Source organism: Myxine glutinosa, chromosome 12, assembly GCF_964187855.1.
Source record: "Myxine glutinosa chromosome 12, kmMyxGlut1.1, whole genome shotgun sequence".
Classification (NCBI taxonomy): Eukaryota; Metazoa; Chordata; class Myxini; order Myxiniformes; family Myxinidae; genus Myxine; species Myxine glutinosa.
In genome coordinates this window covers 62398244-62542422 of record NC_136272.1, presented here as the reverse complement: position 1 = coordinate 62542422, position 144179 = coordinate 62398244, and the positions used below count along the sequence as shown (strand labels likewise).

General features: G+C 46.4%; 4 protein-coding genes and 1 long non-coding RNA gene across 10 annotated transcripts in view; 4 read left to right on the top strand and 1 right to left on the bottom strand.

Moving 5' to 3' along the window:
• KLHDC3 (kelch domain containing 3) overlaps window positions 1–46228 on the top strand; it is a 95941-nt gene extending 49713 nt beyond the window's left edge. For all 3 annotated transcript variants that reach the window (XM_068131807.2, XM_068131808.2, XM_078766883.1), the window contains 6 exons: window positions 1859–2072; window positions 3101–3187; window positions 25918–26026; window positions 42095–42168; window positions 42440–42518; window positions 45189–46228. In XM_068131807.2, the coding sequence (XP_067987908.2) occupies window positions 1859–2072; window positions 3101–3187; window positions 25918–26026; window positions 42095–42168; window positions 42440–42518; window positions 45189–45255 (630 nt within the window). In that variant the 3' untranslated portion in view covers window positions 45256–46228. The remainder of the gene's footprint in view (window positions 1–1858; window positions 2073–3100; window positions 3188–25917; window positions 26027–42094; window positions 42169–42439; window positions 42519–45188) is intronic.
• A 15627-nt stretch (window positions 46229–61855) lies between these two features.
• LOC144888541 (uncharacterized) lies at window positions 61856–91905 on the top strand. Its single transcript, XR_013621119.1, has 4 exons — window positions 61856–61893; window positions 77074–77155; window positions 89841–89896; window positions 91765–91905. It is a non-coding gene; the product is annotated as an uncharacterized LOC144888541 (long non-coding RNA).
• Window positions 91906–92410: 505 nt separating this feature from the next.
• Window positions 92411–117321, top strand: LOC144888396 (uncharacterized). Its single transcript, XM_078766270.1, has 7 exons — window positions 92411–92481; window positions 98755–98857; window positions 111074–111323; window positions 112419–112528; window positions 112881–113013; window positions 113154–114238; window positions 117134–117321. The coding sequence occupies exons 1-7, from the start codon at window positions 92479–92481 to the stop codon at window positions 117319–117321; spliced, it is 1872 nt and encodes a 623-aa protein (XP_078622396.1). The 5' UTR covers window positions 92411–92478.
• On the bottom strand, window positions 116189–118589 carry LOC144888540 (gem-associated protein 7-like). Its single transcript, XM_078766881.1, has 2 exons — window positions 118562–118589; window positions 116189–118384 (listed from the first exon to the last, which is right to left on the bottom strand). The coding sequence occupies exon 2, from the start codon at window positions 118345–118347 to the stop codon at window positions 117712–117714; it is 636 nt and encodes a 211-aa protein (XP_078623007.1). The 5' UTR covers window positions 118348–118384; window positions 118562–118589; the 3' UTR covers window positions 116189–117711.
• Window positions 118590–119078: 489 nt separating this feature from the next.
• On the top strand, window positions 119079–140336 carry LOC137437465 (methionine synthase-like). Of its 4 annotated transcripts, none has more exons than XM_078766341.1 (5): window positions 119079–119163; window positions 131286–131606; window positions 137597–137799; window positions 137917–138006; window positions 139216–140336. In XM_078766341.1, the coding sequence occupies exons 2-5, from the start codon at window positions 131588–131590 to the stop codon at window positions 139393–139395; spliced, it is 492 nt and encodes a 163-aa protein (XP_078622467.1). In that variant the 5' UTR covers window positions 119079–119163; window positions 131286–131587; the 3' UTR covers window positions 139396–140336. The 4 variants fall into 4 exon arrangements, with proteins under 4 accessions (XP_078622467.1, XP_078622468.1, XP_078622470.1 ...); XM_078766342.1 differs by having other exon boundaries at window positions 119111–119323; XM_078766343.1 differs by lacking the exon at window positions 119079–119163 and adding an exon at window positions 131096–131193.
• Window positions 140337–144179: the final 3843 nt, after the last annotated feature.

Here is a 144179-nt window from a genome sequence, read left to right as displayed (position 1 = left end):
CTTCTTGCAGAATATTTTCTTGGACTTTCTATCCAGCGTTAGCATAACTTGTGAGAAATTATATCTGAGTATCTGAATTTATAAGAAGTCAAAGCTCCTCACAGTGCACTTTTTAGCTATGTCCTATCAATCGTGGTAAGTAATGATTTATGGCGTCTAAAAAGAAAAACGTTTATTTGGTGTTTCCTTACGTCAATCAAATAAATAAAGCTCAATTTTTTATTTGTTTGTTTATTTATATATGCTTCAAAAACTAAAAAAAATACTCAACCAAATCTGTATTTTGCTTCAGAATGCCTGGCTTCAGAATGCCTACGTCTTTTCTACCCCCACTAATTTCACCCCAATTCCACTTTTTTGAAATACCAACTTCTGTCCTGGAAGTCCTTGGTGTCCTTGTGTTTTATACTTCTCCCTCCCCACCCCCCCCCCTTCCCACGCCTCCTCCCCCTTCCCACGCCTCCTCCCCCCAAGCCCTCTCCCTTCCACACATCTCCCTGCTCTCAAATGTTGTGTTTGTGTGCTTCCCCTTCTCTCCCCATCTTGTTTTCCGCTCCCTCTTTTTATATATTTTGTTTGGTCGATTTGTTTGTAAAGTAAATGTTAGCTCTTTCACGAGCCTCGATTCAGTATACAAAAAAAAACAAAAAAAAAAAAAAAAACGATTCCCCCAAGTATGGTTTCTGTCTGAGGGGCATATCTGGGGTCATGGCGAAGACCCCAATTCTCTCTATGTAAATGTGTATTGTATAGCACTCATGGTGGCATACGGTATGAAAAATCTTGTTTTTTGTGGTTAAACAACCTGATAATATGCATTACGGTGATGATGAACTAGCAACGGTACCCGCCTTATAGGCGGGGCTTCAATTGGGAGGCCCAAATGAAAAGGCAAAATATCAGAAATTGAAGGCTTTTTAAAAATTTTAAACGATTCATATAAACATCCGTTGAATCATATCACACATAAATCATCAAAATCTAAACAGTACATGGCGCCCATTTTGAAAAAAATTGAATTCTGCAAAACGGAAGCGGCCGCTACACGTCTTTCTCAGTCGCACATTTATGTGTGAAGAGTGCGCCGAATCTAACACGGAGGCGGCCGCTACACCTGTTTCTCAGTCGCTTTGCACATGCTGCCATGTTACTTCGGAGCCACACATTTATATAGGAAGAGTTCGTCAGGAGTCTATCTACTCTCTCCTGGAATAAACAGTATTTGTAGAATTTCAACAAAAGCCACATCACTGTTCATATCGGTAAATATTATTCCATCGTGTTTGGAAAAACTGGAAAATTTGGAATAACAATATAGCCTATTTTACTCCTAGAGGTCCCAGGAATACCCACCCAAAATATCGTTGCGATCGGTTGAGCCGTTTTTGCAGTACCTTCGAACGGACGGACGGACATTTGGTGAATTATTGTAAGATGTTTCATTTCGCTCATTTTAAGCGGCGGTTCAAACCAAAGCAAACAACACTGAGCTTCACAGTGAAGCGGAAGTGATTTTTGCTCACGCCATATGCAGGAAGGCTGGTCGATGAAGGTGATGTTAGCCGCCTTCCAAGCAGATGGAACATTATTACCTCGGGCAAATGACAGAATTAAAGAGCAGAATGTTTGTGAAGTACAACATGCTGCCTTTTGAAATGTTCTGAACAAACCTTTTAGACAGTCTCGGAAAGTACCACCCAGGAAACCAACTGATAGTAGATGGGTGACAGAAAACATGGTTGTAACCAAATACAAGGCCAAGAATCAGACATTTTGCAGGAAGATGTCTTTCTGTTGAAGGTTTTTCTTTGCAGAATCGTACTCTTTCATTTTGAATGGTGTTTTGTGCGCATTGCAGGGGGTTCCAGCCCGATGGAGGGATTTCCACTCGGCGACTTTCATCGGGCCGAAAATGTTTGTGTTTGGAGGCCGCGCGGATCTCCTAGGTCCTGCTCATTCCAACCACGAGATTTACTGCAACCGCATCAAGGTGTTTGACACGGAGTTTGACACCTGGCTGCATCCGACGATCAATGGGTTTTCACCCGAGGGTCGGCGTTCGCACTCTGCGTGTGAGTTGCCGTTGTGAGGAGATGGTAATCGCTAATGAAAAATCTTGTAATGATATTTGTGATTGTAGTACCATATTGAATGTACTACTTCAGGGCAGTAAAATAAAGCTTATCTGCATAGGGTCATTTGCAAAATTGTTAAAGCTTCTCCACCCTCCTCATGAAAATAAAATGTAATCTCATTTCCCTGCACACAAAATGGAGGATTCTTTATAACCTCTGCCACCGAAGGTAGACGGAGGTTATGTTTTCATCCCTGTCTGTGTGTGTGTCTGTGAGCAGGATATGTCAAAGTTGTGGCGGATTTGGCCAAAATTTGGTGTATAGGTTGGGTGTGTGACGAGGAGGAATTGATTCGATTTTGGTGAAGATCCGGATCTGAGAACTGGATCCGAAGATCCGGATGCGGATCTGGATATGAGAATTTTTTAATTTTACAAGTGACTTCACCATTGAGAGATGGACCCAAAAACGATATACAGGAAATATAACCACGGTATTTAAAAAAGTTGTGGACAGATTATGAAAAAAACAAGGTGGATGAGTGGGGTATGTGACAGGAACAAGCCGGTTTGATTTTAGTTCAGGTTCGGATGCAGATCCGGCCTATTGGTGGGAGACAAAACATAAACTGTTCAGCCTGGTGGAGGTATGCGCTCTACCGAGTGCCGTTCTAGTTCACGATGCAGCACATCCTTTTGGGATTCTTCTTTATCGTTGTCATGAAATCATTTCCGTTTGATGAACAACAGAGTTACCTTCATTCGGGTCTACTTGATGCATTGTCTAAAGGTACTTGTATTATTGAGGCCATTTAGAAGTGGCATCGGCAAGACAGTGCTTGTCATTGGATGATTACACTCGGATGTGGTTTACATTGTCCAATTGTAAGTGCTGCCAACACCATTTCTGCCACCTCTTTTCTTCTCTGAGTAAATATATTAATACCTATGCATGTGCAGACTTTACAGGATGACAATAGGTACCCTGGTAACCCTTGGGTAATGCGCTTTTTTTTCTATTTGTAGATGCTTACAATGGCGAGTTGTACATCTTTGGTGGCTACAATGCTCTGATGGACTATCACTTTGATGACCTTTGGAAATTCAATCCAGGTTGGTATATTGTATCTTTGCCGCCATTAATACTCCATTGGGTATAATATAAACATTGAAATCATCCTAGTCTCTTTTATAAATCAAATCCTCGTCTCCACCATAGAGAGGGTTCAGCATAGAGCTGCTAGATTGATTCTGGGGTTGGTCTAAACTATGAGGAACAGCTGAAGGAGACAGGACTTTATACATGAGATAGGAGGTGACTACGAGGGGATCTGATGGAGATATTTAAGGTGATAAAGGGTGTGGAGAAAATAAGTAAAGTTTTTCAGCAAGATGGACAGTAGTAGCACTAGGGGCTGCTGCTTGAAGGTAAAGAAGAGAGTTGTGATGGTAGTAAGGTAGTGAGTGGTCTTTCAGAGAGTAGTTAATACAGGGCCCTCAGAAAGTATTCACACTCCTCGACTTTTTTCACATTTTGTTGTGTTGTAGCTTGAATTTAAAATTGATTCATTTGAGATTTTTTTGTCACTGATCTACACATATTACCCCATAATGTCTGAGTGGAATTTATTTTTAGAAATTCTTACAAAATAATTAAAAATGAAATACCGAAATATCTAATTTACATAAGTATTCAACCGCCTGAGTCAATACTTCGTAGAAGCGCCTTTGGCAGCGATTACAGGTTCGAACCTTCTTGGGTTTCAATTGTCTGTATCAACTTTGCACATCTGGACTTGTGGAGTTTCTCCCATTCGTTCTTGCAGATTTGCTCAAACTCTGTCAAGTTGGATGTGGTGCGTCGGTGAACATCAATCTTCAAGTCTTTCCACAGATTCTCAATGGGATTTCAGTCTGAGCTTTGGCTGGTCCACTCAAGGACTTTCACATGCTTGTTCTGAAGCCATATCAGTGTTGGTTTGGCTGTTTGCTTGGGGTCATTGTCCCGTTGGAGCGTAAATCTTCACCATAGTCTAAGGTCTTTTGCACTCTGAAGCAGGTCCTCCGCAAGTATTTGCCTGTATTTGGCTCTATTCATTGTTCCCTTCGTCCTTACAAGTATCCCAGTCCCTGCTGCTGAAAAGCTTTCCCATAGTATGATGCTGCCACCACCATACTTCACGGTAGGGATGTTGTTAGATGGGTGATTAGCTGTGCTCGGTTTTCGCCAGATGTAGCACTTTCCATTCAGGCCAAAGAGTTCAATTTTCATCTCATCAGACCACAGAATATTTTGCCTCATGCTCTCTGAGTCTTCCATGTACCTTTTTGCAAACTCCAGGTGTGATGTCATGTGCCTTTTTCTCAAGAGTGGCTTCCATTTGATCACTCTCCCATAAAGACTAGATTTGTGAAGTGCTGCAGAGATTGTTGTCCTTCCGGCACGTTCTCCCATCCCAGCCAAGGAACGCTGTAGCTCTGTCAGTGGTCACACGTTCTTGATTACCTCCCTGACCAAGGTCCTTCTTGCCCGTTTGCTCAGCTTGGTCGGACGGCCAGCTCTAGGAAGGGTCTGGGTAGTTCCATATTCTTTCCATTTCCTAATGATGGAGTTCACTGTGCTCTTGGGAACTTTCAACGCTCTAGAAATTGTTTTGTACCCTTCCCCAGATCTATGCCTCTTCACAATTCTATCTCGGAGTTCTACGGACAGTTCCTCGGATTTCATGTTAGTTTCTGCTCTTACATGCATGGTCAACCTTTTATAGAAAGGTGTGTTTCTTTCTAAATAATGTCCAATCAATTAAATTGGCCACAGGTGGACTCCAATCAAGTTGTAGAGACATTTCAAGGATGGTCAAAGGAAATTGGATGCACCTGAGCTCAATTTGGAGTGTCATAGCAAAGGAAAGGGGTTAAATACTTATTGACTCGAGACATTTCAGCTTTTCTTTTTTAATTCTTTTGTGAAAATTTCTATATAGAAAAATTCCTCTTTGACACTGGGGTATTATGTGTAGATCAGTGATTAAAAAAAAAACTCAATTTAATTCATTTTAAATTCAGTGTGTAACACAACAAAATATAAAAAAAGTCAAGGGGTGTGAATACTTTCCGATGGCGCTGTACATTAAATCGTCTCACTTGAAAGGAAGTTGTAGCAGAAATGGGAGATAGATTAAACTGGAATTAGGCAGGTACCTAGATACATTGGAGATGGATGGGTACGTTGATATTTGTAGGACTGGTAGATAGTTTATGGTATGAATGAGTGAGTGTGATGTCCCCCGTGCCTGTCCCACTGTTCTCATCCCTCTCAGTGAAATTAAGTAGATAAACTGATAGATTGAATTGATGTGACCGTGTTGACAAAGCATGATGGGCCAAATGGCCTCCTCCTCTAACCAAGTTCTTTGTATTTACTTATACTGTACTGAAGTGACAGCTGAAGGTGGTTACAGAACAGGAAGAGACCTAAATGATGATAGGGAGCAGTTCTTTGTCTTGTTTATTTATTTGTTTGTTTTGCCAACTAATTGTCCTTCTGCACAAACTTTACCTACAGATTGCTAAAAACAGGTAATATATTGTTATGGAGATGACTTAGAAGGGCGAACCTTGCTAAGGTGAGTTATTTCCCGTTTTAACATAGGTGTGAGGTAATAATCAGGTATTTGTTTTTTTACATAAAAGCATACAAGACCAAAGTCCGAAGACTAAAACGGTCGTATTTACATTAAAATGAGAAAATCGATTTAGAATGAGTGAAAAAGCAAATAAATACCTTTATACAAGTACACATACATTCAAAGTACACCGCCCCATGCCAAATAATTAAATATGCTGCAGCGCGGCATTGCCGGGGCGCCTCCGGCGCCCGGCAATACCGCAGTGCAGCTCATTGAGGCTGCATTGGGAGGGAGAGGTGTACACTAATTGATTGATTAATTGTATAATTAAAATCAATAAAAGATTATCACAAAATATTTTCATAATCAATTGGCTAATCGCATAACTAAACCAGTAGTGCTTCATCCGAAGATGTATCTTTTAGAAATTTAATTAAATAAGTCATTTATAAAAAATTAAATAATTAATTGATTACTCAATAAATAATTAATCGATTAATCAATAAATACTTAATAGATGAAATGATTAATCAATAAATCAAAAATATCCTTGATAGCCACATCACTTGGTCACTCATGTCCAAATATTAGCTTCCCAGCTCAAAAGGTGCCTGAGATATTGGCCAAATGAGAAAGAAAATAAATAAATGATTAATAATGAAAATAAATAAATAATAATCATAAAAAATTAAATTATTAATCAATTTGGTCAGAGAACACATAAACTACCACTATTTCATCAGAATCTGTAACTTTAAAAAAAAAATTTTTTTTGTCATTAATCGAATAATTAAATAATTAATCGATTAATTGATTAATTAATAAATCAAAAATATCCTTTGCAGCCAAATCACCTGGTCATTGGCATGTCCAAATATCAGCTTCCTAACTCAAAAGGTGCCTGAGTTAATAATGGTCAGAAGAGAAATGAAATTTAATTAATTAAATAAGTACTTAATTAAACGCTAATAATTAAATAACTCCTCAATTAATTGATTATTCAAAAAACAAAAAATACCGTATTTGACAAAGGACTTGCTCACTACTGTGCCGAAATTTCAGCTTCCTAGCTCAAAGGATGGCTGAGATATCGCCCGGACAACCAAGAAAGAAAACAAACAAACAACCAGAGTGAAAACTGAGTACTCTCTTTCAGCGTGCGTCACTGCCGAGCCCCCTTTGGTGCCCGGCAATGACGATTTGCAATGCCTGGAGATGGCATAGGAAAGGAGCGGTGTACAATAACATTTCAAAATCAACCACAAGCATGCAACTAGCAAGAAATTATTCAATAAATAAGTCAGTAGATTACAAGTAAGTTTACTCGGTATACAAATATCGGAGAAACTGATTAAAAAAAAAAAAAACATGTAAGAGATTCCTATTCAACAGACATTAAAAAGTTGAAAATATTCAAAGCCAAATATAGAAGAGGTGAAATATGTGACAGAGCAGATTGAAGACGATGAGGACTTTTGGCAAATCAATAATATTGCACCTTATTCTGTTAGGAATTCAACAGTTGGACCAAAGTCGGAATACTCAAATGTTTGCATTTCTGAGTTCTCATTCGGGGGATGTGGATCTGGTGTGAGTTTCTCGATCTCATTTGGGATAGTTATTGGCATCTATGAGGGAGTAAATTACGATGACGATGGGTAATTTTATTGTGATATTAGATATGCATCGTTTTACGTATAGAAATATGTTGTCCACCCTCCCCAATAATTGTCTAAAACCGCCATCCCTTAATCACCCCTTATTAATGGTCTTTCCTTTGTAATCTGTCTTCTATGTCCCTTTGAAGTGACCTGGTAGCCCATCAAACGCGACTTTGGGCAGGAAATGCCGAGGCGCCGCCTTCTGGAGCATCTGTGTGACAAGTCGGGGGGAAAGGGTTCCACGGGCCATCAAACGGGGCCACGGGCCAATAGCGGCCGAGAGGAGAGGGGCTAAGTGCATCACGGTGGAGTGTGTGGGCAAACTCTACAAAAGTGGGCACAAGCAGCACAGGGGGAGGAGAGAAGCCTGAAACCTCGGTGGGTGAGGCTGCATGCGATACTGTGAGGTTTTTGCCCCTTTAATGACGTCCCTCCAGCGCTACGCTCCGTACGGCACCGAATCAGCACAGCTTATCTACTGGCTCGGTTGTCCCACTTTGCACGGCATTGTGGTGAATAGACACATGATCTGGCCCGGGGTGACATTCAGTCTACCATCATGGCTGCTTTGACTTGGCTTGCCGGGATTCATACCAGACAACTGGGATGACCCGATGGCTACAATAATGTGTTCTGTTTCCTGTTCGGCGGATTTGTTTGGTTGTGTGGAAAGAATAAAAGAATAAAAGAGAAATCTTGCATCACGTTAATATAGTTATATTCACTTTGCTTGTATAATTTACGGTTATCCACAGGTGTTTTCCTTGCGTATTCCTACCACTTGATTTGTCAAAATGATGAAGCCTATTTGTGGCCTGGAAGGATGGCCTATAGGTATGCACACTCGCTTCTGAGCCATCTAGCCTGGGTTTGAATCTTGGCCCAGCTACAAACTGTCATCCTGGTGTACATCAGGCAGGGAGAGGCATCAATGTATGTGTCGTCCTTTGGATGAACTGGATGTCCCGTCTACCGGCATTACTTTGTGGATGTTAGTTCCCATAGTGTCCTTCTCAAAGAGTAGACAAGCTATCGCTGGCATACTGGCCAAATTCCAAATTCCTGCCCTAACCTAGAGAGGGTGCTGAATCGGCAGCACAGCCGCGCCCTCAGCCTGTAATACTACTCACAGCCATGTTTGAAAGAAGAAACGGCCTATTTGTGCTTGTGAACTAAAATACTCCGACTTCAAAATGCAAAAGAGCTCAATATAACTTTTGTGGGAGAAATGGTTGTAATTCCTGGTATAGTGTGCTCTCGTTAAATACATCTTTGTATTTGGGAGGAAGAGCATGTGCAAGCTGATATCCCAGTCTTGACACTGTTGATGTTCGCATTAAAGTGTTGGATATAGACAACAACAACAACTACCACGGTCCCCGAAAAGGCCAACCCCCGCTTTGCGGGGAAAAATGGCCTCTAAACGGTGGTTATATAGACAGATAATGGTGTTGTATGAGGTTTTCTCATGGCATGGATCAAGATTTTCGATAGTGTTATGGTATTGAGGTTACCACTGGTATCCGCATGCCTGGCATGGAGAGGCTAAGGCCGAGTATCTGAGAGTTGAATTGTGGAATTCCACAGAATCATCCCTGAAGGGGTGGCATCAAACCGTGGGGCAAGCGGAGAGGGCGTGGGACGCTGGGCAAGCGGAGAGGACGCAGGATGCTGGGCAAGTTGAGAGGGAGTGGGACGTGAAGGAAGCAAGGAGGCTGTGGGGCATGGAGGAAACAGAGGGGGCATGGCATGAAGGAAGCAAAGAGGGGGAGAGGCATGGGGGTGGAAAACACAGAATTGGGGGATTTGAGGAATATTTTTCAAGACGTGGATAAGGAGGTAGGGCCTGTCGAAGACGTGCTCAACAGAAGGCGGGATAGACAAAACGTCAGTAGTGTTTTTTTGTTTTGTCACTTTTTCTGCCTTCACCGATGAAGTCGCCAGAGACATGTTTTCGGGTTGTCCATCCGTCCGCCATTGCGTTTGTCCGTGACAGGTTTTCGTTACCTCTATAACTTGAGAACGGCTGAAGGGATTTAAATCAAACTCAGATCAAGTATGTACTATGATGTAAAGACGCGGACTGCAGGTAGAAAGGGATTCTTCTTGGAGGTTCCTTGATACCAGGTTACCTTGTTTGTTGTCTGGCCAACAGCTTTTGCAGTATAAACAAAATGAACATGTGATTCACATGTTTCATGTGAATCGCCCTCTTCGACACCAAAGGGAAACCTACACACACTTGCTTTGTGTTTGGGTGCTGATACTAATGATACTTCAGGTTTAAAACATCTTACAATGCAGCATGGAGCATCAATATCTATTAATGCAGCATGGAGCTCCCCCCCCCCCCCCCACCTTCGTTTTTGTCTTCCCTATGTTTTTTGACCGTCCCAGAGGATGTATGTGCTGTATTCATTCATTGGGGGCAGACTCTGACTTTGCAACAGGATGAAGCAAATGTGTTTGAGACGTTATACAGTAAACGCAACCGAAGTCCGCCATCAGGTGGCAGTATCTGGTTCATATGTGTATCTGGTTCACCTGCACGCTTTATACAGGTTTGCAGCTAAGTTTTCCTTCGTCCCCTACACCGGACGGGGGAATGCTTTGGGGCCATCCAATTAACGTCTATTTTTAAATATCAACTTGAGAAAATTCCAGCCAGTCACCCGGGAAATGGTCGAACCATGCTTAGCTGCACAAGTGGACTCTTCGTTATGACCACTTGTAGAATATTGATGCCTTGATAGCCCACATGCAAGGCCAAAGTATTTTTAGAAGGTACAACGTTGTGGTCACTGTGAGGCTGCCACGGGTGTGATGGTGTCAGGAGGGTGTGTGTTCCTTACAAGTTACTTTCACTTGTAAAGAGTTTGAATTGGAAAAGACGTTCAATTCCAATACGATGTTAGATTTCAACAAATAACTCGAGAACTACATTGGTATGGAATCTGCTACGCGCGGTGTTTGGGATCTTCAACACAGTATGCCATCCAGTTCCAACAAAAGAGCTACTCCCTCCGACCTTATCAATAAGATCTCCCCTTTGCATAGGCCCGTGAATAAAAAGAGCAACCACGAAGTACACTCTCATTGGCAGCACACCTCGTCAACCATCCTTAAGAAATGGAAACCACGTTACTGTTGTGGTGACCTGCACGACTGTCGTATCTGTCCGCACATAAATTCTGAGTAATATTCATGCAGAAAGAAAGGCCATTTGTTACCTGTAAAGGTGGTAAGATTGATTGAGGCGAACCACAGCCAGTTCACATCATTGTCGAGTCACTGTCTTGCCTCTTCTTCTTTTTTCTTTTGTATGCAGTACAAGGCTGCAGGTTGCATGATTGGTGGTTGTGCTACTGATGTATTGGTTACTGTAGGTTAGGGCAGGAATTTGGAATTTATTCAGGGTGCCGACGATAGTTCGCCTACTATTCACGAAAGACTATATGGGATATTTAATGTCTATCCAAGAGACGGCACTGTCGCCGGACATGTTAGACGTCGCCAAGAGACGGCACTGTTACTCTGTCGCCGGACATGACAGTGTCCCCAGGAGCCGATCAAACTTAGCCTGCCAATGGCTCAAACTTAGTAGGCAGAAATTGGCTTGAGAAAATTAAACTCACCTGGCCATGTTGACAGGGATACCTCCACTCTGAATAAATAGGATTCCCTGTGGTAGGATAATCTGAGTTCGAAGACGCAAAAGGGAAAATTCTAATGAGGGATGAAGCAACTCAGATTTGTCAAGCCACGACCAGTGCAAGCGAAAGTTAATGCCGGCTCCAAAGTGAAGGTGTAATGGAGCCTGTTCAGTTCTCTAATTTGGCACATCACATTGTACCCAAACAGCAGGAGTTGCAGTTATCTCCATTATAGGTTCTATAATTGAAATTGGAGGAGGTTCTACCCACAGCGAAGGCAGTGAAGTTGTATATTGAGCAACCTACACCTCTCACATAGCATTTGTGTAGCGGTTTTGATGCCTCCTCACGAAACCATCATGAGTCGGTTCCAAATCAAATGAAACTGGCCTGGATGATGACAAGGTCATCCTGCAGCTACCCCTCTATGACCAACAATGAGGACACTTGTGGTGAATGGACTCATTGGTCTAACGTTGAGAGAACCACCTCTTGTGTGTCCACGTCCAACCAACAATCAAGTGATGCTACATTGCTCGGCTCAGGTGCGCAAACCCTGCATCGTCATAGAACTTTGAACTAGTTCTTATTATTTAAACGGGCTCACATCGTATTAGAGAATAATCCCTCCATGTCGCAATTTGGGACATCTGTCATCTGTAAATATACCCGAGGTGTTTTTGAGGGGTGGGATGGTGGCGAGAACTCAGGTTGTGATGTCACATTTAGAAGGCTTTGTGGGTAGGTGTGGAACGGACAAGGGGGAGGCATGGAGGATGTAATTTATTCAGTGGTTGGTTCCAGGACGATGAACGATTGAGTTGGATCTGCGAGTCGTATGTGTAGTGAAATTATACCAAGGTGAACCCAGGGGTGCTCGCTACGGAAGGGGGGCGTCTATAAGACCCGGAGCGACCGGGGCGCGCGGACACTTCAGCGGAACTCACTGTGACATTATCCAGTAGTCTGAATGGTATGTACGCCCCAAATGCTGCGCTGACAATGCGCTGCGCTAACCATTGTTATATTGAATTAACCTTTGCTGCTCGTGATATGCTCTGATTTGATGCCTGTTGCATGCATGTATTCTTGCAGGTTGTACTACAGATCTAAATGATATTAAAACCTACCCAGAGGTCAAGTCGTGTCTGAGCTTGATTTTCACGACATTTAATATCATTTAGATCGCCGGAATGGCTGACCACAAGATGATCGTGGTACCGATTCTCGGAGCCGACCCTCAAGCTGAGGGATCTGCATCGGAGTTTGCTCATTGGCTCAACACGCTGCAGAACTACTTTGCGGCTCACGAGACAGAGCCCACCGCTGCGATGAAACTGTCCGTGTTACAGTCCAAGGTCCATCACACTGTTTTCAAGAACATTTCTCGATTTGGGACGTACGCTACAGCCCTAGCCGAGCTGAAGCGCCTCTACGTAAAAACACGGAGCGCTGTGCACGGCCGGCATCAACTCTCTCAGCGGAGGCAGCAACCGTCTGAATCGATCGATCGCTTCGCGCAGGAGCTGCGCTACTTATTGGCAGACTGCGTGCAGGACGTCCGGACCCATGAGCAAGTGCAGGACGATTTGCTCCGAGATTCATTCATCTCCGGAATTAGTTCTGGAGTCTTGCGGCTCCGTCTCTTGGAGGTCGCGGATCTGACATTTACAGAAGCACTACGGCTGGCACGCGTATACACAGATGCCCGAGAACAATTGACTGCATATGATCACCCACGAGTCGTGGCAGGGACCTCGCAACTCGCGCGACCTGAGAGGGCTACTGCCGAGGATGCGGAGGAGGACCCGACCACCACGACGGCCGAGTCTCTGGGAGCTCCGGAAGCGGACTCCGCTTCCGGCCTCACTGCTGCCGCCGCTGCCCGGCCACGGCCTGCCCGGTATGCAAAATGTTATTTTTGTGGAAATCGGCAGCATCCTCGCTCTGAATGCCCGGCCCGAGAGGCGACATGTCACCTGTGCTCCACTAAGGGCCATTTTGCAAAGGTCTGCAGAAAGGCCGCTCGGGGCACGCATTCCCGAGCGACCTTGAATGGGCTCATCGCGGAGCCAATGGATCAAGCGCCGGACGGGGCGCCTCGCTCGTCTTTGAAGAGCCGCTCTCCTCCTCGCGGGCCTCTGGCTACCAGCCCGACCTTGGTGAGATACATCGGGCCACCGAAACAAATGGCGCGAACGCGACCGGTCACAGCGCGTCCAACCTTGACTGGCGTTCGAACGCCTACTTCAAACAAGCAACATGCTCCTGCTTTGGAAACTCCTCTCGAAGTGCGGCAAACGCAGCACGTGACACGAGCCCCATCTGACGGCAGCTTTTATGAATTACATGCACCCACTTTGGCATGTGAATCTGCAGATGGCAGAAATCTTTCTCACGTGACACGAGCCCCATCTGACGGCAGCTTTTATGAATTACATGCACCCACTTTGGCATATGACTCTGCAGACGGCAGAGACCTTTCTCACGTGGCTTGAGCGCCATCTGGCGGCAGCTCTTACGACCAACAACTGGCAAATGAAACTGCTGATGATCCAACTGACTTCAATGCACCTGCTGAGGCCCAACCTGCCGACGCTGCCCGAAGGATTGCAGCCGGCGTGGGATCCACCCGCGAGGCGCGATCTTCTCGCCCGGCCGGAACTATACCTGCCGGGTCTGCCGGCCTAGCGCAGGCCTTCGTTCCGCTCACGGTCGCGGGCGTTTTTGCGCAAGCTTTGACACGGGGTCCACGGATAGTTTTATTGATCAGCGACTCGTGCATCAACATGGGTGGCCGGTTCTCGGGACAACCCGCCGGATCTTCATGGCCTCTCAGGGACTTCGGTTGAGCACAAAAGGGGCGTGTCGATTGAAACTTGTGATAAACGGACGCACGTTCCCGGACGTGTATCTCATGGTATTCCCGGCCTTATGCGCTGACGTTCTGTTAGGACTTGATTTCCTTAAGCGGCATGGACGTTTGGAAATAGACTTTGGAGGGCCGGACACGCTCGCTGTGTGCGCCCTCGCTCAAATGGACATGGAGCCTCTCTCACTGTTCCCCAACCTGACCACTGATTGTACCCCTGTAGCCGTCAAATCGCGGCGCTACTCTCGCGCGGACGCGCAATTCATTGCGGAAGAAACGGCCCTGCTCTTGAAGGACGGTATCATAGAACACAGTAGGTCACCATGGCGGGCCCAAGTCTTAGTGGTGCGGAGTGAGGCCCACCGCCGGCGGATGGTAATCGACTATTCGCAGACGATAAATCGTTTTACACAGCTGGATGCCTACCCCTTACCGGGGATGGACGCCCTGGTACGCCAGGTGGCCCTGTATTCCGTTTATAGCACTCTCGATCTGCGTAGTGCGTATCATCAAGTCCCCATCTCTAAGGCTGATCGCGTCTTTACAGCCTTTGAATCGGGTCAGCGATTGTACCAGTTCACGAGACTTCCCTTTGGGGTAACGAACGGCGTCGCTTGTTTTCAGAGAGCTATGGATGACCTCGTTGCGAAGGAGAATTTGACCGATGTTTGTCTATCTGGGCAATCTTACGGTTTGTGGGTATGACCAGGAGCATCACGACGCTAATCTGAAACGCTTCCTCGAGGTCGCACGGAAATATCGCTTAACCATGAATGCGGCGAAGTGTCAATACTCTCTACGCACGGTAGACCTTTTGGGGTACACCGTGACCCATGGTTCCGTCTCTCCGGATAAGGAGCGTCCGCGCCCTTTTTTTTTTTTTTTTTTTTTTTTTTTTTGTATACAAGATCGAGGCTCGTGAAAGAGCTAACATTAATCACACAAAAAGACAAACCGACACACAAAACACAAAAAACAAGGGGAGCGGTAGACAAGATGGGGAGAGAGGGGGAAGGACACAAAAGAGAGGGGGAAGGACACAAACACAACATTTGAGAGCAGGGACATCGGGAGGACTTGGGGGGAGGTGGGAGAGGATTAAAACATATGAACACTGCAAGGACTCTGGGGTGAATTACCGGGGGTAGAAAAGATCAAGGTTTTCGATGGGGGAAGATAAGAGATGGTGGTGAACAGCTGTTTTAAAGACCTGGAGGGAGGAGTGGGATTGAAGGGAGTGGGGGAGTTTGTTCCAGAGGCGGGAGAAAAGGGGAATGAAAGAGTGAAGGTGAGCAGAGAGCCTAGACTTTGGCAGTTTAACCAGAAGAGGGTTGCAGGCAGATCTTGTGCGACCTGAAGGAATATTGGGGGGACAGAGCACAGAGAGAGCTGGGGGAGCAAGGCCGGAGAGGAGTCGGTAGAAGACAGAGGTGAGTGAGTGAAAGGCCCTCGGCGTTGACTACATCGCAGGAGATTCCAATGATTCTGAAAGCTTTGGCCTCAACAGCGTGAAGCCGAGCAAGGTGTGAGGCAGGAGCACCAGCCCAGAGGGGGGAACAGTATTCCATTGAGCTGCAGATGAAAGCCTTGTATGTGGTGAGGAGCTCAGGTGTGCCAAGGAAGGACTTCGCACGACGGAGGATGCCCAGTCGGCGACTGGCTTTGGAGGCCAGCTTGGAAATGTGGTTTTCCCAAGAAAGATCATGGCAGATAGTGAGACCCAAAAGCTTGAGCGACAGAACTTCTTTGAGAGGATTGTTGAGAAAGTAGATGGGAGGGTTGTCCAGTCGGTCCTTTCGGAGAGACATTGTAAGAGTGTGAGATTTGTCAGGATTGAAAGACATGTTCCACTTGTTTGACCAGTCTGTGATTTTGTCCAGGTCTGCAGAGAGTGAGGAGGCTGCAGACTGCCGATCTGAGGGATGAGGAATGGAGCGACAGAGAGTAGAGTCGTCAGCAAAGAGATAGAGAGGATTTTCAAGAGAGTCAGAGAGATCATTGATGAAGACCAGAAAAAGCACAGGGCCCAGAACACTACCTTGGGGAACTCCAGCCTGAACAGGAAGAGGAGATGAGAGAAACCCATTCAGGGCCACACGTTGACTACGACCAGAGAGGAAGTCCGCCAGCCATGCGTGGAGATTTCCATGGATACCAAAGGAGGAGAGTTTGGAGAGCAGAGCAGGGTGCAAGACCGTATCGAAGGCACGTGAAATGTCAAGGGAGACAGCTCTAATTTCCTGTTTGGCGTTGAGGACCTCCATCCATTGTTGAGAAAGCAGAAGCAGCATGTCCAGAGTAGAGTGACCAGGTCTGAAACCAAATTGATGATCAGAGATCAAGCCATTGGAGAAGAGGAAAGATTTAATATCTGAAGCAATGATGGATTCCATGACTTTGCTGATAATTGGGAGAAGGCTGATTGGTCTGTAGTTGCTGGGATCTGTTTTTGCACCTTTTTTGTGCAAAGCGGTGATGTTGGCTGATTTCCAAGCAGATGGCAGATGACCTTGAGCAAAAGAGAGGGTGAAGAGAACAGAAAGAGGGAGTGAAAGTGCAGAAGCACATGATTTTAGGACCCGTGGGCTGATGCCGTCAGGACCAGTTGCAGAATCAGAGTCGAGGGTTGCCAGAAACTTTTCCACCTTGTCAGGAGGAAAGGACACAGAGTCCAGGAGCAGCTGGGTACGACTGGGTACGGTGGGTACAGAGAGGGATGGGTTTGGGACACAAGATTTAGAGGCAAACACAGAGTTGAGGCATTCAGCTTTTTCACGTGCGGAGTCAGCCGTTAAGCCGTTTGAGGTGAGGGAGGGGATGGAGGGGGAACAAACACCAGAAACAGATTTGACCAGACGCCACCAGGATTTGGAAGAGGGAGACAGATAAGAGAGTTCGGTCTTGAGAATGGTGAGATATTGTTTCCTGGCTCTCCTGAGGGTGGACACACACTTTTTTCGGGCTTTGTGAAAGGAAATAAGATTTCCTTCCGTTGGATTTGCTTTCCAGGAGACGAAAGCAAGTTGTTTCAGGGCAACAGCCTCACCACAAGATTCCGTGTACCATGGACGGGAGGAAGGGTATGACAACTGAAGACGAGATGGTATAAATCTGTGCATGAGAGAGAGCAATTTACTTTGAAAGAATTCCCAGGATGAGTTGATGTCAGAGGCGGTAGAGATGGGAGACCAGTCCAGATGATTGATGGCTGCTTGAAGACCGTGCCAGTTGGCCTGAGTGAAATGCCAGACTCGTCGACGCTGAGGAGGCTCTCTGAGAATGGTCAGAGAGATGTCCACTTTGACAAGCACATGATCAGATGAGCCGATTGGAGCAGAAGAAGAGCAGCAGACATTTTCAGGGAAGTTTGTCATAACCAAATCCAGAAGAGAAGATGCTCCGTTGACTGAGATCCGGGTCGGGAAATTGACAGATTGTGTCAGTCCCAGTGAGTCGCAGAAGTCCTTTGCTGAAGAGCCATGGCTGGTGAGAGAGGTACCCACACCCAGCCAACTGGCATGGTGACAATTGAAATCACCACATATGAGGAAGAGAGAGTTGGGATGGGTAGATAGAAGTTGGTCCATATTATCAGACAGTGAGATGTAGATGGAGTCATCACTGTTTGGTGGACGGTACAACACACATATGAACAAAAGGTGGGAGCGAAGGGGAAGCCGTAGCCAAAGGTATTCCTGGGGGTGAGGTGGAGAGAGGGCAGTGCAGGGCGAGTGAGGAAGAGAGTTTTTTATAAAGATAGCAACCCCCCCTCCAGGACGAGGCTCAGGTCTATCATACCGGAGGAGGGAGTAACCTGGGAGAGATACCAAGGAATCAGAGACATCATGAAGGAGGAAAGTTTCTGTTAAGCAGATCACGTCTGGTTTGTCAGAAGCAACCTGTATGGAGAGATCAGTCAAGTTTGAGCGAAGGCCCCGGATGTTTGAGGTCCATACTGTTAAAGAAGAGGAAGGGGGAGCATCGGATACAGAACAGGGGGAGGGAGCGGTACGGTATGATGTGGAAGAGGAGGAAGAGGTAGGGAGAGCTGTTGAAGGTGCGTCAGAGATTTCAGAACAGCTTGGAGAAAGGGAAGTATGGGGCGGACAAAAGGTTTGATGGTGAATGGGTGAGGCGCAGTGAGGTGTTGTTTGAGGAGGGGGAAGAGTGAGGCAGAAGGTTGAGGGAGCTGAAGGTGAGAGTTGGAAGGGGGAAGAAGCGGGGAGGACGCTTTGAGGAGGAGGGGTTAGAGGGGAGTCTAGGAGGGGAGGAGTGAGGGAGGGTCTCAGAGGGGAGGGGTGTGGGGGGAGTTTAGGAGGGAAGGAAGGGGCAAGGGGGGAGATCTGAAAGGGATGGGTGATGGGGAAGATTTGGAGGGGAGGGGCAAGGGGGAAGATTTGAAAGGGATGGGTGATGGGGAAGATTTGGAGGGGAGGGGTGAGATTGGATTTTGAAAAATGTACGATTAATGGGAAACGAACATTTCTTGCAAAATGAGATTCTTGCGACCTTTGAGTCAAAAATACGTTTGAGGATGCTGAAGGATGGGTGGAGTTCTGGAGAGTTTAGGGAATGAATGAAAGATGCACTATAAGAGATGGAATTTTTTTTTGGAATGAATAGATTTGGTGAGCAAGTCGAAAGCATCCTTTTATAGAAGAAGAAGAAAAAGGTGTTATAGAATATGACAGAATACCATTCTTCAGGGGACAGATGGACCATTTTTTAACGACGTGAACAAAGAACGAACGAACAAATAAGAACGAAACGGATAAGAACAGAGAAGGGAATATATATATCAATTTTTTTTTTTTTTTTTTTTTTTTTGAGTTGGGATGAAAACAAAGACAGAGACCGAACGTGGAACGTGAAAAATAGAGACCGAAAGGAATTGCGAGCGCCGAAAGGAAACCGACGATTCTGTACACAGGTATGAAAAACCAACACCAAGAATACTATTAGAGACACACCAATAGTTACATACACACCGAAAGAAAGATAAAGTTTCGACCTGTGGTAAAGCCGGTATTACGACAAGAACACAATTGTGAACAGTTACTTATTAACTTCGAAAGCGTGCGCGCATGCACAGCTTTGAAGAGACGTGACGTCACGTGACTTCCCGAGACGAGAAGAGACGTGAAGAGACTTTGAAGAGATTTAAAACGTTAGACAAGTGGTCGATGTTCGGGGAAGTTAGGGGGAGAAGAGAAAATCTAAGAAATAAGCAATACAGCGAAGGAAAGAACTTAAATTCACAGAACACCTATGGGGGTAGGGAAGCCGAGATAAACTAGGCCGCGCACGCGGTGGGACAGAAAAGGATTAAATTATACAAAAGTTTGCAAGAATTGCAAATCAACACCAACTGGAAAACACCCTGCAACACATGCACAATAAAAAAACGAGTCGGAATTGACGAACACGAATGGAAAAAATACTATAACTTTTGCTGCCGTGCAGAGAGCTCCAAGACGTTTCCTTGCTCCAGGGACCGGAAACGGAAGTTCAATATGGCCCCGCCTAGCGATCGGGCTTCGCTGAAACGCGCTCTAGGGCTGTTCGCCCACTACTCAAAGTGGGTGCAAAATTTCTCCGCAAAGCTCCGCCCCCTCGTGGCCTGCGACACTTTCCCCATGGGCCCGGCCGCCCTGGCGGCCTTCGAGGGCCTTAAAGTCGACATTGCTGGCGCCGCTGTCGCGACGATTGACGAGAGTGCCTCTTTCGTTTTGGAGAGTGATGCCTCGGATCATGCGATAGCGGCGACTCTCTCCCAAGGAGGGCGCCCTGTGGCTTTCTTCTCGCGGACTCTCACCTCCGCCGAGCGGAGGCATTCGTCTGTCGAAAAGGAAGCGTACGCGATCGTCGAATCAATTCGGCGATGGCGTCCGTATCTGCTTGGGCGGAGTTTCCAAATCATCACGGACCAACAGAGTGTAGCGTTTATGTACGACACCTTACATGCTCAGCGCATTAAGAATGAGAAAATCACCCGTTGGCGTATCGAACTCGCCGACTTCTGCTACACCATCAAATACCGCCCGGGGAAGGATAACTTGGTCGCTGACGCCTTATCGAGGCCGGCCACTTGCGCGGGGGTTGTCACTTTGGATGGGCTGCGCACTTTGCACAGCACTATGTGTCATCCCGGGGTAACGCGCTTCGCGCATTTTGTGCGCGCCGGCAATCTGCCGTACTCGATGGAGGACATCCGCCGCATCTGCCGTGATTGCGCGATCTGTGCGGAACTCAAACCGCGTTTTTATAACCCCCCTCTGGGGACACTCGTTAGGGCTACTAGACCGTGGGAGCGCTTGGCGATGGACTTCAAAGGGCCGCTGCCGATGTCGAGCAACTCTCGCTATCTGCTCACTATCGTCGATGAGTATTCCCGATTCCCCTTTGCTTACACGTGCGGGGATATGTCGGCAGCCACGGTTATTCGGTGCCTGCAGAATTTGTTTTCTATGTTCGGGTATCCGGCCTACGTGCATACCGATCGGGGTGCGGTGTTCATGTCTCAGGAGGTGAGAGGATACTTGCTCCAGCATAATGTCGCTTCGAGCTACACCACCCCGTACCGGCCCCAAGCGAATGGACAGATCGAACGCTTTAATGGGATTATATGGTGGGCCGTCATGCTAAGCCTTCGGACCCTCGGCCGAGGCCTCGATAAATGGGCGTGGTCACTACCTGCCGCTCTAAACTCGATCCGGGCTCTCCTATGTACTGCCACCAACCAGACTCCTCACGAACGACTGTTCCACCACCCTAGAAGCTCCGGCAGCATCCAATCTTTACCCAGCTGGCTCGCTGAACCGGGGCCCGCCTATCTCAAACGGGCGGTTCGCGCTAGCAAGTACGACCCCCTTGTTGACAAGGTGCAGGTCCTCCAGGCTAATCCCGAGCATGCTCGCGTGTTAACGGCGGATGGCCGCGAGTCTACTGTCTCCGTACGCCATCTCGCCCCATGTGGGGACGACGACAGGGATATCGACGAACCCGTCTACGAGTCTATGGACTCTATCGAAGCTTCCCCTATGGAACTACCACTGTTACTCCCGTCGTCCCCCGCTCCCGTGCCCGAAGGCGCAGGGGCGCCCCCTCCGACTCCGACGGCTATTCCGACGCGGGGGACTCCGGGCTAGGGGACGCCGTGCCCGGTAGATTCCGAACCCGAACTGGCAGGGAGGTTCGCCGCCCCGACCGCTACGGGTGGACCGACTGACGTGGATTGACGTGACCCATTCGTTTATTGCTGATGCTTGCTTGCAACCTGCCGAGCGGCAGTATAGTTCTAACGGCGGGGTGAATGTAGTGAAATTATACCAAGGTGAACCCAGGGGTGCTCGCTACGGAAGGGGGGCGTCTATAAGACCCGGAGCGACCGGGGCGCGCGGACACTTCAGCGGAACTCACTGTGACATTATCCAGTAGTCTGAATGGTATGTACGCCCCAAATGCTGCGCTGACAATGCGCTGCGCTAACCATTGTTATATTGAATTAACCTTTGCTGCTCGTGATATGCTCTGATTTGATGCCTGTTGCATGCATGTATTCTTGCAGGTTGTACTACAGATCTAAATGATATTAAAACCTACCCAGAGGTCAAGTCGTGTCTGAGCTTGATTTTCACGACAGTATGGTTGTGTTTTTTATTTTTTTTGGAATTGCTCCATTTGCTGTTTGAGTATCAAACCGATACATTACTAGCAGATCAGACCTGTCGCTTCACTGACAGGATTAATCAAAAGACTGCATGTTTCACTTCACAAACATGTTGCATGTCTAGCTGTGAGTCTCAGAGATTGTAAAATGAAGTGAAACACCGAAAAAAGGATATTTTATAACAAGTTGTTGTTGCTGTGACCTCCACCACTGAAGGTGGATGGAGTTCATGTTTTCAGCCCTGTGTGTTTGTCTGTGAGCAGGATAATCTCAAACATTATCAACAGATTTGGATGAAACTGTGTGGACAGGTTGGGTATGTGACAAGGATGAATTGATTTGATTTTCGTGAAGATGCAGATACAGATCCGGATTCAAGAATTATTTAAATTTTTAAGTGATTCTTCATAATTGAGAAGTCGGGCAAAAAACAATACATAGCATGCTATTTCAAAAAGTGGTGGATGGATTATGACAAAACTTGGTGGTTGAGTTGGTTAGGTGACGAGAACAAGCCAATTCGATATTGGTTCAGGTCCAGATCCAGATCTGGTCCATCATTGGGATACAAAACGTATACCAGGCTTTCCTGCTTTCCCCTCCATCCCAACCTACCTCAATTCAACAGCAATGTCAATAGATTTCTCCTTTGTCTAATATTTATATTTTCCTTTGTGTAGCCCCCACCTCAAGTGGCCTAAAAGGCTTTGTGTGGGGTGATATCTCGTTAAAAAACAAGAGCAATGCGCCTGCGTCACCAATATGCCTCTGCATAGACCCTGCCCGTGACAACGGGTAGATTCCCTCATTGACCGTCCCAAAAATATACAAGTTTGATTTAAATCCCTTCAGCTGTTTTTAAATATCCCATTTTTACCAGCCATGACAGTTTTCACATCGATCGGTGAAGCGGTTTCGGAGGTGTTTTTTCTAATATGGCTGTCAAATCAAGTGGCATACGACATCAAAATGTACACTCTGCATATGTATGGGTAGGGGGTCACGTTTGTAAAGTTTCGTATTGATCGGATTCGTTTTTCTTTGAGCTTCGTTTTTCTATCCAAGATGGCTGCCAAACCACTTGACCTACGACATCATCATTTTCAGACTATATGCAGCAATGATGGATGACATTTGTAAAGTTTTGAATCGATAGGGTAAGAGGTTTCTGAGATATAATTATTTTTATTTTCTTTCAATCCAATATGGCTACAACACCACGTGAGCAATAATGTTTTAGTGATCAACTTTTAATCACCATGCCTAGTCAATGACACATGTAAAGTTTCGAGTTGATTGCTTCGGTGGTTTGGGAGATGTTTTTTTAAAGGTTTTGGGTTAAATACAATATGGCTGCCAAACCATGTGACCTATGATGTCATAAATTTAATAATCAATACAAATGGGTCTTAGATCATGTGCATGCAATTTCTGATTTTTACGATAAGGCATTCAAGTAAAATATTTATGGCTGGTATACTACTTCACTGATGATGTCATCATTATCTTGCTTTTGTTCCACATTGAGAGCACTTGACAATGTGGCAAGTTTCAAATTTTTCCATTCAGAGGTTTCCGAGAAGTATTTTTTAAAATATTTTTGTTTAATCCAAGATGGCTGCCATACCACGTGACTTATGATGACACAACTATCATAAAAAACATTCTACATGGGTGTCGCTCCTACCACAAAATTTTTATCTCAATCGGACATGTGGTCGATGAGAAACACTAGGTTTAACCCGTGCGGACGGTCAGACGTACGGACAGACAGATGGACAACCTGAAAACATAATGCCTCCAGCCACCTTCAGGGGCGGGGGCATAAAAACAAAAAAAAACACTCCATAACGTGGCGGATGTATGTGCTCTACCAAGTGCTATTCTAGTTGTTGTTGCTGTTGTCATGACTGTGGTGTTGGCGTTTGTGTGCTCCTTCTGCATACTTTTATATGCTTTTCTATTGCTTCAATAAATATTACTTTATATTAGCAGGGACCCACAGAGCCTTCCCTTTTTTGAGGTGACGTATTGGCAAAGAAGCGCTGTTCCGCATGCTCCTGGAGTTTTATGTTGTAACAATGTAAAGGTTGGGCATGGCGATTGTGAATATGACAGGTTCGTCAATGTGTTTGGCTTGAAGTGCATGAAAATCAAATTGCCGGTGGGTGGAGTCAGCCTTCCTACTAATGACGTCATTGTGGGTGGAGTCAGGCGAGCTGTCCAACCAATGAGTAGAAAGAGAGAAACTGATGCACAGAAAACTTTACAAGTTTTAAATTTTGTTTCAAGCAAATCGATTGTTAGCTTTCCAACTGTACCAATTTTATTACTCAACAACAGGATGAACCCTTCAAAATAAAGCGTGACACACAGACGGACGTCCGCATGCATGGTGCCTTGTAGTAATAGAGGTCTTTTTACAGTGTAGCCCATAGGGCAAAGCCGTCTCGAACAGTGTTTGCCCATATGTATGTATGTATGTCCCATCAAACGTATACCAATCAGAGCTGAGGATCTGGTCACATGACAGGGTGATGTGATTACGTCTGATGTCATTACAGCGTACAACGGCTGACTCTCCACACACCGCCATTTTGATTTATATGCCGTTCATGCCGAACATATCGTCGAACCTGTCATATATCACAATCCCCATGCTCTACCTTTACGTTTTTCATTCAGTGTGAAACAAACCGATTGTTGAAATGACCATCAAACACCGAAAGCATCGGCGTTACGGCTCTTACAACAATACTGTACGTGTAGGCCTTAGGCTTCATGCCTCACCTTCGGACCGCTTTGCACAAATTAAGCCCAGGTTTCTTAATACAGTAGTTTATCGTTTCAGTAGTATCGTTTTCGTAATAATAATGATATCGTAAATATAAACATAATACTTTAATCCCAATATCGTGAATACAAATTTAGTGGATTGAAGCGGTGTATGGTTCATGAATCATGATGAGCGGTGTTCGGCACTAATATTAATAATCGCAGAAGTAAGGAATTTGCCTCGTTTTATGAATGGTAATATCATTTTTGAAATATGATGTTAATATTATAGTAAATCTAATCTTAACACTAATCCCTTCGTCGTGACTGCAAACGTACTGGAATTTAAAATATATCATCTGCATAGTCAAGTAGCAGCAGTTTTGTGTCCATTACGTCTATGATGTCATTACGACAGCTAACTCCACCAACCGACATTTAAATTTACCAGTAGGCCGAAACCCGCTCACTATGGGAGCTGCAGGAAGGGTCATTCCTCTTTGGGGTATATACGAGTAGATTACAGTCGATCTATGGTCGGGTCTCAAGAACATTGGGTGTGTGTTCATTTACCAAGTATCTTGTGGAGAGATCGCCAAGTGGTTTAAGCATTCGAGCAAGCACTCCATTCAAAACCGTTAAGGAACGGCTGGCTTGGCAAGCGCTACCTAGCTGCTTGGTAAATGAGCACACCTCCAACTCTTGTGGGGTATATAGATTACAGTAGATCTTCGCACAGTTCTGTAAGTAAAACTTACCTCACAGATGTCTGGATTCCTCCAAATTTCTTTGTTTAATGTTATAAACAGCATTAGTGACTGTTAAAAAAGCTAATAATAAGTGTTTGTGGTTTATAATATTTTACAATCCTCGCTACGCCGCTGTTACACTTTCGGTCTTGTTTTAAAACATGTTGTCTGCTCTCCGATCTTTTATCCGCTAATACATCACAATTACTGATATCGACCTGCGAGGAAATGTTACAGTTGGAGTTAATTACCCATTTTTAAAATATCTTTGTCAATTATCATTGTTGATCGGTAATGTTTTGGGGCTTCTTCTTCTTCCTGCCATATGTCACGTTCGTTTTGTCAAATATAATCGTCAGGACAAGATAATGTTTTTTTTTTTTTTTTACAGGAATGGCTTTGGCTAGCACATATTAATCCAGGAAAAGTATTGGTCAGTAAGATTTGCTGCCCAGTTTAATCATGTAAAACTTCATTGACAGGTGAAGACAATATTGAGTCAGTATTGGTCAGTAATGAAAAGGACGTCCTTCAATCGGTGTGTACCAACCAATGAATTCTCTGCACACGTTTGGCACGACTCGCTCGGAAATACAAAGCATAAGGTGTGTTCGCAGGCAATTTGGTCATCTGATAATTGATAAACTGGTACCTCCAGGATGCACTCCTGAAAGAGCAGTTGAGAAAGGCACTGTTGAGTGCGGAAGCAAATTACCTGGACACTGTAGTTCGAAGCGTGCCAGTACCCAGCCCCGTTACCTATTCATGTATTTCCCTTTATGTTACACAGCCAATAAATGTACAATTTATTTTTGCACCATGTTATGCACTGCAGAAACTATGATGTGGACCCAGCTTCGACCGATAGGGAAGGGGCCTTGCTGCCGGCGGAGGCAGTGCTGCTGTGTGGCTGGAACCTCCGCAGTGCTCTTTGGAGGCACCAGGTAACTGCAAGGTCTCCTTAAGTGGGTTCTTCAACCCACCCATCCAAGCCCCTCCACATTTATTCATTTGTATCTCAAGCTACATCTCTCAAACTGATGCCACCAAGTAATATAATCGGTATAGATGTTTTGCTGCATATTTGCATCTTGCATTAATCATGAAGTTTCACTAGTTTCTTTACAAATTCAGTGTTGTGGCCCGGGTGGTCCTGTTTGCTTTCCTTGCATGTTTCCAATCTTGTTTCCAATTTATCCTCTGACCTGCTGTCGGCCGGCTGCAGCTTGCAGGCCATCCATCCTCGTGGTTCATCTGAGCAGCTGTTCCAGTGTAAGCTTGTCGTCTCACTTTTACGTCGGGATGAAAACCTTATCTGTAGCACAACCCGCCTGGGCTCTGATAGGGGCCGGGCGACACGAGCCTTGCCTTGTGCTGTTGTTTGGTAAAGTAAACTTTGGATACCAAATTCTGCAGATAAATTGAGAGGGAGAGACTTCCGAGAGAAGGGAAGGCTGGGGATGGTCGGGGGTCGGAGGATGGGGTGGAAAGGGGTCTTTTTATGTCTATGCGGCAGAAGGCCGGAGGCATTTATGCTTTGGGGTTGCCGTCGGTCTATCTGTTAATGGGTTTTTGTTAACCATGACAATTTGTGATCCACTGAAGGTATTTCAGCCAAACTTATCACAAACATGAACTGTAATAAAAAGATGAAGTGATTCAATTTTGCATTCAACAGACCTAAGGGCAAAGGTCACATGCCCTTTAACAATAATTTAGCAGACCATAAGTCGAGCTAGAAGCATCCGATATTGTCTATGCTCTATTTATCTCACTTTTCTCGCTCTCTCTTGCATTCTCTCGTGTGACCTTTAATTTTCCATTGATCGAGGTCAGATGTAACAGTGGGTTGACATGTAACATGGGTAGAGGCGTATTCATTGACACATTTCCGTCAAGTTCTATTTTTCCAGCTTTTAACACTTGGACCGAATTGCTGCCTCCTGGCCATGTTGCTACAACTGTTAGGTTGCCATTGCCGCTTAGGCCCATATGTTGCACAAATGCAAGAATGCTGATGCACAGTGATTATGATTTTACTTCCCCCTTTCTCTCACCGTATTGTAGTTCCTGCATAAACGTGTTGATAATCTATTGATGACTTTGGGTCAGCTGTGCCAGTTTTGATAGACGTTTTTCTGGTGATGGAATCTTATGAGCACTTCCATTGATTCTTTCTTGGTATTTTTATGCTCACCTCATTTTACAGCTCTTAAAATTTCACAATTGTTATTTTTATGCCTCCGTCCCCGAAGGTGGCCAGCGGCATTATGTTTTCGGGTTGTCCGTCCACACATCCGTCGGTACGGGCTAAACCTCGTCTTAGCAATTACGTGTCCGATTGAGACAAAACTTTCAGGGTAGGAGCGACACCCATGTATAATGTTTTTTATGATAATTGTGACACCATAGGTCACGTGGCATGGCAACCATCTTGGATTAAACACAAATAATTTAAAAAATATTTCTCAGAAACCGCTGAATGGAAAAATTTGAAACTTGCCACATTGTCAAGTACTCCCAGTGGGGAACAAAAGCGTGATAATGATGACATCATAGGTGAAGTGGTATACCAGCAATAAATCATTTAATCAAATACCTTATCCTGAAGATCTGACTTTGCATGCACATGTTCTATGACGCATTTGTATTGAAATATTACATTTATGACATCTGGTGTTGGGCTAGCGGCTAGGGTGCCGGCTTAGGATCCTAGAATCCTGGGTTCGAATCCCGGTCGATCGCTGAATTAACGCCAGGGGGGTTGACTCAGCCTGTCATCCTTCCGAGGTCGGCTAATTGAGTACCAGTTCACTGGTAATTCCCTGTTTGTCGTAAAAGGCGACAAAAAGGGTTGGCGGCAGGAAGGGCATCCGGCCGTAAAACATTGCTTCAAAAAAGGGGACCAAAAAAACAACAACCACGGTTCCCGAAAAAGGCCAACCCCCGCTTGCGGGGAAAAATGGCCTCTAAAGGTGGTTATTTTTATATATAGGTACATGGTTTGGCAGCCATATTGGATTGAAGGAAAATATTAAATAACTATATCTCAGAAACCGCTCACCCTATCGATGCAAAACTTTACAAATGCCATCTCACACCTTTGCTGCATATAGTTTGAAAATGATGACATCATAGGTTATGTGGTTTGGCAGCCATCTTGGATAGAAAAACGAACCTTATCCAATCAACATGAAACTTCACAAACATGATCCCCTACCAATGCATATGCAGAGTGTACATTTTAAAGGTCATATATCACGTGGTGTGGCAGCCATATTAGCTTGAAAGCCGATATTTATTTTTTAAAAATAATAAAAAAACCTTCTCTGGAACCGCTTTACCGATCGATGTGAAACCTGTCATGTGGTAACAAGACCGAAAGTCTAACAGTGGTGTAGACGGGCTGGTAAAATATGATAAAACCACAAACACATATGATTAGCTTTTTAAACAGTTGCTAACGCTGTTTATAACATAAAACAAATAAATTTGGAGGAATCCCGACATCCATAAGGTAAGTTTTACGAACAGAACTGAGGGAAGATCTACTGTAATCTAGATACCCCACAAGGGTTGTGTTAATAACATGCTATCAAAAAACCGAGGGGAATTCCTTACTTCCGCGGTTGTTATTACCGTACACCGCTTATCACTTATTCATGAAATGTACACCGCTTCAATCCATTAACTTTGTATTCACGACATTGGGATTAAAGTGTTATGGTCATATTTACTATTATTATTATTATTATTGTTACTATTACGAAAACGATATTACTGAAATGATACACTACTGTATTAAGAAACCTGGGCTTAATTTGTCCGAAGCGGCCGAAGGTGAGGCATGAAGCCAAAGGCCTATACGTACCGTTTTGTTAGAAGAGACGTAACGTCGATGCTTTCGATGTTTTATGGTCATTTTATCAATCGGTTTGGTTGTGTTTCACACTGAATGAAAAACGTCAAGGTAGAGCATGGCGATTGTGATATATGACAGGTTTGACGATATGTTCGGCCTGAATGAAAATGGAATCAAAATGCCGGAGTGTGGAGTCAGCCATTGTACGCAGTAATCACATCAGTCATAATCACATCACCCTGTCATGTGACCAGATACTCAGCTCTGATTGGTATACGTTTGAGGGGACGTACATCCATCCATCCATACATACATACATACGGACGGACAAACACTGTTCTAGACGGCTTTGTCCTATGGGCTACGCTGTAAAAATGTGATGCTTGAGAACAGCTTTTTTTTTTTTTTGGGGGATACAAGATCAAGGCTCATGAAAGAGCTAACATTAATCACACAAAAAGTCAAACCGACACATAAAACACAAAACAAGGGGAGCGTTAGACAAGATGGGGAGAGAGGGGGAAGGACACAAACACAACATTTGAGAGCAGGGACATCGAGAGATCTGTGGGAGGGAACGGGCTTGGGGGGGGAGGTGGGAGAGGTATAAAACATATGGACACTGCAAGGACTTCCAGGAAAGAAGTTGGAATGTCAAAAAAATTGGAGGAGAGGAGTCGGTAGAAGACAGAAAGATCACCAACCTGCCTGCGGTGAGAGAGTGAAAGGCCCTCGGAGTTAGCTTCATTGCAGGAGATTCCAAGGATTCTGAAAGCTTTGGTTTCAACAGCGTGAAGCCGAGCTAGGTGTGAGGCAGGAGCACCAGCCCAGAGGGGAGAACAGTATTCCATTGAGCTGCGGATGAAAGCCTTGTATGTGGTGAGGAGCTCAGGTGTGCCAAGGAAGGACTTCGCATGACGGAGGATGCCCAGTCGGCGACTGGCTTTGGAGGCCAGCTTGGAAATGTGGTTTTCCCAAGAAAGATCATGGCAGATGGTGAGACTCAAAAGCTTGAGCGACAGAACTTCTTGGAGAGGATTGTTGAGAAAGTAGATGGGATGGTTTTCCAGTCGGTCTTTTCGGGGAGACATAGGAAGAGTGTGAGATTTGTCAGGATTGAAAGACATGTTCCACTTGTTTGACCAGTCTGTGATTTTGTCCAGGTCTGCAGAGAGTGAGGAGGCTGCAGACTGCCGATCTGAGGGATGAGGAATGGAGCGGCAGAGAGTGGAGTCATCAGCAAAGAGATAGAGAGGATTTTCCAGAGAGTCGGAGAGATCATTGATGAAGACCAGAAAAAGCACAGGGCCCAGAACACTACCTTGGGGAACTCCAGCCAGAACAGGAAGAGGAGATGAGAGAAACCCTTTCAGGGCCACACGTTGACTACGACCAGAGAGGAAGTCCGCAAGCCATGCATGGAGATTTCCATGGATACCATAGGAGGAGAGTTTGGTGAGCAGAGCTGGGTGCCAGACCGTATCGAAGGCACGTTATATGTCAAGAGAGACAGCTCTGATGTCTGAAGGGATTTAAATCAAACTTGTTTATTTTTGGGACAGTGAACGAGGGCATTTACCCCTTGTCATGGGCAGGGACTACGTGGAGGCATATTGGTGACGCAGTCAAATTGCTCTCGTTTTATTTTAAGCTTCACCTTGCATGCTTTCAGAAAGGAAATAATTTGTTGCTACCCCATTGGCCTGTTTGATCTGCATGTCTCTATGTTATGTGAGAAGCTTCTATAATAAAGAATATCTGGTTTAAACAGGAATGTGAATAATTTGTAGGATTTGTTTCATTTTATTTTTAAAATACACATTGAAGAAATTACTTGGTAAAGCAACACATTGGAGTAATTTGTATTGAATAGAGTTGGCAGATAAATGTATCACATTTACGGGTTAAAACGTGATCGGCGATTGTGGAAGTATATCTTTGGAAGTTAGATTTCACCTCTCACAATACTAACCCCCACGCCACCTCCCTCACAGTGACATAATCAATCACCTTTACTGTATTGAGCTGATAGGGCAGCCGTTTTTATGCAGCACTTTTAGCTTCAACTTCCCATCTTTGATTGTTCTTCATGTTGAATGTGTCCTCCCTTTGATGATTTATCTTTTGTATAAAATGTAACACAAGCTATGATTCCTTTACATCCTCGTCAGCAAAGGAGAAGAGTGTGCAGAGATAAGGTGGCATGTGGCAGGCAGCATGTCGGCTCGTTGGGATTTGGGGAGAGGGACGGAAGGTGGAGCAGGGGGAGAGCTTGAAATGGCTGGCACGTGGTGAATTCGTAGTCTCGCCTGATAACGTTCACAATTCACAGATCTCTCTTGATATCAGAAAGACCGTCACTGGAGCCTTCTCTTGGACTACATCTCATTTGCGAAATAATTGGGGGTGGGGAGTGAAGAGTGTATGTATGTTGTGGAGGGGGTGGGGGCCAGTAAGGGGTTGGGTGGCATTAGTAGCACAACCCTGGGATTGTGCAGTGAGCAGACGCTTGTTAGGAGTTGACAGACGTAGTCCAGCTGGCTGTAAAATGGGAAACAGTTTATGTATTGCCTTTCCTCTTTGGAAATGTTCATTAAATGGCGAAAATCCCATTGTGTGAGAAGTACTGGAAACCAAGGTGCTCACATACACATGTTCGTATTTTTTTGGCCAGCGCATCAGGAATATGGTGCTCTTGATCTACATCTGTGACCTTTCAGTCTATCAGCGAAAAAGAGGATATAATCATATTCAGTTTATTTGTGGCTTCACAAATTGTACGTTGCTTTCAGAATTCACCATTTATACAGCCTTTTGCGTAATAAATTTGGCAGTTAAGTTGGGTCCTACACTATATGACTTCATACATACAAATGCACTATGTATACAGTCACGTGAAAAAGTAAGTACACCCCATGTAAAGTTTTGACTTTTTCAACATATTTCAACATACAGCTATTTGATCTTCATTTCAACAATATTGATAGATAAAGGTGATATAATATAACAAATATCATGAAACATTTACATTTTGTAGTCCATTGTATAATTTAAATAAACATAAATGCAAATTTCGCATGTGGAAAAAGTAAGTACACCCCTACATTTATCACTACCGTACTTCAAATACCTAAAATTAGAATCAGGTGCACCAGCTCATATCAGGTGCAAATGATTAGAACATCGTTAGAGAAGATCTTGGAGGAACCTGTCTTATTTAAACCTCAGACATTTAGTTTGGTTTGCTCTTTGTTGTTGAAGTGTGCGGCATCACCATGCCTAGATCAAAAGAGCTCTCTGAGGCCTTCAGAAAGAAGGTTATAGATGCCTACGAGTCTGGGGAGGGATTTAAAAAGATCTCCAAACAAATTTGAAATCAATCATCGACTGTCCAAAAGATCATCTACAAGTGGAAAAGATTCCAAACAACTGCCAACTTGTTCAGGCCAGGCCGCCCCAGCAAGTTCGGCCCGAGAGCAGACCGCAAGATGCTGAAAGAAGTCTCGAAGAACCCCAGAATGTCATCACGGGACCTACAGGTAGCTCTTGCCACTGTTGATGACAAAGTGCACGAGTCTACCATTAGAAAGACGCTGCACAAATTTGACCTACATGGGAGGTGTGCCAGGAGGAAACCTTTGCTGTCCAGAAAGAACATCAGGGCAAGACTAAAGTTTGCCAATGAACACCTCGGCAAAGACCAGCACTTCTGGAACAATGTGCTCTGGACAGATGAGTCAAAGGTAGAGCTATTTGGCCACAGAACCAGAAGACATGTTTGGTGAAAACCAAAGACAGCATTTGACCACAAGAACCTGATACCAACTGTAAAGCATGGTGGTGGAAATATTATGGTTTGGGGCAGCTTTGCTGCATCAGGGCCTGGGCAGCTCACCATCATAGAATCCACTATGAATTCTTCATTGTACCAGAGGGTGCTTGAGGATAATGTGAGGCCATCTGTCGGAAAGTTGAAGCTCAACCGAAGGTGGACCTTGCAACATGACAATGACCCTAAACATACCAGGAAATCCACCAAGAAATGGCTGAAAAGAAAGAAATGGAGGGTTCTGGAATGGCCAAGTCAAAGCCCGGATCTAAATCCCATCGAGATGTTGTGGGGGGGGGGATTTGAAATGAGCTGTGCATGCAAGAAACCCCTCAAACATCGCACAGCTGAAAGAATTCTGCTTGGAGGAGTGGGCAAAAATTTCTCCCAGTCGATGTCAGAGACTGGTAGACAGTTATAAGAAACACCTACTTGAGGTTGTTTCTGCCAAAGGGGGCAATACCACCTATTGGAGCCAAGGGTGTACTTACTTTTTCCACATGCGAAATTTGCATTTATGTTTATTTAAATTATACAATGGACTACAAAATGTAAATGTTTCATGATATTTGTTATATTATATCACCTTTATCTATCAATATTGTTGAAATGAAGATCAAATAGCTGTATGTTGAAATATGTTGAAAAAGTCACAACTTTACATGGGGTGTACTTACTTTTTCACATGACTGTATATATATATATATATATATATGTGTGTGTGTGTGTAAAGTCCGGTCTCAGACTGCTTAGTGATTAGAATGAGGTATTTAATTAATAATAATACATATTGTTATGAATTTTGGGGTAGAGTGATATATAGAGTCGGGTAGATCTGTATAGGTAGTGTGCTTCGATTTATCGTGATAGGGAACCCCACATGTAATTTTGTTTAGGCGGTTTGTTCGCGTAAGTGTAGTTTTGTGGTCATACGAGGATGGCCTTGCGCTAATTATCGTAGGGATTATGCTAATTCCCCTGTGTGTGAGACCTTGTGTTTTATCCTTCGTCCCGTATGGCAATGCACTAGACACTAGGCAGGCCCATTCGTACCACATACACTAATTAAATTCCCCCCACAATAAAACTCACCTGAAGTGCAGGCAGGAAGCGCCCACGCATTGCGCCAACATGGCGATAAAACATTGTTCAGGCCGAGAGCCACGCCCAGAAGGACTCGCTATTGGGCGGGAGTTGACCAATGAAAGGCCAGAGTAAGGAAGGACTTGCGATTGGCCAGGGTCGGAGCAAGGAGCAACCCGCTGATTGGTAGAAGGAAGCGACGGACTGATTGGCCACCGACCGATGGCATGAGGAGGAGAGCGTGAAGTGCTCAGCCAATGGCGAAGGATTGACCTGGGAAGAACATTCTAGAGGTTGAGAGGTGACGGACTGATTGGAAGGGAGCACCGATGACGTCAGACCACGGGCGATAAAAGAACTGGCTGGCCGACATTTTCTCTCTTCCTCGTGCGACACTCTTCCCTCCTCCTCTTGCTCCCTTCCTGATGCTGTCCTCTGCCCTCGGCTCGTGTCATATCCCTCGTTCCGAACCTCGCGAGAAACGATGTCACGACAGCGGGCTCCAGGCAGCGATCGGAGATGCCACCGGGAGACGTGCCGAGTTTTGCATACCGAGAGTGGCAGTTTTGCCAGGCAGAAACGACGCGTGGACTAGCGCTGCTTGCCGCTGGAGCATGATGAGGCCGGGGTGAGCGAGACGCCGGTGAGGCCTAGTGGCGCGTGGAACCGCGTGGACTGTGGCCTTCTCCCCGTGCGGGAACGGGGGGCCTGGACAATTTCGAACAAGGTTCAAGCCACTCGCAGCTAAGTGCGATAAATGACACCTTTATTTTCCAGTTTATTTCTTCCTGTGTCTGTGTGCAAGTCTGCTGTGTGGGATCCCAAATCAGGTTTTAGTTTTATCGTCGCGTTTCTCTTGTCCCAGCATTCCGTTAGAATAAATCTTTTCATTTTTTTCGTTGTACATTTTAATCCTGTTACCGCTTGAGTAATTTCCACAGGTTTGAAGACTGCCCGGTGAGATCGCGTCAGGTAACAGCTTCCAGATTCTTCTTCTTCTCTCTTCCTCCCGCGTGTGGATATAAAATCTGCTGTTGAATTGAACGCCTTCGTTAACGCTCAATTTGCTATCAGTGATTTCCCGGTCGTAACCTAGGGGGAGTCACACGACAATATTGATAGGTTTACAGCCACAGTAATTTTTTATGTAAATATATAATACTAGCCGAAACCCATGGAACATCCACGGAAGGGAGGATGTGGTGTATGGATAGAGTGTACCATTATGGATGGCATAGGGGATTTGCTTGTCCGAGTAAGAGTTAGGAAGAAAGATGAGAATGAAGAGTGCGTATATGAACAACGATCGCCGACACCGGCACAAATGCATGCTCTGGATTGTCCACTTAGTGGACGGCTTGCTTTCGCCTTCGCCTGTCCAATCAGCGGACGGTTTGCTTCGCCTTCGCCCAGCAGACGCCAATACGATGGCGTAAGATGGCGTCGTATCGGCAGTTAATCGGATGCTTTTGGGCCCCAACGTCGGCTAATTCTGATTTTTCGAGTATGGCTGTACGTGATAAACGAAGAGTGCGGTTCGTCGAGTCCTTACGCTATTATTATATAGATGTCCAAGGTTATAAAATAAGAGGTGGAAGGGACACTTGTTACCATCGTCGAGCAATCAGTTCCAGTGTAAGCTCCATTGTTTTGGATTGTGTGACCTGCATTGAGCAGACAGAGGCTGCACCGGCTGACTATTATTCACAGATAATTTTGTTTTATGACTATTATTTGATGGTTTATGATTATATCTGGGATATTCGCTTTGAGTTGCAGCAGTATGCAAAATTTCAGCTTTCTACCACACTTGGATGGTAGTAAATATTAATATCAGTGAGTGAGTCAGTGGTTAGAAGGAGCTTTTTATGTTAGATATATGCAGTGCTGTGCAAAAGGTTGAGTTATTCCAATGATATTCATAATTTAGGATGCATTCATCAAATTATCAGTGATAACACTCATACATATTTATTACTGTAAATGAACAGCCGTTATAAATGTGCGTGAAACAAACTGCTTCATTAAATAACAAGACCATTGTCATTTTATAGTCGATACGTTGTGTGTCCGCCTTTGCCGTATTGAGTGCCATTACTCATTTACCAATGCTTCCTGTATACCAGGGAACCACTCTTACAGGAATATTGTGCCAAATATCCTGTACATTCCATAGTTTTGTAAGGTTAGTTGGGTTCCTCTTGCTCTCCTCTGTTTCCAGGTAATGCCATATGGCCTTGGTGGGACTCCTGTCCAGACTCTGAGGGAGCCATCTAAACACTTGGAGCACATCAGTTTTAACCTTGTTCTCCAAATACTCTTTTAATATTACATCCGTAACCAAAGGTGGACGGAGGTTATGTTTTCACCCCTGTCTGTATGTCTGTCTGTGACCAGGATATCTCAAAAAGGTTATGGATCAATTCGGACAAAACTTGGACATGTTGGATATGTGGACAAGGACGAATTGATTAGATTTCTGTTGAAGATCTGGATACTATCTATGGCTTTTAAAGTGATTCTTCACCATTGATGGGGCCAAAAACGATTTCTCGCATGATATTTCACTGCAGGTTTGTTTTCTGATTTGTGTTCAAAATATGACATTCCATTTAACCTCGATCATAAACTGACGTTTGTGGACAGACAAAGTGAAACAATGGCTCAACCCCGCTTTTCACTTCGCGTGTGTGCGTAATAACCTACAAAGGATTCACAGTTTCCACAGGAGTACACTGACTAGGGAATGGTCGCACAATCTTGAACTACCTTCAACAAGGAAGTTATGTCATTTGGCCCATCATTGCCGTGTTGCACTCCCAAGTTAATTTTACCTGCTGCTCAATCTTCTCCGTTTTACTCAATTCTAAGTAACCCGATCTTGATCACGTGACCCAACTTCTTATATATGCTAGCATGTGATTGTTATTTTGTAAAACTACTACTCACTGTTACTTGTGGGAGTATTAATATTGTCGTTAATATTAATTCCGTTTCCGGTCTTGCTGGCGAGGGTTCGTTTTTTCGCAGCTCCACACGCTCTCCATCGAAATCGAAGTTAAGTAATTGTTCCCATTTTGTATTTTCGTTAAAACTGTATTTATTTTATGGTGTATGTACGTATATTGTCCCGACAAAGATTTTCGGTGCAAATCTTTCATACCTGTATTGAAAATCGTGTTAATTCGTGTCGTCTTGAGGCCTTGTACAGTGTACACTGTACAACCTTGAGGCTTTGTTTTTCTCTCAGCGCCTGTCGTTTGTGATCCAATAACTTTCGTTCTCTGTTTTCCCAGTCTTTCCACCCCAAAGCCTACTTCCTTATGTAAATCTCAACTCAAAAAAAATAAATAAAAGGCATTACCTTCTCTGTGCTCATTCGTTTATTCATTCTTATTCGTTCGTTCGTTCTTCGACCACGTGTTTCTCCCCCATTTCCCCAGATAGATTGTCAAATTTCAACTCGTTATTTTATCGTCCATGCGATATTGTTTGATTATAGTTAGTTTTGGTTTGAATTTCCTGTAACTCGTAATTAATTAATCGTGTTCTGCTCCTCGTGTGCGGCCTTGTAGTTGTACCCCCGTCGGTGTTTTGTTAACTTAAGCGTGTTTTTCTTGGCTCTTGGTTTTTTCCCTTCTACCCCGAACATAATACTCTGTCTAACGTTCTAAATCCCCCCCCCCCCCCCCAAAAAAAACAAAAACATTTCTTTTCTTTTCTCCACGTGTACTGTTGTCTCATCCTGTATTTTCTGTCCAGGTGTGCTGTTCGCCCCGCCCCCATTATCTCCTTGCCATCCACCGTTTGCCCTGTTCACGTGACTAGTGGTGGTCCCTCTCGGCTCTCCCCCCGTTGGTATTTTTGTGCATATAAGATTGTTCACGTTTCTGTTTAAATATTATTTAAATATGTTTAACCTTTCCCCTTCTGTGTTTTATTCAGTGGTATATTACAACACGCTGTTTTTCTTCCTATTTAAAAGGCTTTTCTCAATTTCCTCTCCAACTCATTCCACTTCAAAAAAAAGAAATTCAATATCTTATACGTCTCCCTCACTACATGGTCTAAATTCACATTCATTCCATCCCTCCTCCATCGTTCTGAATCGGATTGCTAACTTGAAAATCACAACAAACCCAATTTGTTATCAATGTTCGTCTTTCATTAATCATCCACTTTCTAAACTCCCCTCTTGCCCCTCCCATCCAAATCCCCCCCTTGCACCTACACTCCTAAACTCCCCCCTTGCCCCTCCACTCTTAAACTTGCCCCTCCACTCCTGAACTCCCCCCTTGCCCTTCCCCTCCTAAACTCCCCCCTTGCCCCTCCCCTCCTAATCCCCCCCTTGCCCCTCCACTCCTGATCTCCCCCCTTGCCCTTCCCCTCCTAAACTCCCCCCTTGCCCCTCCCCTCCAAATCCCCCCCCTTGCCCCTACACTCCTAAACTCCCCCCTTGCCCCTCCACTTCTAAACTTCCCCCTTGCCCCTTCCCTCCAAAACTTGCCCCTCCCCTCCTAAACTCCCCCCTCACTCCTCCCCTTCAAAACTCCCCCCCAATCCCTCCCATTCAATTCTCCCCCCATACCATTCCTCTCCAATTCTCCCTCCTCCCCCCTCCTCCTCCAAGCTGCCTCCTCCCCACTTCGTCTCCCTTCTATCTCATACCTCCACCCCCCCAAACCTTCTACTTTCCTCTGCCCCCCCTCAAACAACCCCTCACTGTGCCTCATCCCTTCACCATCAAACCTTTCATCCTCCTCATCCTTCCCTTTCTTGGAACTCTTCTGCAACATCTGACACACTATCAACTGCTCTCCCTACCTCCCCCTCTCATCCTTCATCTTACCCTACTCTTCCCCTCCCCTGTCCTGTACCCGATGCTCCCCCTCTCTCTTCATTAACGGTATGGACCTCAAACATCCGGGGCCTTCGCTCAAACCTGACTGATCTCTCCATACAGGTTGCTTCTGACAATCCAGACTTGATCTGCTTAACAGAGACTTTCCTCCTTCAAGATGTCTCTGATTCCTTAATATCTCTTCCTGGTTACTCCCTCCTCCGGTATGATAGACCTGAGCCTCGGCCTGGTGGTGGGGTGGCTATCTTTGTCAAAAACTCTCTTCCTCACTCTCCTTGCACTGCCCTCTTTCCTCCTCACCCGCAGGAGTACCTCTGGTTACGGCTTCCTCTCCGCTCCCACCTTTTGTTCATATGTGTTCTGTACCGTCCCCCAAACAGTGATGACTCCATCTACATTTCACTGTCTGACAACATGGACCAACTTCTATCCACTCATCCCAACTCTCTCTTCCTCATATGTGGTGACTTCAACTGTCATCATGCCACCTGGTTGGGTGTGGGTTCCTCTCTCACCAGTCATGGCACCTCAGCAAAGGACTTCTGTGACTCACTGGGATTGACACAATCTGTCAATTTCCCGACCCGGATCTCAGCCAATGGAGTATCTTCTCTTCTAGACTTGGTTATGACAAACTTCCCTGCTAATGTCTGCTGCTCTTCTTCTGCTCCAATCGGTTCTTCTGATCATGTGCTTGTCAAAGTGGACATCTCTCTGGCCATTCTCAGAGAGCCTCCTCAGCGTCGACGAGTCTAGCATTTCACTCAGGCCGACTGGGACGGTCTTCAAGCAGCCTTCAATCGTCTGGATTGGTCTCCCATCTCCACTGCCTCTGACATCAATTCTTCCTGGGAATTCTTCCAAAGCAAACTGATCTCTCTCATGCACAGATTTATCCCATCTCGCCTTCAGTTGTCTTACCCTTCCTCCCGTCCATGGTACACTGAATCTTGTGGTGAGGCAGTTGCCCTGAAACAACTTGCCTTTGCCTCTTGGAAGGCTAATCCAACTGAAGGCAATCTCAGTTCCTTCCACCAAGCTCGGAACAAGTGTGTGTCTACCCTCAGGAGTGCCAGGAAGCACTATCTCTCCTCACTCAAGAATGAACTCTCAAACCTGTCTCCTTCCTCCAAATCCTGGTGGCATCTGGTCAAATCCGTTTCTGGTGTTTGTTCCCCCTCCATCCCCTCCCTTACCTCAAATGGCCACACAGTTGACATCGCACGTGACAAAGCCGAATGCCTCAACTCTGTGTTCGCCTCAAAATCCTTAGTCCCAAACCCATCTCTCTCTGTTCCCACCTTTCCCAGTCGAACCCAACTGCTCCTGGACTCTGTGTCCTTCTCTCCTGACAAGGTGGAGGAGTTTTTGGAAAACCTCGACTCTGATTCTGCAACTGGACCAGACGGTATCAGCCCACGGGTCCTAAAATCGTGCTCTGCCGCTCTATCTCACCCTCTCTCTGTTCTTTTCACCCTATCTTTTGCTCAAGGTCATCTGCCAGCATCCTGGAAATCAGCTAACATTACCGCTTTACACAAAAAAGGTGCAAAAACAGATCCTTGCAACTACAGACCAATCAGCCTGCTCCCAATTATCAGCAAAGTCATGGAATCCATCATTGCTTCGGATATGAAATCTTTCCTCTTCTCCAATGGCTTGATCTCTGATCATCAATTTGGTTTCAGACCAGGTCACTCTACTCTGGACATGCTGCTTCTGCTGTCTCAACAATGGATGGAGGTCCTCAATGCCAAACAGGAAATCAGAGCTGTCTCCCTTGACATATCACGGGCCTTTGATACGGTCTGGCACCCAGCTCTGCTCACCAAACTCTTCTCCTATGGTATCCATGGAAATCTCCATGCATGGCTTGCGGACTTCCTCTCTGGTCGTAGTCAACGTGTGGCCCTGAATGGATTTCTCTCATCTCCCCTTCCTGTTCAGGCTGGAGTTCCCCAAGGAAGTGTGCTGGGCCCTGTGCTTTTTCTGGTCTTTATCAATGATCTCTCCGACTCTCTGGAAAATCCTCTCTATCTCTTTGCTGATGACTCCACTCTCTGCCGCTCCATTCCTCTTCCCTCAGATCGGCAGTCTGCAGCCTCCTCACTCTCTGAAGACCTGGACAAAATCACAGACTGGTCAAACAAGTGGAACATGTCTTTCAATCCTGACAAATCTCACTCTCTTACTATGTCTCTCCGAAAAGATCGACTGGACAACCCTCCCATCTACTTTCTCAACAATCCTCTCCAAGAAGTTCTGTCGCTCAAGCTTTTGGGTCTCACTATCTGCCATGATCTTTCTTGGGAAAACCACATTTCCAAGCTGGCCTCCAAAGCCAGTCGCCGACTGGGCATCCTCCGTCGTGCGAAGTCCTTCCTCGGCACACCTGAGCTCCTCACCACATACAAGGCTTTCATCCGCAGCTCAATGGAATACTGTTCTCCCCTATGGGCTGGTGCTCCTGCCTCACACCTGGCTCGGCTTCACACTGTTGAATCCAAAGCTTTCAAAATCATTGGAATCTCCCGCGATGAAGCTATCTCTGAGGGCCTTTCACTCCTCACCGCAGGCAGGTAGGTGGTCTTTCTGTCTTCTACCGACTCCTCTCCGGCCTTGCTCCCCCAGCTCTCTCTGTGCTCTGTCCCCCAAATATTCCTACAGGTCGCACAAGATCTGCCAGCAACCCTCTGATGGTTAAACTGCCGAAATCTCGGCTCTCTGCTCACCTTCACTCTTTCATTCCTCTTTTCTCCCGCCTCTGGAACAAACTCCCACACTCCCTTCAATCCCTCTCCTCCCTCCAGGTCTTTAAAACAGCTGTTCACCACCATCTCTTATCTTGCCCCATCCAAAACCTTGATCTTTTCTACCCACACGAATTCACCCCAGATCCACCTTGTTTGAAATTCCAACTTCTTTCCTGGAAATCCTGGCAGTGTCCATATGTTTATACCTCTCCCACCCCCCCCCCCCCCTTCACATGCCTCCCCCCCAAAGCCCTCTCCCTCCCACAGATCTCTCGATGTCTCTCGGTCCCTGCTCTCAAATGTTGTGTTTGTGTCCTTCCCCCTCTCTCCCCATCTTGTCTACCGCTCCCGATGTTATTTGTTTTATGTGTCTGTTTGTCTTTCTGTGTGATTAATGTTCGCTCTTTCACGAGCCTCGATCTTGTATACAAAAAAAAAAATAAAAAAAATTACTTTACTCCCACAAGTATTTCACAATTTATTTTTGAACCGTGTAAGGATTAATTTTCTTAATGTTTGGTCGAGACCACAGGAAACTGACAGTTTTGCCTTTTATTTCTGTTTCCACCATAACTGACGTCCTTTCTCACTCCCCTCCATATCCACCTCTCTTGCTGTGCACAGCCCTTGTCCAGAACAGGGAATGGGGGACGATTTTAACCTCATGGATCACTCGGACCTGTTTGTGCTCGACTTTGGTAAGGGATCCTCGTCCCTACACACAACTCTTATTGTCAATTTTGGTCAGCTAATGAAGCAGAGCCACCACTATGACCTGGAAAGTTGAGCGTTTTGTATGAGCAGCTCGTACTCCGTTAACGTAATGACCGTGTGATCGACTGTGGGAATGAAGATGTGACAGAATTGGTTAAAATTCCCATGATTTATCTCAACTATTTCTGGTGTTGGTGTGGTGGCGGTGATGTTGATGAAAATATTTGTGCTGTTGTGACCTTTCCATGCCCTTAGCCCCCAGTCTAAAGACCCTGTGTAAACTGGCCGTCATCCACCATGGACTGGATCAGTCAGCCCTACCCCAAGACATCAGGTGCTTTTTCTTTTTGTCTTTCTCCGAGACCATTGGGAAGTGCATGCGGGTCTTTATACGTGTCAGAAATGGGTCGACTTTGCCTGCTTTGCTTTGTGACTGCCCCTGGTTCGAATCCCAAAATTAGCATTTTTTAAAAACATCTGTGGTCCTGCTAACTTTATTTAAGAAAGGCTATAGGGGTCAACAGGAGGTCAGATGTGGTTGTGTTGTTGATTTTATTGCGTTGGACGTGTGCTGGTGGGGTGGGGGGGTTTGTGTTTACATAATGTCGCATTTTAAAGCAAGTATTTTGGGCGAGTTTCATCGAGTCCATGCTCTGGAAATGCCTTGGGTTTGTACATCATACTCGAAGCAAATCTAAACTCGATCACCTCTTCAAAAGTATTAACGATTCCGACAGTAAAATGGCTTTGGTCTCTGGTGAAGTTAATCTAACGAGATAATCTCCTGAAAAGCCAGATGTGGTTGAGCTTTAACTCCACTGCTGTGGTTCCTGATAAATGACGGCAGAGAAGCTTGTTCCTTGTGCATCGTCATTTTCATCGGTGGTCGGTGGATCTGGCAAGCCTAAAAAGTTGTGATGTCATAGCAGGATATTTATGTTGTCCGCAGCTGAAAGGTTTGCGTTTGAGCAGTAACAAAAGCGAGGCCTACTTGTGGTACGCATACACACTGTTCATATACGGTGAGAGTGTTCATTTCATGACTCGACTCCTACAACTCAAACTTCATTCACAACATTTTGACCCTGATCACGATTTGAATGGGAGAACCAACCGAATGCTTTCATTGTGTAAGAATCAAAGTTGTTGGGAAGGCATAAATTCAAAAATGGGTGTCCGATGTTCGTATCCGCCACAAAGGAGAGACCTGTATGTTGTGGGCATCGGCCTGCGGTTCAAAGTACAACTTGGAGCTCCTGGCAGGCGGGCGAGGGCGGAGGTCAGCGTTATCGAAGCAAGGCAGGGTGCACATGGATTCGCCATTATCTGCACCTCTCGTACCGGTGTAAACAAGGCCTCGTGCCGCCCCGTTGGGGGGTCCTCCTTTTGAGCGTTTCCTCTATTTTACAGCCATACATCCATGTGCTGTCGTCGTTTTCCCAGTCTCCAGTCGCTCTGAGCTCTATGTTCTGTCAGGAATGTTTCATTCACTCCAAACTGTGCTTACCTATTCTGTTTAGGGCAAGACGCAATGAGTATTTATTTATTTGTGGCGCGTCGGTTGCCTCCCGACTTTATCTTCAGGCAGAATGCAAAACAATTGGTACAATGATGGATTCTCTTTGTTGAAATGACGCGTTTTTAGAGCCAGCACCTGTTATTAAGCAAAGGGTACTTGATTTGGTATTGATAGAGTTTTTATTGATTGCAGCTTGAGCCAAAGAACACTTCCTCGCTCACCTTCCCTCACTCTGTCCTTACCAGAGGGAACGGACAGCATCGAGAATGAGCTAAGCTTCAAACAAGGAAGAATTTCCAAATTTGACTTTGCTACAGAGCAAAGGTTTACTGTAGCATAAGATAGTTCAAACGACTGAGGCAGCCATCTTAACACCTCCTCTGAAAGATGATGTAGCACAATAAAAGTGGTGTGTTGATGAATCTCATCTCATGATCAAAACAAAACTTGACATCTTACTTTTACCTTAAGTTTGATTGTATTTTAATATCCCACTCCTCCCTCCGGGTCTTTAAAACAGCTGTTCACCACCATCTCTTATTTTCCCCCATCCAAAACCTTGATCTTTTCTACCCCCGCTAATTTCACCCCAATTCCACTTTTTTGAAATACCAACTTCTGTCCTGGAAGTCCTTGGTGTCCTTGTGTTTTATACTTCTCCCACCCCCCCCCCCCCCCTTCCCACGCCTCCTCCCCCCAAGCCCTCTCCCTCCCACACATCTCCCTGCTCTCAAATGTTGTGTTTGTGTGCTTCCCCTTCTCTCCCCATCTTGTCTTCCGCTCCCTCTTTTTGGGTATTTTGTTTGTCTGGTTGATTTGTTTGTGAAGTAAATGTTAGCTCTTTCACGAGCCTCGATTCAGTATACAAAAATTTTTTTTTTTTTTTTTAAATCACAGGTTTCATTTCTGTCACATTTTCCTTAAACTAGGGCATGCCCGTACTATATATATATCTAAAATTATATCCCCCCCCTCTATTTACATGAAATGGTTTGGTCCATTCGCAAAGCCAAAGCGAACGGCTTGCGAGTACGGTGACAATCCCCCCCCCTCTATTTACATGAAATGGTTTGGTCCATTCGCAAAGCCAAAGCGAACGGCTTGCGAGTACGGTAGAACCCCCCCCCCTCTATTTACATGAAATGGTTTGGTCCATTCGCAAAGCCAAAGCGAACGGCGAACGGCTAAATCGCCATAGCTCGGTAACTACTTGTCCGATTAATATGAAACCTTGAAAAGGCACATCCTCAGGTCCCCAGCAATATACCTGGCAAGTTTCAAGTATATCGGACCCGTGGTTGTCGAGAAACAGCGGTCACAGACAAACAAACACACACACACACACACACACACACACACACACACACACACATACACACAGAGATTACTGGAATTATAGATAGATGATGATACCTTCATGCTAATGGACCTATTCCGATGCCATCTTTACTCATTCTTCACTTCCTCTCCCCACCCACTTCCAAGGTGGGAGCTTGTTGCCATGACAACCAACAGCAGCATAAGCAGGCCGATGCTGTCTTCACACGGTTGACCTCACTTGGGCCATTGATGTGCATGTAAGGGCCGAGGCCTGAGGGTGGTCATGGCTGTTTTCAGGTCAAGATGGGTTTTGGTTAAAAGTGGTTTGGGCTTGGTGGGGTTGAAAGGATTGAGGAGGGGTCGGGGGGAGTATTTTGTGGAATTGTATAAAAAGATGAGCGCAACGTCCACAGACTTTTTTAACATTGTGCTAGTTGTACAGCTGACTGTATGACGACAGAGTGGGCATTGGCTAAATGCACTCTACCTTTGCACAGTATAAGGAGGTGTCGGGTTGATGTCCGCAGTATTTAAGTATGTGTTATACATACGTGCATCGTTGAAAATTTCGATTTGCGCAAACCAAGGTGAGTTGCAGAACGGCTGATTGCTGCATTGCACTGGGGGAGGGAAACTCGGGATTGGGATTGGTTTGTGAAACAGGCGCGCAGGTGGTCTCGGAGTACGTATCTGCCTAAACTGGGCCCCAACCAAACGACCTGCTCATTACCTCGATTTGTGAATGCAAAACGCGCACCAAGTGCAGACTTCCATCAAATGCATTATGCATCCCCAAATGTGTTTCGTTGTGAAATATGTATTTGCCTTTACTTGCTGTTCTCTTGCATCAAGTGCAAAAAGTGTATCCTAACTGCACCCGCGTTCCCTGTTAGCTGAACTAGTTATCAAACGTACTCCTCGTGGAATCGTATCACTTTAAAAGTGGCCCGTCAGCTATATCGATTCGCTCCAAAGAACAGTTTCCGACATTGTGTTTTCATTTGAGCAAGAAGGTGCATGGCGGTGATCCGTGCTCACCGAAGCTTCATGTCTCGTCTTCAGTCTACCTATCAGTGAATGTTGGCTCAGGGCCTTTCATTCTTCTTTCAAGCAGCTCAAAATCGATTGTTGTGCCGCTTAAGAGCAAACACTCCCACCAATGCATCCTATTCCAGGCTCGTGATAATAAAATGATGGATGCTCTCCCCATGGATTTTTTTTTTCAACTTTAACATCTCTATCCATTATGCAAATTTGCGACTGGATTTTTATGACTTGCAACTTGCTTTCTTTTTCGCTTAGTTGTGAAGATGGTGAAATATCCACTCCTCAACCTTTATTCTGCTACCTTCCAACATGGTTTTCCTTCCCATCTCATTCGTCCTAAACTCGTTTACTCTTCTTTCTTCTATCAATCCCTCCCCCTTCCCTCCCTATTCCACTTCAAGCAATTTATGCCCCTCCCCAATCATAGGTAATAAATAAATATATATATATATATATATATAGATATATTTGTATACACAACTGAGGTCAATGGTAGAGTGAGGTGACAATGGGGAAAATGCAATGTACTGACAGTGAAGCATTGTGGCCAGGGGAGGAAACACAGAATCCTGCAAGTAAAGACGGTTGAGCAGGACCAACAGCATGGTCACAATGAGGGTAGAAAAGATTGTAAGGATTGGGGGAGAGGGGGAGGGTGACATGAGATGGTGGTGCACTGCTAACTTGATGCCCTGGAGGGTGAGTGCAATTGGAACCCTCTCTGGAAGATGACTCTACAAATGTGAGAAAAGAAGAATAAAATAGTGCTGAATGAAGCCTGCAATTTTGTAGATCGACCAGGAAGGGATTATTGGAAGCGCATGCGTATCCTGGAGAGGCTGTGCAGAGTCAGAGGGCTTAGAGTAGCTATAACTCGACAGGAGAGGCATTAAAAAGCAGCGACCATGGACCTACCTGTGTACGATGTGACAACAGCAGGCCTTGGCCTTGTACATTTACCTCATTGCCAGAGATAAGAATAATGTGGAAAGCTTTAAATATTCCACTAAATCCAAGAGAGAGCAATGTGATGCTGAGGCCCCAGCCCATAGTGGAAAGCAGTACTCCATTTAGCTTTGGATAAAGGCCTTGTAGACAGAGTAGCTCCGATTTTCCAAGGAAATATTTGGATTGACAGAGGATGTTGAGTCTGCGACTGGATTTGGAGGCCAGCCCCAAAGGCTGCTTCAAATCAAACGGATGTTTTTGTGGTTTGCAAAAGGAAGGGTTGTGATATTGCTCTGCTTTCATTTTTTGTGACCATAAATATCGGTCTTCAAAGAAATGAATGCCACAACAGATGCCATCATAGTTTGAAGGTGATTTGTTCACATAATTTATGCGCATGACATCAGCATCATATTGCATTTAGGGTCAGGGTTGCTCCTTTTGTGATATGTACATGTGTATGTGTACTGTTACGGTTTTCCGCCGCCCTTCCTACCCTTACCAATGGGGGGAGTAAGCCCCTTGTTCTTTCTGAGCCGGCGTAACCGAGACTTGAAACGCCTCTTCCGGGCAAACGCAAGGTAGGGTTTCGGGACCAAGTCTCGCACGTACCTAAATACCTGCGCCGCCACGGAAGCGGGGAACCAAGCCTCGCACGAGCCACATGTAAATTGAGTACACCGAGCGGATTGCGTACCACGTGGTCCGTGCAGTTTTCTAGTATTGGAACCCGATTCGAGCGGTTCTCTTCGTACCACGCTTAGTCAATGATGGAAAACACAAGACAGTCGAATAAAGGAATAACAAGATTTAATTATTATTTACACTTAGTCACGTGAAAAAGTAAGTACACCCCATGTAAAGTTTTGACTTTTTCAACATATTTCAACATACAGATATTTGATCTTCATTTCAACAATATTGATAGATAAAGGTGATATAATATAACAAATATCATGAAACATTTACATTTTGTAGTCCATTGTATAATTTAAATAAATATAAATGCAAATTTCGCATGTGGAAAAAGTAAGTACACCCCATCAAATGTTTTTAAAATCTTTTTAACATGTGGGCATATCAATATTTGATCTTCATTTAAACAGTATCTATAGATAAAGGTGATCTAACTGAACAAAAAACATTGACAAATTGACTTTGCAATAATTTATTCAACAAAAAATTGTTGCACAGCATGCACAATTGCATGCACAGCTCGTTTCAAATCCCCCCACAACATATCGATGGGATTTTGATCCAGGCTTTGACTTGGCCATTCCAGAACCCTCCATTACTTTCTTTTCAGCCATTCCTTGGTGGATTTACTGGTATGTTTAGGGTCATTGTCATGTTGCAAGGTCCACCTTCGGTTGAGCTTCAACTTTCTGACAGATGGCCTCACATTGTCCTCAAGCACCTTCTGGTACAATGAAGAATTCATAGTGGATTCCATGATGGTGAGCTGCCCAGGCCCTGATGCAGCAAAGCTGCCCCAAACCATAATATTTCCACCACCATGCTTTACAGTTGGTATCAGGTTCTTGTGGTCAAATGCTGTCTTTGGTTTTCACCAAACATGTCTTCTGGTACTGTGGCCAAATAGCTCTACCTTTGACTCATCTGTCCAGAGAACATTGTTCCAGAAGTGCTGGTCTTTGCCGAGGTGTTCATTGGCAAACTTTAGTCTTTCCCTGATGTTCTTTCTGGACAGCAAAGGTTTCCTCCTGGCACACCTCCCATGTAGATCAAATTTGTGCAGCCTCTTTCTAATGGTAGACTCGTGCACTTTGACATCAACAGTGGCAAGAGCTACCTGTAGGTCCCGTGATGACATTCTGGGGTTCTTTCAGCATCTTGCGGTCTGCTCTCGGGATGAACTTGCTGGGGGCGGCCTGGCCTGAACAAGTTGGCAGTTGTTTGGAATCTTCTCCACTTGAAGATGTTCTTCCGGACAGTCGAATAATTGATTTCAAATTGTTTGGAGATCTTTTTAAATCCCTTTCCCAGACTCGTAGGCATCTATAACCTTCTTTCTGAAGGCCTCAGAGAGCTCTTTTGATCGAGGCATGGTGACGCCAGACACATCAACAACAAAGAGCAAACCAAACTAAATGTCTGAGGTTTAAATAAGACAGGTTCCTCCAAGATCCTCTCTAACGATGTTCTAATCATTTGCACCTGAGCTGGTGCACCTGATTCTAATTTTAGGTATTTGAAGTCGTGATAAATGTAGGGGTGTACTTACTTTTTCCACATGCGAAATTTGCATCTATGTTTATTTAAATTATACAATGGACTACAAAATGTAAATGTTTCATGATATTTGTTATATTATATCACCTTTATCTATCAATATTGTTGAAATGAAGATCAAATAGCTGTATGTTGAAATATGTTGAAAAAGTCAAAACTTTACATGGGGTGTACTTACTTTTTCACGTGACTGTATGTACAAGTCGGTAGAAAGCAGACACAGAGCAGAACTTAATCAGTCTTATACTTATACCCAGACACGGGCCCGATCACACTCACACAGAGGAATTGCAGGTAGAATGGTGTCCACGCGCTGCCTTGGTCATCCAGGAACGGCGGCCTGGCGTGCTCTCCACGGTCCCAGCACGTCCCGTGAAGATGGCAAGCAGGTGGTGGAAAAGATCCTCGTAGCGCGTCTCTCGAACAAGGGCAGATGATGAGGCAGGAAGGTGGGAGGGAATGTACGCGTCTCTCGGCGGCTTTCCACAACGCGTTGAGTTACCAGCGCGCTATCACTCACGTAACCCAATGCAATAGAGGCTCGGCCTTAAGCTCAACCGAGCGTCCACTTTAATAGGAGCGCTTATACTTGGTTCATGCACGTCTTTCTCCGATCTCGTAACTCTCATCAATACTCGAACCTCTCCGCATTCAACTCCTGCTCACCCCGAACTGCTGCTCGCTGCCTGAACTGCTGCTCGACTCAATCCTCCTGGGGGCTTTGCGCAACGGGTTAAATGGACACGCCCTGAGCCCTCTCGAACGTTCCAACCACACCCTGTGACGCATTGCCGCAGCCACTCCCCTTGAGCCCTGATTGGCGGCTTGCGCTTACCGTCAGCTTCTTCGCCGCCCTCATTCGGTCCCGACTCGACCCGTCAGGCCCGCCTCGTGTCAATTCACGCCAAAAAGCCAAAGGCAGCACAAAGAGGCGTAAGGCGGCATAAGGCAATGGAAGAATGAAAAGGACCTACTCTCATTATTCTACTCAACGCAAAACTAACACAGGAAAAGGACTATTCTCACACATACTATGAAATAACTGAACTATAGCGAGGCTACGTGTTGTTGTGTGACTAACTATGAGGGGGAAATTTAACCTTTATTGTACAAAACTCAAAACCGCAACACTACCCCTCTCCCTCGTCAGACTCGTCCCCAAGTCGAACCTAACAAAAATGGAACGACCGGTTTTGAGAATGATCTGGAAAATTACTTTTACTTTTACATGTGACATAGATGTGGTTGTGTCGCAAGAGGCGACCAACAGGGTTGGTGGCAGGAAGGGCATCCGGCCATAAAACATTGCTTCAAAAAGGGGACCAAGGTGCCCGAAAAAGGCCAACCCCTGCTCTGTGGGGAAAAATGGCCTGTAAAAGGTGTTTAAAATATATATATATATAGATGTTCCCCCTAACATTTACTCTAACCCGTGGGTGCGACAGTTTTAAAACATTAAATATGTCCCCCCTATTGCGTTAAGTAGCTGCTCTAACAGAATCACGCCCACAATTAACCGAATCCGGAATTTGTCAAACTAAACGTATAGCCGGTGGGCAGCATTTTATATACAAGCACAAAAACTTAACCTTATTTACAGTTCTATGACCCAGGACCTGTCCTTTTTGGAAAGAAGATTGGAGGGGAGAGAAAGCACAGCAAAATACACAAAACACACTCAAAAATTCATATTTGCTGCTTGCTTCTTGCATCTTCTGTGTGCATATATCAAACCGGCTAGCCCCCGGAGCAGCATACAGGCCATTCCTGCTCTTCAGGGCTAATTAAACTTTCAAATCTTCTCATCCCTAGCACACCATAATAAAAATACACAAAGAATGTTTCATTTTATTTCTCTGCCAGGCAGGGCCAATCTTAGGTGGTCTGACTGCGTGACATTGACGCCACTCAAAACAAGTGGTCCGAAGATGCAAGGTGATGCTGCAGCAAGATGCTGCACAGCAGAGGTGTAAGGCCACAAAACTAGTGGTCCATAAGTGTGCGGAGTGCAGCAAAGTGTTTGTGGCAGCAAAGTGCTGCACAGGTGTAGCAAAGTTACAATACAAGGATATGGCAGCAAAGTGCTGCACAGTTCGGCTGCACAGATGTAGCAGAGTGCAGCAGGGATGCTGCACAGATGTAGCAGAGTGCAGCATGGATGCTGCACAGATGTAGCAGAGTGCAGCAGGGATGCTGCACAGGTGTAGCAAAGTGCAGCAGGGGTGCTGCACAGGTCGATGGTGCTGCACAGGTCGATGGTGCTGCACAGGTCCACCTCCAAAATGGTCCTGGGGTGGGGGAAGAGACAAAGCACGACCAGCAAAGCGGAAAGGGCACAAAGGTACACAAAAACACAAGGTAATGCAGCGTGAGGGGCGCGGAAGAGCGAGCAGAGCAGGCTCGTCCCTATCCGTTCGTACCCCCCATCGTTGGCTTACACTACCCTAGCCCTTCCTTGTATTTACAAATTCGTCTCTACGTCTTGTCTCCCATATCCCCCTCTAAGCCAAATTCGTCTCCCAATCTCTCCCAGGAAGGAAGGAATGGAACGACCACAATGTCTCATTACGTCATGATGGGTCTTACACTCAAACAGTTCACTTGGTCCTGGTGTGGAGCTTCGTCCTCCTTGGTGAATGGCTGTGGATGATGTGAAGGGGGTTTCTCATCCTAACTACACTAGTTACATTAACCCATTTACACTACGCGGGGTCATACCCTGCCAATCGGCCATCTTTAAACGATGTGGTTCTAAAAACCGAATTCCCATTGTCCACCCTGTGATGCCATCCGAAATTTGGGTATCACTCCCACAAATTTTCTCTCTGTGTCCTTGCACAATTTCGGGGCTGGGTCGTGTGGCTCCACTAGCAGGTCTACCTACCTGCGCACCTCCGCCACTGAAGTCACCACCTGAGCTTACCTGCTCCTGCGACTACCTAAACTGGGGAAGGCCCCTCCTGGCACTTTGCCCCCTGATGCCCACCTTGGCATTGGGCAACCCGGGTCCTTCCCTTGGATCCTCGGGCCCCACTCAACAACTCACAACTATCCTAACTGCCTCCCAGAGCCTACCTGCGGCCTCACCTGGCCGACAAACTACCAGTGGCGGAGTGCCCCAATAACCATACGCACCAATTAAGCCACACGCCCAGCCATTTCACTGACTCATGTACCCTCCAAAGCACTACTTTGCCACTACCTGCACCACAGGTGTCAATATCCATACAAATTTTGCCTACGCCCTCTACCTGACTTTACACTACCCACCCCGGGCGTCCGTGAATGGGTTCCATCTCCCCCCATTCACTCCTTCGCACCATGCATTCCACACCTTCTATTCCCACACCAAGCATTCCACACCAAATATTCTCACACCCCATTTATTTTGCACACCACTACTTTCACACACCAAATATCTGGCACACCTCTTGTGCTCATACACCTTTTTCCATTCACTTCAACACAATTCCTCAAACACACAGCATTATCTATCTAGCTGCTTTTCCCATAAAACTCGTGCTTCCCCGTCATCCCGTTAAACTAAGCACTCCCTTCGTCATTATCATCCATCTAATCTCTCTACGTCCCCACTACAGTACAAATGTCACTACTTAAATCTTTTGTCTTCTATTGTCTGCTAAATCCCTAACATTATCCTAGCCCTCCCTAGGTTAGCTTCGGTGCCCCATGGAGGTAACCATCGCTGGTCCCTCCATGTGCCTGTCACTGCCACCCCCCTAATCTCGTGCTCATGGGCCCTGGGTGTGTGAGGAATGGTCAAACTACCATTCCCCCACGTAGGGTACACTATTTTCATCAGTCAGCTATACTTGAGCCTCTCCGTGTGGATGTACATTGTCACAGCTCAGCTTCGAAAAGGCCAAGCGATCCATGCGGTTGGTTTTTCTCTTGTAGGTTGGGTCCGTCCGGCATTTTCGATCCAGGGGAGGAGGCATGGATGGGCCGAGGTGCAGGGGCCCATCTCTACGCGGGGCCTCGCGGTCCCACGCACGATGACCCAACCACCCACGGTCGGAGCACCGCACTCGCCAAGGTGCGCAGCTCCCAACTCTCCTACCTCCCCTTGAACCTTGCCGATTGTCTTTGCCGCCACGGCGCGGCACCAACCATACAGGGCAGGGTCCGGCACGAATCGTACATGTCGGTCCTTGTGACACGGCCGTGGCATCGATCCTCGCCGGTCTCTGCTGCTCACAACTCACCGAGGGCTCACGTCGGCTATCCGTCGCGCTAATCGCTACCCCGGTCGGTGTCGATGCTTGAGCCGCGTTCTCACCACACGCGACCCACTCCGCACTCGCACACCGAGGCGTCCCTGCGCCTCCCATACATTCTGTTGCACCCTCTCCATCCACACCCTCTGGTGTGCATTCTCCCTCACACTCGGTTATCACACACTCTTTTTCTACATTCTCTGGTGTGCATTCTCCCTCACACACCGTACTCGCACCTGCACACCTAGGCGCACTCACACCTTTCACAAACTCCGTTACACACTCTTCCCGCACACAGTCTGTAACACCTACGGGTGTGCACTCTCCTGGTACACACCCAATCATCGCACACTTTTTCTCCACGCACTCTTCTCGTGCACACTCTCGTTACATACTCCGTAACACCCACGGGTGTGCACTCTCCTGGTACACACCCAATCGCACACTTTTTCTCCACGCACTCTTCTTGTGCACACTCTGTAACACACTCTCCCGTTACCGCACACTCTGGCGCACACTTTTCTCTCACACCCACGCTCCGGTGCACACTTTTCTCTCACACGCGCATCAGTCGCCCTCATACCCCGCACAATGGACCTTCCACGACCGCCCGGGTTTCGTCTCTTTCCCAAGCGCGCCAAAAACACATTCGCGCCAAACACATTCACGCCATACATTATACTCACCTTGGGGACCTCCTTTTCTGTCAGCAACTGCAAACTTTCCATTTGGTTAGCAAGCCCGACATCACGATGCAAATACAAACTTTGTGCGCATCCCATTACTTTCTCCCACGATTCATTTCCTGACTCTGCCGTCCCTTCGGCCCCAATGTTTCTTCAATTTCTATTATTTCTTTGACGACCGCCGGCGCGCATGAAATTTCTTTGTCCTCCAATTCGACGACCGTCGGCTCTTTTACACCCCGCGTCGCTATTTCTATAGCCCCCGTCAATTTAGCTGCGCTCTGCCCAAGCTCGCTCCCCACGCGCTCCTCACACCGTGTCACCTCGTCGTGTCCCAATGCGACCTCCTCGCCCAACATGCGCCCAATGTCCTTCCCCGCTTTTTTCATATCCCTCTTTGACGCCACTCTCATTTTTTCCAATTGATTATTTTGGGCCTCCATTTTGTTTTCCAACCCATTTTTCACCTCTTCCAATTCCCGGGTGGATTTGTCACCCATTTCTTTCAATTGTTTTTCCAATCGCTCACCCTGAGCCTTCATATCGTCCTTTTGGGCATTCATCGTTTCTTTCAATTCGCCCTTGTTACACCTTGCTTCGTCCCTCTGCATTTATATAGATGCTCGTAGTTGCTCCATGAGTAAGTACAGGTTCACGTCCGCTGGCAACGCGTGCTCGGCTCTCGCCGCCACGTGCGAAGTGCCGCCATTTTCTACCCCTGCTGCCGGCCCCTCATCAATTTCCTCCTCTTCGACAAACCCTTTCTGTGGGTCCTGGGTCATCAATTCTACCTCTACCTCATCTTCTACCCCCACCGGCATTCGACCGTCTTGGCTAGCCATGGTACGAATACAAAATTTTGGATTTAATTACTAAATTTTGGTCGTAATTTTGAGAATTTTGGTGTCCAAAAATTTTGTCCAGGGTTCCAAATCCCCACTCCTGACTACCAAGTGTTATGGCCAATTTGTACAATTTGGTGTCCAAAATTTTGCAGAGATTTTTTTTTTGCAAAATTTTGCAGATAAATTTTGCAGAGTGCAGAGAGAGGAGTGCGGTCATTAGAGTTGAGCAGTTGAGTGCAGTAGGACAGTTGAGTTCGGTGAGTTACGAGCTATTGGAGAGGCGCGTATTGATGAGAGTTACGAGATCGGAGAAAGACGCGCATGAACCCAGTATAAGCGCTCCGATTAAAGTGACGCTCGGTTGAGCTTAAGGCCGAGCCTCTATTGCATTGGGTTACGTGAGTGATAGCGTGCTGGTAACTCAACGCGTTGTGGAAAGCCGCCGAGAGATGCGTACATTCCTTCCCGCCTTCCTGCCTCATCTGCTGCCTTTTGTTCGAGAGACGCGCTGCGAGGATCCTTTCCACCACCTGCTTGCCATCTTCGCGGGACGTGCTGGGACCGTGGAGAGCACGCCGGGCCGCCGTTCCTGGACGACCAAGGCAGCGCGTGGACACCATTCTACCTGCAATTCCCCTGTGTGAGTGTGATCGGGCCCGGGTCTGGGTTATTATAAGACTGATTAAGTTCTGCGGTGTCTGCTTTCTATCAAATTGTACATACTTGTGTAAATAATAATTAAATATTGTTATTCCTTTATTCGACCGTCTCGCCCCTTCCATCATTGACTAAGCGTGGTACGAATAGAACCGCTCTAATCGGGGTCCAATACTAGAAAACTGCACGGACCATGTGGTACGCAATCCACTCGGTGTACTCAAATTACACGTGGCTCGTGCGAGGCTTGGTTCCCCGCTTCCCTGGCGACGCAGGTATTTAGGTACGTGCGAGACTTGGTCCCGAAACCCTACCTTGCGTTCGCCCAAAAGAGGCGTCTCAAGTCTCGGTTACGCCGGCCCAGAAAGAACAAGGGGCTTAATTCCCCCTTGGTAAGGGTAGGAAGGGTGGTGGAAAACCGTAACAGTACATATCAGGACCCAATCACGTCTCAAACCCGTAATTGGAGAGAATATCCAATCAGATCTCACCGAATAAATTACCCCATGTGGCCAAGATTTCAATAAATTAAGCCCCATGCTCTTCCAGCCAAAGAAAGCAGCATAAAGCGACACAAGGTAAGTCCTTTGCTGGTCCAAACTCTACCTGGGTTCCTCTACAGCTGCAAACATTCTCAAGTAGCACACACATGAGACTCCCATTGCTACATGCCCTGCTCAGCCGCCAAACCGGATTCATCAGTTATTGATGAATCATTGTCAACGGCAAAGACAAACACGCACCACTGAGGTTCCAAAGCATGTACCACGTACAATGCCAATAGCGGTTAATATATACAGATAGTGGACAAGAAAATGGAAAACACTGATGTAAAGTCACCTGACAGGGCGTTGCGCCACTACGTGCGGCTAGTACGGACTGGACTGCCCCGTGGCATAGAGTCCACCATCGTCTGGAATTGTCCAGGAGAAATGTGCACCATTCTTCCACGAGAAGGTCAATGAACTCACACCTGTTTGATGGAGGTGGAAAACGCTGTTTCAGATGTTGTTCCAGGATATCCCATAAATGCTCGATTGGGTTCAGATCTGGTGACTGAGATTCAGATCCATGACATATGGATAACATCGGTGTCATGCTCATAAAACCATTGGGCGGCCACACGTGCTCTGTTGATTGGGAGCATTGAGGGTTCTCCTCTTGCAGCCATGCTAGCCAAAATTATGGGCAACTAGGTCTGTGCAACATTTTTATACATGACCCTAAGCATGCTGGGATGTTATTTGCGTAATTAAGCCAGGCGACGAGGCCTAATGAATTGCAATATATATTAAACTGCGAAAAGTGGATGATTGAGGTATGCTAACCGCCATGAGAAGCTGAAGTTTTGGGTATTATCCCTGCGACACTAGCTTTCACCAACAAGATGAGTTCTTCATTATAAAACTGTGAACATGCCACATATTTGAAATGTTATGTATTGGAATCATCAGATCGACCCATCAGTTACCAATTATTTAATCGCAACCTGTTTGCTCTTTGCACAGGTGATCTTTTAACTTGGAAATGCAAATGTATATGAGCATTATTGAAAAGTAATGCGTCCTTTTCGTTTTCTCCAAAACAGGTAAAGATATTCGAATGAAACAAAGCGCAATCCGCACATTAGTTCTTCCCACCACAAGTTGCAAAGTTTCATGATTCTCACTCGATGTCTCAGTGTTACGTCAGTCAAGATTGCAGAGGGCAGCACGACGACGTCAGTGCTGTGAAGGCTGGAGATGAGAGTACGATCCTGAGAGTAAGAGCTGGTCAATGGAGTACCTGGTGCACCATGATGATCCTGAGAGTAAGAGACGGTCAATGGATTACCTGGTACACCATGACGACCCTGAGAGTAAGAGCTGGTCAATGGAGTACCTGGTGCACCATGATGATCCTGAGAGTAAGAGATGGTCAATGGAGTACCTGGTGCACCATGATGATCCTGAGAGTAAGAGATGGTCAATGGAGTACCTGGTGCACCATGACGATCCTGAGAGTAAGAGATGGTCAATGGTGTACCTGGTGCACCATGACGATCCTGAGAGTAAGATAGTCAATGGAGTACCTGGTGCACCATGATGATCCTGAGAGTAAGATGGTCAATGGAGTACCTGGTGCACCATGATGATCCTGAGAGTAAGAGATGGTCAATGGAGTACCTGGTGCACCATGATGATCATGAGAGTAAGAGATGGTCAATGGAGTACCTGGTGCACCATGATGATCCTGAGAGTAAGATGGTCAATGGAGTACCTGGTGCACCATGATGATCCTGAGAGTAAGATGGTCAATGGAGTACCTGGTGCACCATGACGATCCTGAGAGTAAGATGGTCAATGAAGTACCGCCACAAAGGATCACCAGCCATGACTTCGTTCTGTCAGATTTCCATCTCTTCTCCAAACTTGAGGAACACCTTTGTGGAGGACATTTTTCTTCCGACGATGTCGTCAAGGCTACTGTGAAACGTTAGTCAAATCAGCAGGGCGCACAGTTCTTTCATAACAGCATCACAAAATACTTGGACCACACTGGTGATTATGTTGATAAATAAATATGATTATGATAAGAAATACAGTAGAATAAAGATTGATGTTAATATCTGTCTTTGTTTCATTTGGATATCTTTACCTGTTTTGGAGAAAAACAATAGGAGGTATTACTTTTCAACGCGCCCTCGTATTATTTGTTTCGCAGAGAAGAGATGTCAATGATAGCTCTGTGCGGTGGTTTATAGCTTAAAACACGAATCCATTTACAGACAAAGGGGGGAATTAAAGTTATTGGAGTTCCTGTCTTTTCTACTTTGGGAAAATGAAGAAACCGGAAGGCACTCATTTAGTGTACTGTCAGGGAGGAAGCTGTGTGGGAGTTTGTTGTTTGGTCTCAATTCCCTCTACGAGCTATAACTGTGCTCATCACAACCCGAGTGAGCCTATAGCAAGGTGAATGTTAGCAACGCAATGTTCCACCATGGACACAACATGTCTGAGCAGCTCTCCAGTGCAACAACTGAAGTACCGTCCTCAGGACAATTGGGAACAGTCACAGCTTGAAACAGGAGCTATCTCGAGTCTTGCAGCACCATCCATCCTTAAGGAAGCACCCCAAAATCCATCCTGAAGGAAGCACCCCAAAATCCATCCTTAAGGAAGCACCCCAAAATCCATCCTGAAGGAAGCACCCCAAAATCCATCCTTAAGGAAGCACCCCAAAATCCATCCTGAAGGAAGCACCCCAAAATCCATCCTTAAGGAAGCACCCCAAAATCCATCCTTAAGGAAGCACCCCAAAATCCATCCTTAAGGAAGCACCCCAAAATCCATCCTTAAGGAAGCACCCCAAAATCCATCCTTAAGGAAGCACCCCAAAATCCATCCTTAAGGAAGCACCCCAAAATCCATCCTTAAGGAAGCACCCCAAAATCCATCCTGAAGGAAGCACCCCAAAATCCATCCTGAAGGAAGCACCCCAAAATCCATCCTTAAGGAAGCACCCCAAAATCCATCCTGAAGGAAGCACCCCAAAATCCATCCTTAAGGAAGCACCCCAAAATCCATCCTTAAGGAAGCACCCCAAAATCCATCCTTAAGGAAGCACCCCAAAATCCATCCTTAAGGAAGCACCCCAAAATCCATCCTTAAGGAAGCACCCCAAAATCCATCCTGAAGGAAGCACCCCAAAATCCATCCTGAAGGAAGCACCCCAAAATCCATCCTTAAGGAAGCACCCCAAAATCCATCCTGAAGGAAGCACCCCAAAATCCATCCTGAAGGAAGCACCCCAAAATCCATCCTTAAGGAAGCACCCCAAAATCCATCCTGAAGGAAGCACCCCAAAATCCATCCTTAAGGAAGCACCCCAAAATCCATCCTTAAGGAAGCACCCCAAAATCCATCCTGAAGGAAGCACCCCAAAATCCATCCTTAAGGAAGCACCCCAAAATCCATCCTTAAGGAAGCACCCCAAAATCCATCCTTAAGGAAGCACCCCAAAATCCATCCTGAAGGAAGCACCCCAAAATCCATCCTTAAGGAAGCACCCCAAAATCCATCCTGAAGGAAGCACCCCAAAATCCATCCTTAAGGAAGCACCCCAAAATCCATCCTGAAGGAAGCACCCGAAAATCCATCCTTAAGGAAGCACCCCAAAATCCATCCTTAAGGAAGCACCCCAAAATCCATCCTGAAGGAAGCACCCCAAAATCCATCCTTAAGGAAGCACCCCAAAATCCATCCTTAAGAAAACACCCCAAAATCCATCCTGAAGGAAGCACCCCAAAATCCATCCTGAAGGAAGCACCCCAAAATCCATCCTGAAGGAAGCACCCCAAAATCCATCCTTAAGGAAGCACCCCAAAATCCATCCTGAAGGAAGCACCCCAAAATCCATCCTTAAGGAAGCACCCCAAAATCCATCCTGAAGGAAGCACCCCAAAATCCATCCTGAAGGAAGCACCCCAAAATCCATCCTTAAGGAAGCACCCCAAAATCCATCCTTAAGGAAGCACCCCAAAATCCATCCTGAAGGAAGCACCCCAAAATCCATCCTTAAGGAAGCACCCCAAAATCCATCCTGAAGGAAGCACCCCAAAATCCATCCTGAAGGAAGCACCCCAAAATCCATCCTGAAGGAAGCACCCCAAAATCCATCCTTAAGGAAGCACCCCAAAATCCATCCTTAAGGAAGCACCCCAAAATCCATCCTGAAGGAAGCACCCCAAAATCCATCCTGAAGGAAGCACCCCAAAATCCATCCTGAAGGAAGCACCCCAAAATCCATCCTGAAGGAAGCACCCCAAAATCCATCCTTAAGGAAGCACCCCAAAATCCATCTTTAAGGAAGCACCCCAAAATCCATCCTGAAGGAAGCACCCCAAAATCCATCCTGAAGGAAGCACCCCAAAACGCCAACAGAAGCCTTTACCACCACTGATTTCGCCTCCTGCTGCTCTCTCCACACCTTTGTTCACGTCTTGTATCCTTGTTATCCCAATATTAGGCTTGGTGTATCATATAATTGACCTGGAACAATTGAGCATCTTGCTGATGACGACACTCAGCTACTCTCACTACTTTGGCATGTGCGATGTGGAGATTATGATCACGCAATCAGATAAACTAAATAAAGTATCTATTAAAGTCAAAGTAGAATGAAATATCTGTCTGAATTGTGAAGGATCTTCACCCCGTGCATCCTTCGTACCCTTCTTTACTCCCCACTTCCCTTACTTGTCCAAGTCTCCCTCTATTTTATCCTTCAACCCTGTTGCTGATGCCCCCTCCTCCTCCTCTTTCTACTGTTCCTTTGGGTGATTTGTTACGCCCTTTCAGTTTTTTTCACTTTGCCATGAGCCTTGGCCTTGAACAAACCACAATGGCGGCTGCACTGTTGTCACAACTTGCGACACAAAATATTTATTTTTCGCCTCCTCTATCCACTCAACTCCCTCGTCCTTGCTGTTGAAGGTTTTATACAATTCATCTCTGAGGGTCTTCCTGTTTGGTTCAATATCAATTACGAGTCTGATGGACAGCTGGGTCTGGTTTCAGGCAACTAGTGTACCCACTCCGAACAGGAGCGGCACAAAGGGTATTGTTATTATCCTCTGTGGGGTATATAGATTACAGTAGATCTCGGCTTAAGCCTTAAGAACATCAGAGGTGTATTCATTTACCAAATTTCTGCCCTCCCGCTCTCTGTGGTAATAAGCCTTTTGTTCATAAAAACTTGTTGTGGTAATTCGAGGTACGGGACTTTGTCGATCGATTTGTCGGGTTTGTTAAGCACGATCGATTGGCTTTAAGAATCCGGCATTGGGTCAATTTGGAAATGTGCATATGACGTTGTTCAAAAATGATGTAACGCTATTTTTAGGGAGGCGCGTACGGGCTTCATTAAACCTTACTCATAACGTAACACTCGAGTCAAACAAAGCCAATGGAAATCTGACGCAACAAAGCCGGACAGTGTATTAATCGGCAGAGGCCTATACGGGCCGATTCGACCCACCAGGAACAAGATGGCGGCCATATCATTTTGTCTCGGCACTATGGTCGGTTTTGCAGGCTACAAATGTGGGTGTGGTCTGGCAGCTGTCTGACCAATGGGTGCACATTTCAAAAATCAACACAACAAGAACGCCAACAACAGCAACGCGAAGCTCTTGCAGACCTGCAACATGTCGTAGGTAAAATGGCTTGTGTTTTGCATCGATTGATGGGAACAACAATTGATGGAGTCGAAGGTCTTAACCCGTGGAAGAAAACGTAAGAACACTCCAAATGCTTGTTGTTGTTTTTCTCCGACGAAGGGTCGGCTGCAACTTCCGCTTGTTTCTTGGAAGCGTGGGATCGTGTGGATGCAACTTATTGGGAAATTGATTTGCACATCATTAATAACTTTGTTTCCGGTGTGAAAGAAGTTAAAATGGAGCGATGCTGTCAATGCTCTCAAGAACATGTCCCATGACTTATTGTCCGAAAAAATGACCACACGAAGAATCTTCCTAATGTTTGTTTTGCAGGGCAGTACAAGGGAAACGATTCGTGTGAAATTTTGTTACCTGCGCGTGAAGCAAAAAGTGAGGTTAAGTGATACATATATTGTAAGTGTCTGCAGTTTTAAAATGCATTTTCTCGGCAACCGTTGGGCCCATTGACACGAAATTTATACCATAGGAGCACCTCCTCCTGTAGACTATGTTAATGATAATTATGACATCATAGGTCTTGTGGTACAGGTGCCATCTTGGGAAAACCGAAAAATGTTGCACCTCTATATCTCCAAAACTGCTCCATGGACAGAATTGAAACATGGCTCATTGTCAAGTACTCCGTATGGAGAATTAGTGCCGTTAACAATGACGTCATAATTCGACAGGGACAACGCTTAAACTGATCGGTTTGAAATTTCTTGAGCGTGATCTACAAAACAATTATATTAGAGAATATAAATTTATATCATAGCTCACGTGGTCTGGCAGCCATATTGGATCAAAGAAAAAAAAACATTCAACAAATGAACGAAAAAACATGTTTTAGGGCTACACACTTTTTCTTTTTTAAAGTTTTGAAACCTTTTTTTAATCATTATTAAATGTTGATAAGATGAAAATGTACCAGAAAAGAGGACCGTGGGCCAAATATCAGCTCTCTAGGATGTATGGAATCTGGCAAATTTGAAGGGACACAATGAAGTTTTTTTGAAGATATGTTTTAGGTTTTAGAGGATGATATCCCTGACCCATTAACACAAAAATAAAAATTTGGGGAGAATAATAAACCGGATAACCGTGTTAAAATCTGACTATTTGCACTTCTGTTATGAAAATGTGCTACTTCCGTCGATTTGCGTTACGTCACAAGAGCACAACTCATTGACGGCTGTGTGTCTGCGTTTCGTCAGAAACCAAGCTCGGAGGTCGTCAAGTAGTTATCTATATTGCTGGAATACTGGCAGTGCCTACCTGTCGCTTCGCTGCCTACCTATACGAGCAGAGCCTACCTGTCGCTTCGCTGCCTACCTATACCAGCAGAGCCTACCTGTCGCTTCGCTGCCTACCTATACTAGCAGAGCCTACCTGTCGCTTTGCTGCCTACCTATACGAGCAGAGCCTACCTGTCGCTTTGCTGCCTACCTATACTAGCAGAGCCTACCTGTCACTTCACTGCCTACCTATATGAGCAGAGCCTACCTGTCGCTTCGCTGCCTACCTATACTAGCAGAGCCTACCTGTCGCTTCGCTGCCTACCTATACGAGCAGAGCCTACCTGTCACTTCGCTGCCTACCTATACTAGCAGAGCCTACCTGTCGCTTCGCTGCCTACCTATACCAGCAGAGCCTACCTGTCGCTTCGCTGCCTACCTATACCAGCAGAGCCTACCTATACCAGCAGAGCCTACCTGTCACTTCGCTGCCTACCTATACTAGCAGAGCCTACCTGTCACTTCGCTGCCTACCTATACCAGCAGAGCCTACCTGTTGCTTCGCTGCCTACCTATACTAGCAGAGCCTACCTGTCGCTTCGCTGCCTACCTATACCAGCAGAGCCTACCTGTCGCTTCGCTGCCTACCTATACCAGCAGAGCCTACCTGTCACTTCGCTGCCTACCTATACCAGCAGAGCCTACCTGTCACTTCGCTGCCTACCTGTTGCTTCGCTGCCGGACCAAATAGACGTCCTGTTTTCCAAAAAATGCTGTATCGGTTCACTGCGTCTGTATAGAGTCCGTAGGCCAACAATAAAGAGTCCTTCGATCACTGTAGTACAACTCGACCAGTATATGGGAGGGAATACATGTTCGGTTTATTGAAATGCCCTCAGGTCTATAATTGGTCGGTGGCTCATTATGTCTTCGTTTGTCACATGCCCCGAGGGCAGTTTGCATTCTCGCAAGATGGCCGATCGATCTCCCAGGAGGGAGCCAGAGATCCCTCACATCTTACATGATGTGCCGTTACCTTCATGAAGTGTGCACCTTAGTCTTCCATAATGTTGTTATTGTTCTGCACAAACCGGTCCGCAGCATATGGCGACAGCTAACACATCCTGCAGGAGCCGCCACGGTTCGGGTTAGGCCTTCAACTTCAAGTTCGGCCGCTTCATGACCTCAACATCGTATCGTTTACCACATTTTAGCTCACCTGGAACGTACCTGAAGTATCTCGGCGATGTCTTGATTGGACCAGTTAAAAGCTTGACACATCGGCACCTTGGACGCTATTTCTGATGAAACGTAGACATCCGCGTCTGGCAATGAGCTGTGCGCCCGTGACGTCATGCGAATCACCGGAAGTAGTTCATTTGCATAACGGAAGTGTAAATAGGCCCATTTGAAAACACGATTACCCGCCTTATTCTCCCAAAACTTTTATTTTTGTGCTAATGGGTCAGGGATATCATCCTTTAAAACATCTCTTAAAAAAATGCCACGATTGTGTTCCTTTAACAACATTCGCAAAATAACAAAATAGGTGAGGGCGAGACTACCGGAAGTAACCTGCAACACGTGCCATTTTGTGGTTTGTTTTCAACGTATCACGTGACTGTTGTCGCGAAGGGTGCACTAACCGGAAGTTACGTAGTTCCGCGGGCGCCTATAGTTAATCTATCTATAATTCCAGTAATCTCTGTACGTTTGTACGTTTGTACGTCTGTACGTCTGTACGTCTGTACGTCTGTACGTCTGTACGTCTGTACGTCTGTACGTCTGTACGTTTGTCTGTGACCGCTGTTTCTCGACAACTACCGGTCCGATATACTTGAAACTTGCCAGGTATATTGCTGGGGACCCGAGGATGTGCCTTTTCAAGGTTTGAAATTAATCGGACAAGTACTTACCGAGCTATGGCGATTTAGCCGTTCGCCGTTCGCTTTGCCGTTGCGAATGGACCAAACCATTCATGTAAATAGAGGGGGGGGGGGTTCTGTGGTCGTTCGCTTTGGCTTTGCGAATGGACCAAACCATTCATGTAAATAGAGGGGGGGGTTCTGTGGTCGTTCGCTTTGGCTTTGCGAATGGACCAAACCATTCATGTAAATAGAGGGGGGGGGGGGGTTCTGTGGTCGTTGCGAATGGACCAAACCATTGTTTTTTTTTTGCAGTTTTTTTTTTTTTTGCAGTTTTTTTTTTTTTGCAAGGAACGGGCACCCACGTACGGGCACGTCCTAGCTTATATATAGTACGGGCATGCCCTAGTAGAGGATAATTGTAATTATGAACGTGTACCTGTTTCCGAATATCCGGTTCAAACAGGATAGCAATACTATCCGTCATTTTCAAACAGCACGTACCGTTTTAAAACTCATAAAAGAGATTATAACATGGGCTTCCCTTGAAGGATGCGACGACCTGGAGCTGCCAACATGACGTGTACCTGCTGTGGGCCTGCTGTGGGCCTGCTCTGGGTCTGCTCTGGGCCTGTGTGCCTGCTGTGGGCCTGCTCTGGGCCTGTGTGCCTGCTGTGGGCCTGCTCTGGGCCTGTGTGCCTGCTCTGGGCCTGCTCTGGGCCTGTGTGCCTGCTGTGGGCATGTGTGCCTGCTCTGGGCCTGTGTACCTGCTGTGGGCCTGTAGGGAATATATTGTTGCGGATCCCGGGTTCGTCGACGTACTAAGGGGGGTTTAAGCCCTGCTCCCCCTCGAACTCCGGGTCCAGGAGGCCGCCAACCACAACTATTGTACTCGTGGTGGACGGGTTGCTAGGCAACTCCAGCCGCCGAGCCCGCAGCTACGCGTGGAAGGGTTAACGGTCACCACCCCAATACCTTCGGACACATGCAGCTGTGATTGTGAGAACAGGGACTGAACCCCGCATGAGTCACGCTGATTCTTAACGCCTGAGCGGTTGTGCGTTACATGACCCGCGCCATTAGAATATCGAACCCAATCGAGTGGTTTTAATTTGGGGCGATGCTAGGTCAATACGGGAAAGGACAATGATGGCCAGGTTGGAAACCAAACACAGGATTTATTCACAATATGTACAGAAACGGATGAAGTAAAGAATCTTAACAGCCTTACCTATGGTCCCAGACAAGGGCCCTCATTCGTTCGGGGAAGGGGGGGGAAGAGGGTAATGCGCAAGAAGCGTGGCCGCTTCGTGCGGCTCGCCCGAATGGGCACGGTCGTGCAGCTCGCCTGGATGGTGTTACGTGCTCCTCCCCGACCCCCTGGTCGCGATGTACCTCCGAGCCCCGAGAGGAGCCACGGCAGAAAAATATGTTACTCTGTGTTAGAAATCAAGAGTGAAACCACACCAATGATTATAATAAACAAACAAATATTGTATTGAAAATCACACCAGAATAACGGTACAACCAATAGCAATCAAAAGTACACTTCATACATCTTATGATGGTACCATCAGCTAAAGTCAGATAACTCACTGCATTCCAAGTGAGTGAAAAAGAACACTCCTCAATGTCTCTATAACTCAAAGGTGATCCCCTCCTGCGAGTAGTGATGAGGCAATGAGGCATAGGCAAAGCGTAGACAGTCACGTGGTCCAAACCAAAGGCAAACTGGCGGCGGAATGGGAAGTCCCAAAGGCCCCCTCCAGGCGTACACGTTCACAGTTCAATCAGCGAACCGCAACGTAATCCTCAAACGTCGCGTTTGCACACACACATCCCCGACAGACGACAGGATGGTGAGAAAAGCTGACGCGTAGCAAAAACCTTTTTCGGTGAGCGAAGCGCGAGGGTCAAAATGGCCGACGGCTCTTACTTGAGGCGAAGCGACCAGGTGAGGATTCTTCAGAATCTCAATGCCTAAACCTGACTACGCAGGTTCCTCAATCCTCTAGCGATAACACCTATCGCAGGAAGTTCCTTTCAAGGAAACTCGAAGTTCACTCGCGACTTTCGTTCGATAACGCTCGCTACGGAGCTGGAAGCCACGCGTCTTGTCCGACTTTTCTTGCCACGCCTTCTTCTTCTTCTCCTTCTTTTTCGTCTTCCGGTTCCTGATCCGGCTTCCTGTCTCTTTTAAACATTAACGCTTTTAACCTTTGCAAACGATTCATGAACAATAAACCTTTTGAAGACAATAATAGTACATAATATCAGAAATATGTCAAGTGGATGAAAACCACAACAACGGAAGTGACGAATCCGTAACAATTTAGCTCTCATTGGTTGCAGCCCCTCATTGGCCACTCCCTTGGCCACTCCCTTTAGCTCCTCCTTCGGGCCAGCAGGGCCTGGCCTAGTCCTATGACGAGGCACTTTAGGCTTCAATGAGGCCTACTATCATCCTGCCTGCCTCAACGCATATCAACGCATACTAACACTGGAAAGGGGACTATGCTTTACATTTAATAAGAAATAACTAACTATAGGAGGCTACATGTTGTGGTGTAACTAACTATAGGGGGGTTGCCTTTATTCACAAAACCGCAACAATATGTTCAGTTTAGTAGGTCACAAAGATGTGACCTGCTGTGTACCTGCTGTGGGCCTGTGGACCTGCTGTGGACCTGTGGACCTGCTGTGGGGCCTGTGCACCTGCTGTGGGGCCTGTGTACCTGCTGTGGGGCCTGTGCACCTGTTGTGGGGCCTGTGTACCTGCTGTGGGGCCTGTGTACCTGCTGTCTACCTGCTGTGGACCTGTGGACCTACTGTGGGCCTGTAGGGAATATATGTTCAGTTTAGTAGGTCACAAAGATGTGACCTGCTGTGGGCCTGTGTACCTGCTGTGGGCCTGTGTAACTGCTGTGGGGCATGTGCACCTGCTGTGGGGCCTGTGTACCTGCTGTGGGCCTGTGGACCTGCTGTGGGCCTGTGGACCTGTGTACCTGCTGTGGACATATTTGGAATATATGTTCAGTTTAGTAGGTCACAAAGATGTGACCTGCTGTGGACCTGTGTACCTGCTGTGGTGCCTGTGTACCTGCTGTGGACCTGTAGGGAATATATGTTCAGTTTAGTGGGTCACAAAGATGTGACCTGCTGTGCACCTGCTGTGGGACCTGTGTACCTGCTGTGGGGCCTTGTGTACCTGCTGTGGGGCCTGTGCACCTGCTGTGGGGCCTGTGCACCTGCTGTGGGGCCTGTGCACCTGTTGTGGGGCCTGTGTACCTGCTGTGGGCCTGTGTATTTGCTGTGGCTGTGTTCCTGCTGTGGGGCCTGTGTACCTGCTGTGGGGCCTGTGTACCTGCTGTGGATCTCTCGAAGTGAAGGTTACATTTTAAACTTTTGTCAGATTTCATTAAGACAACGGAACACGCATTTAATTTATCCCCTTTACATTGTCTCCAATACCAATTTGTAATTTTATTTCCAAAACAACAATAAAAAGTCAATTATAAGTTTCAACTTCCCGGGTTCTAAGATTGAAGTTAGTGGAGAATGTGGAGGAGAAATAAATAAAGAGTTTGTGGTGGGAGATGCGGAATGATGTGACAAAACAAACCAAGAGGAGGCTGCGGAATGATGTGACAAAACAAACCAAGAGGAGGCTGCTGAATGATGTGACAAAACAAACCAAGAGGAGTCTGTGGAATGATGTGACAAAACAAACCGAGGAGGCTGCGGAATGATGTGACAAAACAAACCAAGAGGAGGCTGCGGAATGATGTGACAAAACAAACCAAGAGGAGTCTGCGGAATGATGTGACAAAACAAACCAAGAAGAGGTTGCGGAATGATGTGACAAAACAAACCAAGAGGAGGCTGCGGAATGATGTGACAAAACAAACCAAGAGGAGGGTGCGGAATGATGTGACAAAACAAACCGAGGAGGCTGCGGAATGATGTGACAAACAAACCAAGAGGAGGCTGCGGAATGATGTGACAAAACAAACCAAGAGGAGGCTGCGGAATGATGTGACAAAACAAACCAAGAGGAGGCTGCGGAATGATGTGACAAAACAAACCAAGAGGAGGCTGCGGAATGATGTGACAAAACAAACCAAGAGGAGGCTGCGGAATGATGTGACAAAACAAACCAAGAGGAAGCTGCGGAATGATGTGACAAAACAAACCAAGAGGAGGCTGCGGAATGATGTGACAAAACAAACCAAGAGGAGGCTGCGGAATGATGTGACAAAACAAACCAAGAGGAGGGTGCGGAATGATGTGACAAAACAAACCAAGAGGAGGCTGTGGAATGATGTGACAAAACAAACCAAGAGGAGGCTGCTGAATGATGTGACAAAACAAACCAAGAGGAGGCTGTGGAATGATGTGACAAAACAAACCGAGGAGGCTGCGGAATGATGTGACAAAACAAACCAAGAGGAGGCTGCTGAATGATGTGACAAAACAAACCAAGAGGAGGCTGCGGAATGATGTGACAAAACAAACCGAGGAGGATGCGGAATGATGTGACAAAACAAACCAAGAGGAGGCTGCGGAATGATGTGACAAAACAAACCAAGAGGAGTCTGCGGAATGATGTGACAAAACAAACCAAGAGGAGGCTGCGGAATGATGTGACAAAACAAACCAAGAGGAGTCTGCGGAATGATGTGACAAAACAAACCAAGAGGAGGCTGCGGAATGATGTGACAAAACAAACCAAGAGGAGGCTGCGGAATGATGTGACAAAACAAACCAAGAGGAGGCTGCGGAATGATGTGACAAAACAAACCAAGAGGAGGGTGCGGAATGATGTGACAAAACAAACCGAGGAGGCTGCGGAATGATGTGACAAAACAAACCAAGAGGAGGCTGCGGAATGATGTGACAAAACAAACCAAGAGGAGGCTGCGGAATGATGTGACAAAACAAACCAAGAGGAGGCTGCGGAATGATGTGACAAAACAAACCAAGAGGAGGCTGCGGAATGATGTGACAAAACAAACCAAGAGGAGGCTGCGGAATGATGTGACAAAACAAACCAAGAGGAGGCTGCGGAATGATGTGACAAAACAAACCAAGAGGAGGCTGTGGAATGATGTGACAAAACAAACCAAGAGGAGGCTGCGGAATGATGTGACAAAACAAACCAAGAGGAGGCTGCGGAATGATGTGACAAAACAAACCAAGAGGAGGCTGCGGAATGATGTGACAAAACAAACCAAGAGGAGGGTGCGGAATGATGTGACAAAACAAACCAAGAGGAGGCTGTGGAATGATGTGACAAAACAAACCAAGAGGAGGCTGCTGAATGATGTGACAAAACAAACCAAGAGGAGGCTGTGGAATGATGTGACAAAACAAACCAAGAGGAGGCTGCGGAATGATGTGACAAAACAAACCGAGGAGGCTGCGGAATGATGTGACAAAACAAACCAAGAGGAGGCTGCTGAATGATGTGACAAAACAAACCGAGGAGGCTGCGGAATGATGTGACAAAACAAACCAAGAGGAGGCTGCGGAATGATGTGACAAAACAAACCAAGAGGAGGCTGCTGAATGATGTGACAAAACAAACCAAGAGGAGTCTGTGGAATGATGTGACAAAACAAACCGAGGAGGCTGCGGAATGATGTGACAAAACAAACCAAGAGGAGGCTGCGGAATGATGTGACAAAACAAACCAAGAGGAGGCTGCGGAATGATGTGACAAAACAAACCAAGAGGAGGCTGCGGAATGATGTGACAAAACAAACCAAGAGGAGGCTGCGGAATGATGTGACAAAACAAACCAAGAGGAGGGTGCGGAATGATGTGACAAAACAAACTGAGGAGGCTGCGGAATGATGTGACAAAACAAACCAAGAGGAGGCTGCGGAATGATGTGACAAAACAAACCAAGAGGAGGCTGCGGAATGATCTGGTGTTTCCAGTTGTGATGTTTGGATGTGAGTCATGGACAGTGAAAAGGAAGGAAGAGGAAGAAGAAGAAAACATTTTGAAATGTGGTGTTGGAGAAGTATGTTATTTCAATCCCAAGAACTATAAGAAGAACAAACAAATCAGTGCTTACAGAAGTTAGACCACCATGTACATTAGAAGTGCTGATGTTAAAACAGAAACTCTTACTTTCTAGCAGAAAAACAAAACAGAAAACTTTTGTTGAAACAGAAAAAATGCGATTTGTGTTCTACAGCGTTCAAAATACCATACATTTCAATTAAAATAAAATAAAAGTTTTAAATCCTGTAGAAAAAAACAAACTATTTATTTGAGGTTTACCGTTGATGAACCCTCTTTTACACCACTTTATTACCTCCGCCACCGAAGGTGGATGTACCTTATGGTTTCACTGTTTGTTTGTCTGTGAACAGAATATCTCAAAAACCTCGAAGAATTATTTTCAGGATCAGCGAATTTTTTGTTCACCTGCGATTCTTCACTAAAAAGTTGTGGACAGATTACGACTAAACTTGGTGGACGAGGTGGTTAGATGACGATAACAAGGTGATTATTAGATTTTGATTCAGGTCTGAATCCAGATCCGGCCTATCAGTGGAATACAAAACATAAACTGTTTACCTGGTGGAGGTGTGCGCTCTACCGGGTATAGTTCTACTTTACCGCATTAAATTAGTTGTTCCTGCCTGTTGTTTGTGTCATTTATGTCGTCGCTAAAAACAGTAAGTTTCTCGTTTGGAATGATTTTCAATTTTGTTTAACAGAGTTAAACTATTATCTCATTCCTCTCTGTGCACGAACACTCGGGATGAGATTCCGTACAATTTGCCAAATTCAGAGCCAAAGTGCAGCTGGACTGCAGGTTCGTGTTCTGATTTTTGCTCTACAGTGTTCAAAATACACCATTCAATTGAGATTAAGGTCAGTGGTTCCTCGATTATAGACAGAGTGAACCAATTGCAAAAACCCACACGACGGGCGATCTTGCTCCGAGTGTGCAACATGTTCTTCTGGCACATCCCTTTATTGGGCGGTGTATAGGCAACAGACCGCTGCCTCGATCACTCCAGAAAATAAAAAATAACCCAGGTTATGTATATGAAGTAAAAACACGTACTGTTTATGTGCATATATTATACATCGTGTTTATATAGCTCGGATAAATCCCAATTGCAACCCATCGGCTTCCACTCAACTCCCATTCCGAAGAAAATGCCAAGATGGGAAAGAATAAATAATTAAAAACCTGATTGAATCAAATGAAACTTGCACAGGTCCAACCTGAGAGTGTCTTCATTAATCCCTGAAGGTTTCAGCTTCTTCGGGCAAATTATCTCAGAGTAGTAGATGGAACCTACATATAACACTCTCTCTGTCTCTGTCTCTGTCTCTATATATTGTTGCGGAACCCAACGTCGGCCTCGGATCCCCTTAGAGGGGGGATTAATCCACTCTTCTATAACTGACCGACGTGGTCCCTGGCGCTGTACAGCGACCTCCGGAAAGGCCGGTGGCACAGCCCCGTTCGTACCGCGGACAGATGTTAATTGCCGAGCGGTTTTAAGCAACCGCGGCACGAACTATTAACAATTACTAGACCCGATCCTGAAACGTTGGCCAAATCGTGCCATGGGTATTCAATGTGGAAACCTCAAAGACGAAGGATGTGAAGAAGAAGAAGACAAAAGGTAGGAAATACGACTATTATTTATTACTACAATTTACAACCAAAAGAAACCAAGGAAGAAGGAAGGATAATAAAATAATGTAGAAAGAGGGACGGACCAGAAGGACACAGTGCAATTTCTAGCTTAACTATACAAGCTTAACTTATTCCCAGGGACAAGACACACAGAACAAACTCACGTACACAAAGGGATGGAATGGCAGGAATGGTTTTGGGACGGCAGAGGAGGGTCCAGGCAGATGGTAGGCGTCGAGGTCCAGCTCCAAGCGCGCGCTCCGATCCACGCTTTGGGGTCGAGGTGAAAACCCGGCAAAAACAGCTCCGCGTCGGGCTGGCAGAGAGGAGCCGGCAGCTCCACGTATTCGGTTTCACACCGGCAGCTTGCTTTATCCGTCCTCCGCCTCCGAAGTTCGCTTTACACTCCACAGAATCTGCCTCTCGCCCACCGCACCTCCCTCAGAACTCTCTCTCTCTCTGCTCTGTCGTTTCTCCGTGCCGCCGTGGAGACGTCACGTGCTTTCCCAGGACTCATCTGAGGTGGGGGGCGTCCCGCTGCGGGTTATATCGGCCACACCCTCTAACCTTTTTGAACCTCCCCGATCGCTCTTCCTCCGCCCTCTCAAGCCAAACCCCTCGTGCTTGGTTGGTTGTAGGGGCTCTCCTGGCCCCACCCTCCGATGACGAGGTGGAGACACGCCTTTCTTTCCCCACTTGACCGCGTGCGTAATGGAGGTTTTGCGGCGAAAAACCACACAAACAAAGCAGCAGCGGAATTCAGAAAACTGCCCGATGTAGTTGGCATGACAAAAGGGGATTGTGCAGGGAATCTACCTTGTCTGAATTCGGTGCAATGGAGTGTTAATTAATGGAAGACACAGCCTTAATCTAATACACATAATAAGGAGATAACTACTGAACAGGGAGATCTATGATTACGCTACGTGATTGTATATGACCTAACTAAGGGACGCCCTTTTACCTTTACACACAACAAATGGAGGAAGGAGGGTGATATTTTACAATTACAATAAAAAAACAATTGTCACATCCATAACAATATATATATAATAGGGTGGGCTTCAAAAAAGCAAAATGCAGATTTTCTCCGGGACATGGTCTATTTTTGTTCCCTTTGGTGTCAAAGGAAAGCACACCAAATGTGAATGGAATCCAATAATATTTAGGGGTGCCACATCAGTGATGAATTTTCCCCCATGCAAAAATAGGAATTCCCATTTTTTGGGCTGTATATACACAAAATAAATACATAATTATATATATACATTAAATATAATATTAAAAATAAATATATAGTAAATATACATTAAATAATAAATATACATAAATACACATTATACATTATATATATACAATATATTATACATACAGTTTTGAGACTTCCTATGATCACTATCTAGGCAATTTTCATGCATGTTTTGTACAGGTTCCCGGGGTCAGGGGTACGCTTTTTTAGTCTGTAATATGTAGGCCTAACTTATTGACTGTGGCTCTTTTGTAGAGAGTGACCCTGTGGAGTAAGAATTAACAGGACTTTACCCACATTCTTGCTTATTTTGCAGATATGGCATGTGCTAGTACCAGTGTTTCATTGAAAACTCGGGCTCAGGATAATGTGTATCTCATTGGGTCCACTTCTGGAGATGCCATCAAAGGTGTCAAGCTCCCGACTGTGCATCAATCTCTTGTCCTGTTTTTCCATCACCTGAAGAAGGAGAATCGCACTGCCCGGGAGAGTGCAACCCTCACCATTGAAGAGGTTGTGAAGTTCTGGGAAAAAGCTCACCTACCTACAACGACGAAGCAGCACTGCATCCATCGTTTGGAGAGGCTATATGAAGAATGGAGGAGCCTCCAAAAAGGTGCAAAGCGGGGTGGTGCGACCCAAGAGAAAAAGGAAGCATCCTTCAAGGCCTCCTTGGAGAAGACGTTTGATCTTAGGCATGCAGATTCGGAGGCCATAATCACCAACCCCGAGGACAGGAAGTTTCTTCACGATCAATTCTCAGAGAGGAAGGCTTCAATGGGATCTGTAGACACTGTGTTGGAAGCAAAAACGTTCTTGTGTGTTTGAAAGATCAGCAGCCACGAGATGATTATCGTGAACTCCTAGAACTGACTGTCATCTACATGGGAGGAATCCCACCTCGTGGAATCCGGATCATGGCTCCAGGAGCAATGCACAGAGCCAGATGGATGGCAAAAGCACTATATTCACTACAGGTGTTCATGTTTCGGTCAGAGTTCCACTTGACACTTCGAGAGGCGAGAGAACTCCGAGCCTTCAACATTTTTGTCTGCCTTGTGTATGTACAGGCTTGGTTTCGGGCTCCACAAGCTATTGAGGCTCCCCTGAATGACATTAACCTCTTCAAGAAGTTGGAAAAGTTTGAACAAATCAATCAGAAGATGGCCCAGGCAGCCTTGAAGGCACTTGGCCGCCACACGTGGTACATGAGCCCAGTACTAGTGGCATTTGCATTCTTTGACACCAGAATTGACAAAGAAAGCAAGATCAATATGATTGAAGCATTGAAAAATGACGGTGAAAACCCCTCTCCAAAGAGACCAGCTATCAAACGAGGAACCTCCCTGTCAATCGCTGGCCTCATAACAAAACACACCAAGCATTTCTTCAGCATCCTAGGGACCCCAACTGATTGGATGGATAAGGATCCTGGTTCATGGGAGCAAGAAACCAGCTTTCAGGAAGCAAAGAAAGCCGCCAGTGGCTTAGTCGTGGTGAACGACAGGGCAGAAAGGGGTGTCGCATTGATACAAGACTACAATAAGCTCCTTACAAAGGATGAAGAGCAAAAGCAAGCTCTGCTCCAAGTTGTTGCTGCTCACAGGAAGATGTACCCCGATGCCAAGAAGGCAACAGTGGTGAAACAGGCCCAGAAATAGGAGTTACATTTCTCATTATATTTGGGTTTTTTTATATTATGTGATATGGTGTCTCTTCATTTTATGAACTGAACATTTGGATTGTTATCATTGAATTTGAGTTTTCATAGCAATATAGTGCTATTTGTGCAGCTATTGTAACTTGTGTTTGCTAGAATACAAAGAAAGTGAGTGGAGGGTGGATTTTCATGAAACAAACTTCTGGTTTTGCTTTCGATCCATATATAGAAAAGTTTTGTAGACACCTTTAGTTTGAAGGCTGATGTGGCACCCCTAAATAAAATCAGATTGCTTTCATATTTGGTGTCTTTTCATTTTGGAACAAAAGGAACAACATAAAGCCATGTCCCAGTAAATATTTAAAAAAAATTATTTTGAGCACCACCCTAATATATATATATGTATGTATGTATATATATATATATATATATATATATATATATATATATATATATATATATACAGTATATATATATATATATATATATATATATATATATATATATGTATATATATATATATATATATATATATATACATATATATATATATATACATATATATATATATATATATATATATATATATATACATATATATATATATATATATACATATATATATATATATACATATATATATATATATATATATATATATATATACATATATATATATATATATATATATATATATACATATATATATATATATATATATATATATATATATATATATATATACATATATATATATATATATATATATATATATATATATATACATATATATATATATATATATATATATATATACATATATATATATATATATATATATATATATATATATATATATATATATATATATATGACGGCACATAGTGATATATGACGGCACATATATATATATATATATATATATATATATATATATATATATATGACGGTATATATATATATATATATATATATATATATATATATATATATATATATATATATATATATATATATATATACATATATACATACATACATATAGATTATAGGGATTAGGGATATGTCTCTCCTCTCTGGGTCTGTGCACATCTTTAAAGCTACTAACTCCATCCTCGGGGTACCGATACAACTTTATGTGGGAAGTAACATGGCCCATGTGGTCACGGCATCTGAGGCCAAAAAGACCAATATAGCAAATTTTGGCAAACAGGACGACCAATTGGTCTCATATTGAAAAAGTCCGATTTTTTATTGAAACACAATTAACTTTTTTTAAGTCCATGAATTATTTAAATTGAAAGATTAACTTAAACTTTTCCCATCACACGGGGACGGATACTTTTGGTAGTTGTATATATATCTGCACATGGTGATTTGTTTGGCTTTGTTGTTTGGTTTAAGCTTTGTTTAGCATTATTATTTTATTTTTAATTACATTTAAAACGTTGATTAATTTCGGGAATTCCTTCATCAATTGCTTTTCCGAAACGAAGGTGCCTTTCTGTTGGACGGATGCTGCATCACGGAGCATCCACGGTATCGGATCCTCGTCGCCGCGCGTGCTCCACACTCCAGGTAACGGGAAATCCCTGACGTCCGTCCGGTTCATTTTCTCGGTTCGGCGTGTCCAGGTTTATCAGGGCAGCGTATCCGTGCAGGTATATCGTGTTACCGGGTACGAGCGCTCCGTGCCAGAGGTCCTTGGGCACTAAGAGCGTTTTATTGATGTTGTGGAACCTTGAATGAGCAGGACGCGCGTCTGGAGGATCCTCGCTCCGCTCGTTTCCTGCCGGGGTGAGAGGGTCGCCGAGTCCGCGTGTAAACACCACGCTTTTTATAGTCCCTGCGGGGACCCTGCGCGCCTCGGATAACGGTCTCCGCGCTCCCCCCGCGCCTCCCCTCGCTAAATTTAGCTCCGACTGACTAAAAATAGCTTCGCTCTGGGTTGTGGGGGACGGGCTGGAGGTGTGTGTCGGGGGGCCGATGGTGAGGTGGACTGACAGGGTAAGAACGGAGGAACAAGGGTTAACCGGCCGTGAGAGGGCATCTGGCGCTTCTTACACACCTGACGACCATATGGAGGGAAGCGGCCCGTCCCAAAACTCCCTCCGATCCCATGGAGACCGTGACGACCAAGTGGTCTAATGCGTAAAGTACATGTGGTGGAGAGCGAGGCCAAAGGTCGTCATCTTGACTATGTCGTCATCATGAACCTGGATCGGACATAAACGACTCCAATAAACGATTATATATAAATAATACGCTTGTCTGAATATTTTCTCCACGTGGAAACGATTCACGAGAAGAAGAAACTCTGGAATGTTCGAGACGATTCGATTCGGTGGATTTGAAAGAGGATCGATACCTTGAGCGCGAAGATGTTTCATCCATTGATTCACCTAAAGCTTATATCGAGGTGACTCAAATATATCAACGTTGAACTGTGGGACATGAAAGCACCATATATATGGTTTATACAGGACTCGCATGCTCAAAACGGTTATAAACCTCCCATCTGAGCACTTGGTGCACGATCATTGATCACTGGTAAAACCCCATATATAGTATTTTAATTTGTCCTTGTAATTCATGTATTATATAACGACAGGGTTCATGGAAAACATTACCCCCGTGCAGTCTTGAGGAAAAACGACTCTTCATTTGCGTTTCCGAGCACGATCTATATTTACTAGGAGCCGCCATTTTGTTTGAATCTCGATATTCCACAAGGCCGAGAGCGCGAGCGGCACATTTGATTGGTCGAGATGACGTAAAATGGCGTCATATTTTGGCCCAGAAGGTTACTACAAAACTGGAGGTTTTTGAAAGTACCAAAAAGGTTATTTGTGTTCTAGTGTTTAAGTATATAATTTAAAAAAATTTTTTAAGGTTGAAGAAAAAAAAACCCCGGAAGTTTATCACCGTTTACATAGCGTCTTTTACACCACCTTATTGAACACGTTACATTAGTTATGCCTGCCTGTTGATTGTGTCCATTATGACTTCCTTAAAAACAGTAAGTTTCCTATTTGGAATGATTTTTCAATTTTTTTTATTGCCAGTCAGGCAGACAGGAAAGAAATTATGTTACTCAGTGCATGCGCGATCGGGACGAGACGGTGCATTTTGCCAGATTCAGGGATAAGTACTGCTGGCTAAGCTGTAGCCACGGTACGCGTTCTGATTCATGTTACAATTCGTGCTCTCTTGTGTTCAAAATATGAAAATCAGATGAAATGAAGTCCGTAATTCCTCCATTAATAGACCGACAGCTGTACTGACTGACAGACAAACGGACAGAGTGAACCAATTGCTGTATCATGTATCATGTATGGTCCCTGCTTGTTGCTTCGTGCACGTCGTAATCTTCTTACTATACGTAATTCAACAAATGTCTGTCCGTCTGTTCCCAGGTACCGCAAAAACGGCTGAACCGACCGCAACGAAATTTTGGGTGGGTAATCCTGGAACCCCCTGGAGTAAAATGGCTGTATTGTTTTTCCAATTTTCAATTTTTCCAATTTTCCAGTTTTTCCAAACACGATGGAATAATATTTACCGACTAGCCGAAACCCGTGGAACATCCACGGAAGGGAGGATGTGGTGTATGGATAGAGTGTACCATTATGGATGGCATAGGGGATTTGCTTGTCTGAGTAAGAGTTAGGAAGAAAGATGAGAATGAAGAGTGCGTATATGAACAACGTATTTATTGCAATCTACTTAAATGACAACGCTACGATATACTTTTGAAAAATGAATGGATTCGTAATAGGAATCGGCATAGCACCACTCTGGGATTGTCCACTCAGTGGACGGCTTGCTGTCGCCTTCGACTGTCCAATCAGCGGACGGCTTGCTTCGCCTTCGCCCAGCAGACGCCAATACGATAGCGTCGTAAGATGGCGTCGTATTGGCAGTTAATCGGATGCTTTTGGGCCCCACAGTCGGCTAATTCAGATTTTTCGAGTATGTCTGTACGTGATAAACAAAGAGCGCGGTTCGTAGATCGTAAATCTATTAGTGCCGTGGGCATCGGGTCACTGGGTGCGGCGTAAAAGGGATAACAAAGTCGAGTCCTTACGCTATTATTATATAGATATGAACAGTGATGTGGCTTTTATTGAAATTCATCAAATACTGTTTTGATTTTGATGATTTGCGTGTGATATGATTTAACAGATGTTTATATAAATAGTTTAAAATAAAAAACCCTTCAATTTCTGATATTTTGCCTTTTCATTTGGGCCTCCCAATTGAAGCCCCGCCTGTAGGGCAGGTACATTTGTTAGTATTAATAATGTTACAAGCTCGTCCATGATGAGCTGGCATGGTGGAGCTTGAGGTGCTGTACTCTCCTTTGTGCTCTCCAGCTTGGGTTGGAATCTCGACCCAGTTATAAACTGTCACTCCATGTCCATGGTGTTTCACTTTGCAGGGCATCAAGATCTATGGCGTCCATCGGATATACATCACGCCAGATGATTCGTCTGCAAGCGATGGTCGTTCATGGACGTTAAACATCCCACAGAGTAGAGATGTTCTTGCTGGTACCCTGAACAAATGGCAGATTGCTCCTGCCCAAGTCACCTCCAGTCAAACATCAGGCCTAGCCAGTCGGTTCATGAAAGACCTGGGTCAAAAACGTTCCTTGGCCGACCCCACTGTAAGGAGGGAATAATTTGGGCCTTTACATTGTAAAGAAGAATATGATTAGGCTTTCTGAAAAACTGCTTTATATTCTGATTGTTGCAAAATTTCCCCATGCAATGTGAAAAAATCTGACAATCGGGAACCTTAAAATAAAAGTCCCAATCTTGTTACCACGTGCTCCCCTGTACCTGACACTCGGGAGATTCCATTTCTCCAAATGCTCAGGAAACTGTAGATCCTGAGTTCCAGGTACTTGCTCTGCATTTTGGACTTTTCTGTAGAACAAGAGGAGACATCACATCAGGATTCCAATCCAACTAGTGCTAGAGTATTTTGTCAGGACCCCAACAAGGACATCCCATAAGGATTAAAAAAAATCAACGAGAGCATCCCCAAGGGATTCAAAAATCAAGGAGGGCATCCCCAAGGGATTCAAAAATCAACGAGAGCATCCCCAAGGGATTCAAAAATCAAGGAGGGCATGCCATAAGAATCCCAACCCGACGAGAGCATCCCACAAGGATCCCAAACCAACGAGAAAATGTGGCAAGGATCCCAATCCAACGAGAGCATCCTATAAGTATCCCAACCTAACGAGAGCATCCCATCAGGATCCCAACCCAACGAGACCATCCCATCAGGATCCCAACCCAACGCGAGCATCCCATTAGGATCCCCCAACCAACGAGAGCATCCCATGAGGATATATAGGCTTTGAAGGATCGAGTTTGCTAAGGTTGTTGGAAATCATTCGAAGGAGTAACTTCAAAACGGGATTCAAAGGTTCATTGGAAGTCAAAATCAGCAATGGAGTGACGTGACGTCATCATCCCCGCTGTAAAATAATTAATTATCGATCTGTGTCTGCAGTTTTTATATTAATTTCACAAGAAGCCTGAGGTCAAAGTACAGAGGGGGGGGGGGGGGAATGGAGCAAAATGATACCTTTAACAGGTTGATTTATAAAAGTTTTACATTTAATCACTGAAAGTGAAATAAATAATTAATATGAATGGCTCGTGTAACAAACTGGACCTGATTCTCGTTACTAGGTTCTAAATAGTTACAATATTTTGTTTTTCCAAAAAATATGAAGATAATTAAAACATTTGCAACTAGAACGGCGCTCATTAGAGAGTATACCTCCACCAGGTGAACAGTTTACGTTTTGTATCCTTGAGTAGACAAGAAAATCACAATAGTGGACATATGAAGTGCTAAAAATAGGGTGCTGACTTCAAGTCATGATGCAAAACCTTTGGCATAAAAGTTCCTTCGTGCCCGAGGAACAAAATTATCCGAAGACACAAGTTGTATCTTAAAATTCAAGATGACCGCTGTCAGCCATCTTGGAAAACATGACCGACCCATAGCCCAGGAAGCATTTGTCATAGAAACTATTATGATACATGTTTCCCAGATAATTTGAGGTCACCAAACTCATTTCTCAGTCAGGCAGTTCACCTAATTCCTTAAGTTCCTGGATATTGTCCACAACTTCTTTATAAGTGGCTGAAAGTCTTCCAGGGTTGTTTCTCAATTTCACAGCTGATGAGGGATCCATAGTTGGTTTATTTCTTTCGTCTGATTGACATATGTAACATAAGCTCCAGTCACGAGTGTCCATGCCAGAGCAGGCCTGGTTTTACAGTTGCCGGTATTCATTTTGGATTAGTCACTTTGAATCTGAAACATAGAAACGTATTTAATGGGTCATTTGCAGCAAAAATCAGCATGATAAAGCCTAATTTGAATGATAAAGACTAATTTGAATGAGAAAGTCTAATTTGAATGATAAAGACTAATTTGAATGATAAAGCCTAATTTGAATGATAAAGACTAATTTGAATGAGAAAGTCTAATTTGAATGAGAAAGTCTAATTTGAATGAGAAAGACTAATTTGAATGATGAAGCCTAATTTGAATGAGAAAGTCTAATTTGAATGAGAAAGTCTAATTTGAATGAGAAAGTCTAATTTGAATGAGAAAGCCCAATTTGAATGAGAAAGTCTAATTTGAATGAGAAAGACTAATTTGAATGATAAAGTCTAATTTGAATGAGAAAGTCTAATTTGAATGAGAAAGCCCAATTTGAATGAGAAAGTCTAATTTGAATGAGAAAGTCTAATTTGAATGAGAAAGTCTAATTTGAATGAGAAAGTCTAATTTGAATGATAAAGTCTAATTTGAATGAGAAAGCCTAATTCGAATGAGAAAGTCTAATTTGAATGAGAAAGAGTCTAATTTGAATGTGAAAGTCTAATTTGAATGAGAAAGTCTAATTTGAATGAGAAAGAGTCTAATTTGAATGAGAAAGCCTAATTTAAATGTGAAAGTCTAATTTGAATGAGAAAGTCTAATTCGAATGAGAAAGCCTAATTTGAATGAGAAAGTCTAATTTGAATGAGAAAGTCTAATTTGAATGAGAAAGCCTAATTTAAATGTGAAAGTCTAATTTGAATGAGAAAGTCTAATTTGAATGAGAAAGTCTAATTTGAATGATAAAGCCTAATTTAAATGTGAAAGTCTAATTTGAATGAGAAAGTCTAATTTGAATGAGAAAGTCTAATTTGAATGAGAAAGTCTAATTTGAATGAGAAAGTCTAATTTGAATGAGAAAGTCTAATTTGAATGAGAAAGCCTAATTTAAATGTGAAAGTCTAATTTAAATGTGAAAGTCTAATTTGAATGAGAAAGTCTAATTTGAATGAGAAAGTCTAATTTGAATGAGAAAGTCTAATTTGAATGAGAAAGTCTAATTTGAATGAGAAAGCCTAATTTAAATGTGAAAGTCTAATTTGAATGAGAAAGTCTAATTTGAATGAGAAAGTCTAATTTGAATGAGAAAGCCTAATTTAAATGTGAAAGTCTAATTTAAATGTGAAAGTCGAATTTGAATGAGAAAGTCTAATTTGAATGAGAAAGTCTAATTTGAATGAGAAAGTCTAATTTGAATGAGAAAGTCTAATTTGAATGAGAAAGCCTAATTTAAATGTGAAAGTCTAATTTAAATGTGAAAGTCTAATTTGAATGAGAAAGTCGAATTTGAATGAGAAAGTCTAATTTGAATGAGAAAGTCTAATTTGAATGAGAAAGTCTAATTTGAATGAGAAAGCCTAATTTAAATGTGAAAGTCTAATTTAAATGTGAAAGTCTAATTTGAATGAGAAAGTCTAATTTGAATGAGAAAGTCTAATTTGAATGAGAAAGTCTAATTTGAATGAGAAAGTCTAATTTGAATGAGAAAGCCTAATTTAAATGTGAAAGTCTAATTTGAATGAGAAAGTCTAATTTGAATGAGAAAGTCTAATTTGAATGAGAAAGCCTAATTTGAATAAGAAAGCCTAATTTGAATGAGAAAGCCTAATTTGAATGAGAAAGCCTAATTTGAATAAGAAAGCCTAATTTGAATGAGAAAGCCTAATTTGAATGAGAAAGTCTAATTTAAATGTGAAAGTCTAATTTGAATGAGAAAGTCTAATTTGAATGAGAAAGTCTAATTTGAATGAGAAAGTCTAATTTGAATGAGAAAGTCTAATTTGAATGAGAAAGTCTAATTTGAATGAGAAAGCCTAATTTAAATGTGAAAGTCTAATTTGAATGAGAAAGTCTAATTTGAATGAGAAAGTCTAATTTGAATGAGAAAGCCTAATTTGAATGAGAAAGCCCAATTTGAATGAGAAAGCCTAATTTGAATGAGAAAGCCCAATTTGAATGAGAAAGTCTAATTTGAATGAGAAAGCCCAATTTGAATGAGAAAGCCTAATTTGAATGAGAAAGCCCAATTTGAATGAGAAAGCCCAATTTGAATGAGAAAGCCCAATTTGAATGAGAAAGTCTAATTTGAATGAGAAAGCCTAATTTGAATGAGAAAGTCTAATTTGAATGAGAAAGCCTAATTTAAATGTGAAAGTCTAATTTGAATGAGAAAGTCTAATTTGAATGAGAAAGACTAATTTAAATGTGAAAGTCTAATTTGAATGAGAAAGCCTAATTTGAATGAGAAAGAGTCTAATTTGAATGTGAAAGTCAAATTTGAATGAGAAAGTCTAATTTAAATGTGAAAGTCTAATTTAAATGTGAAAGTCTAATTTGAATGAGAAAGCCTAATTTAAATGTGAAAGTCAAATTTGAATGAGAAAGCCTAATTTAAATGTGAAAGTCTAATTTGAATGAGAAAGCCTAATTTGAATGAGAAAGTCTAATTTGAATGAGAAAGAGTCTCATTTGAATGAGAAAGTCTAATTTGAATGAGAAATAGTCTAATTTGAATGAGAAAGTCAAATTTGAATGAGAAAGTCTAATTTAAATGTGAAAGTCTAATTTGAATGAGAAAGTCTAATTCGAATGAGAAAGAGTCTAATTTGAATGAGAAAGTCTAATTTGAATGAGAAAGTCTAATTTGAATGAGAAAGTCTAATTTAAATGTGAAAGTCTAATTTGAATGAGAAAGCCTAATTTAAATGTGAAAGTCTAATTTGAATGAGAAAGTCTAATTTGAATGAGAAAGCCCAATTTGAATGAGAAAGAGTCTAATTTGAATGAGAAAGTCTAATTTAAATGTGAAAGTCTAATTTGAATGAGAAAGCCTAATTTAAATGTGAAAGTCTAATTTGAATGAGAAAGCCCAATTTGAATGAGAAAGAGTCTAATTTGAATGTGAAAGTCAAATTTGAATGAGAAAGTCTAATTTAAATGTGAAAGTCTAATTTGAATGAGAAAGTCTAATTCGAATGAGAAAGAGTCTAATTTGAATGAGAAAGTCTAATTTGAATGAGAAAGTCTAATTTGAATGAGAAAGTCTAATTCGAATGAGAAAGAGTCTCATTTGAATGAGAAAGTCTAATTTGAATGAGAAATAGTCTAATTTGAATGAGAAAGTCAAATTTGAATGAGAAAGTCTAATTTAAATGTGAAAGTCTAATTTGAATGAGAAAGTCTAATTCGAATGAGAAAGAGTCTAATTTGAATGAGAAAGTCTAATTTGAATGAGAAATAGTCTAATTTGAATGAGAAAGTCTAATTTGAATGAGAAAGTCTAATTTGAATGAGAAAGAGACTAATTTGAATGAGAAAATCTAATTTGAATGAGAAAGTCTAATTTGAATGAGAAAGAGTCTAATTTGAATGAGAAAGTCTAATTCGAATGAGAAAGAGTCTAATTTGAATGAGAAAGTCTAATTTGAATGAGAAAGTCTAATTCGAATGAGAAAGAGTCTCATTTGAATGAGAAAGTCTAATTTGAATGAGAAATAGTCTAATTTGAATGAGAAAGTCAAATTTGAATGAGAAAGTCTAATTTAAATGTGAAAGTCTAATTTGAATGAGAAAGTCTAATTCGAATGAGAAAGAGTCTAATTTGAATGAGAAAGTCTAATTTGAATGAGAAATAGTCTAATTTGAATGAGAAAGTCTAATTTGAATGAGAAAGTCTAATTTGAATGAGAAAGAGACTAATTTGAATGAGAAAATCTAATTTGAATGAGAAAGTCTAATTTGAATGAGAAAGAGTCTAATTTGAATGAGAAAGTCTAATTCGAATGAGAAAGAGTCTAATTTGAATGAGAAAGTCTAATTCGAATGAGAAAGAGTCTAATTTGAATGAGAAAGTCTAATTTGAATGAGAAAGTCTAATTCGAATGAGAAAGAGTCTAATTCGAATGAGAAAGAGTCTAATTTGAATGAGAAAGTCTAATTTGAATGAGAAAGTCTAATTCGAATGAGAAAGAGTCTAATTTGAATGAGAAAGTCTAATTCGAATGAGAAAGAGTCTAATTTGAATGAGAAAGTCTAATTCGAATGAGAAAGAGTCTAATTTGAATGAGAAAGAGTCTAATTCGAATGAGAAAGAGTCTAATTTGAATGAGAAAGTCTAATTTGAATGAGAAAGTCTAATTCGAATGAGAAAGAGTCTAATTTGAATGAGAAAGTCTAATTCGAATGAGAAAGAGTCTAATTTGAATGAGAAAGTCTAATTCGAATGAGAAAGAGTCTAATTTGAATGAGAAAGTCTAATTCGAATGAGAAAGAGTCTAATTTGAATGAGAAAGTCTAATTCGAATGAGAAAGAGTCTAATTTGAATGAGAAAGAGTCTAATTCGAATGAGAAAGAGTCTAATTTGAATGAGAAAGTCTAATTTGAATGAGAAAGTCTAATTCGAATGAGAAAGAGTCTAATTTGAATGAGAAAGTCTAATTCGAATGAGAAAGAGTCTAATTTGAATGAGAAAGAGTCTAATTCGAATGAGAAAGAGTCTAATTTGAATGAGAAAGTCTAATTTGAATGAGAAAGTCTAATTCGAATGAGAAAGAGTCTAATTTGAATGAGAAAGTCTAATTCGAATGAGAAAGAGTCTAATTTGAATGAGAAAGTCTAATTCGAATGAGAAAGAGTCTAATTTGAATGAGAAAGTCTAATTCGAATGAGAAAGAGTCTAATTCGAATGAGAAAGAGTCTAATTTGAATGAGAAAGTCTTTATTCGAATGATAAAGTCTAATTTCCATTCTCATAAATAAAATGTTATCAAAATACCCCGAAAGCATGTTGTCATTAATTTAATTAAAATGTCGAATTTATGTTTCATTTACCTGACTTTACCTTTCAATGTATCCACAATGCAGAAGTGATGCCAGAAATGATTTCGGTAACCTCAAATTAGCTGGGAAACATGTATCATAATAGTTTCCTTGACAAATGCTTCCTGGGCTATGGGTCAGCCATGTTTTCCAAGATGGCCGATGGCAGCCATCTTGGATTTTAAGATACAACTTGTGTCTTTGGATAATTTTGTTCCTGTGGCCCTAAGGAAGTTTTATGTCAAAGGGGACCATTGCATCATGACTTTAAGTCAAAAAGCACTTGGCATGTCCACTACAATACAGAATCGCATTGAATCAAAATCATCCGTCCACAACTTTTTGAGATGTCCTGCTATGTATTGTTGTTGGCCCGATCTCCCAATGGTGAAGAATCACTTAAAAATTATACGAGCCGGATCCGGATCTTCACCAAAGTTAAATCGATTTGTCCTTGTCACACACCCAACCTGTCCAACAAGTTTCGTCCAAATCATCCATAACTTTTTGAAGGGAGGCGCAAAGCACCCATCCCTTTAAAAGAGATCGTTTCTCTGTATGCAACTTTGACATGGAGACTGAAAATACGTTTCTCGGCTTTTACCGGTATGTTGTATCCGCATATATGCACATTTTATACCCCTTTTAAAATCCTTTTTTTTATTCTAGCATGCTGGCTCAATGGCCTTTATGAACCGAAAGCACACCGAAAAAGAACAATTTATGACGCAATAGTCGTGACGTGTACGTTTCAATATGACACGTTTTCTTCTCCATTTAACTTGAACCTGCCGTTTGAGGAAAAAATGAGCCATCCTATAAATACAGTCGTGGCCAAAAATATTTGGCACCCTTACACTTTTTTCAAATAACTCACAATTTTCTCTAAAAAAAAAGTTGAAATTGACAAAAGTATTTTGTCTCCACAATTCTTTATTTCCCTGTTAATATTACAGAACCTTTGTTTTTGATTCAGAACTTAAAATATCCTTTTAAATCAGAAAATAAAACGAAATGGCATTGACAAAAATATTGGCACCACAGACTTAATATTTGGTAGCACAGACTTTGGACAAAATAACTGCAGTCAAGCGCTTCCTATAGCCATGAATGAGCTTCCTACACCTCGCTACTGGCAGTTTGTCCCACTCTTCTTGTGCAAACTGCTCCAGTTCTCCCAGATTTGAAGGGTGCCTTCTCCCAATTCCTGGGTGCTTTTTGAAGTGTGTTTGGGGTCATTGTCCTGCTGCAAGACCCATGACCTTCCACGGAGACCCAGCTTTCTGACACTGGGTTGAACATTGCGCTCCAACATGCCTTGGTAATCTCCTGATTTCATGATGCCATGAACACATTCAAGGCACCCAGTTCCAGAGGCAGCTCAGAAACACTTGGACTGTTCTGAAGTGGCCAGCAATGAGTCCAGATCTAAATCCCATTGAACACCTGTGGGGAGATCTGAAAACAGCAGTTGGGAGGAGGCACCCTTCAAATGTGGAAGAGCTGGAGCAGTTTGCACAAGAACAGTGGGCCAAACTCCCAGTAGCGAAGTGTAGGAAGCTCATTCATGGCTTTCGGAAGCACGTGACTGCAGTTATTTTGTCCAAAGTCTGTGCTACCAAATATTAAGTCTGTGGTGCCAATATTTTTGTCAATGCCATTTCGTTTTATTTTCTGATTTAAAAGAATTTTTTAAGTTCTGAATCAAAAATAAAGGTTCTGTAATATTAACAGGGAAATAAAGAATTGTGGAGACCAAATACTTTTGTCAATTTCAACTTATTATTATAGAAAATTGTGAGTTATTTGAAAAAAGTGTGAGGGTGCCAATATTTTTGGCCACGACTGTGTGTATATATATATTACACACACACACACACACTTTGGCACACGCACAATCTATTTATTTGTCTAAATGGTAAGTGCTGGGATCTTCTAACATTTTCAAACCGAACTGATTGGAATTTTAAAAGGTTAAGAAGTATCGCTCAATAAAAGAGGCCAGGACAGCCGGCTTAATGTTCGTACTGAATGACGACCGAGTCGGCGGGGTCACGGTGATCGACAGATTGAGATCGACACCGTCACGACAGCAGCGATCAGCCTGTCTCGCCCTGCGGGCGCCAAAGTATCCGTGACATCTTATATCTCAAGCAGATAATGGGACATATATTATCTTCAATTTCATCAATTGTTCAAGAACCATTAATAAGTCTATTTGTTTGGATTCACCACGACTCCTCCCCCCCCCCCCCCCCCCAAAAAGGCGCGCTTTTATAAACGAGTGTTTAAATTTTATGAATTACACGAGTTGATGAAGCCATTAGGGCCGGTTTGGGGTTATGGGAAGTTTTATAGGGCAACGAATGTTATTATTTTGTAGGATTTAATAGAGAGAAAAGGAAAGGTGTTTTTAAATGATCTTCATCCGAAGTAGGTATGAGCGGTTTCAGCGGGTCCTGCGATGTGCGTGTCCAACGAGGGGCGTGAGCGCAGACCTGATGGAGGGGTGGAAGGTAGGGGGTCCAGGAACAAGGGGGGGGGGTGATCAGGACGGACTGAGAGAGGGGTCTGTGCGCTTGACTCCCCCCTCGGCGGGGTCTATAAAAGCTCTAGGTGAATAATGGTTCCTGCAGACCCTGCGGACCAAACCTGGGCGCGGTAAGTCCGGATCGATCGCTCTTCCATTGTTATTGACTCCATAGACCTTGTTACGGGATTCCGGAAAAAGTTTTCATTCACTTTCATCGGAACTTCCTTAAACGAACTCCCAGAATACTCTCATCGTCGGCATTTCCCAGAGATCTTGGCCATACATGTTGTTCTTTGCTGCACCAGTTCTTAAACATTTTAATGTTTTACATTTGCTGCATTTACTCCAATATTTATGAACTTTGTGAATCCCTTAAAATTAACGAACTTGTTAATGAGGATAAGCAACGTATTCCTTTTGATGATCTTGTGCATTGTTCCAGGATATTGATACTGAAATCCCGTTCGAACTTTACAATACTCGTTTTGTTTTCACAGGAAATGACGTCAAAATCGTGGACGTCATACCCACAAAAAACGCGCAAGCCCTTCAGGTGAGCGACGCATGTCCTACATATGCTGGAGGTGGTTGAGTTTCTCAGCAGCCACTGGAATCGAACCCAAACCAGCACAACACCACCAATCCGCTCGGGGACACGTGTTGCTGTGAAGATGACGAAATGATGTCGCTCTCTGTATATATTTACAAAACATAAAGCTTTGTTATATTATATTGTATAATAGAATATCCATTTATAGGTCTTCATCCTTCAATCTGCTTCAACCATATATATATACACATATACATATTGTTTGTTTGTAAACAAAGATAATTTCAAACCATAATCTACATATATATATATATATATATATATATATATATATATATATATATATATATATATATATATATATATATATATATATATATATATATATATATATATATATACATACATATTGTTTGTTTGTTTGTTTGTTTGTTTACAAAGATAATTTCAAACCATCATCTCCATATATATATACATATTGTTTGTTTGTTTGTTTACAAAGATAATTTCAAACCATCATCTACATATATATATTGTTTGTTTGTAAACAAAGATAATTTGAAAGCATCATCTTTTAGTAATCAGCAATGTCCTCTTTTTATATGAAGCCCGTGCACCTGAAACTTTTCTCAATGGCTTCCTAAACAAGTACAAAAAGTTTTAATTAAAACAAAAGCCGCGTCGATGTTACACAATGCCTAGATGCAGCTGTGCCTATAACGTCGATGTTATAGGCACAGGACATTCCTATTGATTCGATTACTTGATGTTATTTTTGTGCAAAGTGAAAATATATCTCGGCAATTTCCCGTGTGTGGCGACGAATTTTTAATATATCTCGGCATTTTCCGTCTGTTATTTCAGGCGGTGTATGACTGACCATGCCGCGATTTAAAATATATATATCTCGGCAATTTCCCGTGTGTGGCGACACGTTAACGAAGCTATGCTCCTCTCTCCACATTATTGTGACGACGTATAAATTAAATATTTCATCGTGACGATTGTCATCAAATGGACGAATTTTTAATATATCTCGGCATTTTCCCGTCTCTTATTTCGGGCGGTGTATGACTGAGCATGCCGCGATTAAAAAAAAAAATACCTCAATGGACTTGAAGTTACAGGCCATTGACAATTCATTTCGTTCTATAAAGGGCAACTTTCATCGGATTTTCTTCCCGTTTTTTTTCAACCGTCTAAAACTATGTTAGCGACTGTGAAAAATGAAATGATATATCGAATTTGATTTGAAATAAAACTGTGTGAGAGAGCAAGACACCACGGGCCTACAAAACAGGCCTCAAAGCTATGCGAGTTAATAAAATGGTGGATATTTGTTTATGTGAAGGCTCTCCCAGAATGGGTGGAGCTATGGTTCCCAGAATGGGTGGAGCTTTGAGGTTTTGTCTTCTCTGCAAGAACAACAAGAACAAGAAGAAGAAGAAGAAGAACAACAACAACAACGCAGAGGGCACTCTATGAGCAGCGTCTGCGACGCAGCTAAAAACAAGCCTTTGGGAAGAACCACCTGTCGATGCTGTTTGTAACGTCCTGTAGACGCCCACGTGGTCATCTTAACGTAAATGAATATGCCGAGTCGCTTCCATATATGTAGGAAATCATGTATGCATACTCGCCACATGTAACATGGGTCATGGATGTAACGCTAAGACTCTGTGATTACGACCAGAACTCAAGGACGAGTGTTGCTCTTTGAGCGGATTTATCATGGGATCAAACGGTCAGGTGCACACCTGAACTGGTCCATGAGCTCTCGGCAAAGACTTGTGCGTGTACTTAGTTGCTCCACACTTTGTCTCATTTGTCACTCAATATTACTATAATTGCTTGAATTCCATGTGTGACAGGCCCACCAAAGGGGCATCCAAGGCGAGGAGAGACCAGATGAATGAGGAGATCAGGCAGCTGTGCCAGCTACTTCCTCTACCTGCAGCAGTGAGAGCTCGTCTCTCGTATCTACACGTCATGGCACTGACATGTGTCTTTGCACGCCGGACACGCTGCCTACCTGGCTGGCAGAAATCAGGTATTGGTTAAAGATTGTGGATTGAAAGAGTAGGCCACTGTGTCCTGATGCCGTGGCCAAATTCTAAACTCCTACCCTGGTATAAGGGTTAGGGGGCACCGCAGCTACACCCCAGAAACGATTTGTACCCAGAAACCAGGTGTTGCGTATACGAGTTGTGATGTGACGTCATAATGAAGGCTCCAAGTGCTGATGTGTACGATTTGGATAAATATCAATAATTTGTGTTAATCGATTTGTTTGTTCACTGATATTACATTCACCATTGGTTTGATTAGTAACTTAGCAACTGCACTGTGGCAGGAAATCAGGAAATGTTCTTCTTCTTCTTTTGCACCGATGCTTTAAGAATATACGCTGTTGGTGGAGCCGTCAGTTTGAGATACTCGTTCGAACCTTTGCAGATCTTGGTTTGGACATCACCTGGCCCGGGATTGACCTACCTGGAGCTCTGGACGGGTTTTTACTGGTGGCCACAACCGGAGGAAAACTGGTCCACATCTCCAAGAACGTCTCTGACTTCCTGGGCTTCTCCATGGTGGGTGAAACGTTCTTCCATTACATTCATCAATATACTTCAAACTTTCACTTTCATCTTCTTCGTTTTCCTGAAATGTGGAAAACCACAATCCCAGCCACAAAACCACAATCCCAGCCACAAAACTACAATCCCAGCCACAAAACCAAAATCCCATCCACAAAACCACAATCCCAGCCACAAAACCACAATCCCAGCCGCAAAACCAAAATCTCATCCGCAAAACCACAATCCCAGCCACAAAACCAAAATCCCATCCACAAAACCACAATCCCAGCCACAAAACCAAAATCCCATCCACAAAACCACAATCCCATCCACAAAACCACAATCCCAGCCACAAAACCAAAATCCCATCCACAAAACCACAATCCCAGCCACAAAACCAAAATCCCAGCCACAAAACCACAATCCCAGCCACAAAACCAAAATCTCATCCACAAAACCACAATCCCAGCCACAAAACCACAATCCCAGCCACAAAACTAAAAGCCCAGCCACAAAACCACAATCCCAGCCACAAAACCACAATCCCAGCCACAAAACCACAATCCCAGCCACAAAACCACAATCCCAGCCACAAAACCACAATCCCAGCCACAAAACCACAATCCCAGCCACAAAACACAATCCCAGCCACAAAACCACAATCCCAGCCACAAAACCACAATCCCAGCCACAAAACCACAATCCCAGCCACAAAACCAAAATCCCAGCCACAAAACCAAAATCCCAGCCACAAAACCACAATCCCAGCCACAAAACCACAATCCCAGCCACAAAACCACAATCCCAGCCACAAAACCACAATCCCAGCTACAAAACCAAAATCCCATCCACAAAACCACAATCCCAGCCACAAAACCACAATCCCAGCCACAAAACCACAATCCCACCCACAAAACCGAAAGCCCAGCCACAAAACCACAATCCCAGCCACAAAACCACAATCCCAGCCACAAAACCAAAATCCCATCCACAAAACCACAATCCCAGCCACAAAACCAAAATCCCATCCACAAAACCACAATCCCATCCACAAAACCACAATCCCAGCTACAAAACCAAAATCCCATCCACAAAACCACAATCCCAGCCACAAAACCAAAATCCCAGCCACAAAACCACAATCCCAGCCACAAAACCAAAATCTCATCCACAAAACCACAATCCCAGCCACAAAACCACAATCCCAGCCACAAAACTAAAAGCCCAGCCACAAAACCACAATCCCAGCCACAAAACCACAATCCCATCCACAAAACCACAATCCCAGCCACAAAACACAATCCCAGCCACAAAACCACAATCCCAGCCACAAAACCACAATCCCAGCCACAAAACCACAATCCCAGCCACAAAACCAAAATCCCAGCCACAAAACCACAATCCCAGCCACAAAACCAAAATCCCATCCACAAAACCACAATCCCAGCCACAAAACCACAATCCCAGCCACAAAACCACAATCCCAGCCACAAAACCAAAAGCCCAGCCACAAAACCACAATCCCAGCCACAAAACCATAATCCCAGCCACAAAACCACAATCCCAGCCACAAAACCACAATCCCAGCCACAAAACCACAATCCCAGCCACAAAACCACAATCCCAGCCACAAAACCACAATCCCAGCCACAAAACCACAATCCCAGCCACAAAACCACAATCCCAGCCACAAAAACACAATCCCAGCCACAAAACCACAATCCCAGCCACAAAACCACAATCCCAGCCACAAAACCACAATCCCAGCCACAAAACCACAATCCCAGCCACAAAACCACAATCCCAGCCACAAAACCACAATCCCAGCCACAAAACCACAATCCCAGCCACAAAACCACAATCCCAGCCACAAAACAACAATCCCAGCCACAAAACCACAATCCCAGCCACAAAACCACAAAACCACAATCCCAGCCACAAAACCACAATCCCAGCCACAAAACCACAATCCCAGCCACAAAACACAATCCCAGCCACAAAACACAATCCCAGCCACAAAACCAAAATCCCATCCACAAAACAACAATCCCAGCCACAAAACCACAAAACCACAATCCCAGCCACAAAACCACAAAACCACAATCCCAGCCACAAAACCACAATCCCAGCCACAAAACACAATCCCAGCCACAAAACCACAATCCCAGCCACAAAACCACAATCCCAGCCACAAAACCACAAAACCACAATCCCAGCCACAAAACCACAATCCCAGCCACAAAACCACAATCCCAGCCACAAAACCAAAAGCCCAGCCACAAAACCACAATCCCAGCCACAAAACCATAATCCCAGCCACAAAACCACAATCCCAGCCACAAAACCACAATCCCAGCCACAAAACCACAATCCCAGCCACAAAACCAAAAGCCCAGCCACAAAACCACAATCCCAGCCACAAAACCATAATCCCAGCCACAAAACCACAATCCCAGCCACAAAACCACAATCCCAGCCACAAAACCACAATCCCAGCCACAAAACCACAATCCCAGCCACAAAACCACAATCCCAGCCACAAAACCACAATCCCAGCCACAAAAACACAATCCCAGCCACAAAACCACAATCCCAGCCACAAAACCACAATCCCAGCCACAAAACCACAATCCCAGCCACAAAACCACAATCCCAGCCACAAAACCACAATCCCAGCCACAAAACCACAATCCCAGCCACAAAACAACAATCCCAGCCACAAAACCACAATCCCAGCCACAAAACCACAAAACCACAATCCCAGCCACAAAACCACAATCCCAGCCACAAAACCACAATCCCAGCCACAAAACCAAAATCCCAGCCACAAAACCACAATCCCAGCCACAAAACCAAAATCCCATCCACAAAACCACAATCCCAGCCACAAAACCACAATCCCAGCCACAAAACCACAATCCCAGCCACAAAACCAAAAGCCCAGCCACAAAACCACAATCCCAGCCACAAAACCATAATCCCAGCCACAAAACCACAATCCCAGCCACAAAACCACAATCCCAGCCACAAAACCACAATCCCAGCCACAAAACCACAATCCCAGCCACAAAACCACAATCCCAGCCACAAAACCACAATCCCAGCCACAAAACCACAATCCCAGCCACAAAACCACAATCCCAGCCACAAAACCACAATCCCAGCCACAAAACCACAATCCCAGCCACAAAACCACAATCCCAGCCACAAAAACACAATCCCAGCCACAAAACCACAATCCCAGCCACAAAACCACAATCCCAGCCACAAAACCACAATCCCAGCCACAAAACCACAATCCCAGCCACAAAACCACAATCCCAGCCACAAAACCACAATCCCAGCCACAAAACCACAAAACCACAATCCCAGCCACAAAACCACAATCCCAGCCACAAAACCACAATCCCAGCCACAAAACACAATCCCAGCCACAAAACACAATCCCAGCCACAAAACCAAAATCCCATCCACAAAACAACAATCCCAGCCACAAAACCACAAAACCACAATCCCAGCCACAAAACCACAAAACCACAATCCCAGCCACAAAACCACAATCCCAGCCACAAAACACAATCCCAGCCACAAAACCACAATCCCAGCCACAAAACCACAATCCCAGCCACAAAACCACAAAACCACAATCCCAGCCACAAAACCACAATCCCAGCCACAAAACCACAATCCCAGCCACAAAACCAAAAGCCCAGCCACAAAACCACAATCCCAGCCACAAAACCATAATCCCAGCCACAAAACCACAATCCCAGCCACAAAACCACAATCCCAGCCACAAAACCACAATCCCAGCCACAAAACCACAATCCCAGCCACAAAACCACAATCCCAGCCACAAAACCACAATCCCAGCCACAAAACCACAAAACCACAATCCCAGCCACAAAACCACAATCCCAGCCACAAAACCACAATCCCAGCCACAAAACCACAATCCCAGCCACAAAACCACAATCCCAGCCACAAAACCACAATCCCAGCCACAAAACCACAATCCCAGCCACAAAACCACAAAACCACAATCCCAGCCACAAAACCACAATCCCAGCCACAAAACCACAATCCCAGCCACAAAACCAAAAGCCCAGCCACAAAACCACAATCCCAGCCACAAAACCATAATCCCAGCCACAAAACCACAATCCCAGCCACAAAACCACAATCCCAGCCACAAAACCACAATCCCAGCCACAAAACCACAATCCCAGCCACAAAACCACAATCCCAGCCACAAAACCACAATCCCAGCCACAAAAACACAATCCCAGCCACAAAACCACAATCCCAGCCACAAAACCACAATCCCAGCCACAAAACCACAATCCCAGCCACAAAACCACAATCCCAGCCACAAAACCACAATCCCAGCCACAAAACCACAATCCCAGCCACAAAACAACAATCCCAGCCACAAAACCACAATCCCAGCCACAAAACCACAAAACCACAATCCCAGCCACAAAACCACAATCCCAGCCACAAAACCACAATCCCAGCCACAAAACACAATCCCAGCCACAAAACACAATCCCAGCCACAAAACCAAAATCCCATCCACAAAACAACAATCCCAGCCACAAAACCACAAAACCACAATCCCAGCCACAAAACCACAAAACCACAATCCCAGCCACAAAACCACAATCCCAGCCACAAAACACAATCCCAGCCACAAAACCACAATCCCAGCCACAAAACCACAATCCCAGCCACAAAACCACAAAACCACAATCCCAGCCACAAAACCACAATCCCAGCCACAAAACAACAATCCCAGCCACAAAACCACAAAACCACAATCCCAGCCACAAAACCACAAAACCACAATCCCAGCCACAAAACCACAAAACCACAATCCCAGCCACAAAACCACAATCCCAGCCACAAAACACAATCCCAGCCACAAAACCACAATCCCAGCCACAAAACCACAATCCCAGCCACAAAACCACAAAACCACAATCCCAGCCACAAAACCACAATCCCAGCCACAAAACCACAATCCCAGCCACAAAACCACAATCCCAGCCACAAAACCACAATCCCAGCCACAAAACCACAATCCCAGCCACAAAACCATAATCCCAGCCACAAAACCACAATCCCAGCCACAAAACACAATCCCAGCCACAAAACCACAATCCCAGCCACAAACCTACAATCCCAGCCACAAAACCACAATCCCAGCCACAAAACCACAATCCCAGCCACAAAACCACAATCCCAGCCACAAAACCACAATCCCAGCCACAAAACCACAATCCCAGCCACAAAACCACAATCCCAGCCACAAAACCACAATCCCAGCCACAAAACAACAATCCCATCCACAAAACCACAATCCCAGCCACAAAACCACAATCCCAGCCACAAAACCACAATCCCAGCCACAAAACCATAATCCCAGCCACAAAACACAATCCCAGCCACAAAACCACAATCCCAGCCACAAACCTACAATCCCAGCCACAAAACCACAATCCCAGCCACAAAACCACAATCCCAGCCACAAAACCACAATCCCAGCCACAAAACCACAATCCCAGCCACAAACCTACAATCCCAGCCACAAAACCACACTTACACCGTGCTCAGAATTATTTAATTAGGGGAGATTATTACAATAACGGACTCGTCTGGTCCTGGATTTGGTTTTGGATACAGAGTCGAGGCTCATGCAAAAGCTGGAATACGATGGACCAGAACGTCACAGAACAAGAACAGAGTGGGAAAGGGGGAGGGTATGACCACACCATCAGCAAGGTAGAGGGACACTTCGAGGAAGAATGGGCACGGGGAAGAATGAGATCAAAGGGAGGAGGAGGACATGAGTGGGGGCCCGGGGGCGGGGGGGGTGGGGGGGGTTGGACAAGCTGAATTGAAGCTGGATTCCTTTTCCAGCACAATCTGATCCAACTAAAACTTCCATCTTGTGCAGCATCAACAGAGAGAACTACGTCATGAAGCTTACTATTCTTCAGAGGAAGGTTAAGCCGGTTGTCCCATCTGCTTGCACATGCTTGTGGATGCTAATTATCCCATGTGGTATTTTCCAGTCGACCTTTTGCCCAGTATCTCGTCCAAATTCCAAGCTCTTCCTCACATCTGGCACTCAACAACTTGAATGAGAAAGACCCTCAGTCTGTAACCTCACTGAACAATCCGCCTGGTTGCTTCATTATTCCTTGTTTGATTCTTTGTTTATATCAAATGTCATATTGGGGCACCCATGTCTCGCAACCCACCTTGTCACCTTATTTTCAGGTGGACCTGGTGTCCCAGGGAGACAGCCTGTATGATGTGATTGACCCAGCGGACCATATGGAGATCCACAAGCGACTGCATGCTCCAGCTCGTAATGGCGACAGTAAGTAAAATTCCATTACATTTCGGCAAATTCACACGTACTAGAGAAGAACCTTATGGACAGATTGATGTCCCCAACTGGGGTATTTTATTACCCCTCGCACGAAGCGCAAAGTGCGGTTTAGCATTTGCTTCAATGTGTCTGTATACAGACGTCTCTATGATCAAGGAACCACGTCATTTCAATTGAAAGTTACATTTGGGATAACGGAGAACATGAAGTGGGACACGAACCTGCAGTCTAGCAGCAATTTGGATCTGGATTTGACAAATTGTACGGAATATCGTCACAAACTCACATGCTCACAGAGGAATATGGAGTCTGGCAACACTTTGGTTCTGGATTTGGAAAATTGTATGGAATATCGTCACAAACTCACATGCTCACAGAGGAATATGGAGTCTAGCAGCACTTTGGCTCTGGATTTGGCAAATTGTATGGAATATCATCACAAACTCACATGCACACATAGGAATATGGAGTCTAGCAGCATTTTGGTTCTGGATTTGGCAAATTGTACGGAATATCATCACAAACTCACATGCTCACAGAGGAATATGGAGTCTAGCAGCACTTTGGATCTGGATTTGGCAAATTGTATGGAATATCGTCACAAACTCACAGAGGAATATGGAGTCTAGCAGCACTTTGGATCTGGATTTGGCAAATTGTATGGAATATCGTCACAAACTCGCAGAGGAATATGGAGTCTAGCAGCACTTTGGATCTGGATTTGGCAAATTGTATGGAATATCGTCACAAACTCACAGAGGAATATGGAGTCTAGCAGCACTTTGGATCTGGATTTGGCAAATTGTATGGAATATCGTCACAAACTCGCAGAGGAATATGGAGTCTGGCAGCACTTTGGTTCTGGATTTGGCAAATTGAATGGAATATCGTCACAAATTCACATGCTCACAGAGGAATATGGAGTCTGGCAGCACTTTGGTTCTGGATTTGGCAAATTGAATGGAATATCGTCACAAACTCACATGCTCACAGAGGAATATGGAGTCTAGCAGCACTTTGGTTCTGGATTTGGCAAATTGAATGGAATATCGTCACAAACTCACATGCTCACAGAGGAATATGGAGTCTGGCAGCACTTTGGATCTGGATTTGGCAAATTGTATGGAATGTCGTCACAAACTCATAAACTCACAGAGGAATATGGAGTCTCGCAGCACTTGTGGTTCTGGATTTGGAAAATTGTATGGAATATCGTCACAAACTCTACCGCCTCTGACATCAACTCATCCTGGGAATTCTTCCAAAGTAAATTGCTCTCTCTCATGCACAGATTTATCCCATCTCGTCTTCAGTTATCATACCCTTCCTCCCGTCCATGGTACACGGAATCTTGTGGTGAGGCTATTGCCCAGAAACAACTTGCTTTCGTCTCCTGGAAAGCAAATCCAACGGAAGGAAATCTCATTTCCTTTCACAAAGCCCGAAACAAGTGTGTGTCCACCCTCAGGAGAGCCAGGAAACAATATCTCTCCGTTCTCAGGACAGAACTCTCTTATCTGTCTCCCTCTTCCAAATCCTGGTGGCGTCTGGTCAAATCTGTTTCTGGTGTTTGTTCCCCCTCCATCCCCTCCCTCACCTCAAACGGCCACACGGCTGACTCCGCACGTGAAAAAGCTGAATGCCTCAACTCTGTGTTTGCCTCTAAATCTTGTGTCCCAAACCCATCCCTCTCTGTACCCACCGTACCCAGCTGCTCCTGGACTCTGTGTCCTTTTCTGTCAACCCTCGACTCTGATTCTGCAACTGGACCTGACGGCATCAGCCCACAGGTCCTAAAATCCTGTTCTCCGCTCTTTCACTCCCTCTCTCTGTTCTCTTCACCCTCTCTTTTGCTCAAGGTCATCTGCCATCTGCTTGGAAATCTGACAACATCACCGCTTTGCACAAAAAAGGTGCAAAAACAGATCCCAGCAACTACAGACCAATCAGCCTTCTCCCAATTATCAGCAAAGTCATGGAATCCATCATTGCTTCAGATATGAAATCTTTCCTCTTCTCCAATGGCTTTATCTCTGATCATCAATTTGGTTTCAGACCTGGTCACTCTACTCTGGACATGCTGCTTCTGCTTTCTCAACAATGGATGGAGGTCCTCAATGCCAAACAGGAAATTAGAGCTGTCTCCCTTGACATATCACGTGCCTTCGATACGGTCTGGCACCCCGCTCTGCTCACCAAACTCTCCTCTTTTGGTATCCATGGAAATCTCCACGCATGGCTGGCGGACTTCCCCTCTAGTCGTAGTCAACGTGTGGCCCTGAATGGGTTTCTCTCATCTCTTCCTGTTCAGGCTGGAGTTCCCCAAGGCAGTGTTCTGGGCCCTGTGCTTTTTCTGGTCTTCATCAATGATCTCTCTGACTCTCTTGAAAATACTCTCTATCTCTTTGCTGATGACTCTACTCTCTGTCACTCCATTCTTCATCCCTCAGATCGGCAGTCTGCAGCCTCCTCACTCTCTGCAGACCTGGACAAAATCACAGACTGGGCAAACAAGTGGAACATGTCTTTCAATCCTGACAAATCTCACACTCTTACGATGTCTCTCCGAAAAGACCGACTGGACAACCCTCCCAGCCACTTTCTGAATAATCCTCTCCAAGAAGTTCTGTCACTCAAGCTTTTGGGTCTCACTATCTGCCATGATCTTTCCTGGGAAAACCACATTTCAAATCTGGCCTCCAAAGCCAGTCACCGACTGGGCATCCTCCGTCGTGCGAAGTCCTTCCTTGGCACACCTGAGCTCCTCACCACATACAAGGCTTTCATCCGCAGCTCAATGGAATACTGCTCTCCCCTCTGGGCTGGTGCTCCTGCCTCACACCTAGCTCGTCTTCACGCTGTTGAAACCAAAGCATTCAGAATCATTGGAATCTCCCGCGATGAAGCTAACTCCAAGGGCCTCTCACTCACTCACCGCAGGCAGGTTGGTGGTCTTTCCGTCTTCTACCGACTCCTCTCTGGCCTTGCCCCCCCCCCCCCCAGCTCTCTCTGGGCTCTGTCCCGCAAATATTCCTACAGGTCGCACAAGATCTGCCTGCAACCCTCTTATGGTTAAACTGCCAAAATCAAGACTCTCTGCTCACCTTCACTCCTTCATTCCTCTTTTCTCCCGCCTCTGGAACAAACTCCCTCACTCTCTTCAATCCCACTCCACCCTCCAGGTCTTTAAAACAGCTGTTCACCACCATCTCTTATCTTCCCCCATCCAAAACCTTAATCTTTTCTACCCCTGCTAATTTCACCCCAAATCCACTTTTTTGAAATACCAACTTCTGCCCTGGAAGTCCTTGGTGCCCTTGTGTTTTATACTTCTCCCACCCCCCCCCCCCCCCATTCCCACGCCTCCTCCCCCCAAGCCCTCTCCCTCCCACACATCTCCCTGCTCTCAAATGTTGTGTGCTCTCAAGTGTTTGTGTGCTTCCCCTTCTCTCCCCATCTTGTCTTCCACTCCCTCTTTTTATATATTTTGTTTGTCTGGTTGATTTGTTTGTGAAGTAAATGTCAGCTCTTTCACGAGCCTCGATTCAGTATACAACAAAAAACAAACAACAAAAAAAAAAAAACACGCTCACAGAGGAATATGGAGTCTTGAAACACTTTGGTTCTGGATTTGGAACATTGTATGAAATATCGTCACAAACTCACAGAGGAATATGGAGTCTCGCAGCACTTTGGTTCTGGATTTGGCAAATTGTATGGAATATCGTCACAAACTCACGTGCTCACAGAGGAATATGGAGTCTCGCAACACTTTGGTTCTGGATTTGGCAAATTATATGGAATATCGTCGCAAACTCAAGTGGAAGGAATGTATGGAGACAAAAGGTCTGAAGGTGAATATCGGAAAACGAAGGTGATGGCATGTGGTAAAGCATGTGGCGAGGTGGAAAGAACTGGGAAGTGGCTATGTGCTGTGTGCAGGAAGGGTGTCGGAGTGAACTCCATTCAATGTACAATGTGCGCTGAGTGGGTTCATCAAAAATGTAGTGGGTTGAGAGGGTCATTAACCAGTGTGGCAGCTACATTCAAGTGTAAGGTGTGCACAGAGGGAGCTGCAGATGGAGGAAATGTTGAGTTGGATCTTGGAGACGGCGTGAAGCTGGAAGGTGTGAAAACATTGTTACCTTGGAGACATGCTGAATGGAGAAGGTGGATCAGACTCGGCAACGGTTGCTGGAATGAGATGTGCATGGAAGAAGTTTCGGGAACTGAGTGGCGTGCTGATGAGGAGGAGAGTGTCGTTGAAGCTGAAGGGAAAAGTGTATGCTGCATGTGTGAGAAGTGTTATGATTTATGGGAGCGAGACATGGGTAATGAACGTAGAGCAGCAACGAAGGCTGGAAAGGGTGGAAATGCGAATGGTTCGGTGGATGTGCGGAGTATCGTTGAGAGAGAGGAAGACAAATGATGATTTGCGAAAGATGCTGGGAATAGAGCCTGTGATTGATGCTGTGAAGAGGAACAGGTTGAGATGGTTTGGTCATGTGTTGAGGAAGGATGAAAGTGACTGGTTGAGAAGAGTGATGGAAATGAATGTAGAAGGAAGTAGAGGACGGGGAAGACCGAGAAAGACTTGGCTAAAGATGGTCGAATAAGAAATGCGGGCAAGGGGGTTAACAAGGAGAGATGCAGAAAATAGGGCAAAATGGAGAACATTGTCACGGGGACCGCAAGGCTAACCCCGCGCTTGCAGGGAAAATGGCCTTAAAATACCTGTTGTTGTTGTTGTATCGTCACAAACTCACATGCTCACAGAGGAATATGGAGTCCAGCAGCACTTTGGATCTGGATTTGACAAATTGTATGGAATATCGTCACAAACTCACATGCTCACAGAGGAATATGGAGTCTAGCAGCACTTTGGATCTGGATTTGACAAATTGTATGGAATATCGTCACAAACTCACATGCACCCAGAGGAATATGGAGTCTAGCAGCACTTTGGATCTGGATTTGACAAATTGTATGGAATGTCGTCACAAACTCACATGCTCACAGAGGAATATGGAGTCTAGCAGCACTTTGGATCTGGATTTGACAAATTGTATGGAATATCGTCACAAACTCACATGCACCCAGAGGAATATGGAGTCTAGCAGCACTTTGGATCTGGATTTGACAAATTGTATGGAATGTCGTCACAAACTCACATGCTCACAGAGGAATATGGAGTCTAGCAGCACTTTGGTTCTGGATTTGACAAATTGTATGGAATGTCGTCACAAACTCACTTGCTTACAGAGGAATATGGAGTCTAGCAGCACTTTGGTTCTGGATTTGGCAAATTGTATGGAATGTCATCACAAACTCACATGCTCACAGAGGAATATGGAGTCTAGCAGCACTTTGGATCTGGATTTGGCAAATTGTATGGAATGTCGTCACAAACTCACATGCTCACAGAGGAATATGGAGTCCAGCAGCACTTTGGATCTGGATTTGACAAATTGTATGGAATGTCGTCACAAACTCACATGCTCACAGAGGAATATGGAGTCTAGCAGCACTTTGGTTCTGGATTTGGCAAATTGTATGGAATGTCGTTACAAACTCACATGCTCACAGAGGAATATGGAGTCTTTTGGATCTGGATTTGGCAAATTGTATGGAATGTCGTCACAAACTCACATGCTCACAGAGGAATATGGAGTCCAGCAGCACTTTGGATCTGGATTTGGCAAATTGTATGGCATGTCGTCACAAACTCACAGAGGAATATGGAGTCTAGCAACACTTTGGATCTGGAAAATTGCACGGAATGTCTTCTTACTTACTTCTTACTCTCTTACTATGTCTCTCCGAAAAGATCGACTGGACAACCCTCCCATCTACTTTCTCAACAATCCTCTCCAAGAAGTTCTGTCGCTAAAGCTTTTGGGTCTCACTATCTGCCATGATCTTTCTTGGGAAATCCACATTTCCAAGCTGGCCTCCAAAGCCAGTCGCCGACTGGGCATCCTCCGTCGTGCGAAGTCCTTCCTCGGCACACCTGAGCTCCTCACCACATACAAGGCTTTCATCCGCAGCTCAATGGAATACTGTTCTCCCCTATGGGCTGGTGCTCCTGCCTCACACCTGGCTCGGCTTCACGCTGTTGAATCCAAAGCTTTCAAAATCATTGGAATCTCCCGCGATGAAGCTATCTCTGAGGGCCTTTCACTCACTCACCGCAGGCAGGTAGGTTGTCTTTCTGTCTTCTACCGACTCCTCTCCGGCCTTGCTCCCCCAGCTCTCTCTGTGCTCTGTCCCCCAAATATTCCTACAGGTCGCACAAGATCTGCCAGCAACCCTCTGATGGTTAAACTGCCGAAATCTCGGCTCTCTGCTCACCTTCACTCTTTCATTCCTCTTTTCTCCCGCCTCTGGAACAAACTCCCACACTCCCTTCAATCCCTCTCCTCCCTCCAGGTCTTTAAAACAGCTGTTCACCACCATCTCTTATCTTCCCCCATCCAAAACCTTGATCTTTTCTACCCCCACTAATTCACCCCAGATCCACCTTGTTTGAAATTCCAACTTCTTTCCTGGAAATCCTGGCAGTGTCCATATGTTTTATACCTCTCCCACCCCCCCCCCCCTTCACATGCCTCCCCCCCAAAGCCCTCTCCCTCCCACAGATCTCTCGATGTCTCCATGTCTCTCGGTCCCTGCTCTCAAATGTTGTTTTTGTGTCTTTCCCCCTCTCTCCCCATCTTGTCTACCGCTCCCGATGTTATTTGTTTTATGTGTCTGTTTGTCTTTCTGTGTGATTAATGTTCGCTCTTTCACGAGCCTCGATCTTGTATACAAAAAAAAAAAAAGAAAAAAGAAAAAAGAATGTCGTCACAAACTCACATGCTCACAGAGGAATATGGAGTCTAGCAACACTTTGGTTCTGGATTTGGCAAATTGCACGGAATGTCGGGACAAACTCACATGCTCACAGAGGAATATGGAGTCTAGCAGCACTTTGGATCTGGATTTGGCAAATTGTACGGAATGTCGTCACAAACTCACATGCTCACAGAGGAATATGGAGTCTAGCAGCACTTTGGATCTGGATTTGGAAAATTGTATGGAATGTCGTCACAAACTCATATGCTGACAGAGGAATATGGAGTCTAGCAGCACTTTGGATCTGGATTTGGCAAATTGGATGGAATGTCGTCACAAACTCACATGCTCACAGAGGAATATGGAGTCTAGCAGCACTTTGGATCTGGATTTGGCAAATTGTATGGAATGTCGTCACAAACTCACATGCTCACAGAGGAATATGGAGTCTAGCAGCACTTTGGTTCTGGATTTGACAAATTGTATGGAATGTCGTCACAAACTCACATGCTCACAGAGGAATATGGAGTCTAGCAGCACTTTGGATCTGGATTTGGTAAATTGTATGGAATGTCGTCACAAACTCACATGCTCACAGAAGAATATGGAGTCTCGCAGCACTTTGGATCTGGATTTGGCAAATTGTATGGAATGTCGTCACAAACTCACATGTTTACAGAGGAATATGGAGTCGAGCAACACTTTGGATCTGGATTTGACAAATTGTATGGAATATCGTCACAAACGCACATGCACACAGAGGAATATGGAGTCTGGCAACACTTTGGTTCTGGATTTGACAAATTGTATGGAATATCGTCACAAACTCACATGCACACAGAGGAATATGGAGTCTAGCAGCACTTTGGTTCTGGATTTGGCAAATTGTATGGAATATCATCACAAACTCACATGCACACAGAGGAATATGGAGTCTAGCAGCACTTTGGATCTGGATTTGGCAAATTGTATGGAATATCATCACAAACTCACATGCTCACAGAGGAATATGGAGTCCAGCAGCACTTTGATTCTGGATTTGGCAAATTATATGGAATATCATCACAAACTCACATGCTCACAGAGGAATATGGAGTCGCGCAACACTTTGGTTCTGGATTTGGCAAATTGTACGGAATATCGTCACAAACTCACATGCTCACAGAGGAATATGGAGTCTAGCAGCACTTTGGATCTGGATTTGGCAAATTGCACGGAATGTCGTCACAAACTCACATGCTCACAGAGGAATATGGAGTCTAGCAGCACTTTGGATCTGGATTTGGCAAATTGCACGGAATGTCGTCACAAACTCACATGCACCCAGAGGAATATGGAGTCTAGCAGCACTTTGGATCTGGATTTGACAAATTGTATGGAATGTCGTCACAAACTCACATGCTCACAGAGGAATATGGAGTCTAGCAGCACTTTGGAGCTGGATTTGACAAATTGTATGGAATGTCGTCACAAATTCACATGCTCACAGAGGAATATGGAGTCTTTTGGATCTGGATTTGGCAAATTGTATGGAATGTCGTCACAAACTCACATGCTCACAGAGGAATATGGAGTCTAGCAGCACTTTGGTTCTGGATTTGGCAAATTGTGTCGAATATCGTCACAAACTCACATGCACACAGAGGAATATGGAGTCTAGCAGCACTTTGGATCTGGATTTGACAAATTGTATGGAATGTCGTCACAAACTCACATGCTCACAGAGGAATATGGAGTCTAGCAGCACTTTGGTTCTGGAATTGGCAAATTGTATGGAATGTCATCACAAACTCACATGCTCACAGAGGAATATGGAGTCTAGCAGCACTTTGGATCTGGATTTGACAAATTGTATGGAATGTCGTCACAAACTCACATGCTCACAGAGGAATATGGAGTCTAGCAGCACTTTGGATCTGGATTTGGCAAATTGTATGGAATGTCATCACAAACTCACATGCTCACAGAGGAATATGGAGTCCAGCAGCACTTTGGATCTGGATTTGACAAATTGTATGGAATGTCGTCACAAACTCACATGCTCACAGAGGAATATGGAGTCTAGCAGCACTTTGGTTCTGGATTTGGCAAATTGTATGGAATGTCGTCACAAACTCACATGCTCACAGAGGAATATGGAGTCTAGCAGCACTTTGGATCTGGATTTGGCAAATTGTATGGAATGTCGTCACAAACTCACATGCTCACAGAGGAATATGGAGTCTAGCAGCACTTTGGTTCTGGATTTGGCAAATTGCACGGAATGTCGTCACAAACTCACATGCTCACAGAGGAATATGGAGTCTTTTGGATCTGGATTTGGCAAATTGTATGGAATGTCGTCACAAACTCACATGCTCACAGAGGAATATGGAGTCTAGCAACACTTTGGATCTGGATTTGGAAAATTGCACGGAATGTCGTCACAAACTCACATGCTCACAGAGGAATATGGAGTCTAGCAACACTTTGGATCTGGATTTGGCAAATTGTATGGAATGTCGTCACAAACTCACATGCTCACAGAGGAATATGGAGTCTGGCAGCACTTTGGATCTGGATTTGGCAAATTGTATGGAATGTCGTCACAAACTCACATGCTCACAGAGGAATATGGAGTCTAGCAACACTTTGGATCTGGATTTGACAAATTGTATGGAATGTCGTCACAAACTCACATGCTCACAGAGGAATATGGAGTCTGGCAGCACTTTGGAGCTGGATTTGACAAATTGTACGGAATATCGTCATAAACTCACATGCTCACAGAGGAATATGGAGTCTCGCAGCACTTTGGATCTGGATTTGGCAAATTGTACGGAATGTCGTCACAAACTCACATGCTCACAGAGGAATATGGAGTCTGGCAGCACTTTGGATCTGGATTTGGCAAATTGTACGGAATGTCGTCACAAACTCACATGCTCACAGAGGAATATGGAGTCTAGCAACACTTTGGATCTGGATTTGGCAAATTGTATGGAATGTCGTCACAAACTCACATGCTCACAGAGGAATATGGAGTCTGGCAGCACTTTGGAGCTGGATTTGACAAATTGTACGGAATATCGTCATAAACTCACATGCTCACAGAGGAATATGGAGTCTAGCAGCACTTTGGATCTGGATTTGGAAAATTGTATGGAATGTCGTCACAAACTCACAGAGGAATATGGAGTCTGGCAGCACTTTGGCTCTGGATTTGGCAAATTGTACGGAATATCGTCACAAACTCACATGCTCACAGAGGAATATAGAGTCCAGCAGCACTTTCGTTCTGGATTTGGCAAATTGTGTGGAATATCGTCACAAGCTCACAGAGGAATATGGAGTATGGCAGCACTTTGGATCTGGATTTGACAAATTGTATGGAATATCGTCACAAACTCGCATGCTCACAGAGGAATATGGAGTATGGCAGCACTTTGGATCTGGATTTGACAAATTGTACGGAATATCATCACAAACTCACATGCTCACAGAGGAATATGGAGTCTGGCAACACTTTGGTTCTGGATTTGGCAAATTGTATGGAATATCATCACAAACTCACAGAGGAATATGGAGTCTGGCAACACTTTGGATCTGGATTTGGAAAATTGTACGGAATATCATCACAAACTCACATGCTCACAGAGGAATATGGAGTCTGGCAACACTTTGGTTCTGGATTTGGCAAATTGTATGGAATATCATCACAAACTCACAGAGGAATATGGAGTCTAGCAACACTTTGGTTCTGGATTTGGCAAATTGTATGGAATGTCGTCACAAACTCATAAACTCACAGAGGAATATGGAGTCTGGCAACACTTTGGTTCTGGATTTGGCAAATTGTACGGAATATCATCACAAACTCGCATGCTCACAGAGGAATATGGAGTCTGGCAACACATTGGTTCTGGATTTGGCAAATTGTATGGAATGTCGTCACAAACTCACATGCAAATTGTACGGATGTCGTCACAAACTCACTTTGGATCTGGATTTGGCTGACCCTCGCAAACTCACCTTGAGTCGTCTTGCCCGAGTTTGAATCCCACCCAGATATAAAGTGCCATCCCATGTTTCACAGGTGGAGTGATCCGTCAATGTGTGTGCCGTTCCTCGGATGGACGTTAAACTGGCGCCCCGTCTGCTAACATTAGTTGGTGGAGGTTAAATATCCCATGGTGTCTTTCATGAAGCGTCGGCGAGTTATTTCCAGCACCCTCAACAAATTCCTGCGCTAACAACTGCTGGGAAAACAATGGCAAAACCATCCAGTATAACCATTGCCAAGCAACTGTTTCAGCAGCACCGACGCTCTGTGACGGAGTATGGTACACATGGTGCATCAGTATAGTAAATGTATTATGTGGCCACAGCGGCACCGACGCTCTGTGACGGAGTATGGTACACATGGTGCATCAGTGTAGTACATGTATTATGTGGCCACAGCAGCACCGACGCTCTGTGACGGAGTATGGTACACATGGTGCATCAGTATAGTAAATGTATTATGTGGCCACAGCAGCACCGACGCTCTGTGACGGAGTATGGTACACATGGTGCATCAGTATAGTAAATGTATTATGTGGCCACAGCAGCACCGACGCTCTGTGACGGAGTATGGTACACATGGTGCATCAGTGTAGTACATGTATTATGTGGCCACAGCAGCACCGACGCTCTGTGACGGAGTATGGTACACATGGTGCATCAGTGTAGTACATGTATTATGTGGCCACAGCAGCACCGACGCTCTGTGACGGAGTATGGTACACATGGTGCATCAGTATAGTAAATGTATTATGTGGCCACAGCAGCACCGACGCTCTGTGACGGAGTATGGTACACATGGTGCATCAGTGTAGTACATGTATTATGTGGCCACAGCAGCACCGACGCTCTGTGACGGAGTATGGTACACATGGTGCATCAGTGTAGTACATGTATTATGTGGCCACAGCAGCACCGACGCTCTGTGACGGAGTATGGTACACATGGTGCATCAGTGTAGTACATGTATTATGTGGCCACAGCAACACCGACGCTCTGTGACGGAGTATGGTACACATGGTGCATCAGTGTAGTACATGTATTATGTGGCCACAGCAGCACCGACGCTCTGTGACGGAGTATGGTACACATGGTACATCAGTATAGTAAATGTATTATGTTGTCCGCCACTTTTGTTCAGCAGTGGATGTAGCTCCATGTTGTCGGTCAGAACTTTTATTAAAATATCACAAGAGAAGGAGACACAGAATTAGAGACATGGATGTCCTTGTCTCTGGGTTAAGCAAACTCTTTCGGTCGAAGGTCAAGTGGTAAAACCGATAAGTTGATACTTTCCAAACAATGTAATGTCATCCCTCTGTCCCACAGAGGTAACCTTTGTGTGTCGTATGGTCACATCTCGGACACTGCGGCGTGCGGGGAGTAGAAGGAACCGCGTGGTGGAGGTAACGGGTCACCGAGTGTGTTGGAGTTCCAAGGTGGAGAGTCCCCTCAGTGGGGAGATCCTGGTGGCCATGTGCCGTCCACTTGCCTGGCCTGGTTCCCACTCTGGACCGGCACAATGGGCGTTCTGCACATGGCACGAACTGGATATGAAATACCGTTCATGCTGTACCAGGTGATTGGAGGGAATGCACATACCTCATATGTTGAACACAATATACATGGTTAAATAGGATGAAAGGGGCTTCCATTTATTAGGTATTCAAAAATTGCACAATTTTGACCCTCCCCTCCCATTATATACTCTATACATTCTTTCAACCTCCCCTCTGAACCCCCCCTCCATCCCACCCACCTCCTACCCCAACTCCCCAACCCCTCCTGCCCACCTCCTACCCCTCCCCCCATCATCCCACCCACCTCCTACCCCTCCCCCCATCCCACCCACCTCCTGCCCCTCCCCCCATCTCCTGCCCCCTCCCCCATCCCACCCACCTCCTACCCCCTTCCCCCATCCCACCCACCTCCTACCCCCTCCCCCCATCCCACCCACCTCCTACCCCCTCCCCCCATCCCACCCACCTCCTACCCCCTCCCCCCATCCCACCCACCTCCTACCCCCTCCCCCCATCCCACCCACCTCCTACCCCCTCACCCCATCCCACCCACCTCCTGCCCCCTCCCCCATCCCACCCACCTCCTACCCCCTCCCCCCATCCCACCCACCTCCTACCCCCTCCCCCCATCCCACCCACCTCCTACCCCCTCCCCCCATCCCACCCACCTCCTACCCCCTCCCCCCATCCCACCCACCTCCTACCCCCTCCCCCCATCCCACCCACCTCCTACCCCCTCCCCCCATCCCACCCACCTCCTGCCCCCTCCCCCATCCCACCCACCTCCTACCCCCTCCCCCCATCCCACCCACCTCCTACCCCCTCCCCCCATCCCACCCACCTCCTACTCCCTCCCCCCATCCCACCCACCTCCTACCCCCTCCCCCCATCCCACCCACCTCCTGCCCCCTCCCCCCATCCCACCCACCTCCTACCCCCTCCCCCCATCCCACCCACCTCCTGCCCCCTCCCCCCATCCCACCCACCTCCTACCCCAACTTCCTCCCCCATCGCATCAATCTCCTGATCAAGTTCGCTGATCTGTTGACGATGAAGCCTTCCCATGATTTTTCAAACAAACGACTTTGGGCCTAATATCAGGTTTTATTAGCAACGTGATACCTGAAATCTACCTCGGCTTCCTCATCCTCCAGCACGTCTTTCTTTCTGGAGTTCCAACCAGAAGAACTGAGTGGTTCTTCCTGGTACCGACAGGTGCACCCAGATCATCTCTCTGAGGCTCGGATGCTTCACTCCACGTGCTGTAAGTCGTTGTGTAACACTCCAGCCGTACAGGTAACCACTTGCTTTGGGCCCATCTATTTATTATGTATGCATTGTCCTTGTGTATGTGGGGGCAGGGTCAAAATTTGTTACAGGCTGATATAATAATGTTGACCCCCTTGTGTTATGACATCATCGGTGTTCAAAATTCAAAGTAGAGATAAACTAATGTTGGGCCCATCGCGGTGTTTTACCTGTTGAAAAGCGATGACGTGTATGATTTGTTTGTGGAATTGCAAACCTGTCCTCCTTTTCAAATCGTGTCTCGATTACGCACAATCCTTTTGGCTTTCTTCTTCATCCTGCACAATTCCTCCCTCCATCCTTGGCAGTGAGTGGAGAGGAGGTGGTTTGTGAGGGAGTGCTAAAGATGGTCACCAAGTCAGGACAATGGTTGTGGGTTCAGGTGACAGCAATGCGGAAGCGAGATCCACATACGATCCGGTGTACAAACTCGATTATCAGGTGAGTTTACCTTGAAACCGTCGTTGGTGCTAGACCTGGAAGTAAAACGTTTTTTTTGAAAGGTTGCAATTGGAGCTTTGATTTGAATGTTATATTCTCAATTCCTTTGACCAATCGCTGTGTATCACGTGTCATGACAGTGAACAGGTGGCGAAATTCCTTCTCCATCAAACCCCGGTACCTTCAAATCCGAAAGCATCATCCATATCTCCTCATGTAATTGACACTTCGGCAAACATCAATCCCAGGAACAGGGGACATTGCACGTACCGATCTTTGACTCCTGCTTCACAGTCATCCGAGGTCTCCACCATTTCATCCTCTGTAACTCACCTGAGGACGAGGCCCAGACAATCCGAATTAAGTTCCGTTAATAAACACAGAATCCCTGTTCCTCACAAAGCCACGCCAATTCAGGGATTTTGCGCGTGCCCACAACTTCCTGGCACCTCTGGAAATGGCGAAGCTGAGGCGGCACCTCAGCCTACACACCTGTGTGGAAATGATGAGACCCCGTCAAATTACAACGGTCTGAGCCAAGAGGATCCAGTGCCAGCAAAGAGGGCAAGAATGGATGAGGACCTGTCGGAGTTGAGTGAAGACCTGGCAGAGCTGGTGGACCAAATCTTGAGATCAGAGCATTCGTGGGCCTGGGGATCAGATTCCCATCATGTAGCTATTCCATCCAATGACAACTTTGTCACGTGTCCTTCTCCGGCTGTGGTAGTACCTTGTACGCACCTCCACACCGCGGCACCACCTGTTACTGGAAGCGGTATCTCAGAGAAACCACCACAGAAGACTTCAAACAACTTCTCAAACCCAAGTAGCAGGAACTCCTCTTTCCTGTGCCTACAAAATCCGGGTCCTTCCTTACAAGGCGCTGTTATTGAGGCCGATCTCCGGCTAAACTTTGACGCACTTGAGATGCGGAATGACTGCGTCTTCAATGCTGAATACCCATCGTTGTACACCGGAAGTTGGTGTGGTGGTGACGTAACAGAATCGGGCCAGCACGGTTTTGGTGTCGGTGAAAGCGATTTGCAAATCACCAAGTCATCAAAAATGAACCGACTTGATGATGGATTTGGCGTCTCAATCCTCAATTGGGACTTGCTGGATGAACTGGAATCGCTCCTCAGCCTGGGAATTTCCACAACCGAGCAACCTCTTCATGATTCCAGCACATTCCCCCTCACTGGTTTCCTCTATGACAGAATGCCAGGTGGGTTGATGCAAAATGGTGGAGGATCGGATCGATCCTCAGTAATGAATGCCCGATGCAGATGTGCTGGTGAATCAGTTTCCTGGGACACAGTCCAGGTCGGGTCGCCACTCCGAGTCGGGAAGTTAGGTAGGTAACTTGGAATTTGCACAGGGTGCCGGATTTAGCTTGCCTACCCTTTGCGGACACTTTGCGTGATCTTTAAGTCCATCAACCAATGTCGGTAGAGACGACGCCAAGTTTATCGTCGATCCGAGGAACAGCACACACATTCATGAATCCCCTTAATTTTTTTGGTATAAAAGATCGAGGCTCGTGTAAGGGCAAACATTAATCACAAAAAAACAACGGACACATAAAACATAAGATAAAGGGAGCGGGAGACAAGATGGAGAGAGAGAGGGAAGCACACAAGTACAACAGCAGAGAACAGGGACATCGGAAGATCTGTGGGAGGGAGAGGACTTGGGGGAGGAGGTGTGGAAATGGGAGTGGTGGGGGGGAGGGTGGGAGAGGTAAAAAACACATGGACACTGCTAGGACTTCCAGGAAAGAAGTCGGAATTACAAAGAAGTGTATCTGGGGTGAATTAGCGGGGGTAGAAAAGATCAAGGTTTTGGATGGGGGAAGATAAGAGATGGTGGTGAACAGCTGTTTTCAACACCTGGAGGGTGGAGTGGGATTGAAGAGAGTGAGGGAATTTATTCCAGAGGCGGAAGAAAAGGGGAATGAAAGAGTGAAGGTGAGCAGAGAGTCTTGATTTCGTCAGTTTAACCAGAAGAGGGTTGCAGGCAGATCTTGTGCGACCTGTAGGAATATTTGGGAGACAGAGCACAGACAGAGCTGGGGGAGCAAGGCCGGAGAGGAGTCGGTAGAAGACAAAGACCACCAACCTGCCTGCGGTGAGAGTGAGAGGCCCTTGGAGTTAGCTTCATCGCGGGAGATTCCAATGATTCTGAAACCTTGCCAGTGAAACACCAGGATGATCGTTTATAGCTGGGTCAGGATTCAAACCCAGACGAGACAGCCTGGAGTGGGAGTAGTGCGGAACTCGAGACCATCCTGCCATGTCGATCGATATATTCTAGTTACACAAACTTATGTATTTCCTTCAAGTCCAATTACTCGTATATTTATTTGTGTGTAAATGACCACATTTCCTCCCACTGGGTTTGCACTGTCCACACATTGTGTCGACGCCCTTGTGCTACGATTGGCTCGCTGCAGCTATCCAATACCTGCCCCTCCAGATTAACGGAAGTTTTCAGTTCATATTTCAGAGGCCAAAGTACACCATAGTACGGCACATTGGTGGACATTACTAAACGTTGCAAAGTTGTCGGTCTGATTGACACTCATGGGAGAGCATGGCTTCAGGCTAGTTCTGATTCGTTAGGCCTTCCTGAGAGATACTCTCCCAGGATTGGCAAAAAAAGAAGAATTTTTTTATTAAACTTTATCTTCCAAGTGTTTGACTTCCTCCTTCCGACCATCGCCACTGCAGTAACCGTGCACCGTTATTCATTTGATTTAAACAACGATAAAGATTGTGGGGGTACAACACCAGCAGTAAACACACACGATGAGGTTCGGTCGGCTGTTCATCCATCGTACATGGGAAGTTGCAAATCTGCAGAATAGATGAGCAGACATGAGATGAAACATCTGGATTTAAACATACGTGTCATCATAAAAGCTCGGGTCGACGAGCATTCCTTGTTTTACCATATTTTACCTTCCGGTTGATAACGCAAGGCCTTTCTCGTTTCTTCATTTCAGGCAATACTTCATGCCGGCCCTTGCCTGGAGCAACCGTGACCTTCTGACCGCAGCATTTTCGGCAACACACGAGTACATTCATCAAGGGAATGAGTTCAATACCTCACATACACCACTTCCGCCACCGGTCAACCTGCCATCTTCCTGGATTGAAAACACTGGAACACGAGGTCACAGCTGAGGGAAATCTATTTATTATGTACATAGGGGAACGGATTGGGATAAATTGTGAAAAGCAAGAACGGAAGATAAAACGAATATGTGGGTGTGGGAGTCTTGGTGTGGTGCTAGATGCCTGTTCGGCCTCAGAGGCTACTAGGCCTGTATAATGTTGACATATGAAGAAGAAACCACAAGGGGTCGGAAATAATGAAATCACGAGAAATCAATTGATGACCCTTCAGAAATACCTTTTTGTGCGTGCGCACAGAACACCGTCAGCGTAAAATCAGAGAAACGTTTCTACGATTCAAATCTCCTATTGAATGTATGTATAAATAAATATTTATCGGCTGTAACGGCATGCGAATGATTATGGCAGTTATGATTTATGGGAGCGAGACATGGGTAATGAATGTAGAGCAGCAACGAAGGCTGGAAAGGGTGGAAATGCGAATGGTTCGACGGATGTGCGGAGTATCGTTGAGAGAGAGGAAGACAAATGATGAATTGCGAAAGATGATGGCAATAGAGCCTGTGATTGATGCTGTGAAGAGGAACAGGTTGAGATGGTTTGGTCATGTGTTGAGGAAGGATGAAAGTGACTGGTTGAGAAGAGTGATGGAAATGAATGTAGAAGGAAGTAGAAGACGGGGAAGACCGAGAAAGACTTGGCTAAAGATGGTGGAAGAAGAAATGCGGGCAAGGGGGTTAACATGGGGAGATGCAGAAAATAGGGCAAAATGGAGAAGATTGTCATGGGGACCGCAAGGCTAACCCCCGCTCTAGCAGGGAAAATGGCCTTAAAATGCATGTTGTTGTTGTTGTTGTCATTGTAACGACAAATATTAAAATTGTGGATTTTAAAAACTTTGTTTTTTCAAAATTTGCATTTGTCTTGAGAATGTTTTATATACTTGTCATGCATGTTATACGTCTTTTGGGACTTCCTGGCAGTACGGACACTCGTCCGATCAGGTCGAACGTCCCAGACACGAGTGTCACAAACTCAACCTGGGGCCGGCCTGTCCCGTTCGGTAAGCAAAGGTTTCTCACGCCACAAGATCATCGAAGAAATGGAATCTTTCACACATTTCCATTGGGATTGGAAGCAAAAATGCTATGAAAAGCAGGAAGTCCAATAAGGTAATAAAGTGGCAATGCTTCCTCTTCTTCCTCATTATATCCAAACAGAAAATATTTCTCGACCTCCCCTCTGCCACAGAAAAGGCGGTCCTTGGAAAGAAAAAAAAAACCAAAGTATAATGTGATAGCAGAAGTAATGGGAACACAGACTTGTGATAAATGAACTGAACTGCGAGGGATGGCTCGTGGCATCAAGAGGTGCAGCTTTGTTCAGAGCAAAACACACCTGAGAAATCGACCCAATAGAGCTCAATATTTAAACAGGTATTTACAGGATTTGGGACTCGAACTGGGAAATCCACCAGAAATATATACAAAACGGACGAGGTAGAAACAGCACCGAGGTGTCCGATAAGAGGAGCGACCATGGTCACACCCACGGGTCCACGTCAACCCACGGCGGCCTCGGAATCTGCAAGCTGCACCTGGAACACGATGACGTCACTCGCGCGCAGCAGAGCTGCCGGCTGTTTGCCCAGGGGCGTCTTCAGGTCGTGAACGGCCACGCTGCTAAAAGGTACATCGGCGCAGGTGAACCGGGCGCGCATGCGCAATCGCTCGTACAGGGTGAACTCGGCGGGCCGCCCTCCGAGGGCGAGCAGGCAACGTACGAAACGCTCACGCAACGTCGCACGCACCGCACGATCCTCGTCAGCTCGTGCAGAGTCTGCGTGACCCGCACCCAGCCCGGGTAGAGTGAACAGAGCCTTAAAGCGAGCCGAGCTCGGGTCAAATCCCTTTCCTCCTCCCGGTCCCCGTGGGAGCCGTAATATCGGCACCGGTCGGGGAAAGCTGCAGGAAAGCCTCGGGCGCCGATTGGAAGCAGACTCGCTCTCTGTAGCACACCCACCGTCCCGCACCATCAGCACCACCCTGCCCGGCTCTTCGGCGCCTCCAAGGGCGGCGTTCGCTCCATCTGGTGGATCCTCCGTCCGTACGGCGACCGTGAGAATCTCCACGGCTTCCCCACCCTCGCCAGCTCCATCACTTCCATGCGCCTCGTTTTCCTCCAGCACCCCAGCCATCCTTTTGTAGGTTGCGTTTACCACCTCACACAAGGTCCTGCACACAAAAGGCCTTTATAAGTACGATGAATCACCACAACACATTCAACGGTAAAATAACAAATGAGGCGGTTAAAAGCAGTGAAAAGGGCAAAGAAATAAACAGTACGTAATTATAGGCTACTTGGCGCGTAAATGTGTGACTGACAGTGACAGGACAAGTTAGTAAACTCACACGTGCAAATGAAATGGTATTACCTTGATTCTGCCAAGATTAAGGTTTTTCTTCAGATTTAGAACAACAGTAACACACATATAACACTGAATAATCAATAACTTTATCATCAAAGTACCTTATTTTCCAATCAAAGCGAAAAACTAAACGACAGACCAGCTGAACTAAACTGACATGTGTCAATACACCATCTATTGTCAAGCCGTTATCTGCACCGCCATAATCCTCAAGAGATGATTTTAAAAAACGAGTATCGAGAAAGAAGAGATAAAACAATTAGGTAAAGGGTGCACGAAGAAAAAATAACAATAATGGGAAGATGGTAACTCAAAATACGTCCAACAATTCCGAACCATTTTTCCCCTCAGAAAGGGAATGTTTTTAGGATCAGATTGGAAAGTCCGTTTTTGTTCCACCTCGTATCAGAATATTATTTTAGTGATTGGGATCAAACGACAGCACCCGTGCTCGGGGCTATGAGCCCCGTGTGGCCGTGTATATCCCGAGGCCACGCCTACCCCTCGGGCGTGGCCGACACCCTCTTGGTGCGCGGAATGATGTCATCGCGCCAGCGAGCCATCGTGTCCGCCACAGGCCCACAGGTGTATCTATTTTATTCAAACATATATACAGTGCTACGTTTTCTGTTAACATACACCTCTCGCTTTACCGCCTTCGAGTAAACAAATCAATGGGTCTGGAAGATATTGAAGCGCGGTGTTACGCGCGCTACTTGCTACCAAGGAGGAAGCGGACAACGCGGTAGGTTCAAACGTTCTTTATTCTCTGAGCTCACTGTAACACTGGCTCCGGGCTGCGCACCCGGTGTATATCCTGCGGCCACGCCTACCCCTTGGGCCTGGCCGCCACCCACTTGGTGCGTGGAATGAAGTCACCACGCCAGTGGGTTTTCGTGCTCGCCATACGCGCCCCCCCCAGAATTCCCGCGCACCTGGAGGGCCAGTTTGCGGGGCAAACGGATGACCCGGCCGAAGCGCCCCCTGGCGACCGGCGGCGTCCGGGGTGCAGGGATGCCAGCTGGGATGCTTCCGGCTGTACCCGGGATGGGTGCTGGACCGGGGGGCGGCGTACCGGCGGGGCTGGGCGGTGCCCGGGGTCCACCCGCAGGGGGGCGGCCCCGACGCAGGAGCCGAGCCATCGGCGGTGGGTGGTCCACGTCGAGGTGGGCCGGCTTGAGTCGATCCACCGAGACGCGGTCGGGAGTACCGCCGATGTCCAAGGTGAAGTGCTTCACCCCGGTCTCCAGCACGCGGAAAGGCCCGTCATACGGGGGCCGCAGTGGTGTCCGGTGGGCGTCGTGCCGGACAAAGACATACTCCGCGGTGCGAAGTTCCGGGGCGACGTGCGTGGGTGGGTGCCCGTGGTGCGCCGTCGGCAACGGGGCGAACCTTCGGGCGGTCTCCTGCAGGGCGGAGCGCTCCTGCGCCGGGGACCATGGTGCCGTGGGGTCGGGGAGGAACTCGCCCGGCACCCGCAGCGGTTGCCCAAAGACCAACTCCGCTGCGGATGCGCGCAGGTCATCCTTGGGCGCCGTCCGGAGGCCCAGCAGGACCCAGGGGAGCTTGTCGACCCAGCCGCCGTCGCGGAGGGTGGCCCGGAGCGCGGCCTTCAACGAACGGTGGAACCGCTCGCACAGGCCGTTGACCTGGGGGTGGTAGGCTGTGGTTCGGTGCAGCTGGACCCCGAGCCCCCGCGGCCCAGAGCTCCGAGGTGAACTGGGGGCCGCGGTCGGACAAGATGGCCGAGGGGGTGCCAAACCGGGCGACCCAGGTGGCGATGAACGCCTGCGCGACGTCCGCGGCCGTCGTCGCCGCCAAAGGCATGGCCTCCGGCCAACGGGTGGTGTGGCCCACCATGGTCAGGACATGGGTGAAACCCCGCGAGGGGGGCAGAGGTCCCACCGGGTCCACGTGCACGTGGTCGAACCTACGTGCCGGCACCGTAAACGGGGCCAACGGGGCCTGGGTATGCCGGTGCACCTTCGCGCGCTGGCACGCGAGGCACGTCCTGGTCCAGCCGCGGACGGCCTTCCGGAGGCCATGCCAGACAAACTTGTCGGCGATCAACCTCTGGGAGGCCTTCGTGCCCGGGTGGGACAGGCCGTGGATGGCGTCGAAAATCTGGCGCTGCCAGCCCGCAGGCACGATGGGGCGAGGCCACCCGAGGGAGACGTCGCACAAGAGGGCCGTGGCCGCGCCGTCGAACAGCACCTCGGTGACGTGGAGGCCCGTGACGGCGGTCCGCAAGGCCTGGACACCGGGGTCGGCGGCCTGGTCCACCGCCATCCGGGCATAGTCGATGCCAAGGTGGACCACGTGGGCGACGGACCGGGAAAGGCAATCCGCCACCGGGTTGTCCTTCCCTGCGACGTGCCGGATGTCCGTCGTGTATTCGGACACGGCCGCGAGGTGACGCTGCTGCCGGGCCGACCACGGCTCGGTGACCTTGCTCATCGCGTAGACCAGCGGCTTGTGGTCGACGAAGGCCGTGAACGCACGGCCCTCGAGCAGATGGCGGAAGTGCCTGACCGCCAGGTGGAGCCCGAGCAACTCGCGGTCAAAGGTACTTTAACGGCGTTCGGGCGGGCGAAGCTGCCGGCTGAAGAACGCCAGCGGTTGCCAAGCACCACGCACCCATTGCTCGTGTACCGCACCCACCACGTAGTCCGAGGTGTCGGTGGTGAGGGCGATCAGTGCATCGGGCGCCGGGTGCGCGAGCATGGTGGCGTTAGCCAAGGCGAGCTTTGCGTCCACGAACGCCGCATCCATCTGCTCGGTCCAGGTAACGTCACCTTTGCCTGGCTTCCCTCTGAGGGCCTCGTGGAGGGGGCGCTGGAGCTGAGCGATGCGGGGCAGGAAACGATGGTAAAAGTTTACCATGCCCAGGAACACCTGGAGCCCCTTGATCGTGCGGGGGCGCGGAAACCCCCTCACCGCCTCCACCTTGGCCGGTAGGGGGACGGCCCCGTGCCTCGTGACGCGGTGCCCCAAAAAGTCGATGTCGGTGACGCCAAACCGGCACTTAGCGGGGTTCACGATGAGGCCATGCTGGCCCAGACGTCCGAAAAGCGTGTGGAGATGGTGAAGATGCTCTTCGCGGGACGTGCTGGCGACGAGGATGTCGTCCAAGTAGACGTATAAAAAGTCTAAGCCGCGCAAGACACTGTCCATAAGGCGCTGAATCGCCTGAGCCGCATTCTTCAAACCGAAGGGCATCCGAAGGAATTCGAAAAGTCCGAATGGCGTGATGACGGCCGTCTTCGGGATGTCCTCCGGCCTGACGGGGACCTGATGGTAGCCGCGTACGAGGTCCACCTTTGAAAAGAAGGACATACCCGCCAACCGGGCGGAGAGGTCCTGTATGTGAGGGACGGGGTAGCGGTCGGGGGTGGCGGCGTCGTTGAGGCGCCGGTAGTCTGCACGGTCGACATCCCCCGCCGGGCTTGGGCACGATGTGGATCGGCGACGCGCAGGCACTCGGAGCGCCGCACGATGCCGAGCCGCTCCAGCGTAGCGAACTCCGCCTTAGCTACGGCGAGCTTCGTCGGCTCGAGGCGGCGTGCCCGGGCGTTGACCGGTGGCTCGGAGGTGGAGATGTGGTGTTCCACCCCATGCTTAACAGCCCCCGCCGAGAAGGTGGGCCTCGTGAGGGCCGGGAAACCGGCGAAGAGGCGGGTAAATTTGTTCGCTGCCGGAAGCGTGCAGATGAACCTGGCCGGAACGGAACCGCTCAACAAGCCGCTCGGCGAGCCGCTCTGTGAGCTGCTCAACGAGCGGGGCAGCGCGCATGCGAGCGAGCTGAACGTTTCCACCTGAACAAGCCTTCTGCGCTTTACATCTACCAATAATCCATGAGCGCATAGGAAGTCCGCGCCGAGCAGTGCCATGGGCATGTCGGCTGTGACGAACGACCATCGGAAAACCTGTCACCCAAACTGCAGTGGGAGGCAGCGCTTTCCGTACGTGCATATAGATGTACCATTGGCCGCAAGCAGCGCGGGGCCGCGGCCCACGGTTTGCTTGTCAGACGTACCGGCAGGAATGACACTCACCTGCGCTCCCGTGTCGCACAGGTAACGGCGCCCGGACAAGGTGTCCGTTATATACAGCAAGCTGTTGGAACCGCCGACGCTCAAAGCTGCCACCGAGCGCCGGCTCGCCCATTTCCCGACCTGCCGAATGAGCACGGCGGGCGACACTGTCGAGCCTCGTGGCCGAACTTGGCGTGGAAGAAACACCGGGTGGGCGGCTTCGGCGGTGGAGGTCGCGGTTTTCTTCGCGGCGGCGATGGTGGTGGGCGGCGTGTGGTGACGGACACGAGGTGTGGCGCATCGGCAGCAGCCCCGAGATCCACGAGGAGTGGCGCATCATCAGCCTCGGGAGCCGCGATGGCCGCGGCAAAACTCGCCTGCATGTCCAACGCCGCGAAAAACCTGTCGGCCTCGGCAGCGAGAGCTCGGGGTTCCGTTGTGGTAGAACGGGCCAACGCGAGGCGGACTCGTGCCGGCAGCTGGCGACGAAATAACGCCCGGAACAGAGCGGTCAGGGTTTCGTCGCCCATCAGCGACAACATATGGTCCATGCGGACCGATGGTCGCGTGTCACCGAGCTCAGGAAGGTCTAAGAGGCGGTCGGCTCATGCATCCACCATGAGGCCGAACGTGGCGAGGAGGATGCGCTTGATCGCCTCGTACCTGCCTCGGCCGGTGGATGTCGTAGGACCGACACGACGTGGGCGGCCGCGCCGGGCCCGAGGGAGGCGACCACGTGGCAGTACATGGTCTCGTCGACCGTGATGCCTCGAAGTTGGAACTGGGCTTCTGCCTGCAGGAACCAAACTTCGGCTTGTGCCTCCCAGAACTCGGGTAATTTGATGGAGACCGCGTTGGTTGCCATGCTGTGGCGGGTTCGGTTGGTCAGCGACGGCTGACCAGAATGTCGAAGGTCACCAATGAAGCGCGGTGTTACGCGCGCTACTTGCTACCAAGGAGGAAGCGGACAACGCGGTAGGTTCAAACGTTCTTTATTCTCTGAGCTCACTGTAACACTGGCGCGCTCGGGGCTGCGTGCCCGGTGTATATCCCGCGGCCACGCCTACCCCTTGGGCATGGCCGCCGCCCACTTTGTGCGTGGAATGAAGTCACCACGCCAGTGTGTTTTCGTGCTCGCCACAATATAATTATTCAGGAAAAAACAGTAAAGAAAAAAAAAACAAATTAAAAAACTATGAGGCATCAATAAATGGTTAGAGCGGCCGCTTTGAGTTTAGGGAGTCGACGGTTCGAACCTGGTCGATTAATACCAAAGACTTTATAAAGGGTCAACCGCTGCTTCATTTATTGATTCTCAGTATTAAAAGGGTAAAGAACGGACGTTTGTCGGAACCATAGGTTGGTAATCTTATACTAGCCTAGGCCTTGGTGGGCCCAATGGCCTTGTTCGTTGACGTTCCTTGTTGTTTTAATTATTATATATTTATACAGGGTTCACTTGGACGAGTCCAAATCAATTACACGGAACTCGGTGCCATTTCAGCGTTTTACAATGTCCGTGACCGTAAACATCATGGAATGGAAGCGCTCAAGCATCTTGATAATGATAAGGCCAAGTAAAAAAAAAAAAAATGTTTCTCGTCCCCGCCCGCTTCCTTTTTAGTCGCCGCCTACTTTTATTTACTATTTAATACTTTTTTTTTTTTTAATATATACTTGTTTAAAAAAAAATCGTTTTGCGAAGAAACTCGGTCTAAAACTTGCCGTTTCCGGGCGTTTGCTGATCGTATCTTGTGCATTGATGATCTGAACTATTATGGATCACGCCCTCTAACGGAACTTCCTGGTTAATACATGCTAGGCTTAACGCAGACACTTTGTGCTAAAGACGGTCAATTCTCGCAGCGGTTGTGCACTGGGCAAGTGCAATTAATACGTGTAAAAATCTTGCATCTATCTATAATTCCAGTAATCTCTGTCTGTCTGTCTGTACGTCTGTACGTTTGTCTGTGACCGCTGTTTCTCGACAACCACGGGTCCGATATACTTTTAACTTGCCAGGTATATTGCTGGGGACCCGAGGATGTGCCTTTTCAAGGTTTCATATTAATCGGACAATTACTTACCGAGCTATGTCCAAAAAACGATTCAACCAATCAGAGAGCAGCGAACGATCGCGTGTGCCGAACGTGGCGGGCACACTCTGCCTCGGATGGCACATTTGAGAGCGTATTCATTTATTTCACGTTTGCAAACTATGTTGGCGTTAAACTATGTTTTACAACTAATAAAAACGAATTTGCGATTCATTCGCTTTCCTGCGCGTTTGTGCACGCGATGGCGATTTCTTTACCAAACTCCGGAAGCCGTTCGCTTTGGACCAAACCATTGCATGTAAATAGAGGGGGGGGATTGTCACCACTCGCAAGCCGTTCGCTTTGGACCAAACCATTTCATGTAAATAGAGGGGGGGGATATAATTTTAGATATAGATATAGTACGGGCATGCCCTAGTTTCATCTATCTATAATTCCAGTAATCTCTGTGTGTATGTTTGTATGTTTGTATGTTTGTATGTTTGTCTGTGACCGCTGTTTCTCGACAACCACGGGTCCGATATACTTGAAACTTGCCAGGTATATTGCTGGGGACCCGAGGATGTGCCTTTTCAAGGTTTGAAATTAATCGGACAAGTAGTTACCGAGCTATGGCGATTTAGCCGTTCGCCGTTCGCTTTGGCGTTGCGAATGGACCAAACCATTTCATGTAAATAGAGGGGGGGGGGGTTCTGTGGTCGTTGCGAATGGACCAAACCATTTCATGTAAATAGAGGGGGGGGGGATTGTCACCGTACTCGCAAGCCGTTCGCCGTTCGCTTTGGCGTTGCGAATGGACCAAAACATTTCATGGACCAAACCATTTCATGTAAATAGAGGGGGGGGGGGGATTGTCACCGTACTCGCACCCACGTACCCACGTACCCACGTACGGGCATTGCACCCACGTACGGGCATGCCCTAGTACTTTTAATGGTACAAATTTGAGTAGGAAATATAACGATATTCGTGTGTGTAAGCATTCGTTCGTCGACAAAAGGTTTGAAGTCTTGGTTCGCGAGATCAGTTGTAGATGAGAAGCGAACGTTGAACGATCTCTTCGCTAAAAGTAAATTTGCCAGTGGAGAATTTGACGATGGAGATGACATTGGTGATGGATACCAAACAACGAAAGTAAGTTGGTGTTGTAGCGGCTGCCGCTGAGTTTTCACAATCGCCTTGCACCTATCAAGGACGCGGAGCGATCACCATGCCGGGCTCGTCCAGGACGCCCGGGCAGGCCCGCGCTCAACTTGCCAGGCCTCGGTCGGGACGCCCGGGCATGCCCGGGCATGCCCGGGCAGGCTCGCCCTCAACTTGCCAGGCCACAGCCAGGACGCTGGGCCACGCCCCCTGGCGCCGGGCCTGGGCAAACCCCCTGGCGGAATAGATATATATTGCTGAGAGATAAACGGTTTTTCAGAGTGCCTGAGTGTTTGATTTCAATAAAGCAACTCAGATGAATTCCAGCTTTTTGTCGCGTCCATTCTTCTGATCGACGTGGGAGCCCCAGCTCCTTCATTGGTGACCTATCGACATGGACACGGCAGTCGCCCTTAAACTGCCTACCTTCTGGGAGGCTCACGCGGCGGTTTGGTTCGCACAGGCGGAGTCCCTGTTCGCCCTGCGAAGCATAACGGCCGACGACACCCGCTTCCACCATGTGGTAGCTGCGCTCGGGTCGGTTACTGCGGCCCGCGCCCTGAGCCTCCTCGAAAGCCTGCCAGCCGCTGACAAATACGGCGCGATTAAGAAGCTGCTCCTCGATGCTTTCGCCCTCCCATCGGCGGAACGCGCACGGCGCCTGCTCGATCTGCCTGAGCTCGGCGACACGCGCCCTTCCGAGCGCATGGACTACATGCTTTCACTGCTCGGCGAGCACTCTCCGGCATTCCTGTTGCGGGAGCTGTTCTTCCGTCAGCTGCCTAACCCGGTACGCCTCGCCCTGGCAAGCACGACGATCACAGATCCCCGGGCCCTTGCCAGAGAAGCCGACAAGATCTCCGCCGCAGGACAGCGCATCGTAGCGGCGACATGGGACCCACCGCCGTCCGACGCAACACCCAGGGCGCCCGAGCACCCGGCACGGTCGACGGCCGAACTGCCGACGCCATTGGCGGCCGCTCTACCGAGCCGACCACCTCCGGCACGACGACCGAGGCCTCCACCTGACCAAGCGTGGTGTTACTATCATGCCAGGTTCGGACAGAAGGCCCGGACATGCCGACCCCCGTGCACCTTCGGCAGGCCGGGAAACGGCCGGGCCGGCGTTCATTACCAGCCATGAGCGCCGGCCACACGGGCAACTTACTGTTCATCACGGATACAGCGTCCGGACGGCGCTTCCTGTGCGACACCGGCGCCCAACTGAGCGTCATACCCGCCTCTGACCAGGACAGGCAATCCGCGGTTTGCGGCCCCTCCTTAGTTGCGGCCAACGGATCGACTATCCGCACCTTCGGCCCGCGCAACGTCACCCTCTGCTTCGGCGGCCAACGCTTTGCTTGGACGTTTGTAACCGCTAACGTGCCCGTGGCTCTGCTAGGCGCCGACTTCCTCTGCGCACACGGACTGCTGGTGGACGTCCAACGGCGTCGTTTAATCAACGCTGAAACCTTCAGCTCCCTGGTATGCACATTGAGCAGCTCCGCGCCGACCGAGCTGGCATGCACCGTCCCGGCGGCGAACGAGTTTGCTCGCCTGCTCACGGAGTTCCCGGCCCTCACGCGGCCGACGTTTTCGGCCGTCGCAGTACGGCATGGGATCGAGCACCACATACCAACCACGGGCCCGCCGGTCTACGCCAGGGCCCGTCGCCTCGACCCAGCCAAGCTCGCCGTAGCGAAGGCCGAATTCGACGCGTTGGAGCACCTCGGCATCGTGCGGCGCTCCGATAGCGCGTGGGCCTCGCCACTGCACATCGTGCCAAAGCCGGGGGGTGGATGGCGCCCGTGTGGCGACTACCGCCGTCTGAATGACGCTACCACCCCCGACAGGTACCCGATCCCGCATATCCAAGACTTCTCCGCCCGTCTGGCGGGACGGGTCATTTTTTCAAAAATTGACCTCATACGGGGATATCACCAGGTACCTGTCAGGGCGGCCGACGTCCCTAAAACGGCAGTCATCACGCCGTTCGGCTTATTCGAATTCTTGCGGATGCCGTTTGGTCTCAAGAACGCGGCTCAGGCGTTCCAGCGCTTGATGGACGGCGTGCTGCGTGACCTGCCGTTCCTTTTCGTTTACCTGGACGACATCCTCGTCGCCAGCACGTCCCGGGCCGAGCACCTCCTCCACCTCCGAACACTGTTCGAGCGCCTCAGCGAGCACGGCCTCATCGTCAACCCGGCCAAATGCCACTTCGGCACGACGGCCGTTGATTTTTTGGGCCATCACATCACCAAGAACGGGGCCGTGCCGCTGCCAACCAAGGTCGAGGCCATCACCACGTTCCCGCGTCCCCGCACCATAAAGGCCCTGCAGGAATTCCTGGGAATGGTGAATTTTTATCACCGCTTCGTGCCCCGCGCTGCTCAGCTCATGCGGCCCCTCTACGAAGCCCTCCGGGGCAAGCCGGCCAAGCACGACATCGCCTGGTCCGCAGCAATGGACGCGGCCTTCCAAGGCTCAAAGCGGGCCCTCGCCGACGCAACACTGCTCGCTCACCCGGTGCTCAACGCTCCCATCGCCCTCACCACGGATGCCTCCGACTACGCGGTGGGCGCCGTACATGAGCAATGGGTGAACGGGGTTTGGCAGCCACTCGCTTTTTTCAGCCGGCAGCTCCGGCCGAACGAGCTCAAATACAGCACGTTTGACCGGGAGCTCCTCGGTCTACACCTGGCCGTCCGCCATTTCCGCCACCTCCTGGAGGGCCGTCCTTTCACGGCGTTCGTCGACCACAAGCCGTTGGTTTACGCCATGGCCAAGGTCACGGAGCCATGGTCGGCCCGCCAACAGCGCCACCTCTCCGCCGTGTCGGAGTTTACCACGGACATCCGGCACGTCGCCGGCAAAAACAACGCCGTGGCCGACTGTCTTTCCCGGGCCAGCGCGAACGCGGTCCACCTGGGCGTGGATTTTGCGCTTATGGCGGCGGACCAAACCACCGACACCACGGTGCAAGCCCTCCGGGCGGCGGACACGGGCCTCCGCCTGGCCGACATCCCCTGCGCGGACACTGTCCTGCTCTGCGACGTCTCCCAAGGCCAGCCTCGCCCCATCGTGCCCGTCGCCTGGCAACGCCGCATCTTCGCCTCCCTCCACGGCCTTTCCCACCCGGGCCGGAAAGCTTCCCAGAAGCTGGTGTCGGCGCGTTTCGTCTGGCACGGCCTTCGTCGGGACGTCCGCGATTGGACCAGCGCCTGCACGGCCTGCCAACGGGCCAAGGTCCACCGACACACCCAGGCCCCGCTGGCACCTTTCACCGTGCCCGAACGACGTTTCGACCACGTCAACGTGGATCTGGTGGGCCCCCTCCCCCCATCACGGGGGTTCACACACCTGCTCACCATGGTGGACAGGACCACCAGGTGGCCGGAGGCCGTGCCCCTCGTCTCCACCACCACCGCCGACGTGGCGCAGGCTTTCATCGCCACCTGGGTCGCCCGCTTCGGCGCACCGGCGGACATCTCGTCAGACCGTGGTCCACAGTTCACCTCCGAGCAGTGGGGCGCGGTCGCCCGCAACCTGGGGGTAAAGCTCCACCGTACTACGGCCTACCACCCCCAAGCAAACGGGTTGTGCGAGCGATTCCACCGCTCCATGAAGGCCGCGCTCATGGCCGGCCTTCAAGACGTCGGGTGGGCCGACCGGCTGCCGTGGGTCCTTTTGGGCCTTCGCACGGCCCCCAAGGAAGACCTCCAGGCATCCACCGCCGAGCTTGTCTATGGCCAGGTGCTACGCGTCCCGGGCGAATTTGTGCCCGACGCTACCAGTCCCTGGTCCGCAGCTCACCAGCGCTCGGACCTCCAGGAGGCCGCCCGACGGTTTGCCCCCGTGCCAACATCCCGCCACGGTGACCCCCAGTCCTACGTCCCCCCAGCACTCCGCACAGCGGAGTATGTTTTTGTGCGTCACAACGCACATCGGTGGCCACTCCAGCCGCCGTACGACGGGCCCTTCCGGGTGCTGCGACGGGACGACAAGTCGTTCGTCATCGACATCGGCGGCAGGTCGGACCGGATTGCTGTGGACCGCCTCAAGCCGGCACACGTGGACGTCGACCACCCACCACGGGTGGCCCTTCCGCCGCGGCGAGGCCGCCCCCCGTCCACGGTGCCCCCCACTCGACCGCCCACCACCTCACCGGACCCCCTCCCACGACCCGCCAGGGGTCGCTTCGGCCGGGTCGTCAGGACCCCCCTCAAATTGACCCTGCCGGTGCAAGTCGATTCTGGGGGGACGTGTGTAGCGGCTGCCGCTGAGTTTTCACAATCGCCTTGCACCTATCAAGGACGCGGAGCGATCACCATGCCGGGCTCGTCCAGGACGCCCGGGCAGGCCCGCGCTCAACTTGCCAGGCCTCGGTCGGGACGCCCGGGCATGCCCGGGCATGCCCGGGCAGGCTCGCCCGGGCATGCCCGGGCAGGCTCGCCCTCAACTTGCCAGGCCGCAGCCAGGACGCTGGGCCACGCCCCCTGGCGCCGGGCCTGGGCAAACCCCCTGGCGGAATAGATATATATTGCTGAGAGATAAACGGTTTTTCAGAGTGCCTGAGTGTTTGATTTCAATAAAGCAACTCAGATGAATTCCAGCTTTTTGTCGCGTCCATTCTTCTGATCGACGTGGGAGCCCCAGCTCCTTCAGTGTCGTGATATAGCGTAAATATTTAAGCCATATCAAGACATACATTTTCTAGTGTACTTGTTTATAAATACTTGGTGCATTAAAAAATCCATATGTAGCTGTAACGCTATACTTGGATGGCCTAGTACTAGTTGTAGTTTCGTGTATTCTGAAGTGTGAATACAGTCAGGCCATAGTCCTACCCTATGATGTAGGTTTAATGGTGGGAGGTGGGAGTACAACGTGGGTCTCTGAGTGAGAAGCTCGGTATCTAGGCCCTGTTGTAGTTAATAAAGTAGGCCTAGATTTCTGCAGTATTGATTTTTCATTTATTTCGTAAAAGAAAATACAATCACAAAAAAAATTCTTAACAAAAAAATTCTTAGAAAAAAATAGCAAAAAAAATGAAAATAGTAAATAGTAAGGCCTCCCTCCTCCTTTTTCAAAAAAGTCCGGACGAGAAACTTTTTTTTTTTAAACTTGGCCTAACCTAATCCTCTTGAAGCTGTAAATCGATGGCAGCCCCCAAGTTCTTTCAGCCAATGAAAATAGATCTTTGGGGGGAAATGTCAACATGTACAGCCAATCAGTGAGCGAGTCAGGAATGAGGTTTGGACTCCACGGGAGTTCGCCGTCTGTCTTTCAGTTTGGCGCAGCCTGAGTGGACGGATTCGGCTTTATCACAATTTTTAAATATTTCTTTGCTATTGCCTATGCTTCTTCGGACTTTACCTCAAGTATTTATTTTCTCCACTTTATCTTAACTTCATCATTATTTTGTGCTTTTCTGTTCCACTTCGCATTTAAACTTTTCCTTTGTAACGTCCAGCCCTCGTCCCAGATTCGCTCCGCCCTCATCCCGCATTCGCCCCGCCTTCATCGCGGATTCGCTCCGCCCTCATCCCGCATTCGCCCCGCCTTCATCGCGGATTCGCTCCGCCCTCATCTCGGATTCGCTCCGCCCTCGTCGCGGATTCGCTTTGCCTTCTTCTTCAGCCCCGCCTCCATCCCGGCCTCGCCCCGCCTCCATCCCGCCTTGGCCCCGCCTTCATCCCAGCTTCGGCCCGCCTCCATTCCGGGTTCCCTGCTTTGGCCGCTCCACCACATCTGTTCAGCGTGAAAGCTTCCACCATGAGTGTCTACCTACAGGGTAAAAGCTTTGCACACTGTGTTCGTTGATGTTAAGCGTATTACAAGATGTACACGTACAAATACCTACTGTATTAATATAGTAATTTGTCCATTATATCAGCTTCACATCTAAACAGTTATATTGAAGGAACTGCGCTCCAACGCGAGTCGAAAGAATTGACGCGACCAAAGACGGAATTCGTCCGAGTTGCTTTATTGAAACCAAACAGCTCAGGTATTCTGACAAGCCCGTTTATCGGGCAACAATATATATACACATTTATGTCGGGAAGTTTGCCCGGCAAAAGCTATACCGGGCATGCCCGGGTGTCAAGGGCGAGCCTTGGAAAGGCGAGTCTGGACCTGCCCGGGCGTGTTTGGCTGCGGCCTGGCAAGTCGAGGCTGGGCGTGCCCGGACGCTCTGGGCGAGCCCTGGAAAGGCGAGAGCGGGCATGCCCGGACGCTCTGGGCGAGCCCGGGAAAGGCGAGAGCGGGCATGCCCGGACGCTCTGGGCGAGCCCTGGAAAGGCGATAGCGGGCATGCCCGGGCGCTCTGGGCGAGCCCTGGAAAGGCGATAGCGGGCATGCCCGGATGCTCTGGGCGAGCCCTGGAAAGGCGATAGCGGGCATGCCCGGGCGCTCTGGGCGAGCCCTGGAAAGGCGAGAGCGGGCATGCCCGGACGCTCTGGGCGAGCCCGGGAAAGGCGAGAGCGGGCATGCCCGGGCGCTCTGGGCGAGCCCTGGAAAGGCGATAGCGGGCATGCCCGGACGCTCTGGGCGAGCCCTGGAAAGGCGATAGCGGGCATGCCCGGGCGCTCTGGGCGAGCCCGGGAAAGACGAGACCGGGCGTGCCCGGGAGGTTCGGGCGTGCCCGGGAACAGTGAGTCCGGGCATGCCCGGGAGAGGCGCGTCTGGCCGTGTTCTGGCCGGTGCAAGGCGATTATGTACATCCAGCGGTAACCGCTACAATATAATGTATTGCAGCTGAATAAATTTCACTTTAATAGTTAATCTGCACACGTGTGTTTCTCGTGGAGTGGTAGATGGAGGGATACAATGGATGGATGAAAATCGTGAGATTGAGGGATAGTGATTGGTTGGTTCAATGATTAATATTGTTTTTTTTTTTTTTTTTTTTTTTTTTTTGTATACAAGATCGAGGCTCGTGAAAGAGCGAACATTAATCACACAGAAAGACAAACCGACACATAAAACATATAACATCGGGAGCGGTAGACAAGATGGGGAGAGAGGGGGAAGGACACAAACACAACATTTGAGAGCAGGGACCGAGAGACATGGAGACATCGAGAGATCTGAGAGAGGGCGAGGGCTTTGGGGGGGGGGGGCATGGGAAGGGGGCGGTGGGAGAGGTATAAAACATATGGACACTGCCAGGACTTCCAGGAAAGAAGTTGGAATTTCAAACAAGGTGGATCTGGGGTGAATTAGCGGGGGTAGAAAAGATCAAGGTTTTGGATGGGGGAAGATAAGAGATGGTGGTGAACAGCTGTTTTAAAGACCTGGAGGGAGGAGTGGGATTGAAGGGAGTGAGGGAGTTTGTTCCAGAGGTGGGAGAAAAGAGGAATGAAAGAGTGAAGGTGAGCAGAGAGCCGAGATTTCGGCAGTTTAACCATCAGAGGGTTGCTGGCAGATCTTGTGCGACCTGTAGGAATATTTGGGGGACAGAGCACAGAGAGAGCTGGGGGTGCAAGGCCGGAGAGGAGTCGGTAGAAGACAGAAAGACCACCTACCTGCCTGCGGTGAGTGAGTGAAAGGCCCTCAGAGATAGCTTCATCGCGGGAGATTCCAATAATTCTGAAAGCTTTGGTTTCAACAGCGTGAAGCCGAGCTAGGTGTGAGGCAGGAGCACCGGCCCATAGGGGAGAACAGTATTCCATTGAGCTGCGGATGAAAGCCTTGTATGTGGTGAGGAGCTCAGGTGTGCCGAGGAAGGACTTCGCACGACGGAGGATGCCCAGTCGGCGACTGGCTTTGGAGGCCAGCTTAGAAATGTGGTTTTCCCAAGAAAGATCATGGCAGATAGTGAGACTCAAAATCTTGAGCGACAGAACTTCTTGGAGAGGATTGTTGAGAAAGTAGATGGGAGGGTTGTCCAGTCGATCTTTTCGGAGAGACATAGTAAGAGTGTGAGATTTGTCAGGATTGAAAGACATGTTCCACTTGTTTGACCAGTCTGTGATTTTGTCCAGGTCTTCAGAGAGCGAGGAGGCAGCAGACTGCCGATCTGAGGGAAGAGGAATGGAGCGGCAGAGAGTGGAGTCATCAGCAAAGAGATAGAGAGGATTTTCGAGAGAGTCAGAGAGATCATTGATGAAGACCAGAAAAAGCACGGGGCCCAGAACACTGCCTTGGGGAACTCCAGCCTGAACAGGAAGAGGAGATGAGAGAAACCCATTCAGGGCCACACGTTGACGACGACTAGAGAGGAAGTCCGCCAGCCATGCGTGGAGATTTCCATGGATACCAAAGGAGGAGAGTTTGGTGAGCAGAGCGGGGTGCCAGACCGTGTCGAAGGCACGTGATATGTCGAGGGAGACAGCTCTAATTTCCTGTTTGGCATTGAGGACCTCCATCCATTGTTGAGACAGCAGAAGCAGCATGTCCAGAGTAGAGTGACCTGGTCTGAAACCAAATTGATGATCAGAGATCAAGCCATTGGAGAAGAGGAAAGATTTCATATCCGAAGCAATGATGGATTCCATGACTTTGCTGATAATTGGGAGAAGGCTGATTGGTCTGTAGTTGCTAGGATCTGTTTTTGCACCTTTTTTGTGCAAAGCGGTGATGTTGGCTGATTTCCAAGCAGATGGCAGTTGACCTTGAGCAAAAGAGAGGGTGAAGAGAACAGAGAGAGGGTGAGATAGAGCAGCAGAGCAGGATTTTAGGACCCGTGGGCTGATGCCGTCAGGACCAGTTGCAGAATCAGAGTCGAGGGTTGACAGAAACTTTTCCACCTTGTCAGGAGGAAAGGACACGGAGTCCAGGAGCAGCAGGGTACGACTGGGTATGGTGGGTACAGAGAGGGATGGGTTTGGGACACAAGATTTAGAGGCAAACACAGAGTTGAGGCATTCAGCTTTTTCACGTGCGGAGTCAGCTGTGTAGCCGTTTGAGGTAAGGGAGGGGATGGAGGGGGAACAAACACCAGAAACGGATTTGACCAGACGCCACCAGGATTTGGAAGAGGGAGACAGATAAGAGAGTTCGGTCTTGAGAACGGAGAGATATTGTTTCCTGGCTCTCCTGAGGGTGGACACACACTTGTTTCGGGCTTTGTGAAAGGAAATGAGATTTCCTTCCGTTGGATTTGCTTTCCAGGAGACGAAGGCAAGTTGTTTCTGGGCAACAGCCTCACCACAAGATTCCGTGTACCATGGACGGGAGGAAGGGTATGACAACTGAAGATGAGATGGGATAAATCTGTGCATGAGAGAGAGCAATTTACTTTGGAAGAATTCCCAGGATGAGTTGATGTCAGAGGTGGTAGAGATGGGAGACCAGTCCAGATGATTGATGGCTGCTTGAAGACCGTGCCAGTTGGCCTGAGTGAAATGCCAGACTCGTCGACGCTGAGCAGGCTCCCTGAGGATGGTCAGAGAGATGTCCACTTTAACAAGGACATGATCAGATGATCCGATCGGAGCAGAAGAAGAGCAGCAGACATTTTCAGGGAAGTTAGTCATAACCAAGTCCAGAAGAGAAGATGTTCCGTTGACTGAGATCCGGGTCGGGAAATTGACAGATTGTGTCAGTCCCAGTGAGTCGCAGAAGTCCTTTGCTGAGGAGCCATGGCTGGTGAGAGAGGTACCCACACCCAGCCAACTGGCATGATGACAGTTGAAATCACCACATATGAGGAAGAGAGAGTTGGGATGAGTAGATAGAAGTTGGTCCATATCATCAGACAGCGAGATGTAGATGGAGTCATCACTGTTTGGTGGACGGTACAACACACATTTGAACAAGAGGTGGGAGCGAAGGGGAAGCCGTAGCCAGAGGTATTCCTGGGTGTGAGGTGGAGAGAGTGCAGTGCAGGGCGAGTGAGGAAGAGAGTTTTTGATAAAGATAGCAACCCCGCCTCCAGGACGAGGCTCAGGTCTATCATACCGGAGGAGGGAGTAGCCCGGGAGAGATACTATGGAATCAGAGACATCATAAAGGAGGAAAGTTTCTGTTAAGCAGATCACGTCTGGTTTGACAGAAGCAACCTGTATGGAGAGATCAGTTAAGTTTGAACGAAGGCCCCGGATGTTTGAGGTCCATACCGTTAATGAAGAGGAAGGGGGAGCATCAGATACAGAACAGGGGGGAGGAGGGGTAGGGTAAGATGTGGAAGAGGTGGAAGAGGTAGGGAGAGCTGTTGAAGGTGTGTCAGAGATTTCAGAATAGCTCAGAGAAAGGGAAGGATGGGGCGGACAAAAGGTTTGATGGTGATTGGGTGAGCCACAATGAGGTGTTATTTGAGGAGGGGGAAGAGCGAGGCAGAAGGTTGGGGGAGATGGAGGTGAGAGTTTGAAGGGGGAAGAAGCGGGGAGGACGCTTTGAGGAGGGGGAGTGAGAGGGGGGAAATTGAGAAGCAATGAGGGTGGGGAGATTTGAAGGGGAGGGGTGAGGGGGGAGTTTGGGAGGGAATGGACAAGGGGAGGGATTTGAAAGGGATGGGATATGGGGGAGATTTGGAGGGGAGGGGTGAGGCAGGAGTCTAGGAGGGGAGGGGCGAGGGGGCGTCTTGGCGGGGAGGGGTGAGGGGGTAGTTTAGGAGGGAGGGGGCAAGGGGGGAGATTTGAAAGGGATGGGTGATGGGGAAGATTTGGAGGGGAGGGTTGATGGGGAAGATTTGGAGGGGAGGGGTTATGGGGAAGATTTGGAGGGGAGGGGTGAGATTGGATTTTTGAAAGTGTACGATTTATGGGAAACGAACATTTATTGCAAAATGAGTTTCTTGTGACCTTCGAGTTAAAAATACGTTTAAGGACGCTGGATGGAGGATGGAGTGCAGGAGAGTTTAGGGAATGTAGAAAAAAGGCACTATAGGAGATGGATATTTTTTTGGGGATGAATTGATTTGATGAGCAAGTCGAAAGCAGCCTTTTAAAGAAGAAGAAGAAAAAGGTGTTATAAAATATGACGGAATACATAACTTGAGGGGAAAGTGTAAACATTGAAGGTTAATGAGTGAAAACTATCTGGGGAAATGGGGGAGAAACACGTGGTCGAAGAACGAACGAACGAATAAGTATGAATAAACGAATGAGAACAGAGAAGGAAATTTTTTTTTTTTTTTTTTTTTTTTTTTTGAGTTGAGATTTACACAAGGAAGTAGGCTATGGGTGAAAAGACTGGGAATACAGAGAACGAAAGTTATTGTATCACAAACGACGGACCGCTGAGAGAAAAACAAAGCGTCAAGGTTGTACAGTGCACACTGTACATGGCCTCAAGACACGACACGAATTAACACGATTTTCAATACAGGTATGAAAGATTTGCACCGAAAAATCTTCGTCGGGACACAATATACGTACAACACCATAAATAAATACAGTTTTAACGAAAATATAAATGGGAACAATCACTTAACTTCGATTTCAAATCGTTCGCGACGCGGCAAAGGCCTTGCTCGCGACACGGCAAACAGACGATCAATTTATGAAAGATAAACACCGAGAAACAACCAAAGTTGCACACAATAACTTCACACACCGAAAGATAAATACAGTTTCGACAAAATACAATTGTGAACAGACTTAACTTCGAAAAACGTGGAGACCGTGTGGACTGTGGAGCTTCGAAAATCCCTCCCACCGCCTTTGACCTGTGTGTTCGTAGCAGTTCGTCGTGTTCGTAGCAAGACAATTTTGACGTCAACATGTGAACAGTTACTGCTGTTCTTAGACAGAGCTTAGACAGAAGACATTGTACAGTTCACGATATACAAGGATGTCCTGAAACTCGTGAGGTCCACGTGTTGTCCTCCCGCTGCAGGTGATTCGGAGGCCGCTCTGCTGGAGCTGCTACGACAACGGGTGCTCGTGCTTGATGGTGGAATGGGGACATGTCTGCAGCAGTTCAAGCTCCAGGAGAGTGATTTCCATGGGAGCGAGTTCTCGGAGCACAAATGCAACCTTCAGGGAAACAATGACCTTCTGACTCTCACCCGTCCCGATGTGGTCCGCAAGATCCACCGGGTGGGCGAAAAGTGCTGGAAACCTGTCAGAAATGGCTCGAGATGTTACTAGGTCGAGAAAAATACTGAACTTTCTGAGTCTGTTCATGTAATAACATGTTGTGGTCGTGTGTGGCAGGATTACCTGTTGGCCGGAGCGGACATTATTGAGACAAACACGTTCAGCAGTACGAGTGTCGCACAGAGCGATTACCAGCTCTCTCACCTGGTCAGTCCGAGCAACTCATTGAAATTCTCACAAATAATAAGATAATTTTTGAAACAGGAAATGGCCATTTGGTCCATCGCACTCATGTTGCATCTCAAACCCAAATCCAATAGGACGTGGGAATGGGCAATTCACCAGACCATAGTAGTACACAAATAAGTAGACAATTATTATGATCATTTTATTATGATTTTATTATGATCATCAATTATTATTATGATCATGATCTTTCCTGGGAAAACCACATTTCAAATCTGGCCTCCAGAGCCAGTCGCCGACTGGGCAGCCTCTGTCGTGCGAAGTCCTTCCTTGGCACACCTGAGCTCCTCACCACATACAAGGCTTTCATCCGCAGCTCAATGGAGTACTGCTCTGCCCTCTGGGCTGGTGCTCCTGCCTCACACCTAGCTCGGCTTCACGCTGTTGAAACCAAAGCTTTCAGAATCATTGGAATCTCCTGCGATGAAGCTTACTCCAAGGGCCTCTCACTCACTCACCGCAGGCAGGTTGGTGGTCTTTCCATCTTCTATCGACTCCTCTCCGGCCTTGCTCCCCCAGCTATCTCTGGGCTCTGTCCCCCAAATATTCCTACAGGTCAAACAAGATCTGCCTGCAACCCTCTTATGGTTAAACTGCCAAAATCAAGACTCTCTGCTCACCTTCACTCCTTCATTCCTCTTTTCTCCCGCCTCTGGAACAAACTCCCTCACTCCCTTCAATCCCACTCCACCCGCCAGGTCTTTAAAACAGCTGTTCACCACCATCTCTTATCTTCCCCCATCCATAACCTTGATCTTTTCTACCCCCGTTATTTCACCCCAGATCCACTTTTTTGAAATACCAACTTCTTTTCTGGAAGTCCTTGGTGTCCTTGTGTTTTATACTTCTCCCACCGCCCCCCCCCCTTTCCCACGCCTCCTCCCCCCAAGCCCTCTCCCTCCCACACATCTCCCGATGTCCCTGCTCTCAAATGTTGTGTTTGTGTGCTTCTCCCTCTCTCCCCATCTTGTCCACCGCTCCATCTTTTGATATATTTTGTTTGTCTGTTTGATTTGTTTGTGTGATAAATGTTCGCTCTTTCACGAGCCTCGATTCTGTATACAAAAAAAAAGAAGAAAAAAAAGCTATTGTGTGGATGACACCGTCATGCGGCACTTTCTGATCACCCCATCCACAATGACCTTTTCACTCCTCGATGCGCGTGCGCAGGCATACCGACTGAACCTTGAGGCAGCCGACTTGGCGAGGCGTACGGCTGATGCGGTCTGGGCCGAAACGGGCCACAGGCGCTTTGTGGCCGGGGCTATGGGACCAACCAACCGCACTCTCTCCATTTCACCGTCCGTTGAGCATCCAGACTTTCGCAACATCAGTAGGTTATACTCGTGATGGAGTTTGGGTGGGATCACATGGGAGGGGTCACATGACGGTGTACAGCTTTTTGAGTTGACATACAATGTTTCATTGTGGCATGTGACGTATGACATTAAAAATGTCAAATGCATGGGTGAAACGCCTTCCATAGAGCACGGAACTCACTAACTAACAATACTAACTTCCGTATAGCCAGGCAGCAGAAAGTCTGCCTTCGTCGATAAATTTGGAAATAGAGTCCATTGTTGGGTTTCTCTTCCCCATTCCCTTCTGTGAACTTCACGGAAAATACCGAAGTGCCATCTTTACATTGCATGAAGTAAAAACGCGATTCTGCTGCACACAAATACAAAACCTGATAATGTCTGTTGGTCACGGTGAAGTTTGTGACCACTTCAATCCCAGACCAATAAATCTCACCAACGAACCTTGACGCAGGAGGGGACCATTTGGCCCGCAATGCCTGTGCTGCACCACGACCACATTAAATAAATCTGTCGGGCTCTCAATTCAGTGATTCAGGAAAACCCCTCCAGTTTCACGAGTTTGAAGGGGTAGTGAGTGAATGCTCTGGTTTTGTACCCACCCTCACCCCCCTCGCCCATCTCCCACCCTGGCCCATGCATATCTGGGCCCAGTGAGAGGTAAGTTAATGCTCAAGCAGGCAAGTATGCTGCAAAACTGTGAAGGCTAATGAAAATTTGGACCAAACTTACCTCAATTCAACAAGAATGTCAATAGATTCCTCCTTTCTGTCAAATATTTATACTTTCCTTTGTGTGCCCCCCACCTCGTGTCCTTAAAGGCTTTGTGCCGGGCGATATCTCATTAAAAATAACAATAATAATACAAAAAGGGCCTACTAGTGTATCAAAAGTCCTTGAAAGGTATGTGGTATTCAGTGTTCATTAATTTTTTTAAGATAATAAGATGCTGTATTAACTGAAAATAATCCTCCCAGCAATGGATGTTCAGGTGAAATAAACCAAATTCCTCCAATTATCACGTTTTTATTTGCTTAGTTTTTAAGTGTTGTAGCCGCTTCAATATTGGGCTATGTCCGTCCTTCCATCGAAAATGAAGAACCGTTCTAACCCACCATTTTTAATTCTAAAGGGTAATTGTAATGGTTTCTAAAGGGTAATTGTAAAGGGTCCGAAAGGGTAAATCTAATGGGTTCTAGAGGGTAATTCTAGAGTTTAATTCTCGAGGATAATTCCAGCAGATAATTCTAAAGGGTGATTCTAAAGGGTGATTCTAAAGGGTGATTCTCGAGGGTATTTCTGGAGTTTAATTCTAGAGCGTAATTCTAGAGGGTGATTCTAAAGGATTATTCGAATGGGTTGTAAAGGGTAATTCCAAAGGGTAAATCTAAGGGGTTCGAAACTTTAATTCTTAAGGGTTCCAAAGGATAATTCTAAGGGGTTCTAAAGAGTAATTTTGAACGGTTTCATTCATTTCTAGGCAGTGCCTATTTCATATTTAAAATGCCAAACTGAACCGCTTACTTTGGACATGGGTGCAATTTTTTTGGTTTCAATTTGGACACAAATACCCCCAAAATGACCCAAAAAAATTGACATGAATTTTTCAAAAATTTCGGGGGATTCATGTTCCCAAACCTCACCTAGTATGGAGTTGTTTTGCTCGCTACATTCCTTTTTTACACTGCGCTGAAAAGCGAGGTTAATGGATCGGTCATGTACATGTATATATATGTACATATGTGTATGTTCGCATGTTAAAAATTCATTTTCTTGGCGTTCGTTGGTCTGAGTGACACGGATTTTTTTACAGTGTAGCCCATAGTGCAAAGCCGTCTAGAACAGTGTTTTTCTGTTCCTAATGTATGTATGTATGTGTATATGTATGTATGTATGTATGTATGTCCCTCACAAATGTACGCCAATCAGAGCTGTGGACCTGGCCACGTGACAGGGGTGATGTCATTTTGACACCGCCATTTTGATTTCTATGCCATTCAGGCAGAATATATTGTCAACCCTGTCATGCATTACAATCTGCAAGCTCCTCTACCTTTAAATTTTCCATTCAGTGTGAAACACAAACAAACCGATTGTGAAAATGACCATCAAATATCGAAAGCATAGGCATTACGGATCTTCCAACGACACATTATGTATAGGCCTTAGGCTTCATACCTTCATCCCTCACCTTCAGGCCGCTTTGGACAAATTTGCCCAGGTTTCTTAATACAGTCGTATCATTTTCGTAATAATAATAATAATAATAATAATAGTAATAATAGAACCACCTTTAGAGGCCATTTTTCCCTGCAGAGCAGGGGTTGGCCTTTTTTGGGCAGCACGGTCTCCTTTTTGAAGCAATGTTTTATAGCCGGATGCCCTTCCTGCCACCAACCCCGTTAGTCACCTCTTGGGACACACAGGGAATTACCAGTGAACTGGTACTCAATTTGCCGACCTCTGAAGGATGACAGGCTGAGTCAACCCCCCTGGCGTTAATTCAGCGATCGACCGGGATTACAAACCCAGGATCCTAGGATCCCAAGCCGGCACCCTAACCGCTAAGCCAACACCAGGCTTATAATATCGTAAATAATATAAGTATATAGTAATAATATAATATAGTAATAATAATATCGTAAATATTGTTGGGGTTTTGAGCGTGTAAAGCGTGTAACGTGTAACGATCGCTGGAGCGTGTAAAGTGTTGTAAATATACCCTTTGTAAATAATTCCCTTTGTAAATACCTCCATTTCTTGTAAAGGTCAAAGGTCGTCCCCTAGTTAGTCCACATCGCAACACGTAGCGAAACATAGGCTCTCTTCATAGTTATTTCATTATTATGTGTTTCAGGTAAGGCTGTGTTTCCAATAGTTTGACTCTACGTTGCATTAATCAAATAAGATAGGCCCCTTTCAATTCCCCAATCGCCTCACCCGCGTCTCCGCAAAGTAACAGCCAGGCAGCGTTCGCTGCCCTTTGGTTTGGCTCGTTTGATTGCCCCAAGACGCCATTGCCCATGTGCTCCATCTCGGAGAAGAAGGGGGGAGGAGCCGCCAGATCACGGCTTGATACGGCTGACACCAATATAAGCGCGAAGCGACCGCTATCAGCCCCACCTAACCGCGTTACCAATAGATGCTACCGCTATCAGTAGTATTACACCTGTGACTGAAAACATAATTACTGTGGTGTTGTGTCTGGTGCTTGGATAGCCAACTTACAGTGCGTGGCGTGGATCCAGGAGGGCTTACCCTCGCAAAAGACAGTGGTTGGTGTAGTCAGCAATACCTGGAATGGTCCCGTCCACCTTGGTTCCAGGGCGTTCTTGCGGGTGAAGTGCTTCACGAGCACGTGGTGTTACGGATTCGTCACTTCCGTTGTGGTGGTTTTCATCCACTGTAAACATTTTTGATTCCATGTACTATTATTGTTTTCAAAAGGTTCATGGTTTATGAACTGTTTTCAAAAGGTGAAAAAGTTAGAGTTAAAAGAAACAGGAAACCAGATCGGGAACCGGACGACGAAGAGGAAGAAGAGAGGAAAAGAAGGCGGAGCGAGTGGAGTCGGACAAGAAGCATAGTTGCTTTGCGGTCTGGAGCGAACGTTGGCGAGCAAGAGTCATGAGTGAACTTTGGGTTTCCCAGGAAAGGGATTCCTGTGACAGAGTTGTTATCGCTGTAACAGAAAAACCTGCGTGTCAGGTTTTGCGGTGGATTCTGAAGAGAATCATCGTCATCATCGTCGTGCCATTACGCCACGAGACGGCCATTTTGACTTGCGTGCTTGGCGCATTGCGCAAGGTCTTTGCTTCGCTTATGCCATTTTCACCGCATTCAGACGTATCTGGTGTGTGTGTGTGCAACGTGGCTTTTGAAGGTGAATTTGCGGTTCGCCGACTGTGAGCCGTGGAATGTCCATACCCGAGGGTGTGACTTCCCAGTCGCCTGGAGGGCGCCTTTTGATTTCCCAGTCGCCTGGAGGGCGCCTTTACACAGCTTTGGCAGCAGGACTGTAACTGCCAACCCAACGGGATTCTAGTCTCGATTGGACATTGATCTGACGATCGCTGGAGCGAAGCAACTTTGGCTTGAAACCGGGAATAAGAGACATTGGGAATGTTCTTGGTTCACTCACTTGGTGGTTTTCATTTTCAATTGGTTTTCAACACCAGTGCAAGTGCGAAAAGTGGTTTTGCAACGCTAAGACAAATGTGAAAAGTGGTTTTGCAACACAAAGACAAGTGACACAAATGATTTTGCAACACTAACACAAGTGCAAAAAGTGGTTTTGAGCAATAACAGGAGCGCGAAAAGTAGTTCGCAACACCAGCACAAGTGTGGAAATTGGTTTTGCAACACTAACACAAGTGCAAAAAGTGGTTTTCAATGCCAGCACAAGTGCGAAAATTGGTTCTGCAACACAAGCTCAAGTGCAGAAAGTGGTTTTCAATGCCAGTACAAGTGCGGAAAGTAGTTCTGCAACACTAGCTCAAGTGTGGAAAGTGGTTTTCAACACTAACACAAGTGCGATAAGTGGTTTTTAACGCCAGTACGAGTGCGGAAAGTGGTTTTATCAACAATAACACGAATGCAAAAAGTGGTTTTGCAACACTAACACAAGTGTGATAAGCGGTTTTCAACCCCAGCACGAGCGCGGAAAATGGTTTTGCAATTCTAAACCATGTGCAAAAAGTGGTTTTCAACACGAGCAAGAGTGCTGAAAGTGGTTTTCAACGGCAGCAGAAGTGTGGAAATTGGTTTTTCAACACCAAGACAAATGCGAATTGTGGTTTTCAACACTAGCGCAAG

Bases quoted from the DNA above. Each gene is read 5' to 3' on its own strand.
- LOC144888540 (XM_078766881.1), bottom strand. From the start codon at position 118,347: ATGGCTGGGGTGCTGGAGGAAAACGAGGCGCATGGAAGTGATGGAGCT.
- LOC144888396 (XM_078766270.1), top strand. The intron at 98,858-111,073 runs GTAAGTAAAATT...TCTGTCCCACAG, and splicing joins TCCAGCTCGTAATGGCGACA to AGGTAACCTTTGTGTGTCGT. The intron at 114,239-117,133 runs GTGGGTTGATGC...ACTTCCTGGCAG, and splicing joins CCTCTATGACAGAATGCCAG to TACGGACACTCGTCCGATCA.
- LOC137437465 (XM_078766341.1), top strand. The intron at 137,800-137,916 runs GTGGGCGAAAAG...CGTGTGTGGCAG, and splicing joins TGGTCCGCAAGATCCACCGG to GATTACCTGTTGGCCGGAGC. The intron at 138,007-139,215 runs GTCAGTCCGAGC...GCGCGTGCGCAG, and splicing joins ATTACCAGCTCTCTCACCTG to GCATACCGACTGAACCTTGA.